Source organism: Jaculus jaculus, chromosome 1 (genome assembly GCF_020740685.1).
Source record: "Jaculus jaculus isolate mJacJac1 chromosome 1, mJacJac1.mat.Y.cur, whole genome shotgun sequence".
NCBI lineage: Eukaryota > Metazoa > Chordata > Mammalia > Rodentia > Dipodidae > Jaculus > Jaculus jaculus.
In genome coordinates, this window is record NC_059102.1 from 43958807 (window position 1) to 44102985 (window position 144179).

Here is a 144179-nt window from a genome sequence, read left to right on the forward strand (position 1 = left end):
AATTTTAAAAAAAACTAGGAGATTAAATGGCAAAGGGCCCACAGCTTGGAGGAAAGTCATACTGTAAGAAAGTGTGAGAAGCACCCAAAACCCAGGCAGGAAAATGTCCCAAACAAGAAGAAAGGGTGGGAGGGAGGAAGAGCAGGAAGCAGGAGAATGCAGTGAAAGCCAAGGGTCAGACTACACATGTGGCAGGCCCATTTTTATGGGCAGGTGTCCAATTAGGATGAGCCTTGTCACCAGGCTCAAGTATGTGAGGGAGAGACCTGACTGATTCATGGATTCAAGGGGCTGACTCAGAGGGGCCAGCCCACCCAGGTGTGCTAGATTGACACAGAAGTAGAAAGCGCTGTTGGTGAGGGATTTTTTTGTAGTCATCTTGGAGAAAACTGGATCAGATACGAGTTCTAATTCTGCCAGGGCAAGTGAGGTATATCTCCTTATCCTTGAACCTTGCCCCTGGCTGACTACCTGTAAAAAGCTATCTTGCTCCTGTTTCTCCTTCAGGTCAAGGTCAGGGATGTATGAAGTTTGTGTCTGTGGAGGAAGGGAAATCCATCCCCGCAGGTTTCATGAAGAAAACATAGATGGTCAGCCAGACGTCCCCAAACGTTATGGACATTAACTATGTGCAGAACTCTTAAAACTCATCAACTTATAGTAGGTAGGCAGACATTAGCAGGCTTGAAGGTCATTGAAAGAGCAACCCTACCTCCCATCTCCCTGGTAACATTGACCAAAAAAACATTAATCAGGATTGGAGAGATGGCTTAGCAGTTAAGGCACTTGACTGCAAAGCCAAAGGACCCAGGTTCAATTCCTCAGGACTCATATAAGCCAGATGCACAAGGTGGCACATGCATCTGGAGTTCATTTGCAGTGGCTAGAGGCCCTGATGTACCCATATTTATTTATTTATTAGAGAGAGAGAGAGAGAGAATGGGGCAGGGCCTCTAGCCACTGCAGACAAACTATAGACACATGTACTCTCTGCAATCCTCCTACCTCTCTGCCTCCTGAGTGCTGGGATTAAAGGTGTGGGCCACCATTCCTGGCTTCATTTATTATGTTTCAGCTTTCAAGAGATAATCTAATTTTGTGATAAAAATCTATTAAATGGATTATTTAGTCTAAGGCAATTGGAGATGTATGGCTGGCACAGAAGACGCAAAATTAAGCTGGGCGTGGTGGCGCACACCTTCCCAGCACTCAGGAGGCAGAGGTAGGAGGATCACTGTGAGTTCAAGGCCACTCTCTCTGAGAGTATGTTGCGAATTCCAGGTCAGCCTGGATTAGAGTGAAACCCTACCTTGAAAACCAAAAAAAAAAAAAAAAAAAAAAAAAAAAGAATTATGTTGACATTTAGGATATACACTGACATAAGCAACTGATTTAGTTATTCATTATTGTGGCCAAATATTTGAAAAATGTAACTTATGTTGGAGAGATGGCTTAGCGATTAAGGCACATGCCTGCAAAGCCTAAGGACCAAGGTTTGATTCTCCAGGTCCCACGTAAGCCAGACGCACATAGTGGCGTATGCATATGGAGTTCGTTTGCAGTGGCTACAGGCCCTGGAATACCCATTTTCACTCTACAGTGTCTATCTCTGTCTCAAATAAATTTTTTAAGAAAAGGAAAAATGTAACTCAAGGAAACAAGAGTTTATTTTGGCTCATACTTTAAGAAGGAATGTGAACGTGTCAGGGAAAGATAGCGGTAGCAGGGAGAGATGGCTGGATACATTGCCTCCTATTAATTATATTAATACTCAACAAAGACTCAGGAGCCTGCAGTCAAGATGCCGAGAGATGAAGGCTGATGCTCAGTTCACTTTCTTTTCCTCCCAGGCCCCAACCCCCGAGGGAGGGTCTCACCTTTTTCTTGCAATTAATACCACTCTTCATCGCTTACATCTGGCTCCTCCTCTTCATCAGAACTGCCTACCCAGAGGCCTTGAGTGCCACTGGGAATAAGGTGTCCATGTGTTTCCAACAATTAGAGCTGGTCAAAGTGTTCAGAAAAGTCCATGACATTCTTTGGATCTGGTTTTCCATCCTCATGTACTTTCTCTTTTTCCATTTTTACTACTACTCTACATAAAAAGCATTTCAAAGGCTAGGGCATAGTTTCTCCAGAGATAAATTATGTCTGCATTATCTTACTTATTCAAATGTGAACAGAAAAATCTCAAAATGTAGATTTAAAGCTGGCTGTGGTGGCACACGCCTTTAATCCCAACACTCAGGAGGCAGAAGTAGGATTGCTGTGAGTTTGAGACCAGCCTGAGATTAGTGAATTCCAGGCTTAGCCTGGGCTAGAGCAAGACCCTACCTTGAAAACCCAACCCCCTTCAAAAAAGAAAAATAGCACAAAGTTTATCAAAATTTCGGGTATGCTTAACATGAAGGGTCCAGATGTGCCTATGAAGAGGCTACAGAAGAAAGCACATTGCTTCTTGCTAGTAAAGACAAGCTGCAGCGAAGGCTCTCGCCCAGGGGCCGCTTTCTATGCCTGCCACCCTTGGAGAGCAGGATGATTGGCCCACCACTCTGTCCTTCCCAAGCTCTCTGGGAGAGTCCGCTTTCTAATGTGCCTGGGCATGCAGTAGCCTCTGGCAATTTATCTCCTGTTTTAAATGGCAGTCTCGCTAGTTACAGGGAGACAGGAAAGAAAACTTCTTTCAATCCAGGCCAAGACATTCTCTGACATTCTAAGAGATATACAAAGCTTTGACTAAAAAATACGATAACACATCACCCCCAAGGAACTCCAGGGGATGAAATTCCCACCGTTTTCACTTGTTTTGTGGAGGTGGAACCCAGGGCCTCACGCAGTGTTTGGCAAGTACACTCCCGCTGGAGTTCTGTCTTATTAACCTCCAGGAGACTTTATATTTTTCTGCAGGAAAACAGGAAGGTAGATGCAAAGCATTGGGCCTGCCCTGAAGCATTATCTCCAACCCTGTGATCCTGTGGGATTAACAAGAACAGTTTTGTGATTTACACTTATGCCACAAAAGGTCTCCTAAATCCAGGGGACTTTGAGGAGCCCAGGGTAGGAATGGGTCTGGAGGGAAAAGACTTTTTTCCTTAGTCCCTCTCTGAGGAACCTCTGACACGCACAAAGCCCTGAAAAGTGGAGGCAAATCACAAGCAAAACTCACTGACAAGAAACAATGTCAATATGAGTTGGGCGTGGTGGCGCATGCGGCCCAGAGGCAGAGGTAGGAGGAGCACTGTGAGTTCCAGGCCACTTGAGACTACACAGTGAGTCAGCCTGGGCTAAAGCAAGACCCACCCTACCTTGAAAAACCAAAAAAGAAAAAGGGAATGTCTATATGGATCTGGAAGCCGACTCCCTACTGATGGGTAGCTGGAAGCTGTTGCTGTGCCCTGTAAACCAATGGGGCTCTTCCGAATATTCTCCCCACCCCCCTATAGTAAGAGAGCACCTCCTCTTTGTGACATTTGATTTGTTTAAGCCTTAATCCCAACAAATGTGGTTAGCAGGTTTTAAGTGATCTCATTTAACAGAATGGGAAACAGGCTCATGTGAGTTAAATGACTTGAGGGGTACAGTTGTGTAAAATAATTGTTTTTCATTTTAAAAAATTTCTTTGTGTGTGTATGTGTGTGTGTGTGTGTGTATGCGCGCACACACACACGCGCCAGGGCTTCTTACCACCGCAAATAAACACCAGATGCTGGACCCACTTTTTGTGTTTAGGTAGAAGGGGGTGGCTTAGGAATTGAACTGGCCAGCAGACTTTGTAAGCAAGTGCCTTTAACCACTGAGCCATATTCCCAACCCCTAAATAATATTTAAAAACTAATAAGTGTAAAAATTATACTTTGGGGCTGGAGAGATGGCTTAGTGGTTAAGGCACTTACTTGTGAAACCTAAGGACCCAGGTTCAATTCCCCAGAAACCATGTAAGCCAGATGCACATGGCGGCACATGCATCTTGAATTTGTTTGCTGTGGCTGGGGGTCCTGGTGTGCCCCCCCTTTATATATTTTTAAAAGAATTACACTTTGAGTTCCCTCTCCTTTACATTAAGCACTGCCATCATAGTTTTGCTTCAGGACCAGAAAAACAGAAACAGCACAACACTGATTTAAAGCAGGCAGCCCATGGCCTTCCCTCCATCCTTTTAAACATTAACTGTGCAAAATCCAACCCAGCACTATCTCTTCCTCCTGGTTTCCTAGTCTTCTGTATTCCACGTTCGCCTTGTATCCCCCTCCTTTTCCTACCCCTTTGCTAACGCTCATCAATCTCTCCTGGGACTCTCCTCAGAACACTAGTCACCCGAGCTCTGATCTATAGCACAACCTCGTGCTTGGAATTATAGGAATGAAGCTGTGAATGATCTGAATGTGTCTGTGGAGATCAGGCTGTGGTCTGCTCTAAGTCACTACGTATTGTATAGGACAGTAGCTTTCAGGCTATGCCTTGCCCTGAGAAGCTACAGTTTATAAAAGAGGAGTTTGTCCAATTTTGAGTGCAAATGCTAATGATGAGATAGAAGTTGGTTAGGCAGCTGAGGGTAACAGCCCATACTGCCCCCATCCCCCACCCCAGAGTGAACAGTTTTTTCTTCTCCTGGCTAAAAGCAGGAAAATTCCTTGAGCCTGTAAGGGGGAATCGGGTTTTTCCTTAATTCTTTTTCCCTAAGAGAGTTTCCCTCCCTAGAAATCTCAAGGTCCTTAGTTTTTACTGCATTCAGGTCTTTCAACTCTAACCAGAATAATCCATTAAGCTGTACATACAGCACTGCAAGGTTTCAAATTCATTCATGTTCCTCTGAAAGTCAGCTCTAAAAGGCCAAAGCCACACAGTCAGGTGTCTAGCTGCAATCCCACTCCTCGGTACCACTTTACTGTTGTAGTTAGGTTCACATTGCTGGCAGAAATCACCTGATCAAGAGCAGCTGTTGGTAAAAAAGGGTTTATTTTGGCTTACAGACTTGAGGAGAAGCTCCATGATGGCAGAGGAAAACGATGGCATAGGTAAAGGGTGGATATCACCCCCTTGCCAACATCAGGTAGACAATAGCAACAGCAGCATGCCAAACACTGGCAAGGGGAAACTGGCTGTGACATCCACAAACCCAACCCCAACAATACACTCCCTCCAGGAGGCATTAATTCCCAAATATCCATCAGCTGGGAACCTAGCATTCAGAACACCTAGGTTTATGGGGCACACCTGAATCCAACCACCACACCACCTATCATCAGAACATCTGGAGCACATGTGATGGATAGTTCATGAACTCCACTCCTGGGCTTCAGCTCAGCATAATCTCTCCTACTTGATGCAGTGTACCTAGATTTTCACTTGCCCGTACCAAGTTCTGTACCTGGAACCAACTCTGTGCTTGAGAGCAACTTTGCACTTCTCCAAACAGTGGTGTGACTGGGATCATTATTATATTTTTTAACCACCTGCATTGACCTTCCCCCACCCATCTTGGTTTAAATGTGTACCTTCATAGACTCAGACATTAAAAAATATTTTTAAGGGCTGGAAGGATGGCTTAGTGGTTAAGGCATTTGCCTGCAAAGCCAAAGGACCCAGGTTCTATTCCCCAGGACCCACGTTAGCCAGATGCACAAGGGGGTGCACATGCCTGGAGTTCATTTGCATAGGATGGAGGCCCTGGAACACCCATTCTCTTTCTCTCTCCCCCTCTTTCTCTGTCAAATAAATAAATAAATTCTTAAATTTTTTTTAAAAATGTATCTTATTTATTTGAGAGAGAGGGAGAGAACTAGGTAGGGAGAGAGAGAGAGCATATGGGTGTGCCAGGACTTCCAGCCACTGCTAATGAACTCCAGATGCATTAGCCCCCTTGGGCACCTGGCTTATGTGGGTCCTGGGGAATTGAACTTGGGTCCTTTGGCTTTGTAGGCAAGTGCCTTAACTGCTAAGCCATCTCTTCAGCCCTCAGGCATTTTTTAAATTTAGATTGAGCTTGCAACTTGAGTCTCCAGCAGGCAGAGCCCTGCCCAGGGAAAAAAGTATGTCATGGGGGGCAGATCTTATAGTCTATCCCTATAAGGCATATAGACAGCAGTTTTGAGTTTTGGCTGTTGTGTTTGCTTGTTATTGGGGCTTATTGCTTGCTCCAGTTGTGTCTCTCTGCTTGGATCTATGGAAATGAGCAAGTTTAAAGTTACCAGCACAGAGACTGGTTTTAGGTTTATGAAGCTACAATTGTTAAGGAGATTACACCATCAAGGGTAGGCCAGCTGCGGAGATGTGGAATGGGAAACAGGGAAACAGGCCACTTATATGGAGCTGTGAAGATGGACTGTTTGCAGTATAGACCCAAAGATGTTTTGGATATACCAGGACTGTGAAATGGTTGCCATGGAGAGCTGCTGGCTCAGGACAGAGTGTTTGCTCAGGCTGTGACCAGCCCATCTGGAGGGGTGGAACTGAAATCCAGTGACTTTCATCAGTGGTTATATGAATGTTGGAATTGGAGCTGCAGGTGTTTGATGTGTATCTGCTGGTCATTATTTGCATTGGTCCAGCCAGCCCTTGTTATGTCTTTTTTCAACAATATATAAATAATATAACATGGCTTTGTTAAAACAAAAACAACACGCTGGGGTATTGTTTGATGGTACAGTGCATGTGCCAGCACTAAAACCCAAGGTAACGTGAAAGAAAAACCAAATCACCTGTCTATATAGACAGACAATTGCTTGGAAACACACAAAATCTTAATGGTAAGTTATTTCTAAGTAATGGGATGATGGACAAGTTTGATTTCACTGTATTTTCCAACAATGAATATGTTTTACTGTTACAGTCAGTAATTGGTGTGATTTAAATATCTATCTTGAGGGCCATTCTCTAGTAGTCCTCAGAGCAGTTGGAGGGAATCAAAAGACTGGCTCTCTCTGGGAGTCACAGACCTCAGTCCAGCTCTGAAAGAGGATACATTTACCACTTTGCTACAGTCCTTTGATGGAGAGATGCTGTAATTAAAGGATGTTAAATGCCAAATAACATCTCTGGAAATGCATACTGACCCTTGGTGCTGCCAGCTGGGAGAGGGGTGTGTGGCTGTCATTTTCTACTTAGCGACCCCCCAAGATCCACCCAGGAGAGCTGGGCAAACACAAAGATGGTGTGGTATGTCAGAGCAGTATGCAAATACAGGTCTCTAATCCTATCAGGAGTGCTTATGGTGTTAATGTGACTATCCTTCACAGCTCATAAATCTACTTGGGGGCAAAGCTGCCAGACACCATCAAGCCCAGCTCCTTCAGAGGCTGGCAGCAAGCAAAGCAGCTGGGCTCATGCCTCAGTAAAGTCTAATAAAGAGCTTTGTACGTGGAGGACCACAGAGCAGCTTCTCACATTTAGACACAATGGAACAAAACAGTGGGCAATGTGAATGTCTGATTATTCAGACTGGTGGTCTCCCTATGCCCTGCCTGCCCACTGAGCCATGGCTTCACAGTCCTTCACAGTTCTTTGCATGCAGATGGATCTGTCTTGCTCCCAAACAATTGCTGGCACAGATTCCTGTTGAATCAGTTTGTTTAATCCCTGTCTATAAATACAAATAGACTATATTCCCTCCCATTGGAATCTGCTAGCCTATTTATATTAAAATCTACTAAACTTTAGCCAGGTCATTCCTGTCCCAATTCATTCTCCCTTTATGCAGTGGTAAGAATAGAAACATTCTCTTTTCTGGAACAGAAATCCTCCCCGCCCCTGCCAAGAGTTCCCACTATTGACAAATATGTAGGGTTGAAACTGTCAACAGAAATCAGTATCAACCTTTTGATTACAGGTTCCTCCAGAATCTGTCTGAGCCTCCAGGGGGTCAGTTTAATATACAACTGGATGGGGATTCTAAGTAACAGCCGAAGCCTGGGGAAGGGTGGGGGGCAGGCAGGCACGGCTCCCTGTCTGCTTCTTGGAAGGTGAGTTGGGATGGGTTTTCTACCTCTAGGAGACTTGTTGGGATACAGAAAGGATGGGGTTTCCTTAGAGACACTGTCCCACAATGTGAGACTGTAAGAAACAGAAACACTGAGGAGATGCCTGCTTATCCTGCAACTCGGTGGGATTTAGGCCACTAACCACCATCCTCACTGACGCTATCCCGTCCTCAGGGCTGGCTTTCGGCACCACAGGGACACGGCACATCCAGGATGTGTTTCTGGACACTGTGTGCTTGTGTATGTGTGTGTCTGTGTGTGTGTAGGGGCAATCAGAAAGAACTCCGTTTACCAGACTTGGGCTTTCAGTAAGTTTAACTCTTGAGCCCTGGTGCCCTCATCTGGAAGACTGAATCATCTCTTACATCGTGGGTCATCTGGTATTGTGTCTAGGGAGCTGATTCATGAGTATTGATAAAAAACCAGTTTTACCGATGTGTGATTTAAATATCAGGTGGATTTCAGAAGCAACTGTGATTATTGCTATTATTGTTAATGGTGGCAAACTATTATTATTATTGGTATTTCAAAGTAGGATCTCACTGTAGCCCAGGCTGACCTGGAATTCACTCTATATTTTCAGGGTGGCTTCAAATTCACAAAGACCTTCCTATCTCTGCCTCCTGAGTGCTGGGATCAAAGGTGTGTGACACCATGCACGACTTAGTTTTTAAATATTTATTTATTTATGAGAGAGAGAGAGAGAGAGGGAGAAAATATAGCCATCCAGGGACTCCTGACACTGAAAACAAACTTCAGATGAATAGACCACTTTGTGCATCTGGCTTTACGTGAGTGCTGGGGAAATGAACCCAGGTCATCAGGCTTTGCAAGCACCTTTAACTGCTGAGCCTAGTAGTGAACATCTTTTATTGTTTGTTTGTTTTTATTGAGGTAGGGTCTTACTCTAACCCAGGCTGACCTGGAACTTGTTCCATAGCCAAGGCTGGCCATGAACTCAAGGCATTCATTTCTGGTAGTGAACATTTTAAATAACAACTGATTATTTTTTAAAAATTTATTTGAGAGAGAGAGAGAGAGAAAGAGGCAGATAGAGAGATCGGGCATGATGTACTTGGCTAGCTCAGTTGGTAGAGCATGAGACTCTTAGCCAAGAATGGACATGCCAGGGCTTCTAGCCACTGCAAATAAATTTGATGCATGCACCACCTTGTGCATCTGGCTTACGTGAGTACTGGGGAATTGAGCCTGGGTCTTTAGGCTTCACAAGCAAGCACCTTAGCCACTAAGCCATCTCTTTACTGGTAGTGGATCCGATGACTATATTGTTTCTGCTGTTGTGACATTCTAACTATTACTCTTTCCCTATAGTTGTGTGTAGGCTTTGAATGAACAGGATGTCTCACAGGAGCCCTGTTGTAGCTATCATCTCATTGCTGGGACAAACACTTGACCAGAAGCAGCTTTTGTGAGGGAAGGGTTTATTTCAGGCTTACAGATTCCAGCGGAGGTGTCATCCTGGGGAAGAAGCTGGCTCACTTCACCATACATCCACAGCACAGGGAAAAGCCCCCACGAGAAAGTGCAAGCTGACTCTGAACACACGCCTAGGGCTGGACTCCAGCTCCAGGTCTGCCCCATAACACACTTCCTCCAGCAGGGTCCTACCTCCCAAATGCTCCACGTTTAACTCTGAGCCACCTCTCCAGCCTGAGAGTCTTCTTCTTCTTTTAAAAATATTTAAGATAAGCAGGGCATGGTGGTGCATGCCTTTAATCCCAGCATTTGGGAGGCAGAGGTAGGAGGGTCGCCATGAGTTTGAGGCCACCCTGATACTACATAGTGAATTCCAGGTCAGCTTGGGCTACAGCAAGACCCTATGTCAAAAATACCAAAAACAAAAATTCATTTGTAAGCAGAGATATATGACGGGGGTGGGGCACACCATAGCAACTGCAAAAGAACTCCAGAGGCATAAAAAAGAGAGAGAGAGAGAGAGAGAGAGAGAGAGAGAGAGAGAGAGAGAGAGAGAGAAAAGAACTCCAGATGCATGCACCACTTTGCGCATCTGGCTTCACTTAGGTACCAGGGAACTGAACCCTTGCCATCAGGCTTTACAAGCAACCACCTTCAATAGTTGAGCCATTTCTCCAGCCTTAGGTATCATATTTTGTCACATCAGCTGGAAAGGTAGCAGCAAGAATGAGGTAGTTCTGAATGCCCAGTGGGCTGGACTAATAAACCTCAAGGTCCACACCCAGTGACAAACCTCCAGCATGGCTCCACCAGCTGGGATTAAATATAAGAGTTAATTACAAACACATGAGGCTGTAGGAGACACATCACACTCATCCTACAATCATGTCCCCTACATCTTATATGTTGCTTTCACAATTTCTCTTTCTTTCTTTCTTTTTTTTTTTTTTTTTGAGAGAGAGAGAGAGAAAATGGGTGCACCAGAGCCTTTCAGTCACTGTGAATCAACTCCAGACACATGCACTCCCTTGTGAGCATATGTGGCATTGCATGCTTGTGTCACTGTTGCATCAATCTGAACAGGTGGTCTTAGGATTCACAGCCAAATGCCTTAACTGCTAAGCCACCTCTTCAGCCCTCATAATTTCTTTTTTATTTTTTGGTTAATTTATTTTAAAAATATTTTATTTATTTGAAAGGACAGAGAGAATGGGTGCATCAAGCTTCTGGGAACAAACTCCAGATGCATGCACCACTTTGTGCACTTGGCTTTATGTGGGTATTGAGGAACTGAATCCAGGGCATTAGGGTTTTCAGGCAAGTGCTCAACTTCTTAGCCATCTTTCCAACCCTGCTTTCATATATTGGTTTATTGGTTTTTTTGAGGTAGGGTCTCACTCTAGCCCAGGCTTACCTGGAATTCACTCTGTAGTCTCGGGGTGGACTCAAACTCACAGCAATCTTCCTATCTCAGCCTCCTGAGTGTTGGGATTAAAGGCATGTGCCACTCACTGCTCCTGGCTCATAATTTCTTTCTTTTTTAATATTTAATATTTTTATTTATGAGAGAGAGAGAGGGGGGGGGGAGAGGGAGGGAGAGAGGGAAAGAGGGATTGAGAATGGGCACCCCAGGGCCTCTAGCCACTGCAAATGAACTCCAGACATATGCCTCACCATGTGCAACTGGAGATTTAAACCTGGGTACTTAGGCTTCACCTTAGGTTAAGACAAGTGCCTTAACCGCTAGGCCATCTCTCCAGCTCCTGAGATAGTTTCCACTTGTGTGTGCTCTTAACTCTGGCCATCCCTCTAGCCCAAGAAACCCCATTTTTGTAAAAGAAAAGAGCCTCAGGATTTTGTGGGATAGAGATCCTCAGACACCTCCAGGCCTGACAGAGTTTTTTGTGCAGGTTCTTTGATGTGAATCCAGTCCTTCAATAGGTGGATAGCAGAAGTCTTTTGTTATTTTTTCTTTAGATGTCTGCTTCAGTTCCTGATTTCTGCATTTTTGTTAAGCACGCTTCTTTTATTGAGATCTTATAGGAAATATTTTCATTTGATTGATTTGATTCCCATCCTGTTTTCATCTTTTTAAAAAAAAATTATTTATTTATTTATTTATTTATTTGAGAGTGACAGACACAGAGAGAAAGACAGGTAGAGGGAGAGAGAGAGAATGGGCGCGCCAGGGCTTCCAGCCTCTGCAAACAAACTCCAGATGTATGTGCCCCCTTGTGCATCTGGCTAACGTGGGACCTGGGGAACCGAGCCTCGAACCAGGGTCCTTAGGCTTCACAGGCAAGCACTTAACTGCTAAGCCATCTCTCTCCAGCCCCTGTTTTCATCTTTTGTCTCCCCTCTGCTGCTCCCATCAACTGAGAGCCTTCCTCTTTTTAGGTAGTAGTCTCCTGTTTTGCTATTTCATTCCTTTGTCTTCCTCCATCTCTCATGCCCAAACGCTGATGTGCTCAGAACAGTGTAAGTCTTGTGCGTGGGGGTGGGTATGGACAACCCCTATTGGGGCATGAATGCACTGGTTGATTCATGTTGGGAAGACGGTGCCCCAACATACTCCTTTCCACCCTGTGGCTTTTATATTCTTTCTACCCTCTTTTCTACTTTTCAAGGTATAGGAAATACAATAATTCTGAAGAGGGGGAAAAAAAAAGAAGGTTAACGACACAAGTGTCTCTTTAGAATTTCTTCTCTCCTGCCAGGCCTTCAGAATAGGATTCCAGTTAACATTCCTGCCAGAAAAAAAGGTGAGCGGCTCATCTCTGGACGAAGAAAACCCTGCTGGGTACGTGGCCATCCTGCCCTCTTTGTCCTTTCAGTCCTACAAAAGTTCCGTGAGCCCCTGAGCCCTGCAAGACGGAGCTCTGACTGGAGAACCTTCCTGATCTTCTTTTGACTGGCGGCCCTTGAATATACCTGGTTTCTCCCGAGCAGCTGCTGTGAAGACACTGGATTCCAGTAACAGGCTGGGGGGCTGCCATGGGGTGTGCTGCCAGAGGCCTATGGACACGGGCCCAGAGAATGCTACGTGCTTGCAGCGGCCTGCCCCGTTTCTGAGGGCCACTGTGGCTTTTTAGGTAGAATCTTGCTGTGTGGGTCAGGCCAGCCCCAAACATAAACTCCCTTGCCCCAGCTTCGGGAGTGCTGGGGTTACGGGGGTTTTTGCCATTGTGCCATTGTGAATTGGTTTCCACCAGGTCTTCTCCTGTTTTCACCCTATCCTTAGTAAATTTTCCGAACTTATCTTTCTCTTTGTTTTTCAACTATCTGATAACTTAAACAAGAACCCAAAGTTTGGGGGTCTCCTGCATCATTATGGAGATCTAATCCCTGAAGCTGGAGGTGCTAGTCACCATGGTTACCGTAGGGGCTTCCCATACTGCTTACCATGCATATGACTTCAGGTTCCCTTTTTGGGGGGAGTTACCGACCATGAATGTGACTTTGGGGTCCCTTTTTTGGGGGGGGTTATGGGGTCGAGCCAGATTTTTCTGAGTTGCCTTTCTGCTTCACAGTGCTATTAAGCTTTCCTCCTACCTCTCAATTCCTCAAACCTCTCCTCTCCTTAGAAGACAGTTTGTCTTTTCCCAGTAGCAGAGTTCTGGGAAGAAAACTATCCTGCTTTTGTCTTTTGGGGACATCTCCCTCTGTAGCCCAGGTTGGCTTCAGGCTCGTCAATTCTGTCTCAGCCTCCCCAGGGCTGCTAAACCCAGCTGTGATTACCTATCTTGGTAAGTACTTGTTTAGGGCTGGCTCTTTTTCCCTATGATTCCAATTTTTTGGTGTATGAACGTGCTATAAGGCACCTACTGATAGGCACCTACACTATTTGTATTTTGATCTTTTCAAACAACACAGATGGAGCTCTTGCTCATGGATTGTTTTACTCAAAACCATTAACTATTTGGGCAGGCATTGCTCAGCTGTCCTCTAGTGGCCATTTCTCAATGATGTGTTTTCTACAGCAGAGAAGACATTGCCACCAGTGGTTAACAGCCTCTGGCAATTAGCTGCTGCCCTCCCTTACCCTTCTTCAACATTCCAAAGCTCCCAGCTCACCCTCCATCCAGCAAGTGAATGACTGAAGCAGGCAGCTTTGAATCTGTTCACTGGCCAGTGCTTGGGTGTTAAATACTTTAAATTATTACTCCTGTATAGGGAGGAAAAAGTTACAGTAAATACATTCTTTATGTTATAAAGATGCCACACCAATCCTTTTGTTTGCAGATACTTTAAATTTCATTTATTGGGACAAGGAAAAGAGGCAGACAGATTAGAAAAAGTGAGAGAAAATGGGCATGCCAGAACTCCAGATGCATGTGCTACCATGTACATCTGGCTTATGTGGGTACTGGGAAGTCAAACCTGGGTCCTTAGGGTTCACAGGCAAGTGCCTTAACTGCTATGTCATCTCTCCAGCCCTCTTTGCAGATATTTAAGAAAGAATATATCTTCTCATCACAAAAAAGAAAAAAAATATTTTTGTGGGCTGGAGAGAGGTCTCAGAGGTTAAGAAGCTTGGCTGAAAAGCCTAATGACCTGGGTTTGATTCTCCAGTACCCACCTGTGGTAGCAGATTCAGGAATTTTATTCAAGCTTGTAGCTTGGTGTTACTGTGGGTGGATCCTAGGGTCTAACCCTAAGGTACGAGGGTGGATCTGAATTCTAGCCTGAAGATAAACAGAGCGCTTGAGCTCTACCTGGGGTTCCTGGAGTGTGTTTGCTTATGGCGCTGTGGGCAATTGCTTTTCTATGTGGATCTATGAAAGGGGCCAGTCTCTTCTACCATTATGGAATTTCCCCTAGATTACTAAGCTTCAAATAAATTCCCTTCCTTCCATAACTATCTGGTCTGGAGGTTCATCCCAGCAAAAGCTGACTAGAACACACATAAAGCCAGATGCACAAAGTGGTACATATTTCAGAAGTTCACCTGAAGTGGCTACAGGCCCTGTGTCCATTCTCTCTCCCCCTCCTTACAAATAAATTAAAAAAATTTTGTGTGTGCACAAAGAGTGTATCAGCGCACTAGGTCCTCTTGCTGCTGCAAACTCTAGATGGATGCACCACTTTGTGCACCTGGATTTTTATGTGGGCTCTGGGAAGTCAAACCCAGGCCAGTAGTCCTGTCTTTTCAAAAATTTATTAATAACTTCCATGATTATAAAAAACATCCCATGGTAATACCCCCGCCCCCAGACCAGCAGTTTTTGCAAGCAAGAGACTAACTGTTATGCCATCTCCCAGGCCCTTTTAATCACTTCTGAATTTTGTGATATACTTAGGTCTTCTATAGCCCAAACCAAGGCCTGGCTTTAGTAAGCTTCTCAGATCAGAATGTCAATGTTCAGGATGCTATCCCCAGAAGTGATTCAATATTGTTTCTAGTGATTTTACTGGTGTGTCTACGAGGCCCCCACCATGCCTCTGGAGGCCAGAGAAGGTGGTTTCCCTTTATTGCTCTTCCACTTTATTTCCTTGAGTCTCTCATTGAAATTGGGGCTATCATTTTTCTGTCAGACTGGCTGACCAATGAGTCCCAGCAATTCTCCTTCCTTTACGTATGTGGGCATGCTTTATTTAAGTGGCTGCTGGGCTTCAAAGTCAGGTTCTCAAGCATGTACAGTAAGAGCTCTTCTGCACTGAGCCATCTTTCCATGACTGCCCTCCCCACCCCCACACCATCTTTTTGGTTTTTCAATGTAAGGGTCTCACTCAGGCTGATCTGGAACTATGTATTCTCAGGGTGCAGGGTGGCCTTGCACTCATGGCGATCCTCCTACCTCTGCCTCCCAATTGTTCTTGTTTTCAATGGCAGTTAAAAAAATGGGGGGGGGGGTGGCTGGAGAGACGGCTTAGCGGTTAAGCACTTGCCTGTGAAGCCTAAGGACCCCGGTTCGAGGCTCGGTTCCCCAGGTCCCACGTTAGCCAGATGCACAAGGGGGCGCACGCGTCTGGAGTTCGTTTGCAGAGGCTGGAAGCCCTGACGCGCCCATTCTCTCTCTCTCCCTCCATGTCTTTCTCTCTGTGTCTGTCACTCTCAAATTAAAAAAAAAAAAAGTCTACTTATTTGAGAAAGACAGGGGCAGGCGGGGGGGTGGGGAGATGGGCATGCGAGGGCTTCAAGCCATTGAAAATGAACTCCAGATGCCCATGCCACCTTGTGCATCTGCCTTATGTGTGAAGTGGGGAATCAAACCTTGAACCAGTGTCCTTAAGCTTCACAGACAAGTGCTTAATCACTAAGCCATCTCTCCAGCCAGGCCCCACCCCGTTTTGAGGTAGGGTCTCACTGTAGCCCAGGCTGACCTGGAATTCACTATGTAGTCTCAGGGTGGCCTCAAACATGGTTATCCTCCTACTTCTGCCTCCCAAGTGCTGGGATTCACCACACTCGGCTAACAATATTTTTCACATAGGTACATGTTATATTTCAGGCTGCTATTAATACTAGATCCAGGGACTTACACAACAGAATTTTATTCACAGCACTGGAGGCAAGGAGTACAAGAATAAGGTACCAGCACTGTAGGGGTCCGGTGAGGGCTCCTTTCTTGGCTTGCAGATGGCGACCTTCTCTGTCCTCACGTGGCAAAAGGCCCAGAGCAGGTGGTCTTTCTGTTATCACATCTTATAACTGCATTCATCACATTGCGAGGGCCCCACTCTAATTTTATCTAAAACCAATTACCTACCTCTCACAGGTTCCACCTTCAGTGGCCATCACTGCATCAGGATTAGGTCTTCTGCAAATGAATTTTGAAGAGGTCCAATTTAGCCCACAAGCAACTACCTATACTGTGGATTTGAGACCATTTCGGAAGTCTCATCCATTCTGTTGCTACTGTTTAAGTCTTAAAATTGAAAAAAAAAAAAAAAGTTGGCTAGTAACCTTTCAGAAGCACTCTTTTTCCAGGTATGGCACTCTATTTTTTTTTTTTTTTTTGAGACAAGGTCTTCCTAGGTTGGTCTGAAACTCACAATCCTCCTGCCTCAGGCTCCCAAGCATTGTGATTACAGGCATTTGACAATGTGTGACACTCTTTAAAAAAGGTATTTATTTATTAGACAAAGAGAGGGGTAGAGGACAGACTGAGTAAAAAGGGCATGCAAGGGCCTCTAGCCACAGCAAAAGAACTCCAGATGCATGTGCCATCATGTGCATTATGTGGGACCTGGAGAATGAACCTGGGTTCTTAGGCTTTGCAGTCATGTGCCTTAACCACTAAGCCATATCTTCAGTGTGTGTGGCACTCTTGTGAGTCTAAGTTTTCCTTATAATTTTGAACTTATTCTTGGTGTTAGGCATTTTCGTCATTATCAATACAATCTTTTCCTTTATGAGGGACAGGACATGTTTAATCTCCAGGACCACCAAAAAGATATTTAACTATATTTAGTGGACATGTGCATATCCAGAAGGTATTTTGCCTGAACAAATTTAAACTGCACTTTTACAAAACTTGACAAACCACACACATTAACTCTTTGCTTTTTATCACATTTATTATGACTTGAAAACTTACACTGCAATATATTTTTTTCCATTAACATGTTTATTCAACAAGTTTTCCTTACTATGTTTTTTGCACTTACTCCTTCCTTTTGGATTAAATTGCTTTCTTTCCTTCTGGAAACTAGTTTATTTGTACATAGAATTCTGGCCAATAGCAGTTTTTGCTCAGCTCTTAGAAGTTAGTGGCTTCTATTGCTGCCTTGGAAAAGCCTGTGGTCAATGAGATTACTCCTTCATTGGTATGTTTTGTCTTCTAAGTAAGGTTTTTATCTCATGATATGATGGTCTGCAGTTTTACTGTTTCTTAGAAGCAGATTAAAAGTTTTTTTTTTTTCCCCCTGAGTCGGGCATGGTGGCACACACCTTTAATCCCAGCACTCAGGAAGCAAGTGAGAGGTAGGAGGATTGACATGAGTTTTGAGGTCACCCTCAAACTACACTACATAGTGAATTCCAGGTCAGCCTGGAGTAGAGTGAGACCCTACCTCGAAAAACAAAAAAACAAAACAACAACAATTTTTTTTCTCTTTTGTGCCACTACAAACTACAGACACATACATCACCTTGTGCTTCTGGGTTTATATGGACACGGGGAATCAAACCTGGGCCACTAGGCTTTTCAAGCAAGTTAGCCACTGTTTGTTTTTACTGTTTATTTGTTTTTATTTACCCTTCAAGTGTTTATGTTTCTTCAACTTAAAACATTTTCAAATCTCTTCCCTCTCCTATTCTAGTGGATCTTTTCATCCTCTTACCCATGATCTAACCGCTCATGGTTCCATCTCTGCATCTGTTACTTTTCTATTGTCTATTATCTTCTATGTCACCCCTCTCTTCAGATATGCCTTACTTCTGCCTCAATCTGATTGATTTCTTTCAGCAATTATTTTTTAGTTTACTTCTAAAAATTTAGCTGTATAAATCTACTCTGTGCCTTTTTCAAAATGTCCCCCCTCTTTTTGAGGCAGGATCTCAGTGTCACTAAGGTGGCCTAAAACTTAACTCTGTAGCCCATGCTGGCCTTGAGCTTAAGGCAATTCATTCTCCTAGTTCAGTCACCCAAGTGCTGGAATTTTAGGTGTGTGCCACTGAAAGGCAGGATAGAAAATTTTAAAGTAAACTTAGTGAAGAAACAGCTGGTTGCTACAGCTAGGGGACAGCCTGAACTATATATTCAGAAAGGAGTAAATCAAAAATAGGCTAAAAGATAGGCTGCAGGTGGCCCAAGATATGGGTTGGTCGGGTCAACCTAAACTTTATGTCCCGGGAAGAGGATAAACAAAAATACAGTTTTGAGAAAAACCAAAATAATAAAATAGTTTCCCAAGACAGCCTGACCAAGGACTTAAACTCTGGTTATGCACAAAAAGATATGTGGACATAACTGTACAAGCTTGGCAAATGCCCTTGTAAAACCCCCTCCCCTTTCCCTTCCTTGCTAAAAACCCTATACAAAGAAACACCCAATAGGGCTCAGGGTCGACTCCTCTGTGTCCTGCATGAGATAAATGTCGACCCCAGAGCTCTGGTTTCCCGAATAAAGCCTCATGCTTTTGCAGCAAGTTGGGTCTCCCGTGTGTCTTTGGGTGCATGCTATCTCGAGATTTGAGTGAAGGTCTCCCTCTGGGGGTCTTTTACCACCATGCCTGGCTTTTGTCTAATGGTATTTTCTTTAGCCTTTTATGCAACACCATGATCTGCTCTGGTGTTTTGTTTTTTCTTCTTCTTTGAGATGGGGTCTCACTCCAGCCCAGGCAGACCTGGAATTCACTCTGTATTCTTGGAGTGGCCTCGAACTCAAGAGATCCTCTTACCTCTGCTTCCTCAGGGCTGGGATTAAAGGTGCATGTCACCATGCCCTGCCCATGGTGGTTTTTCTTAAAAAAAGTAAATAAATAAATAAAATAAATAATTTATTTGGGGGGGGAGGGAGGAAGGAGAGGGAGAGGAAGAGAGAGAATGGGCGTGCCAGGGCCTCTGGTCACTGCAAATGAACTACAGATGTTTGTGCCACCCCTTTATGCATCTGGCTAACGTGGGTTCTGGGGAATTGAACCTGGGTCCTTTGGCTTTGTAAGCAAACACCTGTTAAGCCATCCCTCCAGCCTGTTTTTTAAAAATATTTTTATTTGTTTATTTAAAATATTTAAGAGAGAGAGAGAAAGGGAATATGAATGGGCATACCAGGGCCTCCAGCCACTGCACATGAACTCCAGATACATGTGCCACCTTGTGTATCTGGCTTACTTGAGTCCTGGGGAGTTGACATGGGTCCTTTGGCTTTGCAAGCAAGTGTCTTAACCGCTGTGCCATCTCTCCAGCCCCTTTCCTTACTTTTGTATTTACTTCTCATGGGGCGATAATAGAGTTGGTTGACCAACCCCACCTGCAGGCTACACTTCTGTGAAGCCTGCTCTACAATATGTTGGCAGACCATTTTCGTGGCTATGTATATGAACTGTGGGACTGACATCTGTGAGTGCAAGACAATGTGAAGAAAACATCTTTAGCAATAGTGGCTCGTACATGAAGAGAAATCTTCCTGAAAGTGTAATTAAATTAATTTAGGGCATCATCCACATGAGCCAATAATGAAAAGGGATGCATCTGGAGACTCAGGAGTGGTGAATGGTAGTGTTTCAGTTAACTATATAGAAATTTGACCAGAAGAAGAAGGGATACCACTATGATTCCTCTGTCACTGTAGTAGTCTTTAATTCTAATTGAACATGACATCAGTCACAGGCACCGCCAAAAATACTAATCATCATTAAGAACTCTGGGAATTTATTTGCATGTTTTCTTGCCTCAACCTGCAAACAAGTGGATCACATCATACAGTGGCATGCACACTTAGGAAACAGCAAGCACTTCAGTATTATCTCAAGTGAAGCAGGACGATAAAGCTGCTCCAATCTTTCAAATCAGGCTTACGGATTACTTGCATCATCATCATTCTTGGATTATGGAAAGAAGAGAACTGATCGCACACAAGTCATATCATACAGAAATATAAAATACACTACTATTTTTAAAGAGAAAAAATACCACTAACTTTGAGATTTGGATACTTAGCAAGAATGTTTTTGTATGACACAGAAAACAAAAATATATTCTTCTTTATAAATATATTGATTTCCAGGGATGAATTTTCAGGTCTAACAAAAGGTGTGCTGGATGGTCTAAATGTCTAAACATATCCTCTAACTCCTTTTGCCTTAGAGATTTGAGGAAGTATGGCCACAACATCCAACACTTCAAGTGTGCAACTGCACTGTCACTATTAAGACTCAAAGCTACACTGTTTTCCTGTAGCTATGGTTTACTGTAATAATCCATTTGGTCAAGGACCATTCAACAAACTTGTACTACTCAAGTAATTACCATGCTACTCAGAAAAACAAGTGAACAGTTTATTAAGAATTCAATGAGGGCATGGAATGTGATACAGTACAAGAAAGACACTAAGGTGGGCATAACAGTACTACTCACACACACACAAAAATCAATTTCACTTCAAAAAAATCTACAAGACAAAAGAAAAAGCAATTCCATCACTACAAAGTAAGACATTTCATGCAAAGCGTTTAAAAACCTCCAAGCCCCAAGCTTCCACTAAACAAAAGCTATGTGAAAACACTGCCATGCTAGCATAATAAACACAGTATAATCACCCATGGAAAAACAACACAAGTAGGCTATGGAGTAGATGAAATAACAATTCATAACACTGTAAACTAGACCATGATGATTTTACATGACAATTCCAGATTCATGTGTAGGGTAATGTGGGCTAAATGTTGAGAGAGAAGATATGTAAATATAAATCCCATTGATTCCTTTCATTATCTTCTAACTATACAACCTGAAAATTTTATATAAAAGTTGGCAAATTCCTTTTATCAAGAAATGACTTTTGGATTGTGTTTGTAATTAGCAGAGAGCTGTATAAAAGCACTTTGATCTCTTAAATAATGATCACAATTTCATATCATATTAACAACTCCAGAAGTGCACGGACTTTGATTTCACTCTTACTCAGGACAATAAATGTGACTTCCTAGCACTATACATACATTTAGTAAAGGACTGGTTAATTTAGACTAAATAAAAGGCAAAACAAAGGTAAGCTGGTATAGAGTGAAGGGGAATGTCTTAAAAAAAGACTTAAGTGGGTAAAAACCTTTCCTTGTTTGCTGAGGAAACTAAGGTCAACAAGTAAATGGATCACCAGCAATAATGCTAGTTCCGCACAAGATGCTTGAGCATGACTCCCAGAAGAGTATACACCAGAACAGCCAGGAATGGCATTTTATGGAAGAGCAATTCTTTCTACAACTGCCAGTGAACATCAACACATTTCCAAATGAGGATGCCACAAAGAAACAGCCCAGGAGCAGGAAGCACTTGCCATTTAGGAGGTCATATAGATTATCGGTTATAAATATAAGATCAAGAAAAAAACCAAAAACAAACAAACAAACAACAACAAAAAAAAAAGCAACTAAAAGCAAGGATAAAAAACTACCCATCCCAGTTGCTAATTCCCTCCTTTTTAAGGGAAGTAGAGCTGACTGGGAAGTGGTCCAGGACTGCCTTTCCCACCTCTAATGTTTTACTTCCTAGTTATATTCCATGAGCAGAGCACTGTGACTTTTTGAAAGCAGGGATTAGCCTCCCTAGAAACCAGGAGTTTCAGAATAATATTGGGAATTTTTCCAAAGTGAAATGGGAGTTTGAGGCCAGTGAAGAAGCTTCCTTAGTATAGGAACTACTGTATCACAGGCAGGGCTCTTTGGAATGTGTATCTCATACATACAAAGGCATCACAAACTGTCCTCAAAGTATGCATAAAAATTGTTATGTGAGAAAGATTTCTAATGAGAAATACTTTCATCAGCTAATTAAATTTGAAAAGTCTTTCCCAACTAAGTTTCTACTGGGAACTCAACATCGCCTATGGAATCAAACATAAAGATCACTCACTTGGAAGATGCAAGATGAAATACAGATGAGCAATACACATGAAAAAAATGTTGTAAACCACTGCAGTTCTAAAACAGTAGATTTATATTACAAAGCAATGTAAATAAATATTGGGCTAGTACAAAAGCTCTTATTTACAGTTTTACAAATGAAATTGTATTCAGTGTAAATGCTGTGTTTGAAAGAACACAGTATTATATTAGTAAAATGAGTCTGTTAGAGGCATTACAGTTTTTGTTAGAATCAATGCACAATGTATAAAAGGTTCAAGTTAACTCTTATAATTTAGTATAGACAAACCCAGTTTAACCTGGAAGGGCATCTGTTAAAGTGCTGAAAAACAGGAAATATTTAGAAAACACTGTACATTATTAAAGCTTTATCAAGTCAGAATGTTAAACTTCTTTCACATTTTTATCCATTTACTACAGGCCTGTGGTCAAGATGTATTTTTTCAGCCAAGGAGTAAAATTTTAGAGGCCACCATCTGCTTCAGTGATTTTAGGTTCAGTGGAATTAGTTTCCCCAAACAACCACTTATCCATCAACCATACCGTCAGGCCTCACAATCTGGTAAGTTATTAAATATTCTGGATAAGCCTGGAAAAGAAAGATCACATGTTTGCAAATAAGCTTCATTAGGTCAAAGAGTCCTTCAATAAGCAACCCTCATCTTGTTGTACATGAGTCCTGTAGTTCAGATTCATCATAAGGGAATTTTTGCAAAAACACCCTTACCATGACTCCAACTTTTGGGGGTTCTCAATCAGCAGGGAGCCTCTTATGTGTTTGCAGTCTGCTTTTTTTGGGGGGGGGGTTGAGGTAGGGTCTCACTCTAGCCCAGGCTGACCTGAAATTCACTATGTAGTCTCAGGGTGGCCACGAACTGATGGCAATCCTCCTACCTCTACCTCCAGAGTGCTGGGGTTAAAGGTGTGCACCACCACATCTGGCTCCTTTTATTTATTTATTTATTTTTGAGGTAGGGTTTCACACTAGCTCAGGCTGACCTGGAATTCACTATGTAGTCTTAGGGTAGCCTCGAACTCACAGCGATCCTTCTACCTCTGCCTCTAAGTACCAGGATTAACAGTGTGTGCCACCATGCTCAGCTCCTTTTTTTAAAATCAATTTTTATTTATTTGCAAGCAGAGAGACTGTGAGGAGAGACAGAGAGAATGGGAACACCAGGACCTTCAGCCACTGCAAATAAACTCCAGGTGCATGTGCCACTTTTTACATCTGGCTTTACATGAGTAATGGGGAACTGAACCCAGATTGTTAGGGTTTGCAGGCAAGCATCTTAAGCACTGAGCCATCTCTCCAGCCCAGGTTTTTTTGTTTTCAGTAACTGAGGTAGTTCTGATACCTACTCTCATTCAAATGCTGCTATAGACCAGGTTTTTATTGGATCTGTGTCACTGAGTGCAGGAAAGTTACAAATTTCTTTGCTAAGGACAGATTTATAAGTTGGATTCTGATTATATTTTATAGAAGCAAAAATGCAGGGAGGGAGACCTAGTATACTTGGAAAAATTTGAATAGGTTAGATGTATTTACTGTGTTTTTCTGTGTTTGAAAAATTTAAAAGAATGCTTGTATTTTACTACATTAATCACTTTTCAAGTCTGAAATTATTCCCAAATAAAAGTTGCCTATTTAAGAGTCATGATCCTTCAAAGATGAAGAAGTAACACTGAATTACCTGTTCTCCTCTGTAAATAACATATTCAGCTAATGCCAGACCATTTACACTGGGCCGACCGGTGACTGAGTGATGACCTGGAGGAGAATGTGCCATTTTCATTGCACTGAACTGCAGGAAAGACTTCCCTAAAGTTACTCGGCAAAACAGCAGCTGCCTAAAACATGAAAAAGGAAAATTCACCCTGAACATGGATTTAACACAAAAATAAGTTCTTATTTGTATACATTGTATAAGCTTTGAGAATGTATTTTATGGGCAAGGCATAATGGCACATGTCTATAATCCTAGCACTCAGGCTGAGGTAGGTGTACTATTGCAAGTTCAAGACCAGCCACGATTATATAGCAAGATCTTATCTCAATCCCTACCCCTGCCCACAAATAATTATGATTGTTTTTAACATTTCATCTTAAAAAAAAAAACTTTGTCTTCTATTAGTCACATCAATAAAATAATTTATGAATTTTGTTTGTCCCCACCTTTTGTGGCATTGGGTTAAACTCAAGGCCTCATGTATTAGGCAAATGTTCTGCCACTGAGTTATATCCTAAGCTCTTAAAAAAACAAACGAAAAACTACTTCAGGGGTCGAGGAGATGACTCAGCTTAGGTTAAAGGCACTTGCTTGCATAAGCCTGCTGGCTGGGGTTCAATTCTCCAGTACCCAAATAAAGTCAGATGCACAAAGTGGCACATACATCTGGATTTCATTTGCAGTGGCTAGTGTCCATTCTCTCCCTCTGCTGGCAAATAATAGAAATATTTAAAAGAACAAAGCAATTCCATTTTTTCTTTTATTTCTTTACAGGTAGAAACACAGAATCAGAAAGAATGAGAATGTGCATGCCAGGGCCTTAGAGCCACTGCAAACACACCACAGACACATGTGTGGCTTTGTGCACTTGGCTTTACATGGGTGCTGGGGAATTGACCCTAGGCCTTCAGGCTTTGCAAAGAAGTATCTTTTTTTTTTCTTCTCAATTTTTATTAACATTTTCCATGATTACAAAAAATATCCCATGGTAATACCCTCTCCTCCCCCCACTTTCCCCTTTGAAATTCCATTCTCCAACATATCCCCTCCCCATCTCAATCAGTCTCTTTCATTTTGATGTCTTGATCTTTTCCTCCTCTTATGATGGTCTTGTGTAGGTGTCAGGCTCAACTATGAGGTCATGGATATCTGCTGAACCATCTCTCCAACCACTATTTCTTTCTTCTTCTTCTTCTTTTTTTTTTTGAGGTAGGGTTTCACTCTAGGTCAGGCTGACCTGGAATTCACTATGTAGTCTCAGGGTGGCCTCAAACTTATGGTAATCCTCCTACCTCTGTCTCCTAAATGCTGGGATTAAAAGCGTGTGCTACCACACCCAGGCGGTTTACAGAATTTCTGAGGTGGCTTGCAAAGTTGGACCTTTTTTCCCCCCAACTAATTCCACTTGATTCTACCTTAAAAATATGTATGAGACCCACTGTCTTCTAATTCTTTCATGAGTAAATCCACATCACCATATTCTATTTTTATTTATCTGAAGCAGAGAGAAAAGAGACAGAGAGAAAAGGGGTACAACAGGGCCTCCAGCTGCTGCAAATGAACTCCAGGTGTATGTACCACTTTGTCCATCTGGCTTATGTGGGTACTGGGAAACTGAACCCGGGTTGTTATATGACTTGCAGGCAAGTCCCTTAACTACTGAGCCATTTCCCCAGCCCCACATCACCAAGTTTTAACAGCTTCCTACCCACTTTTCCTGTTTCTATTCTAATTCCTCCAATCCAAATCACTCTCCAACTAAGCAATTAGCAATTAAAATGAACACAAAGCTGGGCAGATACCATATATGGTAGTGGACATAAGCCAGAAAGTTTGGCCTTTTTGAAGAAAGAAAACCAGTGAGCGTGGAAGGCGGCACTGTAAAATTTAAATACAGTGAATTCCTGGGGTCTCTGTCTCTACAAGATTTTTGTGGCTTTTTTTTTTTTTTGTTAAGGTAGGGCCTCACTTTAGCCCCAGACTGGCCTTGAACTCCTGGCGATACAATCTCAGCCTCCCAAGTGCTGTGATTAAAGTCATGCATTTGGCACCTGGCATTCCTCAATTGCTGTTTCCTACTCAGGGTAATTCTGTCACACACTAAGGTTTGCTATCTACTGTTTCTGATCTTACTAAGCAGTGCCCTCACTATAGAATAAGTCTTTCTCAAATGGCAAATAATTTATTTGCCTGTGAAGACATAAATTAATGTTGTCATCTGAATGATTTAAATAACTGAGTTAGATTAGTTACCCAGAAGAGGGGCCAAAGTACAAAAGAGAATGAAGCATTTTAAGTTCTATCACTTTCAGTAAGCAATATCACAAACTAAGGATCAGGACCCTATCAGTAAAAGAAAAACTCTCTTTAACACTACTGTAAGACTAATACATGGGAACAAAATGACTTTCTCTTCAAGACAGGATTTCTCTCTCCCTGGCCGGGAACTAGCTAGCAATGGTCCTTCTGCCTATCTTAAGGTCTGTGCTACCATGTGTACCAACCAATGCCATTTTGCCACCTGCATACGAATTATCTTTTGCAATGCTGGGGATCAAACTCAAGGCCTTATCTGCGTGAGGCAAATGTTCTGCCACAGAGTCCCACACCCAGCTCATGACTGATTTGTGTGTGTGCTGTGGTCACTAAATGCAGAGCTTGAGCTATTAGGCAAGAGCTGTTGATTATATCCTCAGTCCTGAAATTACTAGATTATTTTCTGGCATTTACAGGACTATAAACAGTCTCTTTCATGCCCAATGCTATCTTCTACTCAGTATTACCACAGGTGCGCACTATCATGTCAGTAATCCTCCTTAAAGTGTTTAAGTATTAAAATGAGTGAGTTAAATATGTTAAATGCTTAGACTCATGCTGACCCATTCTGATCATTTAGTAAATATTAGTTATAATTATAACTTGTAAGGAGACCAAAAATAGGTGTTTAATGGGGATTCTTAAAGCTGTCAGATGTGCCCTGCTCCTCACAATTCACAAATATGTAATCAACTTATGTATGATTCTTACAAAAATAAATGATAATAGCCAGGTGTGGTGGCACATGCCTTTAAACCCAGCATTTGGGTGGCAGAGGTTGGGGGATCACTGTGAGTTCGAGGCCACCCTGAGACTACATAGTGAATACCAGGTTAGCCTGGTCTACGGTGAGCCCCTACCCCCAAAACCCAAAATAAATAAATGAAATGAAAATAAATGACCTCTTCTTACCTGTGGCAAATATAACAAGATCTGTCTTTGTGAACTGGACACCCAGTACCACCTCCAATTCCATATACATACTGATTGCTTTTGGAAGAGTTTTCAGCAAAATAAATCCCAGCTCCAAACATGCCACCTATGTATGCATGTCTTTCATCAAAGCCCTTATGGATAATTGCATTCACAAAGGGTGATCCTAAAATACATACAAATGGGGAACAATAATTTAAAATTTATTATTTGCAAGGAGAGAGAGAGAGAAAGAGAAAGAAAAGAGGATGGGCATGCCAAGACCTCTAACCACAAACTCTAGATTCATGTGCCACTTTGTGCATCTGGCTTTACGTGGGTCATGGGGAACTGAACTCAGGTTGATAACCTTTATAGGCAAGTATCTTAGCCACTGAGCCATCTCTCCAGCCCCAATTTAAAATTTATCACAGTATTTTGGAAATGTATTTGTTTTCCACCCAGAGGTTTGTGATCAAACCTAGGGCTTCAGGCATTTTAGGGAAGTACTAAACCACAAACCCATCTTCTTATTATTTTTATTTTTCTTCATCTGAGAGAGAAAGAAATAGGCAGGGGGAGAGAGAGAATGGGTGCGCCAGGGTCTCCAGCCATTGCAAATGAACTCCAGATGTGTGTGCCCCCTTGTGTATCTGGTTTATGTGGGTCCTGGGGAAATCAAACCTTGGTCTTTTGGCTTTGTAGGCAAGCGCCTTAACCACTAAGGCATTTCTCTAGCTTTCTTTCTTTTTTTTTTGATTTTTCGAGGTAGGGTCTCTCTGGCCCAGGCTGACCTGGAATTCATTATGTAGTCTCAGAGTGGCCTTGAACTCACAGTGATTCTCCTACCTCTGCAGAGCCTCCCGAGTGCTGGGATTAAAGGCGTGTGCCACCATGCCCGGGATAGCCTCCTTTTTTTTTGAGGTACGGTTTCACTTTAGCTCAGGCTGACCTGGAATTCACTATGTAGTCCCAGGGTGGCCTCGAGCTCATGGTAATCCTCCTACCTTTGCCTAGCTCACATACCCATCTTTAGATGATAAGTTCTTCCCCCCCCCCCCCGGGCTTTTTGAGGTAGGGTCTCACTCTAGCCCAGGCTGACCTGTAGTCACTGTGTAGTCTCAGGGTGGCCTCGAACTCATGACAATCCTCCTACCTCTGCCTCCTAAGTGCTGGGATTAAAGGCGTGCACCACCACGCCCAGCTAGATGATAAATTCTTAACACCACTGCCACCATAAAGCTGGAAGAAAAAAGGCTAACAAGTTGTCAGCCAGTTTATTATTTTTATAGTGAAAAATTCCTAATGTCACTTGGGTGTGGTGGTGCACAACTTTAATCTCAGTGCATGGGAGGCAGAGGCTAGAGGATTGCCATGAGTTCGAAGCCACACTGTGACTATGGAGTGAATTTTGAGTTAGACAGAAAAATCTACCATTTACGTGTAAAGCGTACAACAGAAACAACCCACTCATACTTATGAACTAATAAGTATGTCCAAGAGATCCTAACTTTTTAGTGTTTTGGAATGAGAAGTGACATTTAGAAACTGCATAGGAATTCATTCACTTATAACAATTCTTGTAGGGGACTGCAGAATTCAAGTACTGTCTTTTATCAAATTTAATAGTTTCTGAAATCAAGAACAAATGAAGGAATAACTGAAGCTATACTGGTAATATGTATGAAAGCTTGATAAGCAAACACATTCGTATGTGTATTCAGTTTTCCCATAAAACAACTATACAATCAACAGCTGCCAGCTTAGGAAGTCTGAAGTCTGATAAATAATGGTGCTTACAATTCCACGAGTTTTCAGTAACATCTAGAAGTCTAGTGACAATGGATCTTATGACATGGAAGTTACAGAAGGTAGATGTAGTTTTGATGCAGGTTAAAGCACAGTAGCACATGCTGAGTCTCTAGAGGTGATTTCCAGGCCTTATTTTAATCCAATCAACTAGTTAAAAGTAAAACACAATTTCTATGTAAACAACACAAAAAAGGAAATATGACTAGTCACTACTCTCATTTCTACATTTTTTCCCATCATGGTAATCCTAATTTATGAAAACATCCACTTATTCTAACATATATAAATATAGGGGCTAGGAAGAGGGCTCAGCAGTTAAAGAGCACTTTCCACTTAAAACATGAGGACCTAAAACTATTCAAGTTTAATTCCCTCAGAACCCATATAAAAAGCTGGGCATGCTCATCATGCATGTCTATAACCCTGTAACTCCAGTGCACAGGGACTGAAGAATCCTTTGGTCTCATTGACCAAAATATGACGTTTCCAGGTTGAGGGAGAGACCCTGTCTCAAGGAAGTATGTGGTTGTGTGATGGAAAGCACCTCAAGCTCTCCTCTGGCCACTGTAAGCATGTGCATGGCCATGCACATTTGCAAACACATGTGCACATACCACAAATGCCCTACACACAAAGTAAAGTAAAATATATAAATACAAAGAAGTTGAAAATATGAATATAAATATAAAGGTTTCAGAATATTGGCTTTATTTTAAAAGATATATGAAAAATATTCAGGTTGTTATTTTTTTCATGCCTGCTAAAATCTATCCTAATGTGGATGAGGACACTGGTAAAGCAGAAGAGAAGAGTCTTACCATGAAATAACATTCTTTCATTAGCATGGTTGTGGTTTTCTTCAGAAACTTCTTTTCTCCGGTGTGTATATCTTTCCCATAGTTTCTTGTTACAAACCTTCTGGATCTATAAAATCAGAAAAAAAAAAATATCTTTAAAAATATTTTTAGCCGGGCGTGGTGGCACACGCCTTTAATCCAAGCACTCAGGAGGCAGAGGTAGGAGGATCGCCATGACTTCAAGGCCACCCTGAGACTCCATAGTGAATTCCAGGTCAGCCTGGGCTAGAGTGAGACCCTACCTCAAAAAAACAAAAACAACAACAAAAAATTATTAGAGAGAGTGGGGGTGGGAGGGAGGAGAGGGATGGGGGGGAAGAGAGAGAGAGAGAGAGAGAGAGAGAGAGAGAGAGAGAGAGAAGATGGGTATGCCAGGGCCTCCTACCACTGCAAACAACTCCAGATACATGTGCCACTTTGTGCATCTGGTTGTACATGGGTACTGGGGAATCGGACCCCAGGGGCCAACAGGAATCATCTCTCCAGCCCATCATAACATAGCACTTTAGAAATCAGTTGCTCTCTTCCTCTCATCCTTCACAAACCTCCACATGTAAGTGATATGTTTTACCGGATACAGTGGTCTAAATCATTTGTTTTATGCTAGTATGATCAAAACAAATTAGATGAAGTTTTAATATTTGCTACTCCTAAAAGATGAACCTAGTATTTCATTTTTATTTATTTTTATTTTTTTTCATTTTTAATGGTATATATAAATTGAGCTGGGTGTAGTGGCGCATGCCCAGAACTCAGGAGGCAGAGGTAGGAAAAAACATAGTAAATTCAAGGCCAGAATGAGTTCCTGGTCAGCCTGGACCAGAGTGAGACCTTACCTTGAAAAACCAAAGTTAATTGTAATGGTATAAGGACACATCATTAAAATTTGAAATTAATATAATGGAAGACTAAAACCAGCAGCTGCCACATATTAATGCTATACACATCAGCACAGTGTGCAGATTTGACTGCTTTAGCTCCAGAAAAACATGGCAGCATCAGAAAAAGGCCCTGAGAAGAGGACCTGAAACCAGTAAGATGATACACAGCATGACTCAAAACATTTTATAAGGCTGCTTTTTATTTTTTTTAATTATTTATTTATTTATTTGAGAGCAACAAACACAGAAAGAAAGACAGGTAAAGGGAGAGAGAGAGAGAATGGGCGTGCCAGGGCTTCCAGCCTCTGCAAACGAACTCCAGACGCGTGCGCCCCCTTGTGCATCTGGCTAACGTGGGACCTGGGGAACCGAGCCTCGAACCGGGGTCCTTAGGCTTCACAGGCAAGCGCTTAACCGCTAAGCCATCTCTCCAGCCCAAGGCTGCTTTTTAGAACAATGAAGATGGTATAATACTATTAAAGTTTATAAAAGATTAAGGCATATCTGAGAACTCACAGGAACTTGTAGTCAGGATTTAAAAAAATGCATGAAACCTGATTTCTAATACTCATGTACTTGGGAGCTGAGGCAGGCGGATCACTTTAGCCCAGGAGTTTGAAGCCTAAGGACCTGGTTTGATTCCTCAGTACCCAGATAAAGCCAGATGCAAAGTAGTGCATGCATTTGGAGTTCATGTGTGGTAGCTAGAAGCCCTGGTGTGCTTCTCTCTCTCTTTGCTTACGAAAAGAATAGTGCAAGGATCTTGATGACTTTAACTTTCCAAGTATACATAGCCTTCCTCTCAATAACCCCTGAAATCATGTAAAAGAGCTACTGTGAAGATCATTATCAAATCAATTCTTATTAAAATTGCTTATTATGGCTTTAATCTTTGGAAAATATGCTGTCAGGAAATTATTTTCTCTCATCTGTTACCTTGAGAATATTGTATCTGTTAAAGATGCCACCTGCATGACCTCCATCTCTGTGTTCTCGGACTGTACTTTGCATCTGATGAAAAAATAATTTAAAACATGCATTAGTTGTTATGCCTTGTATGACTTGGAGAACAGGATTTTCGATTCATGTGACTCTACTGTTCAGAAGAGACAGGTTTTAGTGTTTTTCTTGAAGGGACATGGTTGTATACATAAGTACTACTATCTACAGATACTACTTCACTAAACTTTGTATCTTTGTGTTCAATCCACACGTATCTCAAAGAATAAAGAGGACACTATTCAAAGATTTCAGGGGATTCAAGAGTTCTTTGGAAAAGATGCTAGAATAAAAATTCCAGTATAAATACAACCTAATGTTCTGGGTCTTGTCTGGGATTCTCTGCTATATCACTGCTTTCATTTAGAGTGAAATGTGTTTCTAAATGAAAGCAACCTCTTCCCAAGAGAATTCTGTCAGTATTAAGCATGCTGACCCAAGCACTTGAAATTAAGCCTTACTGAGGAATGTATCTTAAACACTCCCCAAATTGTCCAGGTAGTAAAAAGGACAAGGGTTGGAAGATGACTCAGTGGGTAAGGGTGCTTGCTGTGCAAGCATGAGGTCCTTAGTTAAATGTCCATACTAGTGCAAAAAGTCGTGTATGGATGCACATGCCTAGAACTTCAGTGCTGAGGAAAGCAAAGACAGAAGGATTGCTGGTTCCCTGGTCAGCCAGCCTAACTGAAAAATGGTGAGCTTCAGATTCAGTAAGAGACTGTGTCTCAGGGAAATAAGGCAAAGGACTGATGGCGGAGCACACCCGATGAGTTCCTCTAGCCTCTGCCATGTGTGCACACAAGGTTCATGTATCTGCATACACCACAACAAATTAACAAAACAAAAACTAAGCCAGGTGTGATGCACAGCACTCGGGAGGCAGAGACAGGAGGATTGCCATGAGTTGGACCATGAGACTACATAGGTAGTGGTGGCCGTGCAGCTGCAGTGTAGGCTCTGGAGTATGAGGCTGATGGGACTCCGTCTTGCAAAGCTGTGGAATCCGAGACTACCCTTGGCAAAGCCGGGAGGTCTTTCAGCGACCTCCTAGAATGCCTGTTGCCTGACAGTCTGCACTACTGCTATCTCTTTCTTGGAATTTTTTTGAGATTATTATAAGTATACTGCTGCTTATTTTTGCTTTAATTCCCCCCTTCTCAGTAGTAATAGGGGATCTAATTCAGATGTGTCTACACAGTCACCAATGATTAAACAGGAAAAGAATGTTTTTATAGAAATTTCTGAGGCTGTAATGTTTAATCAGGTAAACATTATGGATTCTGAAACTACGACTAATGAACAAATTTTCTTAACACTACAAATGCATATTTTACCTAATGAGACATGTTCCTCACAATGCTATGTCACATGCCTTACCAAGTGTTCCCAAGAACATTACCTACAAAAATTCTTGTCAAAATGATTACAGGAATTAATGGGAACATTTCCTGAACCTACAGATGACTTACTAGAAAAGGAACCTGAAATGCTAGGGGGCAAAAGTAAACATATTTTAAATAATTGGGTTGGGCCCACATAAGGAAGTAACTTTCAGAATTAACAATAGTTGGGTGGGCATCTAAAGGAAAGACATCAATGCGAAACACTGGTTAGATAGATCAACCTTTACCATATACAGGGGCATACATTAATGGAGTAAGGATGGTCTGGAAAGATGGGAAAAGGGTTAAATATCAAAATCTTCCTTTGATGGAGAGACTTGCAAGGTCAGGTCCAAACTATAAAATGGAGCAACAAAAAAAGGTCATAGACAAATACTGGATTAGAAATAGAGAAATGTACTGTTATTCAGGCTGCAAGATATTATTATGCAGAGAGTGGCTAACACAGCCCTTTCTGAGGTTTTAACATCTATCACCTTATAACTGCAAGAGCTACCTACCAGGGCTCTTGGCTAGTTTCCATGAACCTGGGTAAGACATTAACTAGCTTGCAATCTTTGACTTTCTTGTTTAAGATGTTATCAGAGCTGGGTGTGGTGGTGCACGCCTAGCACTTGGGAGGCAGAGGTAGGAGGATTGCTGGGGGTTCAAGGCCACCCTGAGACTATATGAATGATTCACTACTGATGGAGGAGCATACCCGATAAGTGAATTCCAGGTCAGCCTGGGCCAGAGTGAGACTTACCTCAACAACAAAACAAAACAAAACAAAACAAAACAAAACAAAACAAAACAAAACAAAACAAAAAAGCAAAGATATTATCAGAATGTCTATGGGGGAAGAGGTTCTATGAGTTAAGCAGAAACAGGGGAAACCAAGGGAAAAGAGGAATATTGTGCAAGATTTCTTAGAGAATAGAAACTACATGAATAAGTTACCATATCCTGCTTGCAAAAAAAAAAAAAAAAAAGCAGAGTTTTGCTCTGCATCCAGTGTGCTTCATCTGAACCACTGGTCCAAATCACTTCTTCACAACGCGGACTCTACACATCCCCTGTGAGGTCTACAAACCCACTGAGGCTGGACCTCGGCACCAAGTGAATTCCAGGTCAGCCTGGGCTACAGTGATACCCTACCTCGAAAAACCAAAACCAACCAATCAAACAACAAAAAAACTCAACAAGAACAAAAAACTTAAAAAAAAAAAAAGACATGTCCAGATTTATCTGGAAACCCCTAGAAAAGTTTAACAACTGAATCAATAACATATATGATTAATCTTTTCCATTTAGTTAATATGAACGTACATGAACGTACCTCTTCTTCCACAGACTGAAATTCTTTATCATCAGGAGATAGATCTATGAGAATTGTTCCACTACCAGAGTTGTTTAGAGTTAAATATGGATTAAGACCTATGACATGAAATGTGATTGTTAAAAAAAAAAACAACTGAAAATGAAACAGTACCAGGCAAAAATAACTGACTTTTTAGAGTAACTTAGGCATACACACATGTGCACGTGCACACGCAACCACCTGAGGGCTAGAAGTACAGACAGATCCTGTATACATTCATTCAACTTTCACTGTGGTCATATGCCACTTTATAGAAACATGCAATTGTTAAAACTTATGCCCTAATATAGACATCGTTTACATTCTCGTAGTTTTTCCTATTAATGTCCATTTTCTCTTCTAGATTCAGAGTACTACTAACTTGACAAATTGTAAGGGTTTTTCACTATTCCAAAACATCTTCTTTATCTTATCTTCTACTTTTTTCTTTTTTTGGTTTTTGAGGTAGGGTCTCACACTAGCTCAGGCTGACCTGGAATTCACTATGTAGTCTAAGGGTGGCCTTGAACACATGGTGATCCTCCTATCTCTGCCACCCAAGTGCTGGGATTAAAGGTATGACCCACAACGCCTGGCTATCTTTTATTCTTAAAAAATAAAATTATTTATGTGTACAGGTGTATACATGTCATGGCTTCCCCCAATAGCCTCCTTTTCTGCTTTTATGTAACATGTATCCTATGATCCTTTCTCATCCCTTTAGACTGCTTCTGCCCCTCAGAGTACCCTTTTATTTTTATGTCCTACATATTTTCTGCCCTCCATACTCTATACTGTCTGAAAATTTTACTTAGGTACACAAACTTAACATTAGTAACTGCTAGCAGAGGCCTTGGTCCCTGGTGTTCCATATGCTAGCTAGTACTCTTTCTCTCATAGAGACTTTAAAAATATACTGAGGACTGTCTTTATATAAGCTCTTAAGCAGAAAGCAGCAATTATTATAATCAAGTACCTTGTTGTCCAGAGATGAGTCTTTCAACTCCTTTAATTAGTTTGTGTCGATGTCCATAAGCATTGATTCCAATCTCTTTCAGCTCTTTGTGCCCCATCTCAACTAACACATCTAAAGTGATCTGTAAAAAAGGATGATATCATTTAGAATGCTTATTCATTTGGTAGATATTCATATATAGGAATTCCCATAATATTATATTTGAACACTTCAAATTATTTGAAAAGCTTTGATGGAAAAATAATCCTTTAAGCTGAAATTAACTGAAAATAAACAAGCTGGAATGGACTAGAGCAAGCATGAGAGCCTGAGGAGGCCCGAGACTACCAAAGTTCGAATCTCCAGGACCCACATAAACAGCTGGAAGCAGCCATCCACACCTGTAGCCCTAGCTCTACAGAGAAGCAGAGATCCAAAAACTAGTGGAGCCTAGCCAGCTGCAGAACCAGTAGAGAGGCCCTGATCAGCTCAAAACAAGAACAGGTACAGAAGGATAGAGCAGGACACCCAAGGTTCTACTCTGACCACTAGGTGAGCACCAACACCCTCAGGCAAGTGTTGTAAGGTGTCACACACAACCATTTACATACACAAGAAGAAGAAAAAAGCTGGAACAAAATGAAGTTGATTCATGAATGCACTTTCAAATTAACCACACTGATGTTAGCCATGCTATTAAAAAATATTTATTTGGGGGGGGAGGGGGGGAGAGAAAGGGTGCTCCAGTCACTTCAAAAGAACTCCAGATGCATGCGTCCCCTTGTGCTTCTGGCTTACGTGGGTCCTGGAGAGTTGAATTGGGATCCTTTGGCTTTGCAGGCAAACACCTTAATTGCTAAGCCAACTCTCCAGCCCCAGCCACGTTATTTTTCATTCTCTTTCCCACCATCACTCTACATCCAATCCTTTATACAGTGTTGTAGTGTGAATACATGCTCCCCAACAGATTCAGGAGCTTATTAAAACTTTTTGGATTTCCAGCCACCTAGCTAGAGGAGATGTCACTGGGCCAATCTCAGGATTCACCTAGGGTGTGGTGGTAGATTTGAAATTCCAATCTAAAGATATGCAAAGTGCCTGAGTTCTGCCTGGAATTCCAAGGTGTGCTTGTGTGTGGTGTGGCTTTTGGGTTTTTCTGGCTTGGGGCTTCCCTCTCTCTGGTCCTTTAAGAGGGGGCCAACTTCTTCTACCATTATGAAACTTCCCCTGGATCTGTAAGAGTCGATAAATCCCTTTCTCCGTAACTGTACCTGATCTGGAAGTTCATCTCAGCAACGTGAAGCTGCCTACTTCAAGTGTCTTCCATGGTTCTTCTATGCTAAGGGGTACTTTGCAATACTGTTCAAATTAACTGTGTTACTTAAAATATAATATTCTCACTTGGTGAAATTGAAGCCATTAATCTTTTTTTTTTTTTTTTGAGGTAGCATTTCACTCTAGTCCAGGCTGACCTGAATTCACTATGTAGTCTTAGGGTGGCCTCAAACTCAAGGTGATCCTCCTACCTCTGCCTCAAGCGCTGGGATTAAAGGTGTGCACCACCATGCCCAGGAAAGCAATCAATCTTGCTTTACTTTTCCTTCTTTTCAGTTCATAAACTATGCCAAATCTTTGTTTAAAAACACTCTATTTATTTGCAAGCAGAAAGAGGCCTTCTAGAGAATGGGTGTGCCAGGGCCTCTAGCAGCTGCAAACTTCAGATGCATGTGCTACTTTGTGCATTGGCTTTACATGGGTACTGGGGAATCAAACCCAGATTGTTAGGTGTTGCAGCCAAGTGCCTAACCACTCAACAATCTTACCAGCCCCTAAATCTTGATTCTTCATGGTTTTTGCTCCATATCTAGAATGCAAATTCTTCAAGACTACAGTAACTATTTCCTACAATAACAATACAATCAGTATATGTGTGGATGTATAAATTTTTTTTTTTTGGGGGGGCTTTTCAAAGTAAGGTCTTGCTATTGCCCAGGCTGACCTGGAATTCACTCTGTAGTCTCAGGGTGGACTCAAACTCATGGTTATCCTTTTACCTTGGCCTCCTAAGTACTGGGATTAAAAGCACACTCAGCTTTAAAATCAATACATGTATTTTGACAGAATACTTGAAACTGGGACTACCTAGAAGAGCTTAGATCTGGGCTGGAGAGATGGCTTAGTGGTTAAGCACTTGCCTGTGAAGCCTAAGGACCCCGGTTTGAGGCTTGATTCCCCAGGACCCATATAAGCCAGATACACAAGGTGGCACATGCATCTGGAGTTCGTTTGCAGTTGCTGGAGGCTGTGGCCTGCCTATTCTCTCTCCTTGTCTGTCGCTCTCAAATAAGTAAATAAAAATAAACAAACAAACAAAAAAAAAAAAAAAAAGAAAAGCCTAGATCTATGATTGCCACATCAACATTCCTATCCATAGCAGTAGCAAAATGTCAGGCTTAGGGTGAGTGGTTACTGCTGTAACAAACTGAACAAGAGTGCAAAGAGAACTTTTATTTCTACTACTTATGGGTCAATTTTTAGATCTAATAAACTAAAGAGAAAACCTAAGATCAAGACAAATCAGAAAGTGACTGATTTCCAGTCTCTGAACACTCTCAGATGTACTGTGTTGGCACACAATCTGCTTAGCATGCATGAGGCTCTGGTATCAATGTCCAGCATCAAACAAAAGGATTTCCCAACAGCTTGGAAGGATTAAACAATTTTAATTATGTTTCAAAAATTCATTGAGTTCTTATAAAATTAAGCCAAGCAATATAATTAACCAACTCACCTGTTCTCTCTCAAATATGTCCATTAGGTGCTCAAGTCCAAGATTCCTTACAAATTGAGTTATGCTAAAATCCACTCCTGGATCTAGGGGAAGCCAGAAGAAAATTTCACTTCAGAACAATGTATAGCAACACTGTAACAACTGCCTTGTGATACACTTGTACATATCAGTGAGAGAAACCCTGCTAGAGCTGAGCTGAAAACCTCCTCCATGTAGACCAGCTGACAGAAAGCAACGCTGCATGCAGTTCAATGGGAGAGAAAGCACCAGTGAAGATACTCAACAGTGTACATTGCAAGCCTTAGATTTGGCCACTCAGGCCAAATGAACCAACTGGTACAACAGTGGTACATCTGTTATGGTGGAAACCAACTGCCCTTTAATTGGACTGGAGGCCGGCTCCATGGGAGGGACTATAGCCCTGATAATGAAAAACCTACAACAGGGGTAGTCATGAGCCCTAGGAGTGTAACATCTGCTGCTGTCTGTCTGGCTAAAAGTATCTACTATGCTCACCAAACTGCCCAGTAAGCACTTCTCTTAATGTTCAACCCCATATATTAATGCTACTCTCACTTTTGGTTACAGAAGCTTTTCTTTTGGAATGACTCAGAAGGTACCACAGCCTTGAGAAGAAGAGACAGAATTGTGCTCAGCACTGAAAAATCTCAATCACACCTTCCATGGCTCAGGGTTCATTGCAGAAGAGGTGGCAGAAAGAATGTAACAGTCAGAGGAAAGGTTGCATGTTGTAAGGGCAGGACTCCTTACAACATGCTCATCTAGACACAAAATCGTCTGGATATCCATGACCTCACAGTGCCTGACACTACCTACACGAGACCATCAGAACAGAAAGAAAAGATCATGACATCAAAATAAAAGAGAGACTGATTGAGAGGGGGAGGGGATATGAAGGAAAGGAGAGTTTCTAAGGGGAAAGTGGGGGAGGGAATTACTATGGGATAATATTTATAATTATGGAAGTTGTCAATAAAACATAATATGTATGTAAAGAAAATAACAGTGAAGCAAAATATCTATAGCCACTTGGGGATAGAATACTGACTAGAACACCAAAAATTATAAACAATAATCCAATAAATTTCAAATTAGAGGATTGTCCCCTGGCATTCTCTGGTTAGAAGCTTCACTTTTTTTTCACTTTAAACTTTTTTTTGTTCTTATCTTTAAAAATCAATCTTCTTTTCAATTCCTTTACAACAAGATTTTTTTTTTTTTTTTCCCTTTTCGAGGTAGGGTCTCACTCTGGTTCAGGCTGACCTGGAATTAACTCTGTAGTCTCAGGGTGGCCTTGAACTCACGGCAATCCTCCTACCTCTGCCTCCCGAGTAATGGGATTAAAGGCGTGCGCCACCACGCCCGGCTTTACAAGATTTTTGAAAACAAGTTTTATATTGTAGCACAGGATAAGATGACGAGTAGGTCACTGGCCAAATACTCATCAACTTTCAACTTGGGAGAAGAGTTTCATTAGGATTCCTACTAATGATGTAAGGAAAATAACTTATATTTCAGGCTATGTTAACTTGATGTAAGGCTTTAAAAAAAGACTTTCTTCCAAACATTTTTTTTCTTCCAAACATTTTAAATGACAAGAAACATCATAATACAATTATGATGTTAAAAAAAAAAAAGTCTTGGGTTGGAGAGATGAATTTAGCAATTAAGATGTTGCTCATGAAACTTAAAGGGCCCAAGTTCTATTCCCCAGGACCCACACAAGGCAGATGCACAAGGTGGTGTGTGCATCTGGAGTTCATCTTCAGTGGCTGGAGGCCCTGGAGCACCCATTCTCTTTCTCTATCTGCCTCTTTCTCTCTCAAACTGTCAAAATAAATAAATAAATAAATAAATAAAATATTGTTTTAAAACAATGGGCTGGAGGTATGGCTTAGCAGTTAAGGCACTTGCCTGCAAAGCTGAAGGACCCAGGTTTAACTCCCCAGGATGCACGTAAGCCAGATGCACCAGGTGGTGCATGCATCTGGAGTTCACTTGTAGCAGCTGAAGGCCCCCCCCCCCCCAAAAAAAAAACCAGTCTCACCTTCCTTTCTCTCCAGACTGGAAGCACCTTCTGTTCCACTTGAACTAACAACTGAAGACAGTTCAGAGAAACTCCCAGAGAGATTGTCAAGACTGCTGGCTGCAGAAAGGCTTGAGGGGCTGGATGGACCTGAAGACAGAGTGTCTGCAGTGGTTGCTGGACTTCGCACACCATTGAGCACTTGTGGCTTATAGCATGAAGGCAGAGCAGAGGGAGGCATGGCTGCTGTCAAGAGAGCACTGACATCATCTGCCTAGGGCAAATTTCAAGAAGATGAAATTTGTCATAAGCAAGCTTTACAATTCTCCACATAACAGGAGGCAGTTAAAAATATAACAAAACCAGGGCTGGAGAGATGGTCAAGGTGCCTGCCTGCAAAGCCTAAGAACCCATGTTCAACTCTCCAGGTCCCACGTAAGCCAGACCCAAGTGTGCAAGGTCACACATGTGCACTAGGTGGTACATGTGTCTGTGGAGTTTGACTGCAGTGGCTGGAGGCCCTGATGAACCAATTCTGTCTCTCTCCCTCCTACTCTTGCTGTCTCACACTAAAAAACAAATAAACAAACAAACAAACAAAAAAACCCCCAGCACATATGCAGATTTGTTATCATGTGACATTAACAAATTATTTGAAAAGTGAAGCAAACACATTGGCACTCAGCTATTTAGAACATAATTCAGAATGACCTTTCTAGATCACAAAATACAACTGGTTAAATGTGGCAAAGCACGAAAAAAATTCCAACTTTGATAACATGATTAAAAGGTACTGAAATTCCAACTTAAAAAGGGGGGTGTTTTAAAGTCTATTACATAAATTACTTTGAAATAAGCAGTTTAACCTACACAGAAAGTCAACATTTAGAATTATGTTTCTATTTGTTAAAACAGTGATATATTTATTCTCAATCATTTTAAATATGCCAGAATGAAAAAAGCCTAAATTTACTAGCGAAATGCTTTAATTTATCAGTGACATATAGTATTCTTATAGTAAGAAGTAAATCAGTAACACATTTACTTTCAGTTATATGTATAGTCATATCAGCTTTCACCTTTCTCTTTCTCCTCAAGTTCTACATTCGCCTGGCACTCAAAGTCTGTATATAGTATATTCATAAGTAGTAGGCTTTTTTTTACTGTACCTGAAACCATGCCAAGGACTTTAAAATAATTATTACACTGTTCAGTTCTCTCTCTTTTTTTCAAGGTAGGATCTCACTCTAGCCCAGGCTGACCTGGAATTCACTATGTAGTCTCAGGGGGGACCTCAAACTCAAACTCATAGTAATCCTCCTATCTCTGCCTCCCGAGTGCTGGGATTAAAAGCGTGCACCACCATGCCTGACCCTTAGTTCTCTTATAAAACAGATATATTCTACCTTTTACAGATGATGTATCTAAATCTTTGAAGTTAGTTATCTTGGAAAATTGTATAACTGTTAAGTGTGGTATAAGATGGAATTCAAGGTCAGGTCTGTTTGACTCTTAAGCTCATGCATGGTCTCCAGAGCATTTTGCTTCACTTGGCATTTAATTATATCTGGTGAGTCAACACACGGGTAGAATGAGTTTTACAAGTTTGCTTTTAAACAAGCTTGGAACTGTAAAGACATTTCCCCAAACAAACCATGCTACAAATATGACTGATTTACGAGTCTCTGAGGGAAATCTCTAACCCCCAAACACAATTAAACTGAATCAGTTTCTCATTATAGCTTGGAACAATGGAGTCTCAGTAGAAGACTATCCTTTCTTACTACCTCAAAAAGTTCCTTCTAGGATGTCGTGGCTCATGCCTGTAATCCCATCACTTAAGAGGCAGGCAGGGAGGATCAGGGTAAATGTGATGTTACCTTGATCTACCACAGTCAGGACTAGATAATGAGATCCCGTCTCAAAAAAGCAGGGGAAAACCAGTTGAGGCACTCCTGACACCGTCACTGAAGCAGACAGGGAAATTACAATGGAGGCTCCTACATACTTGGAAGGAAGCAGAGTGGAAGGAGACAGAATCTCTCCTGGTAGCAAGCCTCCCAACCACACCTGCAAGGCATTGTTGCTAGCTGGGGAATTTAGTAAAACTCACAGATGCCATCTTGCACTGCAAGAGCATTCATGGAAGCCTGGATCTTCTTTGTTGCCCAATGAATATTAGTTTTAGTGTTTTCCTAGTTCAGAGTTCTTATAATATAGTAACTCATTAATAATAATTCTATTACTTACTAATCACATTATGATATCAAAGAATTCTTGAAATTAAATTTGGACTAAAACCAGATTTTGCCATATTCATTACTCTATATATACAATGTGAACTTTAAAGGGGGAAAAATAAAACGTTTTTCAAAGAGCCCACACTTACTGAAACTAAATCTAAAGGTGTTTGTCCTTCCTGATTTTTGAGAGTAGGATCAGCTCCATGGGCCAACAATAAAGCACAAAGCTGGGTTCGTCCCTTTTGGGCTGCTTCATGCAGAGGTGTGAAAGCCCATTTGTCCGTGGCATTAACACATGCATTGTACTTTATTAGTAATGCTGCTACATCTACATGCTGTAAAAGAAAACACTCCTGTTACAGTCAGAACATTTGATCACGCTTTAGTTCTTAAACTATCTGTGTACCTACCTCTATATTTTCAAACTTACTCTACAAATGTCAAGTAAAGCTGCTTCTTCCTAACAATGTAACTTATGGTAATTGCTTAAATATTACTATTTAAAAATAGTAGCTATTTCAATATTTGAGACCTAGGAAAGCCACAAGACAATAAAGGTATACAAATTTAACGATTTATAACTTTATGTGTAAACTAGCAGCTTTTTTCAACATTCAAACTGTATTGCGGATAATGGTCAAGATACTAATTATATCCTTCAAAGTTGTTGGAAGCCAGGAACCATGTACTTGAATCTCTACATATTCCTGTGATACCTTGTGGTTTTCTGGGCACCAAAAACTAAATAAAACCAGTATCTTGCTGAAAATAAAGAGATAGATGTAAAGACAAGTAATAAACAAATGAAAATATATTGCTAGACCACACAACAAGCTTACAGTAATTTTGCATTTCTTTGTGAAATAAAGTCAAGTTAAAATTCCACATGAAATGTGATATTGATTTTCATTTTGAAAATCAAACAGATTTTGTCAAGTAACAGGAAGAACTTACCCCATATGATGCCGCGTTGTGCAAAGGAATGAGTCCTCCTTTGTCTTGGGCATTCACATCAGCTCCATGTTGCAATAAATACTCTGCAACTTCTAAATTATTATAACCAGCTAATTTAGAAAAGAAGTAACATTATTTTCACTTGTAAATGTGAAAACAGTTGCATAATTCATATATAGCTCTGTGTTTATAAAGCACAGACATTACTAAAAAGAAATTTTATATAAATATGATTTTGGGGGGGGTTGAGGTAGGGTCTTGCTCTAACCCAGGCTGACCTGGAATTCACTATGTAGTCTCAGCGTGGCCTCAAACTCGGTGATCCTCCTACCTCTGCCTCCTGAATGCTGGGAGTAAAGGTGTGCACCACCACACCCAGCTGGGTCTATTAAAATTTTATCTTCTGGAGCCTGGCGTTCGAGGCCATCCTGAGAATGGAGAGTGGACTCCAGGTCAGTCTGGGCTAGAATGAGACCCTACTTTGACAAACTAAAATAAATAAATAAATAAACTATCTTCTGGGAGAAAAATGTCCCATTGAAGTAGGATGGGAGAAAGCTAGCTTTTTAAAAGGCAGTCTCATGAATTGAGGCTCAAAGAGAACCGTGAGATGCCACCCCACAGATGGAACTCCTTTGATCAAGACCCATGTATAGTGCTCCCTACTGCTCAGTCTAGTATGCAACCTCAGCAGACTGCCCAATGGGCTGGCCCAGGGATCTGCCCTCTAAAATTCACTGACACCTGTCTTCTTGCCTTTAAAGGGTTCTGTCTTCTTCCTGTCCCAATCTCTGCAATTCTGCCCTGCTCACCTCAGTTGGGTTTCTCTACGTGGCCTGCCCACACCGTTCTTCACTAGACCAATGAGGATACACATGAATGCAGTTTCCCCTTCTCAGGGGAAGAGCATAAAACTTTTTGCGTTTGGATGGTTTTTCTGCTTTTCTCTGCTTTTTAGTTTGGGTTAACTTCTCTTTTTGATTACATGTATGATTTTCCTCTGGTTTCTGAATCTACCATGTGTGGGTTTTTCTCAAGTTTTCCTACACAATCTCCTAGATCCTACTTTCCATGTACCAGTAGCTTTAATCTCTCTTTAAAAGCCCCAGTCTTGGGCTGGAGGGATGGCTTAGCAGTTAAGGCTCTTGCTTGCAAAGCCTAAGAATCCAGGTTTGATTTCCCAGTACCCACGTAAGCCAGATGCACAAGGTGGTGCATGCATCTGGAGTTTGTTTATAGTGGCAATAGGCCTTGGCATGCCCATACTCTCAATCTCTCTTGAAAATATTTGATCTTTTAAAGTTTAATTACAGGGAACATTTTACTCAGGTACTGGTCTAAGAGGTCAAATAGCCCAAAATCTGTGAAACAGCATTCACTTACCTGCCAAGTGTAGAGGTGTAGAATGTCGGCCTTGAGTATCACGGCAATTTACATTATCAGGTGAAGATAACTTCTTCACTCTTGCTAAACAACCCTTCTTGGCAGCATCTAGCAAAGCTGCATCTCCTCTAAGTAGATCTTGGATATCTGTATCACCATCTTTAACAAGATCCAAAGGAGTATTACCATCTCTGTTTTTCTTTGTAGGATCTGCACCATGCTAGGCATGTGAAAAACAGAAAAGGAGTAGGAACTGGCTTAGGTGTGTCTTTTATCAATGAGAAAATAGCCAATATAACTAGACCAAAGAGAATCATTTCATCACTGTGCAAAAAGCGATATATTTACACAAGCTTGGATACCTTCTGTATCTAGGCTGTATGACATAGTTTATTGCTTCTAAGTAGCTTCTAAGCTACTAACCTATAAAGCATGTTACTGTACTAAATACCATAGGCATTTTTCCCCCCCCAAGGCAGGGTCTTACTCTAGCTCAGGCTGACCTGGAATTCACTATGTAGTCTCAGGGTGGCCTTGAACTCAGCAGTAATTCTCCTACCTCTGCCTCCCGAGTGCTGGCATGTGTCACCACACCCTACTACCATAGCAATTTTGACAGAACAGTATTTGTGTATCTAAGTATAGAAAAACTGCAATAAACATTTTGCACATTTATGGGAACACCGTCAAGCACCACAGATTAAACTATTACAATATAGTGCATGGCTGTATTTTTTAACTTTCACAAACTGAAGTATGAATCTAGCCTGTAAAGTACCTATTGGTATCATTTGTGAAACTAGAATTATAAACTACATAATTATCAAGTAATTTGAAGTTAAATTAATAAAAAGAAATATACATATAGCAATCACAGAACTGTCAGATGATAGTTGATGTATATAAAAATAAACCTAGGTGTGGTAAAAATATACTTACAAATTAAAACATCAAAGTTTTCATGGCATTTTTTCCCTGAAACTATACAATTAGATACTTTGTCTCCTACTGTCTTTCTATTTTTTTTTTTTTTTTTTTTTTTCCCCCCAAGGTAGGATCTCACTCTGGTCCAGGCTGACCTGGAATTAACTCTGTCATCTCAGGGTGGCCTTGAACTCATGGCAATCCTTCTACCTCTGCCTCCCAAGTGTTGGGATTAAAGGTGTGCGCCACCATACCCGGCTTTTTCTAGTTTTTTTTTGTAAATCCTAAAGTTATTTGAAAAATAACATATTCTATATAATTCACATGTTCAAAATACTTAAGCATACCTGGAGTAGAAGTTTGCATATTTCATATTTTCCTTTTGCTGCAGCTTCATGTAAAGGTGTAAACTTCCATAAATCAGCTACATTAACTACTGCTCCATGCTTAACAAGAAGTTCTGCAACTTCATAATGTCCATAAGAACATGCATTATGCAAAGGTACAAGGCCTCTGAAAGGAAAGTTAAGTAAATAATAAAGCCAGAGAATATGATTTAATTTCAGTGATTACATATAACTGATGAATGACATTTCATGAACTGCCCAAGAGATTCTGCTGATTGTCCTTCATAGAACTTACATCTTTTGAAAGCAGAAATAGGAAGCTAGGGATGTAGATCAGTTAGTAGTGTTTGCCTCACATGCATGAAACCCTGGCTTCTTCCCCTAGCACCACATAAACCAGGCATAATGAAATGAGTTTGTAATCCCAACACTTAGGAGGTAAAGGCAGGAGGATCAGATGTTAAAGGTCACCAGGCATGGTGGCCCATGTCTTTATTCCCAGCACTCAGGAGGCTTCTTTCTCTCTCAAATAAACAAAATGAATGAATTTAAAAGATCTGCATAAGAAGAAAAAATAGATGACATCAGGGCTGGAAAGATGGCTTAGCACTTAAGGCACTTGCCTGAGAAGCCTAAGGACCCAGGTTTGATTCCTCTGTACTCACAAAAGATAGCCACACAAAGTGGCACATGCACCTGGAGTTCATTTGCAGTAGCTGGAGGCCCTGGCGTGCCCATTATCTCTCTCTGCCCCTCTCTAATAAGTACATAAAGTTATACATTAAAAAATTTTGGTTTTTTTTCCAAGGTGGTGGTGGTGCACACCTTTAATCCTAGCACTTGGGAGGCAGAGGTAAGAGGACTGCTCTGAGTTCGAGGCCACCCTGAGACTACATAGTGAATTCCAGGTCAGCCTGTGTTCCAGCAAGACCCTAACTTGACAATCAAAACAAAACAAAAAAGATGACATCAAGAAAAGACTAGAAAGAACTAGAATTCACAACTAGAAAAGACTAGTTAGAAAGAAGAAGGGATTCAGTGGAAGGTGGATTTGAGAGGGGGAAGAAGGGAGTGGTAGAAAGGGATTATCATCATAGTATTCTGTCTACACTCATGGAAATTGTTAATAAAGTTAAAAAAAGAGAAATAGGTTTTTTGGGAGATTTCAAAAATTTTGAATTCAGAGAATATGAAAACATTCATGTACAGACTCAACATTTAGCATGGTGTATTTTTATTTTTGTTTTTTTAGATAAAGTCTGACTCTATCTCAGGCTGACCAGGAATTCACTATGTAGTCTCAGGGTAGCCTCAAACTCATGGTGGTCCTCCTACTTCTGCCTTCCAAGTGCTGGGATTATAGGTGTGTGACACCATGCCCGGCTAGCATGGTGTATCTTTTTTTTTTTTTTCGAGGTAAGGTTTCACTCAAGCCCAGGCTGACCTGGAATTCACCATGGACTCTTAGGGTAGCCTTGAACTCAGGGTGATCCTCCTACCTCTGTCTCCTGAGGTGTGTGCCACCACGCCTAGCAACATGGTGTATTTTTAACAAAAACATGATTTCAAGATAAATCTGAAAATTTTGAACACTCAATGAATATTGAAAAATTTATCACATTCAAATCAGTACCACTGATTGCACACATCTTTAATCCCAGCACTTGGGAGGCAGAAGTAGGAGGATCACCATGAGTTTGAGGCCACCAAAAAACCAAACCAAACCAAACCAACCAACCAAACAAACAAAAATCAATACCATAACAATGCATCTCCTTGGTCATTACAAGGCATTTGACATTAGTCTTTTTTTGGTTAACATTTTATTTTTATTTCTTTATTTGACAGAGAAGTGGGGGGGGAGAGAAAGAATGGGCGGACAGGGACTCCAGCCATTGCAAATGAACTACAGATGCATGCGACCCCTTGTGCATCTGTCTAATGTGGGTCCTGGGATAACTGAGTCCTTTGGCTTTGCAGGCAAATGCCTTAACCACTAAGCCATCCCTCCAGCCCTAATTTTTTTTTGTTGTTCATTTTTTATTTATTTGAAAGCGACAGAGAAAGAGAAATGGGCACTCCAGGGTCTCCAGCCTCTGCAAACGAACCCCAGATGCGTGTGCTCCCTTGTGTAATTGGCTAACATGGGTTCTGGGGAATCGACCCTCGAAACTGTTTCACAGGAAAGCACTTAACCGCTAAGCCATTTCTCCAGCCCTCACATTAGTCTTAATGTACACACTAACCACTGTGGTTTTTCCCCTTTTTAGACAGTGTCAACACTGTAGCCCAGGCTGACCTCAAACTTTTAACACTCTACCTCTGCAGTGCTAGGATTATAGGTATGTAACATTACTTGTAGCTTTTCTTTTGTATTTAGGGGGAGAGGGAATAGGGTCTCATACTGTAGCCCAGAGGGGCCTCAAGCTCACAGCCCTCCTGCCTCAGCCTGCAAAGTACCGTGATTACAAGTGTGTGCCAACATATCCGGTATAAAATATAAATTATGAAGCTATATTTAAATCAATGTTAGCAAATAGATTATCTTTAAAAAAGGGTCTTAAGAGTTAACAGAAAAATCTTTTCATACTTTACTTTTTTGGGGATTTTTTGAGGTATGATTTTGCACTAGCCCAGGCTGACCTAGAATTTACTATGTAATCTCAGGTGGCCTTGAACTCATGACAATCCTCCTACCTCTGCCTCTCAAGTGCTGGGATTAAAGGCGTGCACCACCACACCTAGCTTCATACTCCCCCTGTCCCCCAAGATAGGGTCTCATTAAAGCCCAGACTGACCTGGAATTCATGGTGATCCTCCTACCTCTGCCTCCTGAGTACTGGGATTAACAGCGTGAACCACCATGCCCGGCTTCACACTTTTCTTTTAAAGAGTCATATAGGGCTGGAGAGATGGCTTAGCAGTTAAGTCACTTGCCTGTGAAGCCTAAGGACCCAGGTTCAATTCCCTAGAACCTAAGTAAGCCAGATGCACATGGTGGAAAATGCATCTGGAATTCGTTTGCAGCTGCCAGAGGCTCTGGTGCACCTATTCTCTCTCCCCTTTCTCTTTAATAAAAACAAACAAACAAAAAATAATTAAAGGGTCCTATAATATAAGGAAAGAGGCACAGCAGCTGTTACTTACCCTTTATCTTTAGCATGCACATCAGCTCCATGCTGTAGCAGATACTCCACTACAGACACCCTGTTATACCCAGCTGCAAAATGAAGTGGTGTAGACTGACGTCCTTCAATGTCTCTACAGTTGACACTCTGAACAGTACACAGTTTCTGTAGGATTGAACACAGCATACACATGATGCTAGAGACTCTCATTTCAACTCATATAGTAGAAATGTCAAATGCCCGACTTATTTTCTGCCTCATTAAATCAATATCCTCAAAACTATTCCTACTTTATCATTTACTGAGAATCCTCCTGGTGCTTTCATCTATGCATGAATCTTCTATTTTTTCTAAAGGTAGTAAGGTAAACTACAATTTACATAAAGAAAATTTTGGCAATTGTAATTTCCATTCTGTGGCAAATATATACAGTGGATACTAGATCACAGTAATAAAAGCAGCACTGTGGAGTGCTATACCCCTATCTGAAGAGTTGGAATCTACATTATTTTTTGGCATGTAGAGGCCAAATGTTGATATAGGTGTCTTCCTCTACCACTCTTACTGAACCTAGTAACCAACTGTTGCCTTCACCCCCCCCACCAGTGCCAATATCATAAATGTGTGCCACCACATTTTATGTGGCCACTGGTGATACAAATTCAGATCTTTATGCTTGCACAGCAAGCAGTTTACCAACTGAACCACCTCCCTAAGCCCTTAGAATCTTATCTTAAGCCAGGTGTGGTGGTGCTGCCTACAATCCCAGGACTTGAGAGGTGGAGGCAGGATTTTGAGTCTAAGGCTAGTCCACCCCACAACAAACTTGCATTTTAGTAAGATTCCTAGCTGATCTTTAGGCACATTAAAATTTGAGAAGTATTGCTCTATTCCAATGGTTATCAACTTTGATGTGTACTGGGTCCTATTTCCAAATACGAATTCAATGTGTCTGGGGCTAGTAAATTTCCATTTCTTTTAATATTTTAAATTTTTATTTATTTGACAGAGAAAGAGGGAGAGACAGAAACAGAAAGAGAGAGAGAATATGAATGGGCGTATCAGGACTTCTAGCCACTGCAAACAGACTTCAGATGCATGGGCTCCCTTGTGCATCTGGCTAACGTGGGTTCTGGGGAACTGAACCTGGGTCCTTTGGCTTTGCAGGCATATGCCTTAACCACTAAGACCTGTAAACTTGCATTTCTACAAGTTTCTAAGTGATGTCAGTGGACAAGGAACCACACTTACAGGAAGTATCACATGCTATATGTAATCAATTAACTAACAGAATGCTACTGGTTATGTTCAATTCTTGAAATAATTAAGAAAACAGGGGTTTGAGAGATGGCTTAGTAATTAATGCACTTGTCAGCAGAGCCAAAGGACCTAGGTTCAATTCCCCAGTACTCATGCGAATCCAGATGCACAAGGTGGCACATAAGTCTGGAGTTTGTAGTGGCTAGTGGTTACAGGCCCTGGCGTGCCCTATCTCTTTCTCCAGCACATAAATGAAATACACTTTTTTTTTTTTTTGAAATACACTTTTTAAAAAAAGAAAATAAGCAAGGCACGAGTCCAGAGTTGGTTTGCAGTAGTAAACACACTTATTTTCTCTCAAATAAATCAAAATGAGAAAATAAGTCAAATAACTTCCTGTGTTTTTTCGGTTCAGTGGAGTAAGCCTAGTTGAGAAAGATTCACCCAAAAGTAACATTCAAAGTACTGGGGAGATTGCTCAGCAGTTAAAAAGCCTTGCCTGCCTGGGTTCAGTTCTCCAGCACTCACATTCAGCTGGAGACAAATAGTGGCTCAAGTGCCTGGTGGCCTCATTTCAGTGTTAAGAGGCTCTGGTGAACCCATAAGTAAATAAGCACGAACACAAGCCCACCCACCTAACCACACATGCATCACTTAAAAATATGTAACATTCAAAATACTCTTTTTTCTTTCTTTCTTTCTTTCTTTTTTTTTTTTTGGTTTTTCGAGGTTGGATTTCACTCTAGCCCAGGCTGGCCTGGAATTCACTATGGAATCTCAGGGTAGCCTCGAACTCATTGCGATCCTCCTACCTCTACCTTTTTATTTATTACCCGAGAGTGCCTTTTCAACTTGGACCAGCATAGACCTTATGGTTTTTTTGCCTTTTTTTTTTTTTTAAAACTTTTAATTTATTTGCAGTGTGTGTGTAATGTGTGTCAGGGTGCCAGGGTTTCTTAATGTTGCAAACAGACACTAAAACATGCATTATTTGTTGTATCTGGATTTATGTGGGTGCTAGGGAATTAAAACTAGGCCACCAGGCTTTGTAAACAAGTGCCTTTAACTGATGAGCCATTTCCACAATCTGTAGTGTTGAAATGTCTTTCAGCAACTGGTCATGGTGGCACACACCTTTAATCCCAGCACTTGGGAGGCAGAGGTAGCAGGATCTATGAATTCAAGATCACCCTCTGAGACTCCATAGTAAGTTCCAAGTCAGCCTGGTCTAGAGCGAGACCCCTCCTGGGGGGGGAAGTCTCTCAAGGAAAAAGTAGAAGGGTTCTCTTTCCTACTAATTTCAAAAATTAATACATTATTGCATCAGTGAAGAATTACTTATGAAAATGCCAAGCTAAATTAAATTCTAGTTTATATTATTTGAATTGTGACAGTCTCAGTCTTTTCACTCTGTAGTCTCAGGGTGTCCTCAAATTCATAACCATCCTCCTACCTGTCTCCCCCAACTGCTGGGATTAAAGGCATGTGCCACCACACCTGGCACACTTAGGTTTTTGAGTTATTTACCTGGATATTCAATTTCTGTAGGTAACTGAACTAACTGAAGTAAGTCATTAAGACATTATATGGATTTATATGGTTAAAGTCCAAACAATTTGAGATTATTCTGAGCAAGACTGTTATAGGAGATGAGCCAGACAAGAGCAAAAATTATTGTTCTGAGGGGAAAAACAAAGTTCAATTCAGATGAACAAATGAACAGACAGTGGCTCTGAAAAGTTGCAAGACTGTATAAATAATGGATCCTTACAGGTATAGGTATACAGAACAAGGGGTGTCCTCCTCCTATCTCTCTATATGTATGTATTCTTAAGAGTTTTTTCTCTTCTGGTCCCCCCACATGTGTACTTCATGTGGCTACGCAGTTACGTACAGATATGCTTGTAGATACATAGAGGCTAGAGAACACTGGGTGTTCTCCTATCTATCTGAGTGCTTCCTTAAGAGGGATTCTTTCTCTGAATGTGGAGCTGTGGTTTTCAGGGGCTCCAGTCATTTTCCAGCCTCTGCTCCCCCAAGGACTTAGGTTACAGACTGCGAAATGTCTTTCTTAGGGAACTCAGGTGATCTTAGGCCCTTATGCGTGTGGCAAGTGCTTTCAGCCAGAAAACTAACTTCCTAGCTCCCCCGCCCCCTTTTTTTTTGAGGTAGGGTTTCACTCTAGGCTGACCTGTAATTCACTCTGTATTCTCAGGGTGGCCTCGAACTCATGGCAATCCACCTACCTCTGCCTCCCAAATGCTGGGATTAAAGGTGTGCCCCACCACGCCCAGATTTTCCCCATTTGTTTTATGTCACATGGAAATAGTAATTGAGACTGGGAATGGTGGAACATGTCTTTAATCCTAGCATTTGGGAGGCAGAGGCAGAGGCAGAGGCAGAGGCAGGAGGATCTCTGAATTTTAGGACAGCCTGAGACTACAAAGTAAGTTACAGGTCGGCCTGTAATAGACAAACAAACCCCCAAAAACCTGTGAACATTATTTATTCTAACATATGTAAACTTAAAGGTGTTTTTTCCCCTTTTATTACTCAGTGACCCTTATTTGCAGAAAAACTTATCCTTTTAAAGCATATATAAAACTCTTAAGCAAAACCACTGAATAGATTCATAAAATTAAAACCCAAAGGTTAATAAAAGTATTAAGAATCTATCTTACCTTCACAGTTTCTACATCACCAGCTTTTGCAGCTTCTAGCAGTTGTCTGTCTGCTTCTGAATTGCCCAATGAGATACCCTCTAAAAGGAGAGGGAAAGGTTGATTAAACTTCTATGCAGAAAGAGACCAAGCTTTGAGGAATCCTGGAATCTCCTTTTACCCAAAACTGATCTGGACCTCACAACCCCAGCCTTGCCCTGTAACCCTCAATGATCCTCCCAGTTCACTCTCTTGAGTACTGGGGATTAAAAGTGGGTGATACCTGCAGGGCATGTATAGCAGGCAGAGGTAAGAGGATCGCCATGAGTTCAAGGCCACCCTGAGACTACAAAGTGAATTCCAGGTCAGCCTGGGTCAGAGTAAAACCCTACCTTGAAAAATAAAAAAAAGGTGGGTGTTACCATGTTCGGCTAAGGGATCTTTTAAGTGTGTTTTATTTTTTTTAAAAAACATTTCACTAGATTATATACAAAATCTCCACAATAGTGGGGAAAAAAACTAACGTTATTAAAACTTTTTTTTTTTTTCAAGGTAGGGTCTCACTCTAGCTCAGGCTGACCTGGAATTCACTGTGTATTCTCAGGGTGGCCTCAAACTCACGATGATCTTCCTATCTCTGCCTCCCAAGTGCTGGGATTAAAGGCGTGTGCCACCATGCCCGGCAAAACTTTCTTGAAACATAACACAAATGAACAAAGTAATATTGATAATTATAAAATGTAATTCAATACATATAATGGACCATGAAAGCTGACCTGTATATGAAACTGGCCAGGTTTGAAACTGTTTTACGGCTCAATTAAAATTTCAGAAAAAGGCCGGGTGTGGTGGCACACACCTTTAATCCCAGCACTTGGGAGGCAGAGGTAGGAGGATCACCATGAGTTCGAAGCCACCCTGAGAATACATAGTGAATTCCAGGTCAGCCTGAGCTAGAGTGAGAGCCTACCTTGAAGAAAAAACAAGTTCAGAAAAGGAACCAGGCATGGTGGTGCATATCTTTAATCCCAACACTGGTGTGGTGGTTTGATTCAGGTGTCCCCATAAACTTAGGTGTTCTGAATACTAGGTTCCCAGCTGATGGAGATTTGGGAATTAATGCCTCCTGGAGGGAGGGCATTGCTGGGGATGAGCTTATGGGTGTTATAGCCAGTGTTTGGCGCACTTCCCTGTTGCTATTGTCCACCTTATGTTGGCCAGGGGCGATGTCCACGCTCTGCTCATGCCATCAGTTTTCCTGCCATAGTGGAGCTTCCCCCTCCAGCCTGTAAGCCAAAATACACCTTTTTTCCCCCAAAAAAAGCTGCTCTTGGTTGGGTGATTTCTACCAGCAATGCAAACCTGACTACAACAGGTAGGAGGATCTCTGTTAATTAATTAGAGGTCTGGCCGGGCAAGAGATCCTACCTCAAAAACAAACAAACAAACAAAAATCAGAAAAGGAAGAAGGGAGCATCTCTAAGAAGATAAACTCCAGATAGATTAATCATAAAATATAAAAAAATTAAACCAACACCCCCAAACAAAAATAAAATAAAATCAAACCTTAAAAGAACTAGACAAGAAAACAGTAAGCATGTCAGTATTGTAGAATAGAATAGTACATCAAAGGCATAACCAAAAAAGAGAATGATTTGGAAAAACAGCAAACACAGCATTAAGCAAAGTTGTAAAGCAAAGCACAAAATGGCAAGATTGATACTATAGCAGGCATTTTAAAAGAACACACACTGAGCTGGGAGTGGTGGTGGGTGCACACCTATAATCTCAGCACACAGGGGACGGAAGTAGAATATGGAGTTCACAGTTACTCTTGGCTACACAGCAAGTTTGAGGCTAGCCTGGGCTACATTGAGACCCTGCCTCAAAAAAAATATATCTTTAGCATGTATTTTACAAGAATGTTTTAGCTTACCATCAGAAATAATATTAAATAATACTGTTTTGTACCTGCTAGAAATAAAATGTGGGCTATATTGACCATATTCTTATATTCTACACTAAAAAAAGCACTTTTTTCCTGTTAACTCCCTAACTGAATATTCAGTCAAGTTACATATTAAGAACCATTATACTCAGTGTTGACTTAACAAGCCTTTTCATATACTCTTAGTGGGAGGGTAAAACAACCTTAGAATGTAGTTTGTGGTTCCCAGACCACTGGCCTGAAACATCATCACAGATGATGTAAAAAAAAAAAAAAAAGGGCTTGACATTATAATTCTTTTAAGTTTTGAGATCTCAAAGGTACTACTGTAATAGATTCTAATAAAACCTACAAATCTAGAAAAAGATAACTTAAAATTTATGAAAGCAGATTTCTAGGTTGAAGTGTTTAATCTATGCCAAATGTGTGTTTATCTAATAAACATTTAAACATGTGACAAATACAGGAACATTCAATAGCTGAATAGGGTGAAGACAGGGTCTTATTATGTGGCTAGTACTTGTGTTCCTGCTGCCTCAGTCTCCCAAGTGCTGGAAACTGATATGCACTCCCACACCTGGCTGTTAAACATTTTAGTAAATCACACTTCAGTTCACTTGCATGACTCAGCATAGCTTAGATATGCATATAAAAAGGAATAAAGCAGGACCAGTATCACTAAGATTATGTTTCCAAAAGATCATTTAAAAAATTATTTAGTTGATCATGTGTCTGTATACCTCTTGCTGCTGCAAACACCAGGTGCTCGCATCCCTTTCTGTATCCAGTTTACGTGGGTGGCTTGGGAACTGAACCCAGGTTGGCAGGCTTTGCAAGCAGGCTCCTTTAACCACTGAGCAATCTTCCCAGAGCCAAGACCTTTCAAGTTTCTCATTATTTTAAAAAATGTTTATTTATTGGGGGAGGGGGGAAGGGAGATAGGAGGGAAGGAAAGAATGGGCACACTAGGGCCTCCAGCCAGTGCAAACAAATTCCAGATGCATGTGCCATCTTGTGCATCTGGCTTAGGTGGGTACTGGGGAATCAAACCTGGATCCTTTGGCTTTGCAGGCAAGTGCCTTAACCACTAAGGGATCCCTACAACCCAAGTTTCCCATTCTTTAGAAAGGTTTCCTTGGGCTGGAGGGATGATTTAGCACTTAAGGTGTTTGCCTGCAAAACTAAAGGACTAAAGGACCCAGGTTCAATTCCCCAGGACCCATGTTAGCCAGATGCACAATGGGGTGCATGCGTCTGGAGTTTGTCTGTAGTGGCTGGAGGCCCTGGTGCACCCATGCTCTCTCTCTCTCTCTCTCTCTCTGTCAAATAAATAAATAAATAAAATATTAAAAGAAAAAAAGTTTCCTTGCTGAGCATGGTGGCACACGCCTTTAATCCCAGTACTCGGGAGGCAGAGGTAGGAGGATTGCCATGAGTTTGAGGCCACCCTGAGACTACATAGTGAATTCCAGGTCCGCCTGGGCTACAGTGAGACCCTACCTTGAAAAAAAAAAAAAGTTTCTTTAACAAAACCGTGAGTCTTCTAGTCATCTATTTATTCAGAGAAATTGGGCAAACAAAGTTGCAATTATGATTTAATGACATCAGTTAAGAATGCCAACATTTGTCAAAATTTTTCTCCTACACACAGCACCTGATGGAAAAAATGTTCAATGCTAGTATAGTAACGTTCATGTCATGGAAGAGTTTGGCACCTTGAAGTAGCTGCTGCACGTTTTCATTCCCCATCTGCAAGGCAGTGCAGCCCTGAAGGGACACGATGTTAGGGTCGCACCCATAGCTCAGGAGTAGGCGGCAGGTCTGGAGATGACCACAATGTGCAGCTCTGTGTAGTGACGTCTGACCAAGGTTATCCAAAGCATTCACCTAAAAATATGTAAACACTAAAGTTAGCCTGCAGTGCACTTAACACTTGCTACTAAAAGTCTCAATCACTTTTTAAAGAAACCAAAGGCACAATACCAAACACCAAAGAAGCATTTTTTGCTCATATTTAGAGCACAAATTCCACCAATTCTTGAATATCAATATCATAAGCTAGACCCAACTTTGAGTTAAAAATGTACAGTCATGTAAGTTATGTTTACCACTAAGGCATTTACATGAAAACTATCATCTTTGTAAGTATGTTGCATATTCACACAATGGGATATTTGTCAGCAAATACCATGGAACAACTACTGATACATTGTTGGATTTCCAAAATATTATACTGGGGCTGGAGAGATGGCTTAGCAGTTAAGCGCTTGCCTGTGTAGCCTAAGGACACCTGTTTGAGGCTCGACTCCCCAGGACCCACATTAGCCAGAAGCACAAGGGGATGCATGCGTCTGGAGTTCATTTGAGGTGGCTGGAGGCCCTGGTGCACCCATTCTCTCTCTCTCTGCCTCTATCTGTCACTCTCGAAAAAATGAAATTAAAATGGCTGCTACTTCTAGAGGTAGAGATGATCTGGGATAGACCACTGATCGTACTCAGGGCTTTATGCAGGTTATATGTGCATGCTGCTGAGACTGAGCTACCCTGCACCCTAGCCCATGTTCTTTTAACAGGTTTTGGTTGCAAAGATTTATCTGTCAACATTCAGCTAATGAACAAACATTGAGTATCTGTGCATTTTACCCCATGTAAATTTTTTAACTAAAGAAAAACTACTTAATGTGTATAAGTATTTAGGGGTTGGCATACAATAAGCTGCAAGTTACTCTGACATGTGTCCACAATAAAATATAATGATCGATAATATAACTCTGTAAAATATTACTGATAGTATCTGGGTATTGGGAATATAATAATTTTTTGGGTAAAATACTTGTAATTCAGCTATATCTTTGAAATTCTTCACACACCTTCATACCTCTGCTTCCCTATCACAGCAATAATTCTCCAAAACATAACCAAGAATTAAATTCCTCAATAAGCAATCTTATGTTCACCAATGGGTTTTGGACACTGGCCAATCTGTATTAATGGAACCAGTGTGTGTCTGAAGAGGAATACAAGCAACACCTCTTTAGTGAACATAAAAGTATGAGTATCTAGTCTCCACGCAGATGTGGAAAAATCTATTTTAAATGCTCAGGTGGGCTGGAAAGATGGCTTACCAGTTAAGGTACTTGTCTGAGAAGCCTAAGGACCCAGGTTCAACTCCCCAGGACCCATGTAAACCAGATACACAAGGTGGCACATTTGTCTGCAGTTTGTTTGCACTGGTTGGAGGCCCTGTCATGCCCATCTCACTCTCTCTAATAAACAAACATTAAAAAAATGCTCAGGGCATTTAAGGTATTCACACACCCAATCTCATTTTAGTGAAAACTTTAAAGCTTTTGTTGGGTACCATTTTGGGTAAGAATTAACACAAAATGGTACTCAAACAACTTGTTCTGGCTTGCTTCGGACTCCCTTGATCCTACCACTGGAAGTCCTGGGATTTTGGGAATCTCTCAGTCCTGGACAAAAGTAAGTGATCAGTCTCTGATTGTTTGAGTTTCACAACTCAACTTTAATATGCACATGACACTCTTCAAGTAATGTACCACATGTAAGAAAACAGCAATCAACGAAAAGGTACAGAGCAGAGACAAATGAGATGCCAAGCAGTCAAGAAGAAATAAACTTTATTTTATTCAAGATTTTACAATGGGAAAAATCACAATTATACATTATCAAGAACTCCCCCAAACCAAAGAGAAAGTAGGACATTAAAGGTAACAGAAAAAGAAATAAAAAAAAAATTCTAAGTGGTTTCTTGAGTAACTAGAAACCAAGGAAGGACAGACAAGAAAACAAGTTTGTAAAACTGGGATAGAAAAAGGTCTCAGAGGCCACTCAAGGGTCTATCTGTCCTTTTCTTACACCTTTATCTAGAGCAGCTCCATTTTTTTCTATTATATACTGAATAGCTACTAAAGATTTTATTTGAAGATAGCAAAGATCTTTGGCTTAAGCTAAGAACTGCTTAACTAGATGACTGTTATCTCTGCGATCTTTTACTAAGGAGCATGTAAGAAATAGTGATTTACAACCTTCATGGATATAACTATTCATAGCATAAAATGCTTTGTGTACAAAATGTCAAAAAAAAGGACAAGTTAAATGTCAATTTATCAACATGGGTATATGTATTTAGTCAAATATTTATTTCCTTCACTTCAGGGTCATTGCTTAGTTACGGAAATGACAGAAGACACAAAGACTGTTGCTGGTAAGAAAGTAAATTATCATGGTAACCAAGGAATAGCATATATGAGTAAGCAAAGAAAACTAGAGTAAGATTAGTCAGAATCAGTATGTCTCTAAGCTGGGTATTATTCTGAAGTATGTATGTATTGTTAGACAAAGTTTTTAAGAATAAATGATGAGTGAGATGTAGGTGAGAAGAAATGGAGAAGAACAGACACACAGGATAGTGTAATATGTGAATAAATAACCTTCCTAACAACCAGTAACTACAATAACAAAACAGATTCAGAAAAAGAAAGCTGCAGGATTGGTTTTATGTGTAATGATTGATGGATACATGGATGGATGGAAAACACAACACTGTAAGGAATCTAGTATTTCATCCACTAAGTAGAACATAACTCACTGGATTACCCAAGATTAGCAGAAATGCAGTATACCTTTGCTTCATGTTTCACCACGACTTCAACAACATCATTGTGAGCTTTCTCAGATGCCACGTGCAGAGGAGTCAAGAATCTTAAAAGAAAACGTCAGCCAGACAATGAGTATATTTTCCCCAAAACAAAATACCAATAATGTACGGTTGTTAAATGTATACTTACTCTTTAGTCTTTTCATTGATGTTTGCTCCTTTTCTTAGCAACATTTCACAGATTTGCTTTCTTTTGGGAGATGGGGATGCAGCAGCACAATGCTAAATAATTTAAATTGCAGCATTAATCAAGGACTATACATAATCAACTTTACTTAAGAACACTTGTGTTTCCAACCAAGAGCTTATTTAACTCCTTTATTTTTACTTAACTTTACTCTTGAAGGACTTTCTACTGTAAAAACATTTACAAGTACCACTTTTAGATAAGGCCTGAAAATGCCATGTATCAGATGATGTTATTAAATACACTGGCTAGACTTTGTCTGCTAATGGATGTGATGATGAACAATGTTATATTTAAAAGGTTAAGCAAACATCTCAATGTCTGGGTTTTCTTTTTACAGGGCTGAGATTGAGACCAGAGCCTCACATAGATGCTAGAGAGGCATTATGCCATTAAGCTCTATCTCTAGTCCCGTGTTGGGGTTCCTTTGAACAAAGAAAAGAATACTCGTCTGTTTTGAATTCTGTTGGTTTAAAAGCACTGATGGAATGGATAGGCTGAGTAGTATCTACCTTTGTACCTGCTGTAGCCGACTATGGAGCTTAGATGACCTGTTTGGCACAATCAGCATTAGCAAACGATACACTCTCAAGTGTTTACCACTCGAGGCTGCTCCATCTCTCAGTACTAAGGGGGTCAAGAGACAGGATATAAGGACCTGCATTTTATAAACCCAATAAACTAGTTTATGGTCATGGCCTGTATCTTTGTAACCTGAACATCCAGGATGATACTAATGGACAACAGGTATTCAATAATGTCTAACTGATGATAAAAACTGAAAAAAGCTCCATTAAAAATTTTAAGCCAAGCTGCCATATACATTCAAATATACAGTAAGCATGAAATTTGTTCACTGCAACCTGTTTGTTAATTACAGGTTCTCAGATTCTCACAACTGTACTCTAGGCTCATTTTTTTGGCATTGTTGCAGTCACCAGAATAACTCGTGCATCCTCAATATAATCAAGTCTAAATGGTGCACACAGCTCCTCTGACACATTAGTTGTAAAAATCCTAAGATATTTATCAGGAAAGTACAGAAAATGAAGACAGTTTATTTTCAAGAATTCTTTATCAGGGTGTGGTGGCCTTAATCCCAGCACCTGGGAGACAGAGAGGAGGATCACCATGAGCTTGAGGCCACTCTGAGACTACATAGTGAATTCCAGGTCAGCCTGGGCTTGAAAGAGACCCTACCTCAAAAAAAAAAAAAAAAAAAAAAAATTCTTTAGCTGTGCATGGTGGTTCATGCCTTTAATCCCAGCACTTGGGAGGCAGAGGTAAGAGGATCACCATAAGTTTGAGCCCACCCTGAGAAAAGAATTCTTTATGACATAGCCCACTTCTCTCTTTGTGCCAAGGTCTGAATCTTGGGAACCCAAGAAGAAAATGCTTCTGCACCATGACTACACTAGTATTAATAGTAGTGTTTATAGCAGGACATTCAGGGGAAATAACATGCAGTGCAATTCCCTTTATATGTGCTTGATTACTGTCTTTGGTTTCATTACCTGAGGCTGTGATCTGATAACATCACAGAAAATTCCAGAAATAAACAGTAAGTTTTAAATTGTGCAGGTTTCTGAGAAATGTGATGAAATTTTGTGCTGTTGCACTTAGGATGTGAGACATCATTGTTCTGAGTATACCAACTGCACATTATCTAAATTTAGTCACTTAGTAGCCACCTGTTACCAGATTAACTCAAGTACAGCAATGCACATGTTCAAGTAACCCTTACTCAGTAATGACTCTAAAGTGCATTAGTGATGCCATTGTGATATGTGTGGTAATTTGAATAGATGGCCCCCCAATATGTTCAGTGTTTTACTAGTTTGTAGTTTGCACCTGAGCCACATTACTACAGGAAGTGCATTTGAAATTCCAACCTGAAGATATGCAAAGGCTCCAGGTCCACCTGGAGTTCTTGAATTGTGCTGTGTGGCTTTTGGGCTTGTGCTTCTTTGGTTCTGTGAAAGCACGCCAGCTTCTTCTGCCATTAGGGAACTTCTCCTGGATTTGTAAGCTTCAATGAATCCCTTCCTCCTTAACTGTGCCTGGCCTGGAAGTTCATCTCAGCGAACCTAAAGCTGTCTGCTATAATTTGCCAAAGAAAAACTGTCAAGTATTTCCTTGAAACATGCCTCAACTAAGAAAAGAAAAACACACTGAATGATGAAGTTCTAAGAGCTACTGTTACAGTTACTGTCATTAATGTCTAACTGTAGCTAAAAATTAGCTACATGCAGGGGCTGAAGAAGTGGCTCAGCAGTTAAGGTGCTTGCTTGCAAAGCCTGAAGGCCTGGGTTTCACTCTCAGTATCCACACAAAGCCAGACACACAAAGTGGTGCTTACACCTGAGTTCAACAGTCTCTGGTATGCCCTTTCTCATTCTTTTGTTAAAAATTAAAAAAAAAAAAAAAAACCACCACCATACAAAGAGGGCTCAGTACTATTTGTGGTTTTAGGTAATGGCTTGGAGTCTTGAAAAACCTGTCTTCACAGACAGTGGGGCCAACTGTGCTAGCCTTTTGGGCTAGAAACTGTCCTATGATGTTAGTCTTTACAAGTTTTTCTGTACCATTTTAGTGCTGTTACAGCTTTAATTATGCACTAGTATTTCTTCCTGGCTTGCGGCTGTATTTTTGAAATGTTATTTTATTACTTACTTACTTTAAGAAAAAGAGATGCAGACACCAGACAGACTGAGTATGGGTGCACGAGGGCCTCCTGTCACTGCAAGCATACTCCAAACATGTGCTCTACCTTAGTGGGTGTGGCTTTATGTAAGTACTGGGGAATCAAACCTGGACTATCAGGCTTTGCAAAAAGCACCTTTCACTGCTGAGCCATCTCTCCAGGCGCCACTTTATTAGGTTTAGTAGAAAGATACAAAATATTTATTGTTCCTATAAAAATTTTAGTTTATATTTAGGCACCAAGAAAAAAATAACCATAAAAAATTAACAAGTATATGAAAATACATCAATTTATTTCTTCTACCCAAAGTACACTAGAAATTTATACAACAGCACTTAAATTATTTTTGCTTTTTCTTTTAACTCCTGACTATATTATTTCTGCTTACACATTCCACCACTGATCCCTAGAAGCTCCTGGGCTTCACTACCTACAACTGCTTTGTTAATGATGTACAGGTTCTTTAAAAAAAAAAAAAACAAAAAAAAAAACTTAAAAAAAAAATATTTGAGAGAGAAGAGAATGGGCAGGGCCTCCAGCCACTGCAAAAAAACTCCAGACCAATGTGCCACCTTGTGCATTTGGCATACTTTGGGTACTGGGGAACTGAACCTGGGTCCTTAGGCTTTGCAGGCAAGCACCTAACTGCTAAGCCATCTCTCCAGCCATTTAAAAAAATTTTATATTCATTTGTATGTGCGTTCTCATGTGTATGGGTATGCCAGGTAAACTGTCACTGCAAAAGACACCCATCTAGTTTTACGTGTATGGCTGTAGAATTGAAGCCTGGTTGGCAGTCTATGTAAGAAAGCACCTTTAATATTTCTTTTACAATGTAGCTCAGGCTGGCATCAAATGTTTGATACTCTCCCCTCTACCTCCTTTATCCTGGGATTTAAGTTGTACACCACCATGCCCAGGTTATACAGCTATTTCTTTTCTTTTTTAAAATATTTTTTTAAATGTATTTATTTGAGAGAGAAAGAGAGAGAGAGGGAGGGAGTGAGTGAGAGAGAGAGGGGGAGGGAGGGAGGGAGAGAGAGAGAATAGGTACACCAGGGCCTCTAGCCACTTCAAACGAACTTCAGATGCATGCACCCCCTTGTGCATCTGGCTTACATGGGTCCTGGGAAAACCATGGTCCTTAGGCTTTGCAGGCAAACCCCTTAACCATCTCTTCAGCCCATACAGCTATTATTTCTAATGAAAGTAGTTCTAAGATACTCTATTTAAACATTAGATCAAATTCTGAAGATACTGCAATACTGAAGAAAAAATAGAGCAAATTTTAAAAAATCTAAGAAGTGATATTATTTTCTTTTTCATTATTTTTAGTGAGCACCAAACTCTCTTCTATAAACATTTACAATTTTTAAAAACCCCTCCAAATGGAAAATTTACATCTATGACAATAAAGCTATATATAATATACAACAGTATGTGCATTTTTTAATGTATGGATTCTCATACAATACCACCTTTGGGAAGTAAGGCTATTTTTTATTCTCTTTGCATGTTTTCCCCCCTTATATAAGCATCTACCAATTTAATTTTTAAAAAATTACACATTTTAGTTGGGCATGATAGCACGCACCTGTAATTCCAACACTCAAAAGGATCACCATGCATTTGAGCCCAAACTGGGCTACAAAGCAAGGTCCTGGTCTCACAAAACCAAAACTCTAAGCAAACAAATTAATTTTAAAATGCCATTACTAAAATAGGGCATTATTAGTTTTTTGCTAATGTATTTGAAAAACTTAAGCCTGAAACATTACCAGTGCAGTTTCGTGCGTTTGGGGATGTTTGAAATTCACCATTTCCAGAGAAAGATGTTTTTTGATTCTTGTCACATCAGCTTCTCGTGCAGCTTGCAGCAATGAGTGGCCTTTAAACTCATCTGAATGAAAAAGTATTTACACCTACATGAGAATTATATTAATGAGGTTTGCTTACTAAACCATACCTGGTTTTTGTTGTTGTTTTTCTTTTTTTTTCATTTATCTATTTGATAGCAAATGGAGAGAGAGGAGGGAAAGTGTATGTGCACCAGGACCTCTTGCCACACTGTAAACAAACTCCAGATGAACATACCTCTGAGGCTCTACATGGGTACTGGGGAATTGAACCCAGGCTATCAGTCTTTGTCAACAAGCACCTTTATCCACTGAGCCATCTTCCCAGACCATTTATTTTCTTTTTTGGTTTTTTGAGGTATGGTCTCACTCTAGACCAGGCTGACCTGGAATTCACTATGTAGTCTCATGCTGGCCTCAAACTCAAAGCAATCTTCCTACTTCTACCTCCAAAACAATGGCATGCATCACCATGCCCAGCTTCCATTTCTTTCTTTTTTTTTGTTTTTCAAGGTAAGGTCTCTAGCCCAAACTGACCTGAAATTCACTATGTAGTCTCAGGGTGGCCTTGAACTCACAGTGATCCTCCTACTTCTGCCTCCCAAGTGTTGGGATTAAAGGTGTGAGCCACCATGCCCGGCTTTCCATTTCTTTTTTTATAAAGGCACAGTCAAAAGCTCAGGATGATCTGGAACTCACTGTATAGTCCTGGCTGGCCTTGAACTCATGGTGATCCTAGTACTCTTACTCTCCTGAGCTGGGACTAAAGACGTGTCCCATCACATCCTGCTCATATAAAGTGGTTTTATTGGAATTATTTTCAAAACAAAATTCCAAAATAGTCAGACTGAGGCTCTATGCATAATCTCCAAATATAACACCCTGAAACAGACACAGTTGACATTCTGGTTCCCCTCCGTTATGGCTTAATTCATTCCCAAGTGTAAACACAGATTTAATCCATGACAGATTTTATCCTCCTAATTCATAATTGGACTAGAGATACCTACAATATGATATATTCCCCAGCCCAGAGACTTTCACAAAGCATTAAACTTCTTCATTAAAGAAATAAAATGAAGGATAATTATAATCCCTTTGCTACTATTAAGACAGTAGCAGATGGTCTTATTCATACCTATCAGGTAACTGGACTATATAAACTGGCTACTGCCAAGTGCTATCCATGATAAACATAATTACAGATATGTATCTTCTCAGTGTCTCTTATTTAGACGAACTACAGTCATATCAAATATGCATTAAATCTAAATATTTCCATTTCAAAGAAAACCATCTATAGTTCTTGAATTTAAAGAAATAACTTAGATATATTTTGTTTATATATTGAATAACCACAGCCTCCAAACTATTAAATGTGCTGAACAGTAATAGATATGTCTTTTACTATGTGAACATCCCCCCCTCCAAATATGTTCAGTTTACCAATCTTAGCTGAACATCATCTGTTTGTTTTTTTTTTGAGGTAGGGTCTCACTGTAGTCCAGGCTGACCCGGAATTCACTGTCATCTCAGGGTGGCCTCAAACTCATGGTGATCCTCCTACCTTTGCCTCCCAAGTGCTGGGATTAAAGGCGTGCACCACCACGCCCGGCTCTCCATCATTTTTTAATGTGTATTTTTTTTATTAGTTATGGACATACTCAGTATGTAAACAGTGCATGTTGGCACCACCCTTAACCTCACCCCTGGCCTCCCGCCTCCAAAGGGACCATCATCACTGGGGATGCTGATTATCCCCATAGAGACTGTGGTAGTAGTTATGGGAAGAGGCAATGTCTCTGTGTGTAATGTCCCAACTTGTGGCTCTGACAATCTTTCCACCCCCTCTTCCGTGAATTTCCCTGAGCCATGTTGGGCTCATTTTAGGTCTACTTCAGTGACATTCATCATTTTTATACTCACATGACAATCTTTCTTTTAACTGTGGTGTGGGAGCCAAATCTATAGCACTCTTATTGTGACAATTCAGCAATGTTGGATCTGCACCATAACTGAGGAGAAGGGAACACACCTCAACCCTGTTCTTAGAAGCAGCCTCATGAAGAGGAGTGAACTGCCACAAGTCCATTGCATTCACACAGGCACCATGCTAGAGAGAAAAAAGTATATACTTAATGCTCAATTTTTAAGAGAATTTAAATTATTAGTGCTGCTTATTTTAACATGCAAATTTAAAAAGGTCTTCGTTTATAAAAATGTTTAAAATTTGCAAGGAAGAGAGAATAAGAATGAATGAATGAGAATGGGCACACCAGGGCCTCCTGCTGCTGCTTTAAGTACTGGGGGATTGAACCCAGGCTGACAGGTTTTACAGTCAAGGGCCTTTAACACTGAATCATCTCTCCAGCCCTTAAAAAGGTCTTCGCTAAGAATTCCGCACCCATGGGATGGAGAAATGACTTAGCAGTTAAAGCACTGGTGTGCAAAGCCTAAGGACCCAGGTTCGATTCTCCAGGTCCCACATAAGCAAGATGCACATGGTGGCACATGCACCTGGAGTTTGTTTGCAGTGGCTAGAGGCCCTGGCACACTCATCCCCCCACCAAAAAAAGTAAGTTAAAAAAAAAATCAGAACAAAAAGACAAAAAAAAAAAAAAAAAAAAAAAAGAGAATTCCTCACCCCTTTGGAAGTATAATTTACATGTAGTGAAACAATTCTCACATGCAGTTTAGTAAGTTTTCAGAAAAAGATATATCCATGATACCATCACAAAATGTTTCTTCATGTTCCTTTTTGTCCAGTTCTGACTTACAGTACTGATATTAATTTTTTAAAATTTATATTATTTATTTGACAGAGAAAGAGGGAGAGAGACTGGGCACGGCAGGGCCTCCAGCCACTGCAAATGAACTCTAGATGTGTGTGCCCCCTTGTGCATCTGGCTTACACGGGTCCTGGGGAATTGAACCTGGGTCCTTTGGCTTTGTAGGCAAACACCTTAACTGCTAAGCCATCCCTCCAGCCCAATTTTTTTTGACTTTCATAAAAATGCAATGTATATACCGTCTGTGTTAACTCCCCCCACACATATAACGTTCCTGAGATTTGTACCTTTAGTTCACTTACAATGCTAAAAATAAAGACCCATCATAACTGAACCATCTATTATTCTGTTAATTGTCTGTCGGACTACTTCTGGGTAGAGAAGGGGAAGTAGGGGAGGAGGAGCCTGAAGTAACAACAGATTCTTAATGTGGTTTCAATGAGCAGAGTACAACCTAGGATGATGACCTTGAATTTTTAAGCTCCTGCCTCCCCCTGAGTGCCGGGATTATATGCATTTGCCACCATGCCTGGTTTATGAGGTGTGGAGGATCAAATCCAGAGCTTGCTGCATACTGGGCAAGTAATTTTTGTTTGTTTGTTTGAGTCAAGGTCTCACTCTAGTCCAGGCTGGCTTTGACCACAGAGCAGTCCTCCTACCTCAGGCGTCTAGTTGTAGAATTAAAGGCACACGAGTCATGGCACCCTGACACTACTAGCAGAAAGTTATGATAGTTTTTTTCTTTTTGAGGTAGGGTCTCACTCTAGCTCAGGCTGACCTGGAGTTCACTATGTAGTCTCAGGGTGGTCTCGAATTCATGGTGATCCCCCTACCTCTGTCTTCTGAGTGCTGGGATTAAAGGCGTGCGCCACCATGCCTGGCTATGACAATCTTAAATAATCACACCACAATCTCTGAATTGCTCTAGGAAACTTTCTAGATTTTCTTGTAATCCAATTTTACTGAGGTGTAATTGACAATAAAAATTGTATATATTAGATGGGAGGCTACAGCAAGACACTTTATCTCAAAAATTAAAAAAATAAGCCGGGCATCTTTAATCTCAGCACTCGGGAGGCAGAGGTAGGTGAATCACCATGAGTTCAAGGTCACCCTGAGACGATATAGTGAACACCAGGTCAGCCTGGGCTAGAGTAAAACCCTACCTTGAAAAATCAAAAAAATAAAAATAAAACACACATACAAAGCCAGGCATGGTGGCTCACGCCTTTAATCCCAGCACTCAGGAGGCAGAGGTAGGAGGATCGCTGTGAGTTTGAGGCCACCCTGAGACTCCGTGGTGAATTCCAGGTCAGCCTGGGCTAGAGTGAAACTCTACCTTGAAAAACAAAACAAAAAAATTGTATATTTACAGTGTATATGTGACATTTTGATGTATGTGTGTAATAGAGTATTGTTAAGCACTGTTGTATTTCAGATCTCCAGCACTCAGTCATCTTAGGAGCTGGTAGCCTTTGGTAAGAATCCCTTTATTGTTCCCCATACTCCCATCCTCTAACCACCACCATTCTCCTCAGTACTTCTCTAAGTGTAACTTTCAAATTCCATGTGTTAGTGAAATCATGCAGCACTTTTCTCTTTGTCAAAGCCTATTTTCTCAACAGAATATCCTCCAGGTTCATCCTAGTATATTAATTACAACAGACTACTTATTCTCTTTTATCCCCTCACCCCAGCTCCCATTACCCTGAAGACCCACCTCAGTGGGGTTATGGTATTCACTGTAGGGTCATGAAGGCCTCAGTCAGTCTCTGAGTAGTAGCATCATCCTCTGTTCTCTTTTGCTTTATTTCCTTGAGCCTCAGAGCTTCTTGTCTCCATTCCTCCTCAACACTGAACTTACAGGTACATGTAGCCACACCCAGACTTTCATGTTGGTGCTGGGGATTGAAGCAACGAGCCATCTTCCTAGCCCCTAATATTATGTTCTTTTGGACTTATTTTGTGAATTTAAGTCTTTGTAATTAATTCATATCACATTTCATTTTACTGGCCTTAACAGAAGCTTGCTTGTGTATTAGCTATCCCTCCAAGCTTTATACTGATCTGCCAATTTTTAAAATATCCATTCTAGTTCTTTACCAAGCCAACAACAACAACAACAAAAACGACAAGAAAGGCAGAAATAGGGCCTTCTGGCAGTTTTATTAGTGAGTCTAACATTCTCTTTTAAGCAAAGAATAGCAGTCAACACTTTCTGCATAGTTTAATTATGAGTATGACAGCATTTCCTCCCTTCTTTATAATGAAATTATTTGCTTTCTTATACTCACAGACTATGAGGAAGAAGAAAGCTGAGAGAATTCCTTGTTATTCTTGTGTTTGTTTTTACCCACAGATCATGTGGCAGGGGAGAAAGGATGGGTTTTCCAGGGGCCCCACTCACTGCAAACACTCCAGACTCATGCAACACTTTGTGCATCTGGCTGTAGGTGGGCACTGGTGAGTCAAACCTGGGCTGTCAGGCTTAATATTTCCAACCCTTGTGTTGTATTCTTATCCATAGTAACATTCCAAAATGTTCTGTTGAATTCATGATGCAGTTTTAAATATTTTCATTTATTTGCACATGCAAAAGACAGACAGACATAGAATGGTGCACCAGGCTCTCTTGCTGTTACAACTCCAGAAGCACGAGCCACTCTGTGCATATGGCTTTACTTGGGTATTAAGGAACTGGACAGGGGCTGGCAGGCTTTACAAGCAAGCATCTTTAACCAATGTGCCATCTCCCAAGCCCCATGATGCCGTTTTATAGAAACAAAAGCATTTTATAAGAAACAAAAGCATTATCCAGGCATTGTGGTGAACAACTTAGTCCAGGGTAAATTGGAGAACTGATGTGAATTGGCCATCCTGGGCTACAGAGTGAGTTCCAGGTTAACCTGATGCATAGTCATAGCTGTATTATAAGTGTTTATACTACACCGAATTTCCAGTCATTACTATATAGTAATTTCTGTGGGGAGATGAATTCCATGATGGCACATGCCCCAAAGAAAGCAGAGGCACTGGAAACAAGTGTTCTCTTCCCCTTTCCATTGAGAGCTCCTAGAGAGTGTAAAGTACTGAGAGATTTTAGGTGTGCTAGAGAAGTCTCAAGAAATGTGAATAAATATTTGTTTGGGGCTTAGGAGACAGAAGAAAATGGACATAGGTAACATTCTTAGATTTACTTTTGTAGGTAATTGTATACATATCATATGCATCTGTACATATCTTTTACTCTTACCCAACAGGGGTCAAAATAAGTGTGTTGCTACTTTTATAAACCTGCTTATTACACAACAGCTTCCTTCTTTGTGTATTAGAAAGAAATGAAGGTTATCAAATGGGTTTGTGCCAACCTAAAGTACAACTGGGCAAATGTTACAAATATCAATAGTGGTTTTAATAAACAATTAGTCACTAAAAATGGATTTCTTTTTTAAAAAATATTTTATTTTTATTTATTTGACAGAGAAGGGGGGGGGAAGAGACAGAGAGAATGGGCTCGCCAGGGCCTCCAGCCACTGCAGACAAACTTTAGATGTGTGCACCCTCTTGTGCATCTGGCTAACATGGGTCCTGGGGAATTGAACCTGCGTCCTTTGGCTTTGCAGGCAAATGCCTTAACTGCTAAGCCATCCCTCCAGCCCCTAAAAATTGCTTTCTGATATTTTGCTACATAGGTTCTCATAATCTGCTGCTGCTGGTGGTAGTAGTACTACTTTGTACTTAAAATTACACAGCATGCCGAGTGTGGTGGTGCACGCCTTTAATCCCAGCACTTGGGAGACAGAGGTAGGAGGATTGTGGTGAGTTCAAGGCCAGCCTGAGAATTATAGGTTAGCCTGGGCTAGAGTAAGACCCTACCTTTGAAGACCACAAAATAAAAACAACAACAAAAAAAATGACACAACATCCCAAAACTCTGCAGGTAGCATAATACTGACCTATCAATCAACTATATGTTATAAATATTCCTTCTCGTTCTACCAAGCGCCCAGAACACAAAATAAGCCAGATATATTATGCATTTTAAGCAGTTTTATATAGTTACAGAAAACAAGACAGCACAAACCTTGACCAGAAGTTCAGTTACTTCATAATGACCATAAGAACAGGCATTGTGTAATGGCACCAGATCACTAAAATGAGGGGGAAAAAAATCCCATTATTATACATACCCTAAGCCTAGGGAAACTTACAAATTAAGACACATTTCATCCTTGTTAATATAAATTAATGTTTTGCTTTAATGGCCTATGGGCCCTTCTAATAAAAATGTACAAACTGCTATAAGCATCCACTTGAACTTTACATCCCAAGAATCTAAACTCTCAAGTCTCTTTCAAATCCATTGTCTTCTTTTCCCCCACTACTACTGCCGTGGACTTTGCTTGGGTCTGTATTACTTCACCTCTGCACTATTGAAATAGCTTCTAATGTAATTTATCCTCTAGGCTGTGGGAAGTCTTTTCATCAAAAGGTAAATCTTACTTGCTTTTGATTACATTTACTGAAACAGGGTTATCACTTTGTAGCCCAGGCTGGTCTCAAACTCAACATCACTTCAGCTGGGATTAGAGGCATGTGGTACCATACCTGGCACTGTTTTAAGTTCTTAACATGGCATACACAAAGATCTGGCTGGCCTGTGGTATGGTACTGTCCCCCAGGTCTAGATTTCCCTGCGCCTCTTGGTCAGGCTCACTTTTACTTATCTTTTCCAGACTCAGTCCAAACACTAGCTGGCTCTTTTTTTAAACTACTTCTTCTTTTTTTTTTTTTAATTCTGTAAGGTACAATGTTGGTCCTCAATAAGCTGAAACCAACTTCTTTCATGATGATAGTGGAATTTTCCACAGAGGAACCTTAAAATTCTAGCTTCCACCTTTTTTCTTTTAATATTTTTTGAGGCAAGCCCAACAAACTGCCCCCCCTTTTAAAATGTGAGAGCAAGAGAGAGAATTGGCATACCAGGGCCTCCAGCCACTGTAATCAAACTCCAGACACATGTGCCACCTTGTGCACAATGTGCAACCTTGCACACTTGTCTCACCTCATGTGTATGGCTTATGTGGGATCTGAAAAGTCAAACATGGATCCTTACACTTTATAGCACCTTAACCCTAAGCCAGCTCTCCTGCCCTCTAACTTCTATCCATCTTTTAAAATTTTGTTTATTTATTTATTTGAGAGCAACAGACAGAGAGAGAGAATAGGCACGCCAGGGCCTCCGGCCACCGCAATTGAACTCCAGATGCGTGTGCCCCCTTGTGCATCTGGCTAACATGGGTCCTGGGGAATCAACCCTCAAACTGGGGTCCTTAGGCTTCACAGGCAAGCACTTAACTGCTAAGCCATCTCTCCAGCCCCCATCTATCTTTTAAACTTCTCTTTTTCCTTTGAAATCACTCAAAATTAATTGGTAAAAGGGATGGCTACCTATACAGCCTCTTCAATTCTATGAAATCTCTCTTGTGTTCCACCACATTATTATCATCATTATTTGTTTTTTTGAAGTACGGTCTCACTTTAGCCCAGGGCTGACCTACAATTCACTATGTAGTCTCAGGGTGGCCTTTCCTCCTATCTCTGCCTCCCGAGTGCTGGGATTAAAGGTGTGTGCCACCACGCCTGGATCCTCCACCATATTATTATCTAATATATAGTTCTTAACTTGACTGAGCACCAATCTTATCCCTACCTACTAAATGCTTCTTTTGAGTTTCCACTGTATTCTCATAAAACCAAGAGTTCTAAAAGTGAACTGTTCTACAAACAATTTCCCCTTCTATAATTATTCAGTAGATGTATAAGTCTAATAGAATATTAGGATACAAAGTTTTTTTTCTTTTTTTTGTCTGTTTGTCTGTCTGTCTCCCCCCCACTCCTTTTTTACAAGGTAGGGTCTCACTCTAATCCAGGCTGACCTGGGATTCACTATGTAGTCTCAGGGTGGCCTTGAACTCATGGCTAACCTACCTCTGCCTCCTGAGTGCTGGGATTAAAGGTGTTGAGCCACCATGGCCGGCCTCAAAGTTTTAATTCTGTTCTTTCTCATCACACCCATAATTTCAACAATTCATTCATTTCCACATTGCATTATCAAATCCATGCCTTTTTCATTTTCTCTGCCACTATTATTGCAGATCCTCACTATAACAGAATGGTTTGCAGTACTCCATCTATAAACTGCCCTTTTGACCTCTAGTCTCTACATATTACAATTAAACACATACTGTTCTAGAATACATCTCCTTAAGCAACTTTTTTTTTGGAAAGAAAAGCACCTTCTTCAAACACACTAGTTCTCTAGTTTTAGATCACAATATGCTTAAGATTTCAGAATCAAGTTCAAGTTTCATAGGCCATTAAACTAAATCTTCTAAAGCCTAGTTTATTTCTCCACTCAATTCTTCCATTTGTCCCTGAGGTGGACCACCTGCTTTAGCCAAGTTGTTCTCATCTATTTCATTTTCTTTTCAGTATTGGGAATTGAACCTAGGGCCCTATCCATGGCTAGGCAAATGTTTTACCAATGAGGTACACCCTAGCCTTCTTTTTACTGTTTTTATTTCAAGATAGGTTCAGGCTAGCCTTGAACTTGAGATGCTTCTGCCTCAGTCTCCCAAGAGGCTGAGATTAGTCCATGCCACCAGAGCTTGCTTAGCTTAAATGTGATGTACCACCTGCACTGGTATCCTCACTTACAACTAGTTCTATTGCAGAACACTGTTCACCAAACTCTGCTTGCTTTCTGTCTTCCAACCCAGTCTGGCTATGTATTCACTCTACAGTTGAAAAGGGTCTTGGACTCCTGATCCCTCAACCTCTACCTCCTAAGCACATGCAACCAATACTCAACTGCAAAGTTTGCTCTTTTTTTAAAACATATTTTTAACATTTTATTAATTTGAGAGAGTGTGAAAGAGAAAGAAGGAAACACACACACACAGATGGGGGGGGACGACGACGACAAAGAATGGGCCTGCTAGGGCCTCCAGCCACTGCAAACAGACTCTAGACATTGGCACCCCCTTATGCATCTGGCTTATGTGGGCCCTGGGGAATTGAACCAAGGTCCTTCAGCTTTGCAGGCAAAGGTCTTAACTGCTAAGCTAGCTCTCCAGCCTCAAGTCTGCTCTCTTGAACTGAGACTGCCTGGAAGGTACAGGACAGATACTACATCCTGCTGAAGAATTTCTCAGTAACTCCATCCATCACTTGACAGCACCCTTCAGATTTCTGTAGTGCTAGCTCTCTTTAGTAATCACTTGGCATCTGACAGACACTTCCTTGGTTTATGAGATATCTTTCATGTTCCACAAAATACAGTGTACAAAGTCTTAAGATTTTATAATTTCCTATGGTCTTAATAGCAACCTGTATATTGTAAAAGCTCAATAAATGTTAATACTGTTAGATTAAAAAAAAATCTACCTTTTAAAGGAATACCAAGTATCTAACAGGTCCATAAGAAGTCCTTGTTTTTGAAGAAGTCTTACTCACCCTTTATCTTTAGCATGGACATCAGCTCCATGTTGCAGTAATAGCTGTACAATCTTTACTCTGTTGTACCCTGCTGCCAAATGCAATGGAGTTGACTGCAATATCAATCAAACAAATTAATGAAATTCAAATAGCTGTATAAAATGTGTCAACAAGGAAAAACTAAAATAAAAAAACCCAGAAAATCTAACTTCATTCTAAATAAGAAATCAATTAGATTTTATAAAATCTAACATAAACTGCAAGAATAAAGTTTTAGTTCACTACTACATGCAGGAAGCAAGGAAATGATCATTATTAATAAAATTTTATTGAAGAATTAATCTGAATTATTACTTAAAACATCAGTATTCCCTTCAAATCTGTTTTAACCTATAATAAGCACACATTCCTATTACCAAAAGCTAAGCATATACTTAATGATAAAAAGATGTACCTTTCTGCCATCACTTGCATGGCAGTTGACATTTAATGGTGTAAGTAGAGCCATCATTTTTTCTTCATTGCCACTCCTAGAGAGAGACACACACACACACAATGTTAGTACTTTATACTATCTATCAGATCCTATCTGGAGACAAGAATTTTGACCATCACAACAAAAATCATTCTCTTTAAAATGTTTATTGTATTTTTTTCCCCTTTGTTCTGTATACATGTTGTATCTCCCTGCCAGTAACTATGTTCTGTATTTTTTTTGAGACATATGGTTTGTCCCACTTTGTAGCAGATATTGCCCTGGAGCTCACTGTATGTCCAAGGCTGGCCTTGAACTCACAGCAATTTTCCTACCTCTGTCCCCTAAATGCCTGGATTATAGGCATGCACCAACACACCTAGCCAAAAAAAAAGTAATGGTGAAATTTTCATGGCATACATTTAGAAATTTGTACACACCTGGCACTTTCCAAGAGTTCATCTTTCTTATAGTCACCTGTGAATTAGGGAGAAAAAAGAGATTTAAAAAAAAATGACAGTTTTATGCAAAAATATCTATTACACTATATTTAAAGTGGGTCAATTTGGAAATAAATTTCAAGAAATGGAAAGTAGTTAATCAATGTAATACTATGCAATTTAAAAATACTTATATCAAGAACATGGAGTATCTGCTATAAAAATGAAAAGAATGACTTAGTGCTACATAATAAAGTGTGACTCCAACTATTAAAACAACAGGCACAAAAAGGGAAAACCTAAAAGGACATATACCAAAATTACTGGTTTAACTTCTTCTTTTTTTCCTCCTAAAATTTCATAAAGTGAGCATGTTGTTTTGTAAATGACACACAACCCAAGAAACTCTGAGACTACAGAGTGAATTCCGGTCAGCCTGGGCTAGAATGAAATCTTACCTCAACACGAAACAAAACAATTTTATTTATTTATTTGTGAGCAAAGAGAGAAAGATTGAGTATATGGGTGTACTAGGGTCTCTTGCTGCTGCAACAAGATTCCAGATGCATGTGCTATCTTCTCAGCTCTAACATTACATTAAATATAACAAATATAGGAATGGTACTAATTACACAATACTTTATCCTTATAGGTTTTATATTTATAAGTGAATAAAAACAAAACTAAAAATCAATGAAATTTCAATATAAGGATTTCCTAAAATATTCAAATTGCTGGTTATAATGTGAACTTTTATTGATAAGTTAAAACTTTCTTTTGTGCGCCAAGATTTTTTTTTAAAAGATAAAAGCATAATGTAACTTAGAAAGGTAAAGGAAGAAATGAACACTGAACTGAAGCAGGTAAGGTGCTCGCCTGCAGTCTAATGACCTGGGTACAATTCCTCAGTACCCAAGTAAACCCTGATGCACAAAGTGGCATCTAGAGTTCATGTGCAGTAGCTAGAGGCCCTGGTGTGCCCATTCTTTCTCTGTCTGAAACAAAACAAAAAACAAAAAAACACCAAAAAAACCTACTTCAGGAGGTCACTGTGCAAGAGGAACACTTTCTACCTAGCAGGCTTGTACTTTATTTTTCCTGGAATGACCAAAGGAACACACAACCTTACCAGTAAGAACTGCTTTGGCAGATGGATCTGCTAAGTCCAATGCTGTCCTTCCATCTGTATTTCGAATGGTTGGCTCAGCTCCATGCTGTAAGAGCACTGCAAAATACCAACACTACCTTTCAACATGGTACCTAAGACAGCTTGACTTAAATCATCTCCTGTCCAGAATTCTGAGCTATTCAAAAACTTTATGAATGCTATATATTCTAATAATAATATTACAGACATTATATTTTAAATTTAAGAACATATGAAATATTTTATTAAGTTTTCCTCACTTCAATGGAAGATTTCTTTCCTCTGCTATTTATGTAGCCAGTGACAAGTGAATAAGGACAAGAAAAAAAGGGGGAAGTTTGGGCTGGAGAGATGGCTTAGCGGTTAAGCGCTTGCCTGTAAAGCCTAAGGACCCCGGTTCGAGGCTCGGTTCCCCAAGTCCCACGTTAGCCAGATGCACAAGGGGGCGCACGCATCTGGAGTTCGTTTGCAGAGGCTGGAAGCCCTGGCACGCCTATTCTCTCTCTCTCCCTCTAACTGTCTTTCTCTCTGTGTCTGTCGCTCTCAAATAAATAAATAAATAAAAATTTAAAAAAAAAATAAAAAAAAGGGGGAAGTTTGCTTGAAAGCTTTTCTTGTTCCAAAGAAGCACTGTCTGTGCTACAATGACAGAAAAGAAATGTCTAATGCTGTAGGCAGATCAGGAATAGACCTGTAGGATTAAAACCAATAACAAAACAGTAAAGTTCCCTTCTATTTCCCACTAATTCTATAAGGCTACCAGTTCTTATGTCTCTATTCCCTTAAAAAATTGAATAAATAAGTCAACAAGAATCTGCTCATATTTGACCACTGATGATACCATAACACACTGTACTTCAATAGCCAGGTATACTAAGCTCAGGAAAGTAATAGGTAAATATACACTAAAATCCAGCAAAGTGTAAAATATTGTTTACCATGATAATTTTTCTTTGAAACAAAACTGAAATGACAGCTACACAGATAGAGATGCCAGTTGAGTTAAATACAAATACTGTAAGGTTAACAAATCCTAAGTTAAACTGAAAAAATTGAAAGTGTATAGAAAGAGAAGTCTTATGTTAATGTTCTGTATTATTACTTGCAATATGAAGACATTCCATTTGTCTTCAAATTCCACTGCACATTCTATTTGTAAACAAGGAGTTTGAAAATGAGCAAATACACAAAGAATGGAAATTGTGTGTGTGTGCAAACACACACTGATGATGATGTAACAAACCTGAGACTCTACCACTGAACTGTATCCCCTTCTCCTTTTTATTTTTTTGGTTTTTCGAGGTAGGGTTTCACTAGCTCAGGCTGACCTGGAATTCACTATGTAGTCTCAGGGTGGCCTTGAACTCACGGCGATCCTCCTACCTCTGCCTCCCGAGTGCTGGGATTAAAGGCGTGCACTACCACGCCTGCTATTGCTCTCCTTTTCGGTAGGTTAATTTCCATTTCATTCTACTCTACAACTGTGTTGCCCAACAGAAAATGTGAGCCATGTAATTTAAAACCTTATAGCAATTTATATTAATTTTTAATATAGTTAACCCACTTACAAAATTTACATTCATATTTAGTCAGTAAAAATTGAGATATATTACTTTTTTGTACTAAATCTTTAAAATATGGTATACTTTTCTTACAATACATATCAATTTACTAGCCATATTGTAAGACCTTAGCTGCCTTATACAGAACAGCCTATCTCTACAATTGTATTTGGAAGCCTGTATTACAATATTAAAGCTAGTTATGAAGCTAGGTATGGTAGCACACACCTTTAATTCCAGCACTTGGGAGGCAGAAGTATCGCTGTGAGTTTTAGGCCAGCCTGGGCTAGAGTGAGACCCTGCCTTTGGAATGCCCTCTACCCCAACCAATAAAATTAAATAAATAAGCCCTTTTGCATCTGTATAAATGACCTAATTTAAGCTAAATTGGTTAACTATGATATAGTGCGTTGAGATTTTAGGGAGAACAAGACCAATTTAAGTTCTGTAGACATTCAGGGCTTTTCCTAGTGCTCAGACCTGGCCTTTTATCTGCTAAGAATTTCAAATGGTCCTCTTTTGTATTAGGAAAAAAAAAGAGAGCTAAGGTAAAAATGAGTCCAAAATCCTTAATTCTCCAAGGTTCAGGGAAGTAAACACCACATTAATGAAAACGTTTAGTTCTGCCACAATTATTTTCCTATCAGTGATCAGCCTGTCATACAAACGCTGTATCATTTGTTAGGTCCAATTATTTTAAGCTGTAACTTTCCCCTTACATCCTTCTTTACTTAAACATGCCATTTTTAATTTTCTGTAATAGCCCTGGGTTGTCTTACTTGGGTTATCTTATAACTTCCTGACTAGACTCTTTGATGCTACCAAACTACCCAATCCTCCACCAGACCTTTTCTAAAGTATGCACTCTCCTTGGCTAGGCCTGGTAGGGCAGAAGAATGCCAAGTTCAAGGCCTACTTGAACAACTAAAAAAAAGGGGGGGGGGCCTAGGGATATAGCTCAGTGGTAAGAATGTTTGCTTAGTATGAATGGCACCCTATGTTCAATCCCCAATACCACAAAAAAGGTAAACACAGTAAAACATAACATTTTTTTTTAAACATAACATTTTTATGAAGTTATCTTTCCTTCTAAAATATCTTCAAGCTGGGCGTGGTGGCTCACACTTTTAATCCCAGCACTCGGGAGGCAGAGGTAGGAGGATTGCTGTGAGTTCAAGGACACCCTGAGACTCCATAGTGAATTCCAGGTCAGCCTGGGCTGGAGTAAGACCCTACCTCGAGAAAACAAACAAACAAACAAAAAACAACAACATAAAATATCTTCAAAATTGTTCAAGTGCCTACATAGTAATAACAAGCTCCTTAACCTGCAATTAAAAGATCTTCATAATGAGGTCCCTTCCTACCTTTCTAATCTTTTCTCTAGTATAAAGACTCCAGGAAACAAAGCCTTGAGATCTGACCAGATAAATGACTGTGCTAATGATAACCCTTTGAAATGCAATGTTTACTTCCACCACGCTTTATCTGGCTCTTAATACATCTCATCTCGCAAGAGTATACAAGTTTCTAGAGAAGGAACTTTGTACTGTATTCCCCAAAGAAATATAAGCTTAGTACCATACACAAAGAGACTGAGTACAGTGAACGGTTATATGAAATGATTTAGTTATTTAAATTCAACCTGGCAGAATTTGATGGTATTAACAAATTAAACTTAGATTCAAAATAGCTACAATTTCTGGGAAATTCTGAAAATGGAGTCTTACCAATGCAAACATCAATTTTTCCTTTAATTGCAGCTTCATGGAGAGGTGTGTAATTCCAATTATCTCGAGCATTTGGGTCTGCACCATGTTGTAAAAGGAGACTGACTACTTCAGCATGCCCAAAAGAACATGCATTATGAAGAGGAATAAGCCCCCCATCATCGCGGGCTTGTACATTTGCACCATTCTGAAGCAAATATTCAACAACATCTTTTCGTCCAAAACCTAGAAGAAAATAAATTAGCCACATGTAAATAAATTAGTACCAATAAGCGGAAGCCAAGCAAAGTGTTGAAGGCTAGAAAAATAACAGAATCAACAACTTGAGATTTGTTAAAAAGATGAACTGAAATTTACTCATAGCTAACCTGAACAATAAATCCGAAGTGAGTACCTGTTTTTGTTCATGTTTCAGAGATTAAAAAGCTCAAGCTTCAAGACATTCTACTGTATAATGGTACCTCTAATTGTAAACAGACTTCTCATATTTAGTGGATATGCATTTTCAGATGCTCAGTTATATAACTTAAATGTTAATGAGTACCTTAATAAAGTACTAATCTTGCTCAAAATCTTTCACATATACCTACCTCATAAAGTATCTCTGCTAAAGTGGGGACAATGAGAAAACAATACAAGATTGGCTTATTGTCTATGTAGCGAGACAAGAGTAACCTAAGCAAAAATGTGAAATCAAGTCATTATTTTGTTACTTGTACAATACAAGCAATTTCTTTCCAGCTTAGAGTCGTCTTTTAGATGCTCATGGTCCACAATTCTGCTCAAGTGACCCCAATTAAAATAATCAAAACAACAACAACAGATCTGGTAACTTAATTATTCTGGCTTACAGATGTAGTGCCAAATGGGTCTCAATCTCTTACCATTCCCATTATATTATTATTTATTACATTCTTAAAACTGTGAAATGAAAGGATTTGGGGTATATGTTAAAGCGTATGGATAAGTGCATATCTGTGTGTGTGTGTATACACACACACACACACACACACACACACATACACGCCTGTTGAGGGAGGGAGGAAGAAATTTTGCTGTATTTCTCCAGAATATTTGTAGATCATTAATATAATCCTTTAAAGGTGACCAGCATGAGTGTATTAGAGAAAAAAATGGCCTGGTCTTGTATTTCTCCAGAATATTTGTAGATCATTAATATAATCCTTTAAAGGTGACCAGCATGAGTGTATTAGAGAAAAAAATGGCCTGGTCTTTCAAGGTTCATTTAAAAAAAAAAAACAAACAAACTGGGGCTGGGGATTGCTCAGTTGGTTAAGGTGCTTGCCTAGAAAGCCTAAGGATCTGAGTTTGATTCCCTAATACCCATGCAAAGCCAGATGAACAAGGTGACACACGTGTCCCAAGTTCATTTGCAGTGGCTAAAGGCCCTAGCATGCCCATTCTCTCTCTCTCTCTGACTCTTTATCAAATAAATAAATAAAATAAAATTATTTTAAAAACCTGAAACTGATGGAGGCATTAAAGATGGCTGAAAAGGTGGTTTTTTTTTGGGGGGGGGGGAGTGCTGGGGATTGTTTTAACAGTTGCTTTTGTGGGCAGGAAGGAGTACCTTTCTTTGGATCTTTGATTCTCCTGAACAAGCCTGCAATGTCAGAAAAAGGCACTGTAGTACAAGTAGAAGACATAACGCACAAGTGCATGGAAATAAAAGAGCAAATCCTTTGTATTAGCCAGAATGCTAAACTAACAGATGGCAGATTAGGAAGAACTGTGTGATGCTAAGGGGGTATTTAGACTCTTTCCCACAGACTAGTGCTTTTCAGATAGCAGATTTCAATGAAATCTTATTTATGATTCTAATACATACTTATGTCATGGTTACTGTTAAATAAAGAATGCTCAAAGGGGAAAGTGGGGGGGGGGAATTAACATGGGATACTTTCTTATAATCATAGAAAATGCTAATAAAAATTTAAAAAAAAGCCAGGCGTGGTGGCGCACGCCTTTAATCCCAGCACTAGGGAGGCAGAGGTAGGAGGATCGCCGTGAGTTCAAGGCCACCCTGAGACTACAGAGTTAATTCCAGGTCAGCCTGGACCAGAGTGAGACACTACCTCGAAAAACCAAAAAAAAAAATTAAAAAAAAAAAAAGGATGCTGACATGTGTCACTCCAGAGTACCCTTCCTCCCTTTTACAAAGACCCAAAAGAAAACACCCCTGTACCTTTGAGCCACCTGTGACACAGTTAGAAAAATACTGCTGTTAACACAATGGTAGTCTGTGAAGGTTTGTTTAGAAAGATCACTTTGGTAATGTGTAGATAAAGGGATCAACTAAAGGTACAGAACACTGGGCATGGTGGTGCACACCTTTAGTCTCAGCACTCAGGAGGCCGAGGTAGAAGGATCTCCATGAGTTCAAAGCCACCATGAGATTACACAGTGAATTCCAGGTCAGTCTGGGCTACAGCAAAACAAAACAAAACAAAACAAAATCAACCAACCAAACAAAAAGACTAGAGGTGGCTCAGTGGTTAAGGCATTTGCCCACAAAACCTAAAGACCCAGGCTTGATTCCCCAGTACCAACAGATTCACAGTGACAAAGTGATACATTTGTTTGCAGCAGCCAGAGGCCCTAGTACACACACACACACACACACACACACTCTCTCTCTCTCTCTGCAAATTAAAAAAAAATTTTTTTTAAAGACAGAGATGAGTGTGTTAGCACACTTTTAACTCCAGCACTCAGGAGGCAGAGGTAGGAGGATAGCCATGAGTTTGAGGCTAGCCTGAGACTACATAGCAAATTCCAGGTCAGCCTGGGATAGAGTGAGACCCTACATCCAAAAACCAAAACAAAGGGCTGGAGAGATGGCTTAGCAGTTAAGGCGCATGCCTGCAAAACCTAAGGACCCAGGTTCGATTCTCCAGGTCCTACATAAGCCAGATGCAGATGGTGGCACATGCATCTGGAGTTTATTTGCAGTGGCTAGAAGCCCTGATGTGCCCATTCTCACTCCCTCTTTGTCTCTAATAAATAAAATCTTAAAAAACCAAAAACAAACAAAGACAGGAGGGGGTGTGTATTTTAGACGGCTACTACCAGAGTCCATGTGATACACCATGAGGGCTTAAAACAAGACTGGCATGGTGGTTGGTAGAAAGAGTGAATGTACTATGAAAATTTCCTTCTATTACCAGCCTTCATCCTTTCTGAAGATCATTTTGCATACACTTCTAAGTATTTTATTTTCATTTATTTACTTATTATTACTTTTTTTGGTTTTCTTTTTGAGGTAGGATGTCACTCTAGCCCAGGCTGACCTGGAATTCACTATGTAGTCTCAGGTGATCTTGAATTCATGGCAATCCTCCTATCTCTGCCTCTGGAGTGGTGGGATTGAAGGCTGAGATTAAAGGTGTACACCACCAAACCTGGCTTCCAAGTATTTTATTGTATGTGCACACACGTATATATATGCAAGTACTAATTTATTTGTTTATTTAATTTTATTTGAGAGAGGGAGAGAGAGAATGGGTACACTAGGGCCTTCAATGCTGCAAATGAACTGCAGACACATGCATCATCTTGTGTATCTAGCTTATGTGAGTCCTGGGGAATCAAACCTGGTTCCTTTGGCTTTGCAGGCAGGCACCTTAAATACTAAGCCACCTTTTAGCCCCTCACTACTATTTTTATTATTTACTAGAATCCAAGGATTCTAGGGGAACATAGTCTCTCTTAGTTTTTCTCCTGTCTCATTCATAAATTTAACAAAGTACCAGGAATTAGCAACTAAGTTCTAGAGAATTTTTCTGGTGAATAAACACTCGCTTTTGAGCAATTTCTCATCTATGGGAACAGGGAAGATAAATAATAAACATAAAAAATAAGTATGTCAGAGAGGTAATGAAAAGAAGATAGGCAGTAAGCAAAATAAACATATATGCAGAAGTTGAATATGGTGGCCTGGTTACTATGCCACACTGAGATGTCAGATGTTTCAAAGATAATGAGTAAGCTTTAGTGCTAACAGTAAAGAGGCCAGAGTGGGTGGGACAGAGAGAGAAAGGTGTAATATAATCAGAGATGAGGTCAAACCTAAGTCAGGCTAGATAAAGACACCAGGTCAAGACCTGAGGATCACCACTACTTTGGCTGTCCACTCCTGCCCCTGGCCCACCGCATGAGGAAAATGAAGAGTCAATATGGGGTTTTGAGCTGATGGGTCATATAACTTACAAAACCCTGGTTATAGTCTACCTATACACTAAGGGATAAATTATGGTAACCTGAACCACAATCTGGTGTTCTTGTGAGAATCTGTGAAACATTCTGGGTACTCTGAAAGCAAAGTTCATATAGCTTCCTAATGGGCTGGATGTAAGGTAAGGGTTGGATAAAAGCAAAAGCAAGTAAGACTGAGTGAGGAGTCCTGGACAACTCGAATTTTTGGCCCAAGTAGTGGAGTGCAGCTATTATTAACTATAAAGGGGGAAAGCTACAGATGTGCAGCAAAGGAAAAGTAGTTCAAGTTCTGAACACATCATAAACCCCTTGGGAATTTTATTTCCTCTGTCTAAGTTCTAGATTCTCTGATTCTTTAAAACACAGTTCTCGCCAGGTATGGTGGCTCACACCTTTAATCCCAGTACCTGGGAGGCAGAGGCTGGAGGATTGCCATGAGTTTGAGGCCACCCTGAGACTACATAGTGAATTCCAGGTCAGCTTGAGCTAAATTGAGACCCTGAGCCCCCCATCCCCCAAAACAGTTCTCTATCCTCCTTTTGGATGGTTTTATCTATTCTTATGGCTGTTTATGTATTACCTAGATATAACCACCCTACAAAAAAAAGTTAACTCTCTAGTCTATACTTATTACCTCAATCCAAGAATGTTCACTTATTTTCTTGAAACTTCAAAGGTATCTATCTAAAACTGAACATGTTCCCAGCGTTTCTCTACCTCCAGACACTACCTTATTCCAACCACCATTATCTTCAGGCTTCAAATCTCCTTTGAAGATGTGGCCCTGCATGCCTATAATCCCAGAATGTGCCATGCTTTCAGATTTTCCTTTTTCTCTCCCTTCTCAGATCACGCTGCATTTGTAACTTAGCAAATATCAACAAACTGTTAGATATCACATACTCTGAAGGACATTGAGAAAATGATGAACTAAGATACTTACAGCTTTTGCCCTTTATGGAATTAAGAGGCTCTATGCACTGTGGTACATATTGGTGATTCTAGCCCTCAGGAGACTGAGGCAAGAGAATCTCAAGTTTGAAGCCAGCCTTGGCTACACAGGGAGAACCTGGCTCTAAATAAATAAAACCCAACCAAACAAAACAACCACCCCAACAAACATGCTTTTTTAAAAGAATTCTCTCTTCCCATGGATACTTAGAACAAAACTCAAACACTTTACTGTGTACTACAAAGCCCCTGCATGAACTGGCCTTTACCAGTTTACTTGTTTCTTCCCTTTCTCTCAACTTGTAATTTAGCTTTCCTTGTCAGGTATGCCAGGGACATGGTAAATGCTACTGTTCTGCACAGAATGTTCTCCCTTTGGAAACAGCATTTTCCAAATGGTGACAAACTTAACTTACCCTAAAAGGAGAGTTTGGTGGCATAGAAAAGGCTAATGTAGAGCATCTAGTTATCTCAAGAGACAGTAAGTTATCTGTTCCAAAGGACTGGTAATCTAGCAGCCTCTGTCAAAATACCACTGCAGAGAACAAACAAGGCTGCTTGAAATCAGAAGCAAAATAACAGATTACTGAAACTATAATTTTAGCTAAGGAGACATGGGTAGAATGGTTTAATTATTTACACAGTTAGAAACATCCTAAGATACTTGTATCTTCTATGTCAATGACTTTCTATCAACATGGCTCCTTAGCTATTACTATGCTTAAAATCATCTAGAGGCTGATACTTTTTGAAGTCACATCTGACAAATACGTGTGTGTAGATGTAATCTGCTACACTGAGATAGCAGATGTGAGAATGTTTGAAGCTACATCTTGACACGAGAGAAAATTATTTGAGGGAGTCACAAGATAGGTATTTCAAGTAAATTTATCTCTGTATGGAGTTTGGTAAAACCTTTAAATCTAAGACGTTTCATAGGGACTATGGAGTTGATGACTGTGACCACTAAGGAAAGCAATTCATTTCATTTCGCTTTCATTGCTTCAGTTTCATTGCTATCTGGCCCAGGCTGGCTGGCTGACCTTAGTTTTAGCAGTTTTAGGAACCGTTTTGCCAACTATGACTATTGGTAACATTAATATACTTTGCTGCTATTTTGGAAACATGGCTTCATTTGAATAGCTTCCTAAGAGCTCCAACAGTGAAAGTAACTACAAGAGAATCAACTTAAGCCTTTTAGGAGTTTCAATGAGTGTCCCACCAAAATTACAAAAATATTTAATTTAATTTATTTATTTATTTGAGAAAGGGGGGAGGGATAGAAAATATGTACATCAGGACCTCTAGCCACTACAAACTAACTCCAGATGCATGTACCACCTTCTGCATCTGGCTTGTGTGGGTACTGAGGAATCGAACCTGGGTCTTTAGTCTTCACAGGCAAGAACTTTAACAGCTAAGCCATCTGTTGCTGTCAGGTTCACATTGCTGGTAGAAATCACCCAACCAAGAGCAGCTTGTGGGAAAAAGAGGTTTATTTTGGCTTACAGGCTTGAGGGAGAAACTCCATGATGGCAGGGGAAAAACAATGGCATGAGCAGAGGGTGGACATCACCCCCTAGACAACATAAGCTGGACAATAGCAACAGGAGAGTGTGCCAAACACTGGCATGGGGAAACTGGCTGTAACACACATAAGCCCACCCCCAACAATACACTCCCCTCCAGGAGTCACTAACTCCCAAATCTCCATCATCTGGGAACCTAACATTCGGAACACCTAAGTTTATGGGGGACACCTGAATCAAACCACCATACCATCTCTCCAGCTCCCACCATCATTTTTATAGTCCAAAGGTGAGAAGTGCTGTTAATGGAACAAATTGGACTAGTATGAGATAATGATATCTTGCCAAATGTAGGCAGGTCACTATCACATAGGGTTGTGTCAGAAGGTAAAACTTCAGAAACAAAAATGTCAATAACAAGACTTTTGCGTGGTTTAGGAGCCTTCAGTTTCCAATTACATAGCCATGATTACTCTTGTGGTCTGAATGTAAAAGTCCCCCAAAGGGTTATGTGCTTGAACACTTCATCCACAGCTGGCGGCACTGTATGAGATTGTGGAACCTTTAGGAGGTGGAGTCACCGAAGCAGGTCAGGTGTAGAGGTTTTATAAAAGGCTCTGCTACCTACTTACTCTCTTCCTGACTTTGGATGCAAAGTGATCAGCTGACCAGCTTGCTTCCTTGCCTTCCTTGCTGTGATGGAATGTAGTCCCTCAAAACTGTAAGCCAGAACAAACCATTCTTTAAAGTGCTCCTTGTCTGGCATTTGGTCACAGCAGTGAGTAAAATAAAACTGTTGACAGATATTCCTTTATTGCCCCAAATATTTCATTTATTTGCAAGGGGGAAGAGAGAGAGGGGGGGGGGAGAAGCAGATAGAGACAAGAGAGAATGGGCGTGGCAGGGCCTCTAGCCACTATAAACAAAGTATAGATGCACGACCCAGAAATTCCTTTTTAAAGGGCTGTATTTTATTTTGAGGAAAGCTCAACAGACTCATCTTTAAATGCGGGGGTGGGGGTATTGGCTCAGCAGGGTTCCAGCCACTGTAATTGAACTCCAGACACGTGTGCCACCTTGAGCACATGTGTCACCTTGTGTCTGGCTTATGTGGAACCTGGAGAGTCAAATATGGGTCCTTAGGGCTTGCAGGCAAGCGCCTTAACTGCTAAACCCAGGGCTGTGTTTTTAAATTTCTCACCATTAGCCTTAGTTTACTGAGCTCAAGAAGGTATTTCCCACATCAATTTCTCTCTCCTCTCCTTTCCCTTCCTTTCCTTCCCTCCACTCCCTCCCTCCCCCCCTTCTCTTTTTTCATTGTTTTACAAAGTAGGGTCTCACTAGCTCAGGCTGACCTGGAATCACTATGCAATCTCAGGGGGGCTTCAAACTCACAGCAATCCTACCTCTGCCTCCCCAGTGCTGGGATTAAAGGCATGCGCCACCACACTCAGCTTCTTTTACTTTTTCTTGAGACACTCTGTAGTCCAGGCTGGCCTGGAACTCATAGCAATCTGCTGACCTTAGCCTCATGAATGCTCCGAATACATGTATGAGTCAGTATGCCTAACTCAAAGTTCTAAAATAAGTTGCTAAAGTAAGAGGGTTTTACCCATCTTGACTTAAGACAGATACACTATCTAGCCAAATTGGAAAAAAAAAAAATTGGAAGAGGATGCCATGAACTTGGGGTGATGAAATTCTGACAATCTGAATGAATACTGAAAAGAATACTCCAAAGTAGTGGTTATTGATATTGAAGTCAGCTGTCTACCTCTAGGTTCAAAGAGCTGAGGAAAATACAGGTCAAGATGTTAATAATATACAGGAAGATTTAATGGGTCAAGTTATGGTTGGACAGATTAATCTTTGATACTAGAGTTTTCTGTTGATATAAGACTTAATACACCTGATGTGCTTAGTTCCTCCCCCCAAAATCCTGAAAATAACTATGTACAATTCTAATTATAGCCCCAGACTGTGGTGGATACATCTTACATCTGTGACTCTCCCATAATAATGTGAGTCTGCAGGAACCCCCCCCCAAAGAAAACAACAAAAGAAATGGTATTTCAAGATTTTTGAGATCTTTAATAGAATTATTTTGGGGAAAGATACAAACGATAAATCTAGAAAGCATTTTATTCTATTTTACTTTCTTATGAGACAATGAGAGAGAGAAAACTGGTGTGCTTCCAGCCATTTCAATCGAACTCCAGACATGTGTGCCACCTTGGGCACATGTGTGACCTTGCGTCAACTTTGTGCATCTGGCTTTAAGTGGGACCTGGAGAGTTGAACATGGGTCTTTAGACTTCGCAGGCAAGCACCTTAACCTCTAAGCCATCTCTCCAGCATGAACATTTTATTTGTACCCGCTCACATTATAAACCTTGAATTAAGACAACCAAATATCCTACTTTTTTTAGACAAATTATAAATGACTACTTAGTGAGACTGCTCATGTCATGCAGGAATTTTCTACAAAAATCTCCAAGAAATGCCAATCAAGTCAATTCTCTGATACTTCTAGCCAGATCTGTAGTTGACTAGATTGCTAAAATCCATTTTGGCTTGATTTCTTGTAACCTTTCTCCTTCCGTTAGTTGTGACTGCTGAAACTACACTAATTATCCACTCTCTTCTATGACTCTTCCACAGATGTGAAGACACTGATCATGACCTAGTCTTTCATCTGTAGAGTAATTCCAGTTTTCTATCTGCTGTACAGATCAATTCCCAATGACCCAATTTTACTTCTTGCCTCTGAAAAAAATCTATGCAATTCACACAATTTTTAATAATTTAAATTCAGTCTAACTCATCCAAAGAATATGATGAAACAATAACCTAACAATAAAAATGAAAAGTAGCATTATCTTACTTGGTTGTGACTACAACACAAGCTCATTTTCAACTTATTTTCCATAACATATTATACATATAATCTATCCTCTATATACCTGAATTCTTGAATCTTAAATGATTTTATATTTTGCTCTACCAAATGACACTTCTCTGCACACTCCAAAAAGCACTTAAGCCAGACAGAGTTCTACTTTTTTTTTTTTTTTTTTACCAGGTGCTCTAAGATTCTAAGGAATGCCCCATGTCTTCTAATATGATGGACACCAAAATGGGTTTCTACCACTGTTTCTGTGATGTATTTTTTCAGGAAAAGAAAAAAAAGTTTAGAGAAACACAGAATTACCGATCACAGGGGATTACAATGTCTAGAATTTCAGACACTCTTCCTTTTAGTAAAACTAGTGCTAAGGCCACATAACTACCAACTTGCCTATACAAGTTCTGTGACAGGACACACACACAAATCAACCCTATGTTTGTGTGGCTGGGGGGAAGGGAAAGGGTAGATGGAAAAGAAAATAATTTGCTGAGTAACTTTTCCTTTTAGAAATGTCTTTATAAATCTTTACTTAAAATGTCAAGCCATGCCTTCTCCTATTAACACTTTAATTAGCTCAATTTTTAAAAATAAAGTAACTGCTTGGTCAGACATTACCTAATACTATGGGTTGAATGCTTACATACACATCAACATAAGAGATCTTTCACTGTCCACCAAAGTGATTGTGAAATGTATTCTCAAAATACTAAGAAAACATGTTGCTGAGCAGTTCTTTAAAAATCCCAGCACTCGGGAGGCAAAGGAGGAAGGATAACCATGAGCTCAAGGCCATCCTGAGACTACACAGTGAATTCCAGGTCAGCTTGGACTAGAGACCTTAACTCAAAAAACCAAAAATCCAAGATAGTATCACAGGACTTTAAAAGCTCTGATTACATGTAAATTCCTTAGGAATTATTATATTATTCCTCATTTTATGCCTTAAATTCTCAATCTTATAACCTAAAACTGATCAATTTGGGTAGTGAGTAGTTAGTGGATTCCTGTATCAAGTTTTCCATTTCCATCTGAGCAAACAAAACATATGTAAACTGGGCTTTGAAATGCTGGGACTAGGGACTAACCAAATTCTATCAGTTGGACGTAGAATAAGCACTAGCCTAGCATGTGCAATGCTTTCGGTTCCACTCCCAATACCACCAAAAAATGTTGGGAAGAGATGAAGGTGAGATGGTGGGGAGCTCAGGGTCATACCATAAGCTCACACCTCTAAATATTACTATTTTCAGATATGAACTCATTAATGCATCAAATTCTTGAAAGGTAGCAACTAAGAGCTTCCTTGGTTATTTTTATCTCATAGATCAAGTGAACATAATCTAAGTAACATTACCCTCTGGATTATGCAGCAGTTGGTTGCAACAGTTTGCCAAATAAATTGGCTAAATGGTCAACCAGGACAATTCAAATTAGCTGAAGGAAGGCAACACCAAAATCTCAGGCAAAAGAGATAACTAGGTGAAATTGTACTGTTCCCCTTTTCTTGCCCTCAAGGTGCTTTAGGTTCTCCCAAATAATTTCTTCCAACTTTTTTCCTTTTAAAAAGGATCACTAGCCAGGTGTGATGGCTCAGGCCTTCAATCCCAGCACTCAGGAGGCAGAGGTAGGAGGACCGCTGTTGAGTTCAAGGCCACCCTGAGACTACATAGTGAATTCCAGGTCAGCCTGAGCTAGAGTGAAACCCTACCTTGAAAAACCAATAAGGCTCCCTAAAGGGAACTAAAGGCACAATTGATCAAAGAAACATGCTTCCTGGTCATATTTACACTTTAACATGGGAACAGGTCAAATCAAACAGACCTCCAATTGGTAGAACTGTAAAAGTGATGCCTGAGGACAAAGAAACTCATGTTCCTCTGCTCATTCTTCCTGCCCTCCAAGAACAAGACTAATTTAAAATGTATCCCTTCTGCTTTATCACAAAGTTGTTAAACAAGCCAGGCATGGTTGCTCATGCCTTTAATCCCAGCACTTGAGAGGCAGAGGTAGGAGGGCTGCCATGAGTTCGAGGCTACCCTGAGACCAACATGGTGAGTTTCAGGTTAGCCTGGGCTAGAGTGAGACCGAATCTCAAAAAAAAAAAAAAAAAAAAAAGCCTTTAAACAATCATGATCATGATGTATACCAAATAAAGAACCAAACCAATGTTTTACTGTCCAAGGGTCTACTCCCTTGGATAACATAAGACGGAAGGGAGAGGGGAGGGACAGTCACCTGTGGCTCACCGAAGGGTTAGTCACACACCTTTCCTCAAAGTGAAAACCATAGTTTATGGAAATAAGCTGTCGCATCCATGGCTCTTTTAATTACTTCGATTGAGTTAATACCCTACTATTATAAAATGAACCCAGCAGATAGGTTAAAGAAAGGAATTTAAAGTATCCAAGTTTCAGAACGAGGCAGAGTCTCAAAACTTCTAGATCCAAGCTAACAGTACGTGCATGATCTTTTCTCTCATGCGATTACTTTCCACCGAACCTGTGGAATGTGTGGAGACGACATTCGGCCTAAATCAGATCTCGATTCTCCCAAACATGCCTATTTCCAGTTCTACTCTCTCCAGAAACATAACAGTGAGCCACACTCTGATAAACCAATCAACGATGTCTCAACAGCCACTAAACCAACTCCCAAATGACATCCTCGCATTAACAAAAGCTTCTAAGAACTCAAAGAGTTAGAGTGGGCGCTTGCAAGATCGATGGGTTTTTTTTTTTTTTTTTTGAGATAGTCTTTTAAATCACAAGGTCTACTTCGTCTTCCTAGGGTGCAGAGAGGCCTTTCACGGTGACAAAACCGGAAGTAGACACAGGTATTGTTGATACTGCAAAACAAAGCCCCAAACCAAGCACACGAAAACCCGGCCCCACCCACAACCAACTTCCAGGGAGCGGGGTCCGCAGCCCACGCGGGGAGGGGGAGGGCGCGTGGCCGGGCCGGGCCGGGCCGGGCGGGGGCCGAGGGCGGCGCGGGCCCGCTTACCTGCGGCGAAGTGGAGCGGGGTGGACTTCCTGCCGGCCGTGTCGCGGCTGTTCACCTTCTCGGGCGTCACCAGCCTCTTGACTCGCTCCACGTCCCCGTTGCGGCACGCCTCGAACAGTTCTCGGGCGGCCGGCTCCACGGCCTCGGCGCTCGCGCAGGCCGCGCCCCCGCCGGCGCAGCGGCGGCCGGACATGATCCTGAGCGCCGCCGTCGCCGCCAGCAGCAGCAGCGCCAGCAAGGGCAGCAGGAGCCCCGGCCCCGCGAGCAGGAGGGCGAGGCCCCCCGGAGGAAACGCGTTCAGGGCCCGGGCCGCTCGGTTCCCTGCTGTCACCGGATCCGGCGCAGTCCCATGGCCACGCCGCCGCGCGCTCCCTGCCCGGCCCCGCGACCCCGGGCTATCCCACGGCGGCGGAGGCAGCGCGAACCCGCCGCCGGAGACCCCCCGAAGCGACGCGGCGGCGGCGGCGGCGGCGGCGGCGGCGGCGGCGGCGGAAGCGGCCCCAGAGCCCTGCGGCCAGCTCCGTGGAGTCCTGGGAGCGCGCGTGACGTCGTGCTGCGCGTGCGCAGCGGCGGGACGTCGGCTGGGCGGGTTTCAGCGAGCCGAGGCGCGCGCAGGGGGTTGTGGGAAATGCGCCCGAGAGCCTTTGGTGGCGGCGGGAGGAAGGGGCCTTGTGCCACCGCCATCTTTACGTCCGGTTCTGCGGAAACCTGGAGACTGCGCTTATCGTCAGCATCGTCGTCATTACTATTAGTTCACTTTTACATCCTAGGCATCACAGGATGCATCATTTTCTTACTGCTAATACGCTGGAAAAGAGCTGTAGAAAGTTTTGATCCGATCTTGCATTTTCTTTTTTTGGGGGGTGGGGAGACTCAGGGTGGCCTCGAACTCACATCCATCCTCCTATCTTGACCTCCCAAGTACTGGGATTAAAGGCGAGGGCCACCAAACCTGGCCTTCTGATCTTGCATGTTCTTTGGGAAATTTTAATGTCAAAATTTTATGGTTTTAGTTTTTCCATCCTTTCTCCTGTTTTGTGTCCTTGTTTACTGCATCTCTGCTTAATCTTGCTCCACTGCTTCTGTTTTTCTTGTAAGCCACTTCTCAGAAATGAACAAAGCTAAGTGGATGAGAAGTCTTGGTGAATTTCTCCAAGACAGAGGAAATCAAGAAGGCGATGAAAATTAATTCCAGCTATAAATTAACACATGAGGGGAATAGCTCTGATCAGTTTCATTTCCCATAGTAAATAATTAGCTCGGTACTGATTAGAGGACCTGTATAAATAAATCATTATTGTTCCAAGTATTGCAGAGGCTTGCATACGTTGGGCATGCACATCAAAAACATTGTCTGAATTTTCCCCTACCCTGTGACCTAAAAACATAAACAATTCATTTTCATGCTTAAGGTAATAAAATCATTGTGTATGATCTTATTTCCAGAAGCTGAAAGAAACATGTACATTGATTTTTCCTACATAAAATTATACATGCTGACCTTTGGCATGCTGACAAGCATTTCCTCCCTGTTAAATTGACAACCTGTTTTTCAGGAAATCCAGATTTTGTTTGAGTGTTGACTCACTACTGTGGTAGAAGATAAGATCCACCTTTTTGGCAATTTAATAAATATGGACATTTTTATAAGTGTGTTATATAATCATATATACACTATACATGTGTGTGTATATATGTGTATATGTTTATATGTATACACACACACACACACACATATATGCACATTTTTTTTTGAGGTATGGTCTTGCTGTAGCCCAGGCTGACCTGGAATTCACTAGGTAGTCTCAGGGTGGCCTTGAACTCATGGTGGGTGTGCACCACCACACCTGGCTTTACTTTGCATGTTTTATGTGAATTTAAATTGTTTATATTAACAAAAAAATAAATATCTAACGAATATACCTGAGAACTATATTACCATTTTCTTCCTCATTTTATCCACTTGCTGAACATTTTATTCCTTATTTAGTAAGTATTATTGTATTCCTTTATGATATATGTATTCAACCTGTTGTTCAGTTTTACTTGTTTTTAAGCTTTATAAAAAAAAATCAGGGCTGGAAAGATGGCTTAGTGGTTAAGGTGTTTGCCTGCAAGGCCAAAGGACCCAGATTCTATTCCCCAGGACCCTCATAAGCCAGGAGCACAAGAGGGCACATGTATCTGGAGTTTATTTGCAGTAGTTGGAGGCCCTGGCATGCCCATTCCCTCTGTACCTGCCTCTCTCTCTCTTTCTCTAATAAATAAATAAATAAATAAATAAATAAATAAATATTTTAAAACTCAGTCTTGAGCCAGGTGTGGTGGTCCATGCCTTTGATCCCAGTGTTGTCTACATAGGGATTCCAGATGAGCTAGGGCTACACAGTCAGATTCTTTTTCAAAAACCTAAACTGAGCAGGGCATGGTAGCACACACCTTTAGTCCCAGAACCTGGGAGGCAGAGGTAGGAGGATCGCCATGAGTTCGAGGTCACCCTGAGACTACATAGTGAATTCCAGGTCAGCCTGGGCTACAATGAAACCCTACCTTAAAAAACCAAAAATAAATAAATAAATAAATAAATAACCTAAACCAAGGCTAGAGAGATGGTTCAGTAGTTAAAGGCTTTTGCTTGCAAAGCCTGGCTGCCTAGGTTTGATTCCCCAGTACCCACTTAAAGCCAGATGCACTAAGTAGTGCATGCATCTGGAATTCATTTGTGCAGAAGTAGGACGATCACCATAAGTTCAAGGCCACCCTGAGTCTACATAGTGAATTCCAGGTCAGCCTGGCCTATAGTCAGACCCTACCTCGAAAATAAAAATAACAATAAAATGCTTATTTAAAGAAATACTAACCAAAGCCACAGTGAGATATTAACCATACCCATTAGGATGACTATTATTTAAAAACAAAGAAACAAGCAAATAGAAAACAAGTAGCAGGACAATGACAAAATCAAGCTTACAACTGAGCTGAACTAGAAACCTTCTCCCTCTTGGCTATTTAGCAAAGTGCTGGAAAATGCTATGTGGGCTGCTGGGTGGGAAAATGTATCAACAGGTTTATCTACCTGTCAGGAGAAACCAAATAGGGCACAAATGACAGAACAAAGAATAGTTGCATTTAACCAATGAGTTTATTGGGATTGCTTACAGGAGCAATGGAAACCCGAAAGCAGCTCTACTACTGAGAAGTCTCATCCCATCCTGTGTAATGACTTCCCCATCACTGCTTCAACAGTGCTCCCTGTGTCAAGATTGCCTCCTTGGATCCTCTTCCTTCAGCCTCAGGGTGAGGGTTTACACAAGAAGCATGGATGAATCAAAGGCAGCTGTACCACTGAAAAGCCCAACTCCAGAACAAGTGACTCACAGAAGCTGCATCTCTGAAGGTCACCGTACAGCCTGCAGGCAGCTCAGCTACTCAGCTCAATTAGAGAGTCTCATCTGCAAGCAGTTGCTTTCCCTTTTTACAGCCTTAGGGTGGGGACCTTGCAACCTTCTCCCAGACCTGTTGATTTCTTGTCTCTTGAGCTTTCTTCTTCCCAACTCCCAAGGAACGTTTCAATTCCTAATTAACATTGATCAAAGTCTGCCTTTAATCATTCTTACAACCTTGAGGAGTGGTCACGTGACTATTTTTTTTTTTTTGTTGTTTTGTTTTTTTGAGGTAGGGTCTCACTATAGTCCAAACTGACCTGGAATTCACTATGTAGGCTCAGGGTGGCCTTGAACTCATGGTGATCCTCCTACCTCTACCTCCTAAGTGCTGGGATTAAAGGCATGCACCACCACGCCCAGCTCTCATGTGACTTGTTAAGTTTCAGGTCTAGGGCTAGAGAGATGGCTTAACAGTTAAGGCACTTGCCTGCAAAGCCTAAGGACTCATGTTTGACCCTGACTCTTTTTTTGTTCATTTTTTTAAAATTTATTTATTTGAGAGCGACAGACACATAGAGAAAGACAGATAGAGGGCTAGAGAGATGGCTTAGCGGTTAAGCGCTTGCCTGTGAAGCCTAAGGACCCCGGTTCGAGGCTCGGTTCCCCAGGTCCCACGTTAGCCAGATGCACAAGGGGGCGCACGCGTCTGGAGTTCGTTTGCAGAGGCTGGAAGCCTCTGTACCATTATATCATTTTGGTTTTACAAGCTAACAGTTAAGAGACCTTGGACTATGAGGATGTTTGAACAGTTTTGGGATTAATAAAAACTATGGGGACTTTTGAAGTTGGACTGAATGCATTACATTTTATATCATGGATAGTCATCAGTTTATAGGGAAGGAGGGTGGAATGTGGTGGTTTGATTCAGATGTTCTTCATAAACTCATGTGTTCTGAATGCTTGATTTCCACCTGATGGTAATTTGGGGGGTGGAGCTTTGTTGGAGGTGTGTTGTTGGGGGTGGGTTTAGGGGTATTATAGCCAGTTCCCCAATGCTACAGTTCATCTTACTTTCCTGTTGCTGTTTTCCACCTGCTGTGGCAGAAGTGATGTCCAGCTTCTGCTCATGCCATGCTTTCCCTTGCCTTCATGGTACTTCCTTTTGAGACTAAACCAAATTAAAAGTTTCCTCCCATCATCTGCTTTTGTTTGGTGCTTTATCCCAGCAACAAGAAGGTAAGTACAATAAGAATATAATGCTTAGTAAAAGAAAGTAGTCATGAAACACAAAATAATTTCACTTGAACTTATTTACTGGGGTCTGCCCTAGCAAAATACTACAAAACAGATGGTTTAAATAAAAATTTTTTTTTTTCTCAGCCAGGCATGGTGGCACATGCCTTTAATCTCAGCACTTGGGAGGCAGAGGTAGGAATGAGTTTGAGGCTACCCTGAGACTACCTAGTGAATTCCAGGTCAGCCTAGGTTAGAGCAAGAACTTACCTCAAAGAAAAAAACAAACAAACAATTTTCTCCCAGTTATGGAGGTTAGATAATCAAGGTGTTGGCTGGTTTAGTTTCTCCATGTCCTTTCTTCTTGGTTAGTAGATGGCTACCTTCTCACTATACCTCCCTTTCCTTTGCCTACACATCCCTGAAGTATCTTTAGCTTGTCCATATTTCATTTCATAAGGATTCCATTCAAACTGGATTGGGGCCCACTTTGTATGACTCCATTTCACTTTATCTCTTTAAGAATCCTTTCTCCAAATATAGTTACTTGTGAGGTACTAGGGATTGGACTTTAACATAATTTGGAGAGGGGCTGTAATTCAGTTTATAGCATGAGGTATGTAAAGTGGTCAAATTTGCAGAAACAGAAAACAGAACAGTGATTATTAGGGGCTAGGAAGAAGGCAAAATGGAGAGTTGTTTAATGGCCATAAGATTTCAGCTTTATAAGATGGGAAAAGTTCTGGAGATTTGTTGCATAACAATAATGTCACCGAGGGCTGCAGAGATGGCATAGCAGTTAAGACACTTGCCTGCAGTCTAGCAACTCAGGTTCAGTTCCCCAGTACCCACATAAAGCCAGATGGATAAAGTGGCAAACACATCTGGAGTTTGTTTGCAGCAGCTAGAGGCCTAGGTATATCCATTCTCTCTTTCTCTCTCTGCTTGCAAATAAATTTTTAAAAACATTTAAAAATTATTTATAAAAGGTAATAATGTCACTGAACTATATAGTTGAAAATTGTGAAGATGGTAGAAGGAAGTCAATAAGTTGAGTATCTGATTACGATGCTATTACAAATTCTCTGGTGTGAGGCCATGAGGTTTTGTGAGTGTGTGCGTGCATATATGTGTGTGTAGGTATATATGTGTGGTGGTCAGAGGACAACCATAGGAGTAATTCCTCAGGTGCTGTCGCCCCCTCCCTTTTGAGATGGGGCCTGTCATTGGCCTGGAGGTCTCCAAATAGGCTACATTGGCTGGCCACAGAACCCCAGGGATCTGCCTGCCCAGCATTAGGATCGTGACAGCATGCCATCACACCAGAATACTGGGAACTGGACTCTGACCCTTACTGATTGCGTACATGGCAAGCATTTTACTGACTGAGCCAACTCACCCTGCCACACGAGTTCCTTTTGTCCCCAGTACTGCAAAAACATAAAAGAGGCTGGGCATGATGGCATACATTTTAATCCCAGCACGCAGGAGGCAGAGGTAGGAGGATCGCCATGAGTTCAAAGCCACCCTGAGACTCCATAGTGAATTCCAGGTCAGTCTGGGCTAGAGTGAAACCCTACCTCGAAAAAACCAAAAAACAAAACAAAAGAGAAATGAAAAACAACAAAATGGAGACTGGGTACTTTATAAACAATAGAAATTTATTCCTCACCATTTTGAAGGCGGGAAGCTCCCAAGTGAGGTACTAGCAAGCTTGGTGCCTGTCCTGTGAGGGCTGCTCTCTGCTTCTGTTTGGGGGTCCTGTTGCATCTTCTAGAGGATGCTCATCTGGTAGGAGGTGGGAGAGTAGTCCCTTTTCACACTCATCCTGGTTTATTTATTTATTCATTTATTTTTGGTTTTAGTCTCATTTATAGGCAGAGCTTTAGGTCATAATCATGTTCCAAAGGCCATACATTTTAATGCTGCTGCATTGAGGTTTAAGTGTCAACATGAATTTTTTTTGGGGGGGGGGACACCATCTTCAGAATGAGAACAGTATTTTTCATATGTTCATGGTCTATTTGTATTTCCCCTTCAGTAAAAAGTCAGTATTTTATTACTTGTTTATTTATTTATTTATTTATTGGTTTTTCTAGGTAGGGTCTCACTTTAGCTCAGGCTGACCTGGAATTCACTATGTAATCTCAGGCTGGCCTCAAACTCATGGCGATCCTCCTACCTCTGCCTCCCGAGTGCTGGGATTAAACACATGAACCACCACGCCTGGCTTAAAAGCCTGTCTTTTGTCTGTTGTTTATTGTGTTGTTACTTTCTGCGGTTGATTTGTAGACATTCTTCATATAGTTTGGATCCTAATTCTTGGTCAGTTATATGTGTTGAACATATTTTCTCCCAGTTTGCAGGTTTTTGTTTACCTTCTCAGTGAGAAGATGTCTCAATTTTAATGTACTCAAATTTATACTATTTTCATTTAGAGCTTATCTCTGCTAAGGATTTTTCCTCACCACCAATGTCATAAAGATATTTTCTTCTAAAGGTTTAAAAATCAGTACTAGGGAGGCAGGGTTAGGAAGATCACTATGAGTTCAAGGCCACCCTGAGACTACATAGTAAGTTCTGGATCAGCCTAGGTTAGAGCAAGACCCTTAGAAACAAAACAAAACAAAAGTTAAAAAAAAAATTCCTTCTACATCTACAAACTGAACAATTTATTTGCAAGCAGAGGAAAAAAGAAGAAGGGAGGGAGAAAGAAAAAGAAGAGAGAGAGGCATGTCAGGGTTTCTTGGAATTGCAAATGAACTCCAGATGTATGTGCCACTTTGTGCATCTGGCTTTACATGGGTATGGGCAATTGAACTCAGGCCAGCAGGCTTTGTAAGCAAGCACCTTTAACTACTGAGCCATCTCCCCAGTATAATAGTTAAGACCTTAATCTTTATATATTTGATCTTGTGGTACAGTATATTTATCATTTTCTATAAGGATGGTAAATTTCCTTGCACCATTTATTAAGTGCTCCTCCCCTTCAAAAGAGATTTTCAGTGCCATATCAAGCTTCCATAGATTTCATAAGTCTGTTTTAGACTCTAACTTCACTGACTGATCTGTATATATCCTTCTTACCAATACCATACTAGCTGATTACTTAATAACAACCATTAATCCTTAGTAACTATGAAATCCTTTGAGGCACACATTGTGATTACCTGCCACTGGGCATGTGGGGGAAATTCTTGATTAGACTCTGATTCTGCTCCCTGTGAGGAATTCTCTCATCTATTATTTTTCATAATTCTTTTTTTTTTTTGAGGTAGGGTCTTACTGTAGCCCAGGCTAACCTGGAATTCACTAAGGAGTCTCGGCCTCGAACTCACAGCGATCCTCCTACCTCTGCCTCCCAAGTGCTGGCATTAAAGGTGTGCACCACCATGCCTGGCTTATTTTTCATAATTCTTGAGTTTACCCTCATGGATGCTCTTCCTTGTCTATTCTTCTCCATAGCCATACCTGAAGAGAATATTGAAGAACACGTCTTTCTTGGGGAATGTAGCCTTCACAATTTGCTTGCAATGATGCAAATGTTGGGATCTGAAGATTTTTGTTTTTAAGACTAGAATTGTGTTGTTGTTGTTTGTTTGTTTTTTTTCAAGGTAGGGTTTCACTTTAGCTCAGGCTGACCTGGAATTCACTATATAGTCTCAGGGTGGCCTTGAACTCATGGTGATCCTTCTACCTCTGCCTCCTGAGTGCTGGGATTAAAGGTATGTGCCATCATGCCCAGCAAATTGTGGTGTTTTTTTAAACCAGATTCTTGTTGACTCTATGAAGAGTTTTTGTTTTATGTCTGACAAGATGATCCATTCATAAACTTAATAAGTTCCTACTCAATTTGCTTCTACTTAATTCTCCAATGACACCTACATTCTTTTGTAGATATAATTCTCAAACCCGATTTACTTTTGCTTTTTTACTGTACTTTCCTCTCTTAAGGTACTGATAGCTGATTGGCAAGGAAGGCTAGCCCCTTCATTTATTTTTTGCTATTTGTTTCCATATTGTAAAAAAATTATTTATTTATTTGACAGAGAAAGAGAGAGAGAGAGAGAGAATGGGTGTGCCAGGGCCTCTAGCCACTGTAAATGAACTCCAGACACGTGCACCCCCTTGTACATCTGGCTAATGTGGGTCCTGGGGAATTGAACCTAGGTCCTTTGGCTTTGCAGACTGCTTTATCTGCTAAGTCATACCTCCAGCCCTGTTTCTTTCCATCTTAATGGCCCTTTGCTACACAAAGTTTTTCTCCATCTTATTAACTTCTTTTACTATCATTTTAGGCCCCAAATGTCTGGCTATTTTTTGGTTTTATTTCATTTTCACTTGTAATTAGCTAATTCTTATCTGAGGTCAACTTGTTTTGTAATATTTTGCTAAAATGTTATAACCATAATGCATAGTTAACTTTTGGTTTTCCAAAAGTGTCTTTTACTAGGCAATATATAATTTGGATATAATAAGGATTTGACCTTACACAATGTGGAAACAGGCAGATAGTCTCTTTAAGGCTACTGTCTTCATGTTGAATACTTGAGTTTGAAATATTTATGGCAAACAGGTGAGAAAGGAAAAACAGTGCCAGCGGAGAACAGGGCGGAAAACTGCACCAGCACAGCTATCATTGCCCCTGACCTTGGTAATGTGGGTATCAAGCAGGAGAAGCTGGTGTACTTTGCCAAAGACTTCGAGAAGCTGAAAGAAAAAGTTGCAGTAAGTACAGGGCCAACTTTCGCTTGTCCCGCAGGAGCAGGGTGAGCCAAAGGATGAGTTATTATGCGTGAGCTGTCATGAGGCCTGTTCAGACGTCAGAATCTAAACCCTGTAGCTACCCCTTCACTTCTGTTCTCCAAACCTTCCAGAATAAGAAAATCTCCCATGCAAAATCATCACCCAGACAGTTTCATCCTTCTAACCTTTCCTGACCCATCGCTCTACCCTTGCCAAAAAGAAAATACTTCCAGGAAATCATTCGGTAAGGGGATTTATAATTTTACCTACCTAAATCGATACATTACAAAGTGTTCTGTCCAAAAAAAAAAAAAAAAGATCTATGATAACCATACTTTAGGCTTTGAATGAGTGAATTTATTAGGGATAGAGTAAGCAACAGTAAGAGAAGAAATGACAAGTAGCAGGTTGTGGTGGCTTGATTCAGGTGTCCCCATAAACTTAGGTGTTCTGAATATTAGGTTCCCAGCTGATGAAGATTTGGGAACTAATGCCTCCTGAAGGCAGTGTGTTGTTGGGGGTGGTCTTATGGGTGTTATAGCCAGTGTCCCTTTGCCAGTGTTTGGCACACTCTCCTGTTGCTGTTGTCCACCTTATGTTGGCCAGGGTATGATGTGCACCCTCTGCTCATGCCATCGTTTTCCCCTGCCATCATGGAGCTTCTCCTTGAGCCTATAAGCCAAAATAAATCCTCTATTTGCCACAAGCTGCTCTTGGTTGGATAATTTCTACCAGCAATGCGAACCTGACTGCAACACAGGTGAAGAATAGACCATCAAGACGCACACTGAGGAACATCTGGTGGCATGATGGGAGTGGTCCAGTGAGAAAGTGGAAGAAACAAATGGCAAGTAGCAGATAAATAACAAAACAGACTGGCAACTCACACACGTAGCAGAAAAGATCAGGGAGGCCCTGTGGGATAGTTTATATTGATTGTTAACCTGAAGGATCTAGAATCCCCCTATGAGGGATTATCTAGATTAGGCTAACTGAGGTGGGAAGACCCACTTTCACTGTGGGTGGCACCATTTCCTCCACTGTATAAAAAGGAGAGAGTGGGCTGAGCACCAGCATTTATTGCTCTTTGACTCCTTTTGTGATGAATGTGACCAGCTGCCTCAGTCTCCTGCCGTCCTGCCTTCTTCCCGGCGATAGACTGGAATCTGGAACTACAGGCTGAAATAAAGCTTGTATCCCTTAAACTGACTTTTGTCAGGTTCGATGACCCAGCAATGGAAAAGGTAGGTCATACACCTCACAAACACATTCAACTGAAGTCATTTCTCCATCAAGGGTCTTGGGAAGAAAGTCTTCCCCTTGTGTAAGGCTTCCAATTAGCAATTCCCACTACAGGCATTTGCATTCCATGGGATGAATAGCAGTGGCTTCTGCTCAAGTCTCAAGATTGAAGAGGCACCAAACAGTCCAGGGAATGGTTTACTTTTCAGCTGTTCTCAAGGGCTCAGTGTTTCTACCCTGGGACTGTTTGGCTGTCCACCTTTCTCCTTGACACAAGGCCAGGGAGTCAGACTCCAGACAAGAGGTCTTAAAGGACATTTTGAGATAAATATGCTTGGATCTGAGATGAGGGGCCTAGCCTATTTTCAGAATCAGCTTTCTGTGAGCTTAAATAGCATATGATATTTTACTAATATATTTTATATAATACAAAGCCAGTGGTTGTCAATTTTTCCTAAATTGTTTTATTTTATATAACTGAGATAGGGAGGGGGTGGAGAGAATGGGCATGCCAGGGCCTTTTGCCATTACAAATGAACTCCAGAAGCATGCATCACTTTGTGCATGTGGCTTTATGTGGATACTGGGGAACTGAACCTGGGCCAGCAGTTTTTACAATCAGATACCTTTAGCCACCGAGCCATCTCCCCTGCCCCTAAATTGTTTTCTGTTTGTGTATTATTTTTAATTTTTAAAATTTACTTATTAGAGACAAAGAGGACAGAACGAGAGAGAGAGAGAGAGAGAGAGAGAGAGAGAGAATGGGCATGCCAGGGCCTCCAGCCACTGCAAACAAACTACAGACATATGCACCATTTGTGCATCTGGTTTATGAGAAACCTGGAGATTCAAACCTGGGTACTTAGGCTTCCAGGCAAGTGCCTTAACTGCTAAGCATCTCTTCAGTCCCTTGCTTGTGTGTTTGTATGTGGTATGCACATGTACGTACCTTTGCATTGCCCATGCTCCCACCTGTGGCAGGGAGCACTCACTTATGTTGGCTGGAGCAGAACATCAGTGGTCCCATTGCCTGTTCTCCTTATATTATGCAAAGCCAACAGATGTCAATTTTTTCCTAAACTGTTTGATATTCTAGCTGTGTGTGTGTGTGTGTGTTTGTGTGTGTGTTATTTACATGTATGTGCCCTTGCAGTGCCCCATGTGCTCAGCTGAGGTGGAGCGCTCTTGCTTGTTATGGCTGAAGGGTGTCCTGCTCCGTTGCTCTTTTGCCTGTTCTCATTTTGAGCTCTAGTCTTTTACTGATAGTGGAGCTATCTCTCTACCCTTTGTGGGGTTGGGGTTACAGGCTCACATGGCCATGCCCAGCTGTTTAAGATCTGGAGATTTGAACTTGCACAGTTTTAGGCTCCCTCAGGGCCTCATGCTTTTATAGGAAGCACATTTAACCACTGAGCCATCTCTCCAGCCTGTAAATTTTAATTAATTTAATTCAATAATAAGCATTGGTTCTCCTGCATAAATTTATACACTTTTTCCAATATTTATATGGAAATGAAAAGGACCAAGAATACTTAAGATAATTTCAAACAGGAACAAGGCCAATGTGGTGGTTTGATTCAGGTGTCCTCCACAAACTTAGAGGCGTTCTGAATGATAGGTTCCCAGCTGATTGATATTTGGGAATTAACACCTCCTGGAAGGAGTATATGATGGGGGCGGGCATATGAGTGTTATAGCTAGTTTCCCCATGCCAGTGTTGGGCACACTGTCCTGTTGCTATGGTCCACCTTATGTTGGCCAGGGGATGATGTCCACCCTCTGTTCGTGCCATCATTTTTCCCTGCCATTGTGGAGCTTCCCCTTGAGCCTGTAAGGCAAAATAAACCTCTTTTCCCACAAGCTGCTCTTAGTTGGGTGATTTCTACCAGCAATGCAGACCCAACTGCAACAGCCAAGGTTACTAAATTACTAGATATTATAACTTTTCTCTTTACTACACTAATGAAGGCTATGGTTCAAGGATAGGCCAATAGACTAAATCAATAAAACAGAAAATCCAGAATAAATCCAATAATGTATGAAATTATCTGATTTATAACAAAGAAGAAGCTACAGTACAGTAGTGAAACAGTCTTCTCAATAAATAATTCTGGGACAATTTGATATTATTATGAAAAAAAATAAGATCTCTGCCTAATACCATACACCAGCTGCAATTTCAACTAGATTAGATCTAAATATAACAGGTGAACTAATAAAGCTATAAGAAGAAAGCATGCAGGAATATATTCATGAATCAGGCAAGTATAACTTTTTCTTTTCTTTTTGGTTTTGGAAGTAGGGCCTCACTCTAGCCTAGGCTGACCTGGAATTCACTATTTGGTCTCAGGGCGGCCTTGAACTTATGGTGATCCTCCTACCTCTGCCTCCCAAGTGTTGGGTCTTTTTCTTTTTCTTTTTTTTTTCTTTTTGGTTTTTCAAGGTAGGGTTTCGCTCTGGCTCAGACTGACCTGGAACTCACTATGTAGTCTCAGAGTGGTCTCGAACTAACGGTGATCCTCCTACCTCTGCCTCCCTAGTGTTGGGATTAAAGGCAATACACAACCACGTCTGGCTCTTTTTCTTTTTTTAATTAGTGTTGTGAATACAGTGAATGCAGTCAAGTTGGTACCATTGTTAGCCTCTTCCCTTTCTTCCCCCCTCCACAGGGACCTTTCTTGTTGGGGTATATAAGTCGTGCATTGTGGGGTTAGCCATCAGTTATGGGTAGGAGGAAATGTCTCTGTGTATCATGACCCAATGTATGGCTCTAACATTCTTTCTGCCCCCTCTTCTGCTAATTCCCCTGAGCCATATTGGGTTCATTTTAGGTCTGCTTCAGTGTTGAGGTCTTGGGAGCCTCTGTGTCTCTGGATATCTTGTTTGGTAGGAGTTAATTGTTCTCTGTGTCTAACTCCTTCACCCTTGTGCTGGTACCAGGTTCACCAAGAAAACAGCACTCTTGCTTGCTTCCCCAATTATTCTTAGTTTCAGCTGGGGCCCTTCTGAGGTATGATGGGGTGGTTCTCTCCTTAGGATCTGTGTGTATCTGAAGAAGAGAAGCAGATTCTCCAATGGAGAGTAAGGTTAGCACAAGATGAATGGGATAACCATTATTTTTTAGAGAGAATTTAATAGATGTAGACCCTCTTCTAGCCCATGATTGGTAGAAACTTGATAATGGAGAGTGGGCTCATTTTTGGATATGGTTCTGATTTGTTTCCTAGCTCCAGCTATGGGTTCCATTCCACTGAACAGATCAGTTAGCCAAATCAAGAGCAGCTATGTTCCAACCATGGCTGTGTGCTATTATTGCACTTGTGTGAGCATCACATCAAGTTGTTTGCTGCTAAGCAGGTTAGATCATGGGTTGCTTGGACAGATATTGGTCATTTCCCCCAGTCACTCATGTAGCACCTTCTGGCATTAGATGTGCTAATTGTTTGTGGACTGAATCTCTTCTAGCTTCCAGCCATGTCACTCCATGTTACATGCCAACAGCATATGGTATCTTCAGCAGTAGGATCTTACCACTAACCTATTGTGGGTCATCAAGTACTCTGTCAGAAATCTGTCTTCTTTTGGGAAACCTTGTAAGTCTCTCTGATCAAGAGCTCATTATGGATGATAGCCACCTGATGGTACTGGGAGATACAGGTCAGCACCCAAGAAGAAAGGGAAGAAAATGATAAGTATTATAAAAGAGATAGACAGATGAGACAGAAGAGGGAGAGGGAGAGAAAGAGAGAGATGGGGGGGGGGGAGGGAGAGAGAGAAACAAAAACAGGAGAAGATTAAGGCCAGTCTTCATCATACCCTCTCCAGGGTCTTGTGACTCAGGTGTTCCCTCTAAGGGCCTGGTGAAGGTTCAACCATTTGGTCTGTCTTTTAGGATATAGAATTTTATGGTACCATTGCCATTTGAGTCCAGATTTGTGTTCCCCACTCCCTCCCTTACTCTCCCTCCCCCTCTACCACCCTATTGTCTGGTCCTCAAGATGCTTGCTAGGTATGTCTGCATCTTGGGTAGATTCAGGTTAGGAGCTGTAGATGAGTGAGACTATGCAGCAATTATCTTTCTGTAATTGGGTGAGTTCACTGAGAATGATCTGTTCCAGGTTAGACCATTTTACTTCAAATTTCATTATGTTATTTTTCCTTACTGCTGTGTAGAATTCCATCATGTAAATATACCACATCTAATGTTGGACATCTGGGTTGATTCCAGCTCTTAGCTATTACATATTGAGCAGCTATAAACATGGTTGAGCAAATCTCTCTGGACTGAGGCATGGAGCTTTTCGGGTACATGCCCAATAAGGGAATAACTGGGTCTGTTGGTAACTCTATAGTCAGCTTTTTTAGGAGCCTCCATATTGCTTTCCAAAGTGGTTGTGCCATCTTACATTCCCACCAACAGTGGATGAGGGTTCCTATTTCTCCACATCCTTGCCAGCATTTATTTTCATTTGATATTTTAATGTTTGCTATCCTTACTGGGATAAGGTGGAATCTCACAGTTATTTTAATTTGCATTTCCCTGATGACTAGGGATGATAAACATTTTCTTAAGTGTGTGTTTGTCAATTGTATTTCTTTTTCTTTTTTTTTCAAGGTAGAGTTTAACTCTAGCCCAGGCTGGACTGGAATTCACTATGGAGTCTCAGGGTGGCCTTGAACTCATGTGATCCTCCTATCTCTACCTCCCAAGTGCTGGAATTAAAGGTGTGCACCATCATGCCCAGCTCCATTTGTATTACTTTCTCTGAGAACTGCCTGTCCAGTTCTTTGCCCCATTTTGTGGGTGGGTTGTTTTTTTATTTACTTTTTATTGTTTAGGTTTTTGAGTTTTTTTGTAGATTATAGATGTTAGGCCTCTGTCAGTTGGATATTCAACAAATATTTTCTCCCATTCTGTGGGTAATCTATTGGCTTTGATTATTGTACGTTTGTCTGTGAAGGAACTTTTCAGCTTCATGTGATCCCATTGGTTGAGTGATTGTTTAAGATCCTGTGCTTACTGTTTTTTTTTTTGTTTTTGTTTTTAGTAAGTCTTTCCCCATTCCTATATTATGGAAAGTTCCTCCTATATTTCTTCCAATAATAGCCAGGTTTCTAATCTTATATTGAAGTCTTTGATCCATTTGGACTTGAGTGTTGTGCATGGAGAGATGTGAGGATCAAGTTTCAATTTCCTGCATATGCTTATCCAGTTTGTCCAGCTCCATTTGTTGAAGATGCTGTCTTTTATCTTTTGTCTTTTATCCAGCCTATATTGTTAAGGCCTTTGTCAAATATCAAGTAACTATAGTTACTTGACCCAAAGTCCGGGTCCTCAATTCTATTCCATTGGTCTGTACTCCTGTTTTTATGCCAGTACCATGATGTTTTTATTACTATGGCTTTGTGATATAGCATTAGATCAGGTATGGTGATACCTCCACAGGTGTTTCTTTTGCTGAGAATATGCTTGGATATCCAAGGCCTTCTGCCTTTCCATATGAATTTTGAAATCATTTTTTCTATCTCTGTGAAGTACAATGTTGGGATTTTGATTGGAATTGCATTAAATCTATATATTACCTTTGGTAAGATTGCCATTTTTACAATGCTAATTCTGCTTATCCAGTAGCACGGGAGGTCTTTCCATTTTCTCAAGTCCTTCTCAATTTCTTTTTTGAATGTTTTTATGTTTTCATTGTATAGGTCTTTCACTTCCTTGCTTAATGTTATTCCAGGGTATTTTATTTTTTGGTTGCTATTGAAAATGGGACCATGTCCCTTATTTCTTTCTCTGTATCTTTGTCATTTGCATATAGAAGGGATACTGATTTTTGTGCTTTGATTTTGTATCCTGCTACTTTGCTGAAGGAGTTAATCACCTTCAAGAGTTTGGGGTGGAGGCTCTTGGGTCTCTTATGTATAGAATCATGTTGTCTGTGAATAGAGCTAACTTAACTTCTTCCTTTCCAAATTATATGCCTTTCATTTCTTTCTCCTGTCTTATTCCTTGAGTTAGGACTTCCAGTACTGTTCCTGATCTCAATGGGAATTCCTCCAGTCCTTCTCCATTAAGTATTATTTGGGCTTTAGGAGCTTTATATAAAGTCTTTATTATGTTAAGATATGAACTGACCATGCCAATTCTCTCCAATGTTTTAGTCATGAAGTGATGTTGTATTTTGTCAAAGGCCTTTTCTGCATCTATTGAAATGGTCATGTGGTTTTTGTTTGTTTGTTTGTTTAACCTTGTTTATGTGGTGTATTACATTGACAGATTTCCATATGTTAAACCACCCCTGAGTTCCTGGAATGAATCCCACTTGATCAAGATGGATAATGCTTTTGATGTGTTGTTGGATTCGGTTTGTGAGGATTTTGTTCAGCGTCTTTGCATCTAGGTTTATCAGGGAAATGAGCCTGTAGGTTTCTTTTCTTGTGGCATCTCTGCCTGGTTTGGGTATTAGGGTGATACTAGTTTCATAGAAAGAGTTGGGAAGCTTTCCCTGTTCTCCAGTTGTGTGGCACAGTTTGAGAAAAGTTTGAGAAAGATTGGCTTGAGTTCTTCCATGAAAGTTTGATAGAATTCAGCTGAGAAGCCATCTGGTCCTGGACTCTTCTTTTTGGGGAGGTTTTTTATTACCTTTACAATCTTAATGGGTGTGATAGGTTTGTTAAAGAGATTAATCTGCTCTGAGTTTAGCTTTGGGAGATGATATCTGTCCAGGAATTTATCCATTTTCTCCATATTATCCACTTTCGTGAAGTAGAAGTTTGTGAAATAAATCCTGATGATTTTCCCAATTTCACTTATGTCTGTTGTGATCTCTCCTTTTTCATTTCTAATTTTGTTAATTTGAAGCATTCTTTTGCTGGAGCAAATTGGCCAAGGGTTTTTCAATCTTGCTTATTTTTTCAAAGAACCAGCTCTTTGTTTCATCAAGTTTCTTGATTGTGTTTTTAAGTTTCCAATTTATTAATTTCTTCTCTGGTCTTAATTATTTCTTTCCCTCTGGAGTTTTTTGGGTTGGATTCTTCTTGCTTTTTCCAGTGCCGTTAGGTAGATGGTTAGGTTATTGGTTTGGGATCTCTCTCTTTGTTATGGAGGCATTTAGTGCCATGAATTTCCCCCGAGGACTGTCTTCATTGTGTCTCATAAGTTTTGTTACCATGTGTTCTCATTGTCAGTCATTCCTAGAAATGTCACAATCTCATTTTTTATTTTGTCCACTACCCATTTATTGTTTAAAAGTGTGCTGGGGCTGGAGAGATGGCTTAGTGGTTAAGCGCTTGCCTGTGAAGCCTAAGGACCCTGGTTCGAGGTTTGATTCCCCAGAACTCACGTTAGCCAGATGCACAAGGGGGTGCACACGTCTGGAGTTTGTTTGCAGTAGCTGGAAGCCCTGGAGCGCCCATTCTCTCCCTCCCTCTCTCTCTCTCTTTCTCCCCCACTTTTCTCTCTGTCTGTCACTCTCAAATGAAAAAAAAAAATTAAAAAAAAAGGTGTGCTGTTCAGTTTCCAGGAGCCGATGGTATTCTTGGTGTGTCTTTTGTTGTTAATTTCTAGCAATATAGCATTGTGATCTGATATCATGCAGGGAATTATGTCCATCTTCCTAAATATATGGAGGCAGGCTTTGTGACCCAGTATATGATCTATTTTTAGAGAAGGTTCCATGGGCTGCTGAAAAGAATGTGTAGTCTGTGGATTTGGGGCAGAATGTTCTGTAGATGTCTGTTAGTTCTAAATGTTCTATGGTTTTGTTGATCTCTCTTACTTCCCTGTTGAGTTTCTGTTTGGATGATCTATCTATTACTGAATGGTGTATTGAAGTCCCCAACTATGATGGTGTTGGTGGGTATTTCTGTTTTATTGTCAAGTAGGTTTTGTTTTATGAACTGTGATGTCCCTGTTTTTGGTGCATAAAGATTTATTATTGTGATGTCCTCTTGATGGATCATTCCCTTGATAAGCAGGAAGTGGCCTACTTTGTATTTTTTGATTATTTTCATTTTGAAGTCTATTTTATCCAATATTAGTATAGCTATACCTGCTTGTTTCTTATTCCCATTTTCTTGGAATATCATTTTCTACCCTTTCACCCTGAGGAGGTGTCTGTCTTTAGTGGTGAGGTGGATTTCTTGAGACAACAGATTGAGGGGTCTAATTTTCTGATCCATCCTGTTAGCTTGTATCTCTTGATGGGTGAATTAAGGCCAATAATATTTAGGGTACTGACTGTGAGATTTGATTTGATCCCTGCCATATTGTGTTGGTATATGTGGTTTGGTGTTTTCATGGACTTTGATGTTTTTTGTACTTTCTCTGGGTTTGGTTATTGTGATCTGCTTCTTATAGGCATTTGAGTTTGATAATTTGATTCTTCTGTGTGGAGAATTTCCTGAAATACTCTTTGTAGGTTTGGTTTTGTGTTCATATAATTGTAAAGCTGACTTTTGTCACAGAAAGTTTTTCTTTCACCATCAATTACGAGGGATACTTTTGCTGAGTAGAGTAGTTTGGGTTTGAAGCCATAGGTTCTTAGACTTTGCAATGTTCCATTCCAGGCCCTTCTGTCTTTCAGGCTTTCCACTGAGAAGTCTGAAGTAATTCTGATGGGGTTACCTTTAGCTGTGATGTGCTGCTTTTCCCTAGGTGCTTTTAGGATTTTCTCTTTGGTCTCAATGTTTAGAGTCTTAATGACAAGATGTCTTGGAGAGTTTCTCCTTTGGTCCATTCTGCTTGGAGTTTTGTTAGCTTCTTGGATCTTGATGGGCCTTTATTTTGAGAGAGTGGGAAAGTTTTCTTTGATAATTTTGTTAAATAAGTTCTCCATGCCTTTGGTCTGAATTTCTTCCCCTTCTGGTATTTCCATTATCCAAATGTTAGGACATTTAAGGGTATTCCATAATTCCATCATGTTCTATTCACAGAAATCTTTGGACTTATTGAAACTTTTGAACTGTTGATCTATTTCTTCTGTCTTGTCTTCTAGATCAGAGTTTATATCCTCCTCCACATGGCTGACTCTATTCTTGAGAGCTTCTAAAGGGTTTTGGGCTTGTTAAATTAGGTTTGCATTTTCTACTACTTTTCTATGTATAGTTTTTATCTCTCTGTCAAGTTCCCTTTTCAAATCATTTTCTGATTTTCTTGATGGTTCTTGGAATTCCTCCATGCATTTATTTATTTAGCATAGCCAGCTGATTTTTGAGAGGTCCTTTTTTTTTTTTTTTTTTTTTTAGCTCTCTTTCATACCCTTTAACTGTCTTTGGAACCCTTCCATTTTCTTATCTATTAGGTCTAGTCTAGTGATGGCAGCATCCACACGATTATTGCTCCTTTGTTGCTTTTCTGCAAGTTCTACCAGTAACATTGCATTGCTCATAGCTTCATTTTGGGGTTCTGATCCCAATGTCTCTTCTATGTTTTAGAGATATCCATTGCAGGACTAGGTGATCTTATTGGATTTACTTGCATTTGATTTTTCATGTTATTCCTTTTGCACTGTGGTCTGCCCATCACAGTGAACAGGCAGGGAGGATATGGAGACCCAAACAAAATTGGTGTACAGGCTGAAACAGGAGAGTCACAATTGAGGAGCAGTCAGTCCTCCTGACTTCCCAAAGAAGGGAAAACTACTTGGCTAGCACGGCCCTGACTCATCCCGACAGACAGAAAACATCAGTAAGCTATCGGGCTACTCCTGGGTCCCTAAAGTCTCTTTGGAGAGCCATTAGTGATCTCCAAAATTAATCCTTCATTAAATTTTGGCTATCTATATGGTCTTAAACATTCAGAGAAATGAATAACCAAAGATAAAAAACCTTAAATATATAAATGGTCTATTAAGTAATATAAGAAGAGCTTTCCAAGAGGGGAAACAAACAAACATTAAGACATCTTTTCCCCATAGTTTTAATTCTATAATAAAAATCAAAAGTATAGATGTCAAAAGGGTTATTTTCAAATCTAACATATATAAATAAGTTCTGAGACCAAAAATACATTTGTACAGCCCTTAATGGCACCCAATAACTCTCTATTATCAAGGTTAAATGTTGTTTATATGTTTCCAATAACTCTGCTAATAGCTCATCTGTTTTACAAGCCATGTCAAGTACTACTGCCATTTAATGAACAGTTCTGGAAAAAAATCTCAGCCAGCTCATTCTCAGATGGTCCTGAGATGATCCAAGCCTGTCTACCTGGATTCTCTTGACCACAAGAAGGAACTGTTTGCTCTGCGCTGACTTCTCATTAACTCCTTACTTATATTTTTTTCCCCAATGTTGTCTGCCAAGACTATCTTCCTATACTCCAGGGTCCATTAAAACAGTTCCCCTAACTAACTGCAATAAGACCCCACTTCATGTCTCATTCAGCAGGAAATAGTAAGTGACCTGATGTCTTTGTCCCTTGTCACCTAAAAGCAGTTAGAGTGTCTTCTCATGAGAGGGAGAAATAAAAGGGGATAGAATTAGGGTGACTGGACCCTTGATTGCTTCACAGGCATATCTCTACAAAGAATCTACAAACTCCACCTGCACCAACTGCCTGAACCAACTGAAAGAGATCTTCATCCCTGTGCTGGTGGGCCTCAGGGTGACCAACAGCCTCAAATATCTCCAGAGACAATAAACTTTCTTGCGGGTGTGATACTTCAAAACTGTCTAGCCTTAGACTTCATTACTACTGACCTTGGGGGGCATGTATGGTCTTGGGACAAAAATATTGTTTTCTTTGTTAATGAATCAAATGTTATTAAGCTGTTTGACTGCTACAAGCCTGAGGACCCCACAACTTGGTTCTCTAACCATTTAGTTACTTGGCTTCTCCTTAGCCCCTCCCTTACTATAGTAACCCTATTGCTTGTAGCCCAAATAACTAATATTGCTAAGGTTGCTGCTAATAAGGTCCTTGTACACCACCTAACTCTAACTGGATCTATGGTAAATTATAAAGAACTCATTTGGGATGACACTGCCCCATTATAAAAACAAAGGGGGTGTTGTTGTGCACTGCCAGACACAGGCTGGAGCCTTCAGGAGAGGATCCTGAGCTTCCAGGTATGGCTAAGGTCCCCCAGGCTACAGGAAGCCATGCCCTCTCCAAGCCTAGCACATCTGAACTTAGGCTCTGCCCATAGCCCTACAAACTTTGGCCAGTTGCTTAGGAAATTTCTTAGTAGCCTTCCCATAGCCCATCTCCCTGAGACCCTAGATCATCTGATCTGCCTGCCATTGCCTATGTGCTAGAATGAATGTCCCCATATGCTAATTAAGCATCAGAAATGAACTTGGTACATCCAATCCTCTTAGAGCCCTCAGATGCTTATAAACCAATTTCTCTGTCAATACTGAGAGAGCTGTTCAATTATCTACCAGGAGTGTTTCTAACATCACACACTCACCCATCCTCAGTTGCCTGGGTGCCTTTAGGGTACCATGTCCGGGCCCTGGAGGACACAGGAACCCATACCTCTTGATTGTGAGTCCTGTAAAATCAAAACAAGTTTCATACTTCTATCACATAATGGCACAGAGTAAACATTTTTATTACAAAAATGCATAACAAGAAGAGACTGGAACAATACATATCAATAATCATCAGGCAGACATCAAACATCTGCAGTTCAAGTTGATATCAGTTGCAGTCAGCTTTGCATTGCTGACTGAAAACACCCGACCCTAGCTGGAGAGGTGGCTTACTGGTCAAGGTGCCTGCCTGTGAAGCCAAAGGACCAAAGTTCAACTCCCCAGAATCCACATAAGCCAGATGCATAAAGTCATGCATGTGCAAAAGGTGGCACATGTGTCTGATTCAATTGCACTGGCTCAAGGCCCTGACATGCTAATTCTCTTTCACAAAAAAAAAAAAAAAAAAAAAAAAATGAGAGGGCTGGAGAGATGGCTTAGCGGTTAAGCGCTTGCCTGTGAAGCCTAAGGACCCCGGTTTGAGGCTCGGTTCCCCAGGTCCCACATTAGCCAGATGCACAAGAGGGCACACAAGTCTGGAGTTCGTTTACAGAGGCTGGAAGCCCTGGAGTGTCCATTCTGTCTCTCTCTCCCCCTCTATCTGTCTTTCTCTCTGTGTCTGTCATTCTCAAATAAATAAATAAAAAATTTAAAAAAAAAATGAGAAAGAAAACATCCAGCCCAGAGCAGCTTGTGGAAGGAAAGGGTTTATTTTGACTTACAGACTCATGGGGAAACTTCATGATGGCAGACAACATGATGGTATGAGCAGAGGCTGGAAATCAACTCCTGACCAACATCAGGTGGACAATAGTAGCAGGAGAATGTGCCAAACACTGGCAAGGTAAGTTGGCAATAACACCCATCAGCCTACCTCCAACAATATATCACCTACACAGAGCTCCAGTTCCTAAAATACCACAAGCTGGTGACCTAGCATTCAGGACACACCTGAATCAATACCACACCATCCATAACTGATGATGAAAGTCTCTGGATTTCCAATTCTACCCCTTGAGCTTGGCTGGTTACAGCCCAGGGAAACACCCTGAGCCAGCAGTGCTCCATGGAAGCTGTTGTAATAGTCCTGGTATATCCAAAACAACTTTGGGTCTAGACTGCAAACTATGGTCTATCTTAGTTGCCCTCCAAACAGGAAAGTCTACTCTGTTTCACCTTGTAATAACTCAGCAGCAGCTCCTGGAACTGGTTTTCTTCATACAATACCTTACTGGACCTCTGCACAAGGAAATCACCCTACTTCACACTGCTGTTCATGCATCTCCTGGGATGTGTGCACATTAAGACCTGTTTCCCTGCATTTTTCATGATTTCAAACAATTACTAGGTAAGCAGCATAACCAAATTTGTAAATCCAGGGAGGAAGTAAATCTTGACCTTGAAGAGCAGGTTACTTCTTTAGAATCTTTTTTTTTTTTTTTTAATAAAGACACTGTGTTTCTGTTTGTATAATCTTTATTATTATTAACAACATATTTCATATGGATACATCATGTGTTGGTATCCTCTTTTCTCTTGTCCCTTCCACTGGGGGCCCTCCTCAGTGGGGTTGCAGGTATTCTGAGAATATTTTTTAAAACAATATTGTATTTATTTATCTGAGAGAGAAAGAGGCAGACCATATAGATACATGGAGAGAGTGAGAGAGAGAGAGAGAGAGAGAAAATGGGTGCACCAGGGCCTTTAGCTATTCCACCCAAACTCCAGACACATGGGTTACCTTATGCATCTGGCTTATGTGGGTACTGGAGAATCAAACCTGGGTCCTTAGGCTTTGCAGGTAGACACCTTAACTGGTAAGCCATCTGTCCAGTCCTAGAATCTTTTTTAAGCTACCTGCTTGCAAGAGAACTTGTATTCTTAAACAACTGAGCCTTTACTGGATGGATTTCACTCAAGCTTCTTTTCCATTGTCCCAATACAAAAGTTGGCCCACCCTTAATGATGGTAATCTATTTAACAACTGGAGCTTCAATGACCTAAAACCAACCTCTGTGCAAGTAACTTTGAAATTCTTGAATTTTTCCTGTGATCAAACAATCATACTTAAAAAAAACATCTTTCTGTTCTATACTTCTGTTAATCACACCAGTCTGTTACTTTTAAATTTAACCTTGATCAAACTTTCTGGGCATGAACAGAAAAACACAGTCAGCCTTTATGCCAGTAGCCCAGTTTCAACAAAGTTCTCCCCCCCTTTAAAAGTTCACAGACCAAACCTTCACAGTCCATAGTTCTCTCTGCAATGAACATTTCCAAACTCTTACCAGAATAGGCCATCAAGCTTTGCTTACCATGCTGATGTAAGGCTCCTGCAGTCCCAAGTCCCAAGTCCTTCCATATTCTTTCAGCACATAAGTTCCAGAAGATCAAAATCCACAGCAATAACCCCACTGTCAGTATCAATTTATTGTTGTGGTCATCTCCTTGTTGCTAGGACAAACATCTAACCAGAAATAGCTTATGGGGGGAAAAGGGTTTATTTCAGGCTTACAAATTCCAGGGGAACACCATTATTGAGAAAGAAACTGGCTCATTTTTATGTGTTAAAGTAAAGACATCCCCAAACCAGCACCACATACCTTAGGGCTGGACTTAAGATCTGCTCCCAAACACATATTATGTCTGTATTCCCCCCAGTGACATGTCCCTGTAGCAGGGATCTGCTGGCTAGAGGCTCAAGTTGCAAGCTCTTTTGTTTTGGTTTTGCTTTTGAGGTAGGATCTCACTCTAGCCCAGATAGAGTTTTTTTTTTTTTTTTTTTTTTTTTTGTTTTGTGTTTTTTCCCCTAGAGGTAGGGTCTCACTCTGGCCTAGGCTGACCTGGGATTAACTATGTAGTCTCAGGGTGGCCTTGAACTCATGGCAATCCTCCTACCTCTGCCTCCCTAGTGCCAGGATTAAAAGCATGCACCACAACACACAGCATTTTTTCTTTTTGCCCAGGTAGAGTATTTTTTTAAAAGATTTATTTTTATTTATTTATGAGAGAGAGAGAGAGAGAGAGGGAAGGAGAGAGAGAGATAGAGAATAAGAATGAGAATGGGTGTGCCAGGGCCTCCAGCCACTGCAAACAAACTCCAGATGCGTGCACCACCATGTGCATCTGGCTTGTGTGGGACCTGGAGAATTGAACCTGGATCCTTAGGCTTTTCAGGCAAGCGCCTTAATTCCTAAGCCATTTGTCCAGCCCAGGTAGAGTTTTTTAAAGGTAGGAGCTCACTCTATAGTCTCAGACGGGCTCTTAATCACAGCACTCCTTCTATCTCTGTCTCCTGAGTGCTGGGATTAAAGGCATGCATACTGTACTCAGCATGCAAGCTCAATTTTAATATTTTATTTTAATTAATTAATTTCATTAGACAGAGAATGAAAGAGGCAGAGAGAGAGAGAGAGAGAGAGAGAGAGAGAGAATGGCATGCTAGAGCCTTCAGCCACTGCAAACAAAATCCAGACGTATGCACCACATTGTGTATCTGGTTTATGTGGGTCTTGAGGAATTGAACCTGGGTCCTTTAGCTTTGCAGGCAAGAGCCTTAACTGCTAAGCCATCTCTCCTGCTGTAAACTCAATTTTAATAAAATGCCTGAGTCTTTGGGGCCACATATTCAAACTACCACACACTCCCATCAGAACCCTTCTTAATCCCAGCTAAGTTTAATTAGGGCTGCTTGCATGAACATGGGTAGGGGCTATTTAATGAACCATGGGCTACCTATCAGTGGCTACACCACTGAAGATCATAACTTCTCTCCCTCAGCAACCATTAACTGTGAAGAGCTATGCTCGGAGTGCGGTCTTGTAATTTCTTTCCCCATCTCTGATAGAATGTTGATGGTATTTATTTTGTGCAGGAAACTACAGCTGCTTTGAGTTCATGAATGAAATGGCCACATTGTGTCCATAACACAGAATGCAACAGGATATTCTATCCTTCATCTCGTACATTCTTTCTGTGCCTTGGAGGGGTGGTATAGATTCCTGATTAGGGCTGAGCACACAATAGTCACTTATCCTCAGCACGTTCTCCTGCTATATGTCTCTGCATTACCCTCTGCCCACTGCAAAAAGAAACTTCTTTGAATGAGGCTGAGAGCAGCACTAATGTATGGGTCCTGGGACCCTTTAAGCAGTGAAACTGCAAGCCGCCTTGGCAAGAGCTCCACTGCGGCTTGAGTCAGAGTTGTGTGGTGGGCTCACATGTGCCCAGACAATGGCACCTTGGCTCCTGCTGGCGCCACGTCTCCGCCTCCTTCTCCAGCAGCCCCAGGCTGAACCAGGACCTCCTCCCCTCCTATGGCCTCCCTCTCCCGTGGGTCCTCTCCTTTCCCAGTGGCTCCCCGGTGGTCTTGGGGATGCTCCGTCCCTTTGGGTAGCTGTGGAGAGCTGCGATGTGCTGCGCCCTAAAGATGGCATCGGCTTCCGGCTTCCGCTAGCCTGATAGCGAGCGCTCTCTGGGATAAACAAGTCCTTATTTGGCTGAGGCTGCTTAACTAATTCTGCTTCCTTAATCGTGGACCTATCTGCATGGGCCACGTGGCTCACTAGGGTTGGCTAGCGCAGGACTACTTAGCTTGTGGGTCGGCTCTCCCCCGGGGTCAGAAGATTGTTCAAGGTTCCTGAATAAACTGCTTAAAGAAGAGCTCTTGGGTCGCATCATTCTTGCTGGTCAAGGTGGTCACGACAAGTGGTGGCCCGTACGGGGAACCTCTCTCTCGAAGGAGGCTCAGAACTTTTTGCAGTCAGGGCAGCGCTGGCAAGTTCCCTAAGGTAAGGTGGGACAATAAAGATCGCGGGGAAGCGCCAACTTGTGCTCTACTCTGTAGATAAAAAGAGAGCGAAGAAGAGTTCGCGGTGATAGCGAACCGAAAGTAAAGTCACTGCGGACCAGTGAGCAGAGTTAAAGGTAAAAGTAACTATGGGCGCTTCTCATTCGCACCCAATTTTTTTGGCTCTTCAGGAGCTGCTTTTGTCAAAGAATTTAAAAGTTAAGAAAAGGACCCTAGAGAGATTTTTGAATGAGTGCTATACTGTCGCCCCCTGGTTTGCGATGTCGGGTAACCTAACGGTCGCATGCTGGGATAAGTTAGGGAGGGATCTGGACTTCGCTTGGGATCAGGGAACTTTAAAGGCAGGAGTTAGACCAATCTGGAAGCTGATTAGACGCTGTCTCGAGGACCAGAGGTACTGCAGAGCAGTGGAGGAAGGACAAACAGGGCAATGTTAGTGTACCACTAGTGGGAAGTTTGTGCTTTTTGCTGGTAAGTAATATTAGTCAAATAAGCCCATGTGTGATGCTTTATAATCAGTCTGCTGCCTGGATGGAAGCCCCTTGGAGTCCAGGCCAATTTTCAGTTAATGCCTCCTGGATTAGTGGTCGATGGCCTCGGAGTTATGGAGATGGCATGGATGTTCCCCCTCAGCCTAGGTGGGCTCCCTTTTGTCATGGTGCTATTGGGAGCGATGGCTGGTCTCCTGGTGCTGGCCTTCTTGGTGGGCCTGTGGTGTCTATGCCAGATGAGGGTCACACAGCAAAGGAATGCAGCTATGATTATTCAGGCCTTTACAGCCATTGAGGCAGGACAGTCCCCTTTTGCATGGCTTGCTGTCATGAAGAGCTAGAATACTCAGCACGTTCAGGTTGCGAGGCAAAGCACTACACTCTAGGTATGCTGCCTGCAGTTAGCAGCCTAGAGGAGAGCATGTCTGAGAGAAAGCGGGTTAGTACCGTCCTTTCCCCATAATATCCATCCTCACTCCCGCCTCTGGAAAAATCGGTACTGGATTTCACTACAGAGCTCAGACCTCTACTCTCACCTGTTTCGTTTAAAACAAAAAGGGGGAACTGTGGAGAGCTGCGATGTGCCGTGCCCTAAAGATGGCATTGGCTTCTGCCTTCCGCTAGCCTGATAGCGAGCGCTCTCTGGGATAAACATGTCCTTATTTGGCTGAGGCTGCTTAACTAATTCTGCTTCCTTAATCGTGGACCTATCTGCATGGGCCACGTGGCTCACTAGGGTTGGCTAGGGCAGGACTACTTAGCTTGTGGGTCAGCTCTCCCCGGGGTCAGAAGATTGTTCAAGGTTCCTGAGTAAACTGCTTAAAGAAGAGCTCTTGGGTCGCGTCATTCTTGCTGGTCGAGGTGGTTGCGACAGGTAGCTAGACTCAGACTCCGGCTGTCCTCTTGGCCAGTGTCAGCCATTACAAGACCTGACCGGGGTGAGTGTGCGGGAGCTGGGTAGGGCTGGTCTAAGGTGTACACAAGCCCCACCCAGCCACCACAGCACCAGCACCAACCCAAAAGAAAAAAAGAAAAAATGAAAAAACAGGTCACATTTAACTAAAGCCTATGGTGAACTGAAGTTTTATGTAAGCAATGCCATGCTTTGTTACATGATATCATAAATATAGCTACTGAGTTTATGTTCTAGGTCAACTTCAACTTACATAGAGGATTATTGAAAACAACAGAATTCTCTCTGAAGTGCTAACTTATAATTTGTCAAGCATTTTAAAATAATAATAATAAAAAAGATTGTAATGTCCTGTTACTTAAAAGGAGGAGACAACTGACCTGACTTCTAGACCAGCCTGCCCCAAGATAGCAACAAAATTTGCCTTAATTCCTCCTAATAAAATCATTTCCAAGTGTGTTATTGGTATTAATGACATAAAATTGTCTTTAGACTACTTGCTTATTGGTAATAGGATTAATCAATTTGGTGTAGTTTTTCTTAATAGTAAAAAGGGCCAATATTTTGGCCTGTGCTCCCAGGTCATGAGGCCACTGGGGATGATGGGACACTTTTGCACTGGCTCCCTGGTAAGTCACCTGTCTTCCTGAGCAGGGAGGATACAGAGACCCAGACAAAATTGGTGTACAGTCTGAAACAGGACAGTCACAATTGAGGAGCAGTTAGTCCTCCTGACTTCCCAAAGAAGGGAAAACTACTTGGCCAGCACGGCCCTGACTCATCCTGACAGACAGAAAACACCAGTAAGCTATAGGGCTACTCCTGGGTCCCTAAAGTCTCTTTGGAGAGCCATTAGTGACCTCCAAAATTAATCCTTCATTAAATTTTAGCTATCTGCATGGTCTTAAACAGTCAGAGAGAAATATATAACCAAAGAGAAAAACTACCTTAAATATATAAATGGCCTATTAAGTAATACAACAAGAGCTTTCCAAGAGGGGAAACAAAAATTAAGACATCTTTCCCCATAGTTCTAATTCTATTATAAAGAAAAACAACTATATATGTCAAAAGGGCTATTTTCAAATCTATATATAAATAAGTTCTGAGATCAAAAATATATATTTATATAGCCTTTAATGACATCCGATGGCTCTCTATTATCAAGATTAAATGTTGTGTATATGTTTCTGATAACTCTGCTAATATCTCATCTGTTTTACAAGCCATGTTGAATACTACTGTGCCATTTAATGAACAGTTCTGGAAAAAATCTCAGCCAGCTCATACTCAGATGGTCCTGGGATCCAAGCCTGTCTACCTGGATTCCCTTGACCACAAAAAGGAACTGTTTGCTCTGTGCTGACTTCTCATTAGCTCCTTACTTTTATTCTTTCTCCCCAATGCTCTCTTCCCACAGTATCTTCCTACACTCTGGGGTCCATTAGAATTGTTTCCCTCTCTGGGAGAGGGTCTCTAACTGCAACAAGTCACCACTTTGTGTCCCATTCAGCAGGAAGTAGTACGGATCTGAAGTCTTTGATCTTTGCCATCTAATAGCAGTTAGTGTCTTATCATGAGGGGGAGAAATAAAAGGGGATAGAATTAGGGTAACTAGACCCCTGAAGGTAAAAAGGACAAGAAAAATTTTCTTATCTCTTGTCCATTTCCAAAGAACTGTTTTTCCGTGTGTGCTCTGAGTCCCTGGCTCTGCAAAGGACAGGCCTCACCCTCTTTGATGCCGGTCAAGTTATGTCTCTGCCCGTCCACCTCTAAGCTGACCAGAGCTGAATGCCTGTTTAATATTTCCATTATCAGGACCAGCTGTGTCAAGACACCTGCTCTCCTTTGGTATAAAAGCAGTAATCACCCCATGCGTAAATATTTCCTCTCTCACTTATTGTTCCCCAGTCTTGATTGATTCACAGGTGTTTCTCTACAAGAAAAAAATCTACACACTCCACCTGCGCCAACTGCCTGCACCAACTGAAAGAGATCTTCATCCCTCTGCTAGTGGGCCTCAGAGTGACCTGTCTCTAGGTGCCTCCAGTGACCAACAGCCTCGAATCTCTCCAGAGACAATTGAACTTTCTCACGGGTTATGAAGTCTGGATTAAGAGACACAATCACAAGACTCTCGGAGCCACTCTGGAAAGACCCTCACACGGTAATCTTGACCACACCTGCAGCCATGAAGGGTGATGGAATCAAAACCTGGATACATCACTCCCACATCAAACCTGTGGAACAAAAGACCACTCAACAGTTGCAGCACCAATGGGAGAGGCTTCCTGACAACTTGACTCCAGAAGGATGGAAGATTCAGCCCCACCTACTGGACCCACTAAAGCTAATACTTCACAAATCTTGATCTTGATCTCTGCTATGGGTTTGGCCCTTACTGGACCTAACCCTCATGAGCCATCTAACCTCACATGGGTGGTTCCTAACATGGCTACAGGGACAATTATTAATTCCACATACCACTCAGCCCCTATTGAAACTTGGTCCCCTTGGCTCACTGCCCTCCTTTCAGCAGTGACAGGCCCCCTGATGCTGTTGCTACCCGCCCTCACCTATGAGCCCTGTATCCTTAACACTCTCATAAGGTTTGTCAAAAACCGCATATCTACTGTTCAGCTTATGATATTAAAGTCCCAATATCAACCCTTGGACCCCTCTCAAGGATTTGAGATGACACCTATCTCAAAGGAGGTGAAAGGATCAAATTTGCTCCAGTTTACAGCTAGGCCTAAGTTTCAGTTTCTCGGAGAGATGCAGGCAAGACTTCTGGGAAAAACCACAAAGGGTAGGCTGTTCATCAACAGTGACCCTGACATGTGTCCAGGGAAGGTAGCTGCCATTTTGTGCTCTGGGGGCTGAGTCAGTTCTTGGAGAAATGTTCAGACATGCTCCAATATGTGCTGACAGGCCCAAATGTGTCCCTTTTGTCCCAACCAATCAGAGACTACAACTGTAATTGCTGCTTTCCTAGCCAATCATGTTAGAAGATTACCTAACCCTGCCTGGAATTCCCCTAGTTGTGCTTAAAAGGAACCTGGGTGCTCCTCTTAGGGTCACCATTTTGTATGAATGGTTGACCCCTGCATGCTGTCTGATTCTGCAGAATAAATGCTCTTTGTTTTTGCATACTATTTGATTTCGGTGCCTTTCCTTAGTGATTTTCAGACCCTTACACCTCCTGTGTAGGAGAATGGCTGAGTGGAAAAAGCTCTCTCTGCCTTTAAATAAATAAATAAACAAGTAGTATATATCACAATGGAAACAACTTAAAGGACTGACAATATCAAGTGCTACAGAGGAAATTGACTAATGGAACTCTTATTTCCTGGTACTAGTAGTATAGATTGGAACATGTTAGAAAACTGGCACTATTTATTAAAGCTGAACATATGCAGATTTCATGACTCAGAAATTCTACTGTGCATATACTCACCCAATGACATGCTTAAATCACATATTGGTTCCATACTTCATTGACTGGACATGTAGATTAGTGTGCATTTAGCATGTGAGGTCCCGGTTTGGACCCCAGACTACAGATAATTTCTTTTTTTTTTTTTAATTTTTATTAACATTTTCCATGATTATAAAATATATCCCATGGTAATTCCCTCCCTCCCCACCCCCACACTTTCCCGTTTGAAATTCCATTCTCAATCATATTACCTCCCCATTACAATCATTGTAATTACATATATACAATATCAACCTATTAAGTATCCTCCTCCCTTCCTTTCTCCACCCTTTATGTCTCCTTTTCAACTTACTGGCCTCTGCTACTAAGTATTTTCATTCTCACACAGAAGCCCAGTCATCTGTAGCTAGGATCCCCATATGAGGGAGAACATGTGGCGCTTGGCTTTCTGGGCCTGGGTTACCTGACTTAGTATAATACTTTCCAGGTCCATCCATTTTTCTGCAAATTTCATAACTTCATTTTTCTTTACCGCTGAGTAGAACTCCATTGTATAAATGTACCACATCTTCATTATCCACTCATCTGTTGAGGGACATCTAGGCTGGTTCCATTTCCCAGCTATTATAAATTGAGCAGCAATAAACATGGTTGAGCATGTACTTCTAAGGAAATGAGATGAGTCCTTTGGATATATGCCTAGGAGTGCTATAGCTGGGTCATATGGTAGATCAATCTCTAGCTGCTTTAGGAACCTCCACACTGTTTTCCACAGTGGCTGGACCAGATTGCATTCCCACCAGCAGTGCAGAAGGGTTCCTTTTTTTCCACATCCCCGCCAACATTTATGATCATTTGTTTTCATGATGGTGGCCAATCTGACAGGAGTGAGATGGAATCTCAATGTAGTTTTAATCTGCATTTCCCTGATGACTAGTGACGTAGAACATTTTTTTAGGTGTTTATATGCCATTCGTATTTCTTCCTTTGAGAACTCTCTATTTAGCTCCTTAGCCCATTTTTTGATTGGCCTGTTTGATTCCTTATTAGTTAACTTTTTGAGTTCTTTGTATATCCTAGATATTAATCCTCTATCAGATATATAGCTGGCGAAGATTTTTTCCCATTCTGTAGGTTGCCTCTTTGCTTTTTTCACTGTGTCCTTTGCGGTGCAAAATCTTTGTAATTTCATTAGGTCCCAGTGGTTAATCTGTGGTTTTATTGCCTGAGCAATTGGAGTTGTATTCAGAAAGTCTTTGCCAAGACCAATATGTTGAAGGGTTTCCCCTACTTTTTCCTCTAGCAGTTTCAAAGTTTCCGGTCTGATGTTAAGGTCTTTAATGCATTTGGACTTAATTCTTGTGCATGGCGAGAGAGAAGAATCTATTTTCATCCTTCTGCAGATATTTATCCAGTTTTCAAAACACCATTTGCTGAAGAGGCTGTCTCTTCTCCAATGAGTATTTTTGGCATTTTTATCGAATATCAGGTGGCTATAGCTACTTGGGCTTACATCTGGGTCCTCTATTATGTTCCACTGATCTACATGTCTGTTTTTGTGCCAGTACCATGCTGTTTTTGTTACTATGGCTCTGTAGTATAGGTTAAAATCAGGTATGGTGATACCACCAGCCTCTTTTTTGTTGCTCAGTATTATTTTAGATATTCGAGGTTTTTTATGATTCCAAATGAATTTTTGGATTGTTTTTTCTATTTCCATGAAGAAAGCCTTTGGAATTTTGATAGGGATTGCATTAAATGTGTAGATTGCTTTAGGTAAGATTGCCATTTTCACGATATTGATTCTTCCAAGCCAGGAACAAGGGATGTTTCTCCACTTTCTAGTGTCTTCTGCAATTTCTCGCTTGAGTGTCTTAAAGTTCTCATTGTATAGATTCTTTACTTCCTTAGTTAGGTTTATTCCAAGGTATTTTATTTTTTTTGATGCAATTGTGAATGGGAGTGATTCTCTGATTTCATCCTCTGTGTGTTTGTTGTTAGCATATACGAAGGCTACTGATTTCTGTGTATTTATTTTGTATCCTGCTACATTGCTGTAGGTTTTGATCAGCTCTAACAGCTTGCTAGTAGAGTCTTTAGGGTCCTTTATGTATAGAATCATGTCATCTGCAAATAATGATAACTTGATTTCTTCCTTTCCAATTTGTATCCCTTTTATGTGTGTCTCTTGCCTTATTGCTATGGCTAAGACTTCCAAAACTATATTAAATAGAAGTGGAGACAGTGGACACCCTTGTCTTGTTCCTGATTTTAGTGGAAAAGCTTCCAGTTTTTCCCCATTTAGTAATATGTTGGCTGTAGGCTTGTCATAAATAGCCTTTATTATATTGAGATATGTTCCTTCTATTCCCAGTCTCTGTAGGACTTTTATCATGAAGGGATGTTGGATTTTGTCAAATGCTTTCTCTGCATCTAATGAGATGATCATGTGATTTTTGTCCTTCAACCCATTTATGTAATGTATTACATTTATAGATTTGCGTATGTTGAACCATCCCTGCATCTCTGGGATAAAGCCTACTTGGTCAGGGTGAATGATCTTTTTGATATACTCTTGTATTCTGTTTGCCAATATTTTGTTGAGAATTTTTGCATCTATGTTCATGAGGGAGATTGGTCTGTAATTTTCTTTTTTTGTTCTATCTTTGCCTGGTTTTGGTATCAGGGTGATGCTGGCCTCATAGAAGGAGTTTGGTAGGATTCCTTCTTTTTCTATTTCCTGGAAAGGCTTAAGAAGCAATGGTGTTAGCTCTTCCTTAAAAGTCTGGTAAAATTCAGCAGTGAATCCATCCGGGCCTGGGCTTTTTTTAGTTGGGAGATTATTGATAACTGCTCGGATCTCCATGTTTGTTATAGGTCTATTTAAGTGATTAATCTCATTTTGATTTAATTTAGGTAGGTCATATAGATCAAGGAAATCATCCATTTCTTTCAGATTTTCATACTTTGTGGAGTATATGCTTTTATAGTATGTCCCTATAATTTTTTGAATTTCTCTGGAATCTGTTGTGATGTTACCTTGTTCATCTCTGATTTTATTAATTTGTGTCTCTTCTCTCTTTCTTTTGGTCAGATTTGCTAAGGGTTTATCAATCTTGTTTATCCTTTCAAAGAACCAACTCTTTGTTTCATTAATTCTTTGGATTGTTCTTTTTGTTTCTATTTCATTAATTTCTGCCCTAATCTTTATTATTTCTTCCCGTCTACTACTTTTTGGTTTGCCTTGTTCTTCTTTTTCCAAGGCTTTAAGGCGAAGCATTAGGTCGTTTACTTGCGACCTTTCTAATTTCTTAATATAGGCACTTAAGGCTATAAGTCTACCTCTTAGGACTGCCTTCATTGTGTCCCAGAGATTTTGGTATGTTGTGTTCTCATTATCATTTGACTCTATAAATTTTTTGATTTCCTTTTTGATTTCTTCATTGACCCACTCATCATTTAGTAGTGTATTGTTTAGTTTCCATGATTTTGTGTATGCTCTATAGCCTTTCTTGCTACTGATTTGTAGTTTAATTCCATTGTGGTCAGATAGAATGCAAGGAATTATTTCAATTTTCCTGAATTTGTTAAGATTTGCTTTGTGTCCTAATATATGGTCTATTTTAGAGAATGTTCCATGTGCTGCTGAAAAGAATGTATATTCTGCAGCCTTTGGATGAAATGTCCTGTATATATCTGTTAGGTCCATTCCTTCTATGACCTCATTTAGTCCAGATGCCTCTCTGTTTATTCTTTCCCTGGATGACCTGTCAATTGATGAGAGTGGGGTGTTAAAGTCACCCACCACCACCGTGTTTGGTGTTATCTGTGACCTTAGTTCTAATAGTGTTTGTTTGACGAATTTGGGAGCCCCCATGTTAGGTGCATATATGTTTAGGATTGTAATGTCCTCCTGTTGTAGTGTGCCCTTAATCAATATAAAGTGACCTTCCTTATCTTTTTTGACTAACTTCGGACTAAAGTCCACCCTGTCTGATATTAGGATAGCAACCCCTGCTTGTTTTCTAGGCCCATTTGCTTGAAACACCGTCTTCCAACCTTTCACCCTAAGATAATGTCTATCCTTTGTAGAAAGGTGAGTTTCTTGAAGACAACAAATTGTAGGATCCTGCTTTTTAACCCAGTCTGCAAATCTATGTCTTTTCGTTGGGGCATTGAGACCGTTGATATTAAGAGATATTATTGAAAGGTGTGTATTTATGTTTGCCATTTGTGTGTGTGTGTGTGTGTTACTTGTTCTACCTGTGCTCTCTTCTGTTAACTGGTATTTGAGTATGGCTGGTTTTTTCTAGGTTCCTTATATGTGTGCTTTTCCTTTTGTTCAGCATGGAGGATTCTATCAAGTATTTTCTGTAGAGCTGGTTTTGTCTTCAGATATTCCTTTAACCTGCTTTTGTCATGGAATGTCTTTATTTCTCCATCTATTTGGATGGATAACTTTGCAGGATAAAGTAACCTTGGTTGACAGTTGTTATCTTTCAGAACTTGGAATATATCACTCCAGGCCCTTCTGGCTTTAAAAGTTTGTGTTGAATAATCTGCTGTAATCCTGATGGGCTTGCTTTTGTAGGTAACTTGATTTTTCTCTCTAACTGCTTTCAATATTTTTTCTTTGGTTTGTGTGTTTGGAAGTTTGAGTATAATGTGGCGAGGAGAGTTTCTTTCTGGGTTTTGTCTGGCTGGGGTTCTAAAGGCTTCCTGTATCTGTATTGGCACCTCTTTCCCAATTTGGGGAAAATTTTCCTCTATGATTTTGTTGAAGATGCCTACTATGCCTCTGGAGTGGAATTCTTCTCCTTCTACTATGCCCTGAATTCTTATATTGGATCTTTTCATAGTGTCCCGAATATCTTGAAATTCCCACTCATACTTTTCTATAAGTTTGTCTTTCTCTTTGTTGGACTGCATTAGGTCTGCCACCTGATCTTCTAGCTTAGATATTCTGTCCTCTCCCTCATCCATCCTACTGGTGAGATTTTCTACAGAGTTTTTTATTTCATTAACTGTGTTCTTCATTGCTAGTAATTCTGACTGGTTTTTCTTTATTATTTCTATTTCTCTATTTATGTCTTGTATTGCCTTCTTTATTTCATTAAATTGGTGTCCTGCCTCTTCTTTGATTCCTTTGATTTCCTCTTTGATTTCCTCTTTGATTTCTTCTTTGATTGTTTTCATGTGTTCTTTGACCTCTTTGAACATATTTATAATTATTCTTTTGAACTCTTTCTCAGGCATTTCCTCTAACTCTTTCTCACTGGAGGACATTTCTGATGCATTAATACTTTTAGGTGGATTTATATCGTCTTGCTTTTTAGTGTTTCTTGTGTTATAATGTATATATTTTTGCATCTTGGATTAAGTTAATGCTTGGATTTTCTAGCTAGCTGTGTATTCTTAGCTGTATCAATTGATTTGATGTAATATATTTTCAGGGTAGGACCTTAAGGTATTAGGTGTGGCTCTTAAGACTCTCAGAGTATCTACAAAGATGTTCTTAGGGGTTGAGTTTCCCTGCTATAGGAGTATTCAAGCAGGCTGAGTGGAATAATATACTGGTAGATTCTAAAATTTAGCTAAACACTGTACCCATTCCATCAAAAACAGCCCCGAGTAAGTATGCAAGAGTAGTTATTATAATGACCAGATCCTCTATCAACAAAGAGGTTTAGATTTCTGGTCTGTTGAGGGATCCAAGTCAGCTTGTGACCAAGTGAGACCCTTCCCTGGTGCAATCCCAGTTACCTTGGGTGATTGTGGTCTCAGTCAAGTTGCTGCCTGGGTCGTCGGGCTGCTGTTCTGATTTCTGGAGCTGGGCACTTGCTTTTTCTACGGGGCAAACTGAGCCGCTGCTGCCGCCTCTGCAGCTGTTGTAGATGCCACCCCCGGAGCCCCCACCGCTGCTGAAGCTGCCGTTGCCGTGTCCACCGCTGCTGCTCACCCCGAAGCCGCTGCTGCTCACCCCGAAGCCGCTGCTGCGGGATCTGTCACCGCTGCCGCTCCTGGGTCCGCTGCTGCTGGGGCCACTGGTACCGGTGCTGGAGCCGCTGAAGTTGCTGCCGAATTCTGCTCCTGCTTGGGTCCCGCCATCAGCCCAAGTTGGCGTGGCCGGGTCCCGGGCCGCTGCTGTGTTCGCTGGAGCTGGGCTCAGGCGGTGGCGGGGGGGGGGGAGGGGAGGGAGCCGCGGCTGCTCTGGTTGTATCGCTTCTCCACGTGTGCTTTTACCTCGCGGTCTGCTCCTCCCTCCGTTGCTCGCTGCCGCTCTCCCCTCACGTTTCCTGAGTTGCGGAGAGCGCGGTGTGAGGGGAACATCCCGCACCTGGCTTGTCCTGCGGCTCGAGCCGAGAGTCCGGCGGTTTTCTGCCGCTCCGCGGTTGCGGCGGGTAGCCGAGCCGCCCCGGAGCCGCTGTTCCCGCCTGTGCAGGCTCTGGATGCTCTATAACTCTTCCACTTCTCCGCTGCCGCCTCAACTTCCTATACACCTCACTTTTTAGTAAAAGTGTGTATTTTGCTGAGTTTTTTTTTGGTCTTTCCCCCCCCTAGGCTGCTTTGGCGTGGTACCTACGCCGCCATCTTAACCGGAAGTCCCAGATAATTTTTTAAAACATTATCAATGAATAAGTTGTGATATACAGCAATAAAACAACATTAATAATTCTGACAAGTAAAATGGAACACAAAATAGTCAATTTATACAAACCTCAAAAACAATCAAAAATCACCTATGATATTAGAAGTCAGGATACTGGTTACCTTTATGGTGAGGCTACTAGGAGAGTGCATAAATAACTTTTGTGTAGTTGGTAGTATCCCAGGTTCATGCTGTAGGTGGTGGTTATTTGGGTAATCAAATAGCAAATAAAATATAAAAATATAGCCCCCAGGGGCTGGAGGGATGGCTTAGCAGTTCAAGTGCTTGCCTGTGAAGCCTGTGTAGGTCCTGGTATGCCCATTTTCTCCCTTCCTTTCTATTTCTCTCTCTCAAATAAATAAGTAAATAAAATTTAAGAAAATAGCCTCCAATTGATTAGTAATATTTATATTCATTTCAATTTGTGAAAATTAATGAAGGTACATGCTTGTAATCTGTATACTTTCTTTAGTTTTATTATGGTTTAATAAAGAACTTGTTTATAATGGCATACATGTATAAAAATGCCATAGTGAAAGTCATTACTTTTTATGTCAACTTTAAAAATTAATAAAAAAAATTTACAGAAAAACAAGCAACTCACCATTTTTTTTCTAAATATGACACTTAATTTTTTTTTTCTAGGTAGGGTTTAGCTGTAGCCCAGGCTGACCTGGAATTCACTATGTAGTCTCAGGGTAGTCTTGAACTCACAGCAATCCTCCTACCTCTGCCTCCCAAGTGCTGGGATTAAACACGTGTGCTGCCATGCCCGGCTTGACAAGTGATAGGAAGAGTCAATTTCATTGATCAACACGGTATTGTGGCACACACCAAATTTCACTGAATAGATTGTTTTTACATACCTTTGTCATTGGAAATGAAAATAAAGTAACGACAATTGCCAATCTCTTATAAACATCAAACTTTATAAGTAAACAAATGTTTTTCATTTAAAAATAATTTTACTATTTATAGGAGAGAAGACAGAGAGAAGCAGACACAGAGAAAATGAGTAAGAGCATACCAGGCCTTCCTGCCACTGTAAACAAGTTCCAGACACATGTGCCACTTTGTGTATCTGGCATTACATGGGTAGTGAGGAATCGAACCTGGGCCATCGGGCTATGCAAGCAAATGCTTTTAACTGCTGAGCCAACTCTCCAGCCCCGAACAACTGTTTTTGATCTGACAATATAAGCACTTACCCAGAGATAATTTGTCCACCTTTCATTGCTCTCAATATTTCATTTGTTTTTTTTATTTTTTAGGTTAGAATACAAAGTACTATGTTTCATCATGACATCTTCATGTGTATGCATCATTACACATCATTCTCACTTGTTCTTCTCCATTACACTACTTTTCCATTCTTCCAATAATGAGACAAATTTCTGCTTTCTTACTTATTAGATACTTCCCTCTTTATTTCACCTCCCATCAGATCTCCACCTTTCCTCAGGATCCCACTTCTAGTTCCATGACCTGCAATCACACGTATATACATATATATATATCTGTATAAATTTCAGTTTAGGTCCCACATATGAGAGAAAACATGCAGAACTTGTATTTATTTATGAGAGAGAAAAAGGCAGAAAGAGAGAGGGGGGGGGTAGAATGGGTTCACCAGGGCCTTTAGCCTCTGCAAATGAACTCCAGAAGCATGGGCCACCTTGCATCTGACTTTACACAGGTACTGGGGTATCAAACTTGGGTCCTTAGGTTTTTCAGGCAAACACCTTAAGCATGGAGCAATCTCTCCATCCCTAGAATTTGTAGTTTTGAACCTGGCTTATTTTGTTTAACATAATGATTGCTAGTTGTATTCATTTTCCTGCAAGTGCCATGACTTCATTTTTGTTGATGGTTTCATAAAATTCCATGGTATATATGTACCACATTATCTTTATTCATTCATCTTTTCTTAAAAAAAAGTTTTGCCCAGGTATGCATGTTCCTATGTGTGGGCATATGTGTGTGTGGGTACCTATTGGCCATGTGTGTGAATGCCTGTGGAGGCTAGAGGTCAACATCAGGTGTATTTCTCAATTGATCTTTACTTTTTAAAAATAAGATCTCTCACTGAACCTGGGATTCAGTGATTCAGCTAGATTAGCTAAACAGCGAGCTCAGGGATTCCCCTGTTGTTGCCTCCCAGCACTGGGATTACAAGCATGCTGCCCAGATTTTACTGGGTGTTGGGGATCTCAATTCACAGACATTGTGCTGATGGAGCATCTCCTCAGCTCTATATTCATTCATCTTCTGGTGGACATCTAGGTTGGTTCCACTTCCTGGTTGTTGTGCATAATGTAGCTCTAAACGTGGATTGTGCAAGTAACTCTGGTATGTTGACTTAGGGTCTTTGTGTATATAGCCAAGACTGGGTTAGCTGAATTATTCCATATTTATTTAAGAAAAAAAAAATTGACCTCAAACAAAATTCTCTTCTATTATTTATTTATTCATTTGACAGAGAAAGAGAGGGAGAGAGATAGGGAGAGAGAGAGAATGGGCACACCAGGGCCTCCAGTCACTGCAAACGAACTCCAGACGCGTGTGCCCCCTTGTGCATCTGGCTAATGTGGGTCCTGGGGAGCGAACCTGGATCTTTGGCTTTGCAGGCAAATGCCTTCACCACTAAGCCATCCCTCCAGCCCTCTCTTCTATTTTTTTTTTAAAGTACATTTAAAAAAATACTGGCTTTTTATTCCAGTAGAGTGGAAAAAAAAATCATAGACAGCGATCCCAAGTGATTAAGTCTACTAAATGACAGCATATATACCCATCTCTGCAAAATGTACGCTTTAAAACTTGCAAATTACCATAAGAAGCACAGCTTTTACAGTTCTTGGTGAAGACAGCCACCTAGTGGAAATAGTTCTACTAATTTTTAAAGATCAACAAAATAAACCTGAACTCTCAGCCCAACTGTAAACTGTAATATTGGTTTAAAATGTGAAAGGAACATGCGTGGTGGTACATGCCTTTAATCCCCGCACTCAGGAGGCAGAGGTAGGAGGATTGCCCAGAGTTCGAGGACACCCTGAGACTACACAGTGAATTCTAGGTCGGCCTGGGCTAGCGTGAGCCCCTACCTTGAAAAACCAAAAATAAATAAAAAGAACATAAAATGTAAAAGGAGAGCGGGGTGTGGTGGCGCACGCCTTTAATCCTAGCACTTCGAAGGCAGAGGTGGGAGGATCGCTGTGAGTTTGAGGCCATCCAGAGACCACACAGAGAATTCCAGGTCAGCCTGGACTAGAGACACTGCCTTGAAATACAAACAAACAAAAGATGTAAAAAGAGTACAGAACTGGAGATGTAGCTCAGAGTAGTTGGCATGTTCAATTCCAACTAGTATAAAAAGCAAATAAACATGCAATTAACAAAAGACAAATACAAAACCAAAAAGGATTTGCAGTAAAGCACCATTCAGACACTCCTTATTTTGGGTCCAGGTCTGGAGGGTGGGCCAGGGAGGAAAATTAGTGCTTTATACACTGGTCCACAGAACCGAGTGCCATTTGGTCAGAGAGAGCCAAACTCAAATATGTGTTTCTTTGGGCTGCTCACATGCTCTCTTCATTTATTTAATTTTTTAAAATATTTCAGTTTATTTATTTGTAAGGAGAGAGGGAAAAGAGAGAGGGAAGGAAAAAGTGAGGGAGAAAGAAAGAGAATGAGTTGGAGAGGGAATGGCATTCCAGGGCCTCTAGCTGCTGCATGTGATTGTGGGTATTGGGGAATCCAGCCCTGTCATCAGGCTTTGCAGGCAAGCACCCTAACAACTGAGCCATCTCTCTAGCTGTCAAATGTTGTCTTTTCCTTTTCTTTTTAAAAATATTTTTTATTTATTTGCAAGATGAGAGGGACAAATATATATAGAGAAAGGCAGAGAGAATGGGCGTGCCATGGCCTCCAGCTACTACAAACTAACTCCAGATGCATGCACCACTTTGTGCATCTGACTCGCTCTCTCTTGCATAAAAAATGTCAGTCTGGGGGCTGGAGAGATGGTTTAGCAGTTAAGTGCTTGCCTGTGAAGCCTAAGGAGCCTGGTTCGAGGCTTGATTCCCCAGTACCCATGTAAGCCAGATGTACAAGGGGACAAATGCGTCTGGAATTCCTTTGCAGTGGCTGGAGGCCCTGATGCGCCCATTCTCAATCTCTCTCTGCGTTTCTCTCTCTCTGTCACTGTCAACTAAGTAAATAAAAATAAACCAAAAATATTAAAAAAATATCAGTCTGTTTGGCTTGCCTCAAAAAAGTATTTTTAATTAAAAAAAATTAACTAACAACAAATGTTGGCAAGGCTGTGGGGAAAGAGGAAGCCTCATTCACTGCTGATGGGAATGGCAACTGGTAAAACGACTGTGGAAATAAATATGGAGATTCCTGCATAAGCTGAATGCAGAACTACCAACAGACCCAGTTATTCCACTCCTCAACATGTACTCTAAAAACCTCACTATCTGCTTCAGAGATACTCGCTCAATCATGTTTACTGCTTCCCTATTCAAAATAGTTGGGAATTGGAATCAACCCAGATGCCCTTCAGCTGATAAAAGGATAATGTAGATGTTATATATTTGCCCAATGTAAATATACTCAGCAATAAGGAAAAATGAAATAAAACATGCAAGAAAATGGATGGTCTTGGGAAATATCATTCTGTGTCAGGTCACACAGACTAAGAAAGGCAAAAGTCACAGGTTCTGTCTGATATGTCTGATATGTGGTTCCTAAACTAGACCAGCAGAAGAAGAGTGTTAAAGCAAGTGCACATTAGGACTATGGACATGTAACTAGAATGAGACCAGGAGAGGGGAACCAGAGAGAGAGGAGAGGAGGGAATAGCAGACAAACCAGTACATGGATTAAATACTAGGGTGGGACCATGGTGGTGGTGGGATCAGGGAAAGGGAGGGTGGGGAGGGACCTACACAAAACGAAAGACTAAAATAGCTCAATAGGCAGCTTTCTCCTGGAAAAACCAATATATAAGATAGAACCTCCAATTAAGGGTGGTGGATGGACCAGACTGAAATGCCCAGTAGAAGGCAGAGAAAGCTTAATCCTTAAACCATGGGCTTTGGCTTGTGGACCCCAGGGCCAGATCTGCATTAACCCCTACAACAAGCCATTGGCTAGGGTGATCCATGAGATCCCTCAAAACAATGCTGGCCGTTGCCAAACACTTGGTTACAGAGCTAGAAGGTCAGACCCTATTGCTGAAGACACCACAGACCACCATCTCAGAATGCCTAGAGACATTGCAGGAAATGAGAGGAAAGCCATTCTTCACCTGAAAAGCCCTCATGGCGCTGGAAAGTGCTATGGGAGATACTGGGTGGCAATGGTCACTGAAAGCATGAATAAGCTGGTGACCCTGCAAGCCACACATCAGCCATACAAGAAATACACAATTGTGCAATAGTGGCACATAGCCTCTGTGGGTAATCAACTGCCCTCTGATTGGACATGAGGGCCGCTCAGTAGGACAAAGCTTATAACTGGTATGTGGAACCAAGTCAGCACCCTATGGTCAGGAAAATCACAATACCTAGAGAGAAGCACTCAGTGTTCCCAGTACAAGTACAGTGGGTAGCCCTATCAAAATGCTTTTCAAGGGCTGGGGAGATGGCTTAGCAGTTAAGGCAACTGCCTGCAAAGCCAAAGGACCCATGTTCGATTCCCCAGGACCCACGTGAGCCAGATGCACAAGGGCACATGCATTTGGGGTTCATTTGCAGTGGTGTGCCCATTCTCTCTCTGCCTCTCTCCTCTCTCTCTCTGCTTGCAAATAAATAAATAAAAATTAAAAAAATGTCTTTCAAGTTCCTAGGCATATGCCTCTTAGTTAAAACTGCTCTCAGGATAGAAACACCCTGACACATAGCTCCCCCGAGAGCCAGAAGCCCTAATTAACCCACATCGAACACCAATAACCCAACGGAGGATGGCCCATAGGGAAATGGGGACTGGGGGGACATATTATAACAAGTAAAAAAAATTAATCAATAATTTTTTAAAAAGAGATTAAGCAGGGCTGGAGTGATGGCTCAGCAGTTAAGGTGCTTGCCTACAAAGCCTAAGTACTTGGGTTCAATCCTCCAGTACCCATATAAAGCCAGATGCACAAGGTGGTGCATGCATCTGAGTTTGTTTGCAGTAGCTAGAGGCCCTGGCATGCCCATTCATCTCTCTCTCTCTCTGTCTCATAAATAAAATATTTTTAAAAAAGAGATAAAGCAAAAGTACCCATTGTAATCACTAAGCTCTCTTTTCTAAGTGGTTTGAGTCCGTATCTGAAATCTCTAGGTCTGTTCACCACAGAGCTGGCAGTCTCAGGTCTAGGCATGGGTGCATATGATTTTCCTCATAGCTTTGGTCATCCATGTGGAAATGCACACAAGAATATTCATTTTGACATTATTTATGGTGGTGGGTATTTTGATGTTCTCCTGAGAGTCCTTTCTGAGGAGAGTGGGTAGGTCAAATGTGGAGATTGCTTACCATGGGAACAAGACAAGAATCAAAAGCAGTTAAGAAGATTTACACATGTAATACAGATGAACCTACAAGCATAATGTAGAGTAAAAAAAATGAAAGCTTCTTTTATCTTTATACAAATCATGTATTTTTATTTATTTATTTATTTATTTATTTATTGAGGTAGGGTTTCATCCTAGCTCAGGCTGACCTGGAATTCACTATGTAGTCTCAGGGTGGCCTCAAACTTATGGCAATCCTCCTACCTCTGCCTCCCAAGCACTGGGATTAAAGGTGTGCGCCACCATGCCTGGCTTATGTATTCTTTTTAAATGGTATGTATGTATGTATGTATGTATGTATGTATGTATGTATGTACTTGAGAGAGGGAGAGAAAGAGGCAGAGAGAGAAAGAGAGAGAAAGAATGAATTGGCATGCCAGGGCCTCCAGCCAGTGCAAATGAACTCCAGATGCATGTGCCACCTTGTGCATCTGGCTTAGGTGGTTACTGAGGAATGGAACCTAAGGCCTTTGGCTTTGCAGGCAAGAGGCTTAACAACTGTTAAGCCATCTCTCCAGACCCCCAAACTATGTTTTCTTGCAAGAACACTTATAAACAAACATTCAACTCATTGGCATAGTTGCCGATTGGGGACTGAAGTTGAGGAAGGAGGAAGAAATGGGGAAATGGGATGAAAGGCTGAATAAACAAAATCTGGGCAAGTCCTTGCACGGACCAATGATGATAATGGGTTGCAAAGTGAGAATATGATTAACTCAGCCTTGTGTACCTGGGGCACCCACCTCTCACCCCTAAAAGGTCTTACATAAAAAAAACTCTTGTACTCTTTCATCATTATTTGCTCTGCATGTATATCTAATCTCTTCAGATAAAGTTGTTTCAAACAAATTTGGGAGTATTTGACATAAAATCTCACTTCTAAATTTGCCTTGTGACAGAGCTATGAAAGACTAATTTATAACAGACTTTATATTTTTCTCAAGTCACTAGAAACAAAGCTTTTCTCCAAGCTCCACCCCCAATAGCACTTGGAAGGTGCAGGAGGTCAAAGTCATTTTCAGCTACTTAGCAAGTTTGAAGCCAGCCAGTCACATGGGACCCTGTCTATAAACCAACCCCCACCCTCCAAGATTCAATAAGATACATTTTACAGTACTGTTTATATAAATTAAAACCATGGGTATGCAAAGCAATGTATTTTGCAAGAGTATGTATTGACAGGAAGATATCAATTCAATGATATTAAGGTGTGGAAGGGTTAGTGACATGCACCCCTCCTGGAAGGAAATTCACTAGATATTAGGTAGTGGATTAGGCATTTCATATATATTTCCTCATTTAATTCTTACAGCAACTCTGTGAGGTGGGTTGTAATTTTCATTTTACAAACAAGAAAACTTATCTAGAAAAGTTAATCATGATCCTGATAGCTCTTGAGTGGTGGTGGAACTGAGGCTAAAATCTTTTAAAAAAATATTTCTTTTTATTTATTTATTTGAGAGAGAAAGAAAGAGAGAGAGAGAGAGAGAGAGAGAGAGAGAGAGAGAGAGAGAGAGAGAAAGAGAGAGGATGTGCTAGGGCCTCCAGCTGGTGTAAACAAACTCCAGACACATGTGTCCCCTTGTGCATCTAGTGTACGTGGGTCCTGGGGAATCGAACCTGAGTCCTTTGGCTTTGCAGGCAAATGCCCTAACCACTAAGCCAGCTCTCCAGTCCTGAGGCTCAAATCTTGATGAGTTGTTAGGAAAAAGTTAAAAAACATTCTTTCATGTTCTTGAATTTCTTTGACAGAGTCCTCAAAATATAGATGGTGGAAGTTACTTATTATTTCTGTAGCTCAATATTTCATATTGTTTTCTCCTGAGACCTTAAGGAAACCTCAAGTCCAGAATATGAAAGTAACTTCACTTGTAACTAGAAATATTATTTTTATAATTGGTACTTTTCCATGGACTTTCAAAAACATATCTGTTACTCTTTAACTGTGTGAACAGAAGAGAAACTGGTGGTCTGGTTTGTATGCTCCGTGCTACAGTCAACTTCAGATCTTACTCCTCAGCTGGTTACTTATTAAGTGGAACATACGATGACCAGAGGGTTGACATTGGAACTGATAAAAGTTAAAGTTAGAGCTCTGGATTGCCTACTAAATTCCTGCCATTGATTCTAGTGGAAGAGTTTACAGTAGTTCATTTCTACTATCTTAATGTAATGGATATTGATAGAATTTACCCTTTCCAAATAAGTTTTCCCAAAGGAAAAAAAAATCTCTCTTTAAAATCACTGAATATCTGAATTAAAATTTGTTTATTTATTTTTATTTGATTGATTTAAATTTTTTTTTTTTCATTTTAGAGAGAGAAATAAGAGTGAGATAGCCAGGCATAGTGGTAGATGCCTTTAATTCCAGCACTCAGGAGGCAGAGGTAGGAGGATCACCATGAGTTGGAGGTCACCCTGAGACTACATAGTGAATTGCAGGTCTGCCTGACCTAGAGTGAGACCCTACCTCAAAAAAAAAAAAAAACAAAAAACCAAAATACAAACAAAAAACGAAATAGAGGGAGAGGCGGAGGGAGGAACAATTGGTGTGCCTGGGCCTCAGCTAAGCCACTACAATTGAACTCCAGATGCTCACATAGTGGGCATGTGTGAACTTGCACTTGCCTCACCTTTGTGCATCTGGCTTATGTGGGATCTGGAGAGTCAAACATGGATCCTTAGGCTTCACAGGCAAGCACCTTAACTGCTAAGGCATCTTTCCAGCCCCTGATTTATTTATTTTATTTAAATTTTAAAAAAGATTTTTATTTATTTATTTATTTTGTTTTTTTGAGGTAGGGTCTCACTCTAGCCCAGGCTGACCTGGAATTCACTCTGTATTCTCAGGGTGGCCTCCAACTCATGGCGATCCTCCTACTTCTGCCTCCCTAGTGCTGGGATGAAAGGTGTGCACCACTACGCCTGGCTTATTTTTATTTATTTATTAGAGACTAAGAGAGAGAGGGAGAGAGTGTGTGTGAGAATAGGCATGCCAGGGCTTCCAGTCACTATAAACTCCAGATGCTGGTGCCACCATGTGCATCTGGCTTACATGGGACCTTGAGAATTGAACCTGGATCCTTAGGCTTTGCAGGTGCCTTAACTGCTAAGTCATCTCTCCAGCCCCCTGATTTATTATTATTATTATTATTATTATTTTTGTATATGTGCACAGGCATGCATGTCATAGTTAGCACAGGTTCTCTTAGTGCTACAAATGAGTGCCCATCTGGCTTTACGTGGGTGGCCGGAGAATTCAACCCAGATTAGCAGCTTCATAGGTGCCCTTAACTGCTAAACCATCTCTCCAGCCCAGGAGATAACTTTTTTTTTCTTTACAAATCTGAAAGGAATTAGAACATGTTTATGTACTGTTAGGAATGATGTAGCAGAGGGACTGCGGAGATGGTTCAGTGGTTAAAGACACTTACTTGCACCTTACAGCCTGGTTCAATTTCCCAGCACCCACATAGAACTGAATGCAGAGTGGTACCTGCATCTGCGGTCCTAATTTGCCTAAGACAATGGGAGGCAGAGCCAGGAGATTCCAAAGCTGATGCGCCAATAGTCTGATATTCCTTTGAAGTCTGGCAGTTCATTTGCAGTGGTAAGACACCTTGTCTCAAAGAAGGTAGCACACAGAAATAGTTACAATGTCCTTTGACCTTTACACACATGCTCTGACACGCATCCTTACCCACTGAGAGGCAAATCAAGAACTAAATTATAGGAACAGGAAAGATGGCTCACCGGCTTAAGTGCTTGCTGGACAAGCATGAAGACCTAAGTTTGTATTCATAGTACCCATGTGAAATGCCATGCGTGGTGGAGCATGTCTAAGAAGTAGAGACAGGAGGTCCTCAGGCTTACGTACTGGTCTGGATGAATCAGTGAGCTCTGGATTCAGTAAGAGTTCTTGCTTCAAAAATATTAAGGTGGTTGTCTGGCCAAATGTATATACTGTGCTTATCAAACTGCCCAGTAAGCACTTCTGTTAATGTTCACACCCTTATATTAATGCTACTCTCACTTTTGGTTGAGAATCTTCTCTTTTCAGATGGCAGTGACCTTGGGACGACTCAGAAGGTATCTTGGTGATGGAAAGAAATGACCGCATTGCTCAGTACTGCAGTATCTGTATTACACCTTCCAAGGCTCAGGGTCTAATGTGGAAAAGGTGGCGGAAAGAATGTAAGAGCCAAAGGAAGGGCAGGACTCCATACAGCATGCTCCTTCCACACACAAAATGGCTTGGATATTCATGGCCTCACAGTGCCTGACACTACCTACACAAGACCATCATAATAGGAGGAAAAGATCAAGACATCAAAATAAAAGAGAGACTGATTGAGATGGGGAGGGGGTATGATGGAGTTTCAAAGGGGTAAGTGGGGGGGGGGGGAGGGAGGGTATCACCATGGGGTATATTTTTTATAATCATGGAAGTTATTAATAAAAAAATTAAGGTGGAAAGTGACTGAGAAGGGTATTCAACGTCTACCTCTGGCACACACACATGTGTATCCACATACAACATACATACGTACATGTAACATACTATTTACACATGCCAAAAAAGAAATAAATGATTGAGTCTCATATTCTATTATATTGCTTTTATGTATTGAACTTAAAATTTAAATTATCGATTATCCACAGTTCTGTTTAGTTTTTTAAAAAGTATGTTATTTAGGTGAAGGGTTGGGAAATGAAAATAAGAAATGTAGTGGATACCAGTAATAAAAACTTTTTTTTTTTTGAGGTAGGATCTCACTCTAGCCCCTTTCCAGTTCCTATAATTTAGTTCTTGATTTGCCTCTCAGTGGGTAAGGATGCGTGTCAGAGCATGTGTGTAAAGGTCAAAGGACATTGTAACTATTTCTGTGTGCTACCTTCTTTGAGACAAGGTGTCTTACCACTGCAAATGAACTGCCAGACTTCAAAGGAATATCAGACTATTGGCGCATCAGCTTTGGAATCTCCTGGCTCTGCCTCCCATTGTCTTAGGCAAATTAGGACCGCAGATGCAGGTACCACTCTGCATCCGGCTCTATGTGGGTGCTGGAATTCACTATGGAGTCTCAGGGTGGCCTCGAACTCATGCCGCTCCTCCTCCCTTTGCCTCCTGAGTGCTGGGATTAAAGGTGTGCGCCACCACACCCAGCCTACAAAAACACTTTTAACTAAATAGAAGGGAAAGAAAATTGACAAAAGAGAAGAGTGAAAATATAAATGTCTTGCCATTGGGCAGGGCCAGAAGAATGTGAATTTTGACCTTTATTAATGGATGCAACTGAGAAGCAATCGGGAACTTGGCTTTTGAATTTGGTTGATGTATTTACAGGGCTACAGGCCCATTGTGGAAAAGGTTACTATGTGTTCTTATTCAAGTACATTAGTGAATATCATAAAAAAGGAAGTAGTCACTGTCAACATAGGAGAAAAACATGGTCTTCCCTTCATATCATGAACTAGGGCACCAAGTTCCCATCCTTTCTCTTAGGTATGTTGCAGGCTGCTCTTGAGAGTCCTTCATCCTGATTTTTGCATAGGAAGGCAGCAGGAGGGTCTGTGAATACGGGAGGGCTGAAGGAGTATGCTGGCTGCCACCTTTTGTCACTGAGATTGGTGGCCAATTGTTTAGTAGCACAGAGGAAGAAGTGTTGGTAATTCATTTTGGAGCATCATAAATGCTTTTAAAAACTTTTTATTGGGCTGGCTTAGCAGTTAAGGTGTTTGCCTGAGAAGCTTAAGGACCCAGGTTCAATTCCCCAGGACCCAAGTAAGCCAGATACACAAGGTGGCGCATGTATCTGGAGTTCGTTTACAGTGGCTGAATGCCCGGGTGCTCCCATTCTCTCTTTCTCTGTTTCTTTCTCTCTCAAGTAAATAAAATAAAATGAATAAAATACAAAATTAAAAAACCCTTTTTAATGACAGCTTTCATGAGTGCAGACAATAAGCCATGTTACTTCCCTCCCTCTATTACCATTCTCCCCCTCTCAAATCCACCCTCCATTAAATCCCCTCCCCCTTCCACTTAGTCTCTTTTCTATATTGATGTCATCATTCTTTTCCTCCTATTATGAAGGTCTTGTGTAGATAGAGATGGCAATGTGAGGTCCTGAATATTAAGGTCATTTTGTGTCTGGATGATTGCATTGTAAGCAGTCTTACCCTTCCTTTGGCTCTTACATTCTTTGTACCAGCTCTCCCATAATGGTCCCTGAGCCTTGGAAGGTGTGATAGAGATGTCTCAGGGCTGAACACTCCACTGTCATTTCTTCTTAGCAGTGTGGTGACTTTTGAGTCACCCCAGTAGTCACTGCCATCTGAAAAGAGAAGCGTCTCTAACCAAAAGTAACAGTAGCATTAATATATGGGCATAAACAAAGAAGGGCTCACAGGACAGTTTGGTGGGCACAAAATAAGCAGTTAGTCAGATACCAGCAGGCATTACTCTCCTGGGGCTCATGATCTCCTTGCCATAGGCAAATAGAGATAGAGAATGGGCATGCCAGGGACTCCAGCCACTGCAAACAAACTCCAGACACATGCACCCCCTTGTGCATCTGGCTAACTTGGGTCCTCGGGAGTCGAGCTTTGAACTGGGGTCCTTAGGCTTCACAGGCAAGTGCTTAGCCACTAAGCCATCTCTCCAGCCCTGATATTAAGGCCTTTGATCCCTTTGAGACTCATGA

The 144179-nt window shown here is 41.0% G+C and overlaps 1 protein-coding gene across 1 annotated transcript; it reads right to left on the bottom strand.

Moving 5' to 3' along the window:
- Nucleotides 1–20343: 20343 nt before the first annotated feature.
- Nucleotides 20344–92736, bottom strand: Tnks2 (tankyrase 2). Its single transcript, XM_045149657.1, has 27 exons — nt 92529–92736; nt 79902–80126; nt 76592–76687; nt 75463–75499; nt 75002–75077; nt 74566–74660; nt 71132–71198; nt 66185–66371; nt 64181–64302; nt 59642–59733; nt 59477–59555; nt 56546–56717; nt 52904–52983; nt 48982–49127; nt 45835–46000; nt 44564–44783; nt 43181–43290; nt 42373–42561; nt 40005–40257; nt 37937–38019; nt 35167–35287; nt 34170–34267; nt 31386–31460; nt 29530–29635; nt 26900–27086; nt 23636–23792; nt 20344–22530 (listed from the first exon to the last, which is right to left on the bottom strand). Exons 1-27 carry the CDS (start codon nt 92719–92721, stop codon nt 22468–22470), a joined length of 3495 nt encoding a protein of 1164 aa, XP_045005592.1. The 5' UTR covers nt 92722–92736; the 3' UTR covers nt 20344–22467.
- Nucleotides 92737–144179: the final 51443 nt, after the last annotated feature.

Bases quoted from the DNA above. Each gene is read 5' to 3' on its own strand.
- Tnks2 (XM_045149657.1), bottom strand. From the start codon at position 92,721: ATGTCCGGCCGCCGCTGCGCCGGCGGGGGCGCGGCCTGCGCGAGCGCC. The intron at 59,734-64,180 runs GTAATGTTTCAG...TAAATTATTTAG, and splicing joins AAACGCACGAAACTGCACTG to CATTGTGCTGCTGCATCCCC. The intron at 23,793-26,899 runs GTAAGAAGAGGT...TTCATGTTTTAG, and splicing joins TCTTGTTATATTTGCCACAG to GCAGCTGCTGTTTTGCCGAG.